This window comes from Acipenser ruthenus, chromosome 2 (genome assembly GCF_902713425.1).
Source record: "Acipenser ruthenus chromosome 2, fAciRut3.2 maternal haplotype, whole genome shotgun sequence".
NCBI lineage: Eukaryota > Metazoa > Chordata > Actinopteri > Acipenseriformes > Acipenseridae > Acipenser > Acipenser ruthenus.
In genome coordinates this window covers 24,667,450-24,811,628 of record NC_081190.1, presented here as the reverse complement: position 1 = coordinate 24,811,628, position 144,179 = coordinate 24,667,450, and the positions used below count along the sequence as shown (strand labels likewise).

The 144,179-nt window shown below is 37.0% G+C and overlaps 4 protein-coding genes across 13 annotated transcripts in view; all 4 read left to right on the top strand.

The window, feature by feature from the left end:
* Nucleotides 1–2,522: 2,522 nt before the first annotated feature.
* On the top strand, nucleotides 2,523–54,246 carry LOC117409250 (synphilin-1). 5 transcript variants are annotated; one of them, XM_034014968.3, is made up of 12 exons: nucleotides 2,523–2,821; nucleotides 28,935–29,022; nucleotides 37,600–37,672; nucleotides 42,473–43,326; nucleotides 44,840–45,019; nucleotides 46,075–46,188; nucleotides 47,412–47,537; nucleotides 48,787–48,956; nucleotides 49,446–49,538; nucleotides 49,875–50,922; nucleotides 51,385–51,461; nucleotides 52,980–54,246. In XM_034014968.3, exons 2-12 carry the CDS (start codon nucleotides 28,966–28,968, stop codon nucleotides 53,059–53,061), a joined length of 2,874 nt encoding a protein of 957 aa, XP_033870859.3. In that variant the 5' UTR covers nucleotides 2,523–2,821; nucleotides 28,935–28,965; the 3' UTR covers nucleotides 53,062–54,246. The 5 variants fall into 5 exon arrangements, with proteins under 5 accessions (XP_033870859.3, XP_033870861.3, XP_033870862.3 ...); XM_034014970.3 differs by having other exon boundaries at nucleotides 51,385–51,471; XM_034014969.3 differs by lacking the exon at nucleotides 2,523–2,821 and adding an exon at nucleotides 28,751–28,769.
* A 3,999-nt stretch (nucleotides 54,247–58,245) lies between these two features.
* On the top strand, nucleotides 58,246–106,150 carry LOC117408556 (uncharacterized). Of its 5 annotated transcripts, none has more exons than XM_058992518.1 (31): nucleotides 58,246–58,357; nucleotides 58,600–58,680; nucleotides 58,820–58,948; nucleotides 59,168–59,258; nucleotides 59,362–59,471; nucleotides 60,750–60,835; nucleotides 61,186–61,307; nucleotides 62,919–63,080; nucleotides 64,359–64,410; nucleotides 71,677–71,759; nucleotides 85,130–85,255; nucleotides 86,546–86,657; nucleotides 86,989–87,164; nucleotides 87,702–87,749; nucleotides 88,121–88,237; nucleotides 89,566–89,655; nucleotides 89,905–89,982; nucleotides 92,475–92,625; nucleotides 93,520–93,678; nucleotides 95,333–95,461; nucleotides 96,058–96,262; nucleotides 96,634–96,736; nucleotides 96,846–97,016; nucleotides 97,976–98,167; nucleotides 99,186–99,328; nucleotides 99,676–99,808; nucleotides 100,478–100,701; nucleotides 101,715–101,818; nucleotides 102,659–102,763; nucleotides 104,721–104,792; nucleotides 105,909–106,150. In XM_058992518.1, exons 3-31 carry the CDS (start codon nucleotides 58,944–58,946, stop codon nucleotides 106,001–106,003), a joined length of 3,444 nt encoding a protein of 1,147 aa, XP_058848501.1. In that variant the 5' UTR covers nucleotides 58,246–58,357; nucleotides 58,600–58,680; nucleotides 58,820–58,943; the 3' UTR covers nucleotides 106,004–106,150. The 5 variants fall into 5 exon arrangements, with proteins under 5 accessions (XP_058848501.1, XP_058848509.1, XP_058848520.1 ...); XM_058992516.1 differs by having other exon boundaries at nucleotides 58,263–58,357; nucleotides 102,656–102,763; XM_058992526.1 differs by lacking the exon at nucleotides 102,659–102,763.
* Nucleotides 106,151–109,829: 3,679 nt separating this feature from the next.
* LOC131698755 (sorting nexin-2-like) lies at nucleotides 109,830–132,893 on the top strand. Its single transcript, XM_058992503.1, has 15 exons — nucleotides 109,830–110,064; nucleotides 114,798–114,915; nucleotides 117,156–117,319; nucleotides 118,044–118,110; nucleotides 118,255–118,298; nucleotides 118,448–118,589; nucleotides 120,252–120,330; nucleotides 122,416–122,491; nucleotides 123,258–123,371; nucleotides 123,684–123,777; nucleotides 124,515–124,720; nucleotides 127,722–127,865; nucleotides 129,888–129,968; nucleotides 130,095–130,166; nucleotides 132,353–132,893. The coding sequence occupies exons 1-15, from the start codon at nucleotides 109,957–109,959 to the stop codon at nucleotides 132,401–132,403; spliced, it is 1,560 nt and encodes a 519-aa protein (XP_058848486.1). The 5' UTR covers nucleotides 109,830–109,956; the 3' UTR covers nucleotides 132,404–132,893.
* A 6,249-nt stretch (nucleotides 132,894–139,142) lies between these two features.
* The window catches only part of LOC117963435 (sorting nexin-24-like), a 45,332-nt gene continuing 40,295 nt past the window's right edge, over nucleotides 139,143–144,179 (top strand). Inside the window, exon 1 of one of the 2 annotated variants that reach the window (XM_034903534.2) lies at nucleotides 139,143–139,371. In XM_034903534.2, coding sequence (XP_034759425.1) covers nucleotides 139,303–139,371 — 69 coding nt within the window. In that variant the 5' untranslated portion in view covers nucleotides 139,143–139,302. Of the gene's footprint in view, nucleotides 139,372–139,617; nucleotides 139,691–144,179 lie in introns of those variants that run through there. The other variant, XM_058992509.1, reaches the window with a different exon arrangement.

Sequence of the window (144,179 nt, the reverse complement as noted above, 5' to 3'; positions counted from 1 at the left end):
AGCGGTAAACCGTGCGCTTTTTCATATACTGGAGGCGGGAAACCTCGCGGTTTATGTTAATGTATTATCACATGTTAATGTTGAGAACAAATTTATTTGATGAAAGATGTCAAGAAATAAAGGTTAAATATGTTTGTGTATGCTGTATTTGTGTATGTGTCTTTATTAAAAAACAAACAAACAAAAAAAAAACATGCAGCGTTTCACCTGAGTAGCAGTCTCCAGAGTGACCATTATAGTTATATAAATAAACGTTATATATTTCTTAGCAGACACCCTTATCCAGGGCAACTTACAATTGTTACAAGATATCACATTATTTTTACATACAATTACCCATTTATACAGTTGGGTTTTTACTGGAGCAAATCTAGGTAAAGTACCTTGCTCAAGGGTACAGCAGCATCCCACCTGGGATTGAACCCACAACCCTCCAGTCTAGAATCCAGAGCCCTAACCACTACTCCACACTGCTGCCCAAACAAACAAACAATTATAGACAAACAAAGCTAAACACTCATGGTACCTCTATCACTGGGTCTCACATGTCCTTACAGTTTAAAAAATTAAACCAAATGAAGGAACAGATTGAGAGTAATGTAAAAGTAATTCTATATGACATTATACATATCTATCTATCGATCGATCTATCTATCTATACCAAACAACGTTATTCCACACCATATAAAGATAGTGTGCATTGCATGACTGAATTGTTTACATGGCTTGGCGAATCCAAGAGTTCTATGATAATATAATTTAAAAACCTGTACAAAAAAACCCTCCATGAAATACTACAAGAAGCCCGTCATTATTAAGACCTATTTTTTTCAACTTTGAAGTGTTTTGCTTGGAGGTCTATGGCATACAGTACGCTATATACTAGTGTATGCTTTCTGTGGCTCTTCAAATACAAATATTTTTTACTTGACATGTCTAATTTGGCCGCCATGATGTCCCAGGTGTCTTGCTTCTTTAGTGTATCCTTGTCTGGACTGTGGGTATCATACAGTTGAGGGCATTTTTGCACCCTGAAAACCAGTCTTCCGTTGGCCATCTCTCACTGTACATAATGTAGATCACAACAACGTCAGTTGGTCTCGATGTTAATTTGCGCGCGGTATTAAAAGTCGCTCTGGTTTTTATACCACGCGCTTTTCCTTTCTGCACACTGTGTAATTGCACCCATTCAAAACAATAGATTCTATTTTTTTTTTTTTGCTGCAGGTTTACCGCTTTCCGCTACCGCCCCCAGTGTATTCAGACATTAATAATACATATATCTAGGGCTTCTGATTTTCGGTTTTAACCGATAAAACCCAATTAAATAGGCGGATAGCGAAATAAACACCGGAAAACACCTTAAAACGGTGGAAATGGTTAATCTATTCACGTCGACTTTACCCTTTTCGCATTTAAAAAAAAATAAACCTACTACAAAAATAATAAATACATTTCCCTGTGCTGCTGGGCAATGTCCCGCCTTCCTGACTTGCATCTATCATTATTGTTTCGTTCTGGATACTTTAAACCCGCCCCAACTACTGAATGACAGCGTATTCGTACATTTCTATTGGACACTCCGCTTGCGAGATTTAAAACGAGATTACAATCAGGATGGAGACGTGTTAGCGGGATTTCAAAAGATGTATTACAGTTAAAATACGGACGATTTTAATCAAAATTGTGGCGAAATGTACAAAAATGCCTACACACAAAAACCCCAGAAGAATGTGATCGTGACCATAGGGATTTTGTTAAGGAAGACAGCAAAGCAAAGAAGGTACAACTTAAGGTACAACTTAAGTGTGCAAGTACAACTTAAGTGTGCAAGTACTATACATATTTTGCAGGGGAAAAAAAGCATTTTGGAAAGTAACCGAAAACACTAATAGTATGTCAAAAACGAAAGCCCCGAGAAAAAACGATTTACATAACTCAAAAATAGCTAAAAATAACCACCGAAAAATACAATTAATAAAACCCGAAAAACAGAAGCCCTAAATATATCACATTTAATGTCACCAATATCTGACGTCAGTTATTGTTTTACTGATGATCTTTTGCTTTCCAAAATCTATTTTCATTTTCACTCAGGTGAAGGCAGTTTATCCTGCCATAACACTACAGATTCACAGTCGGTTACAGCCTAGGTAAAACAGACCGTGAATTACAGTACAGTATACTCAAATTCCATGCTGCCAATTACTGGAAACTGGCATCCAATTACCTGTAAGTCAGGAAGTGAATTACTTACTTTAAAACAGTGTTGTGTCAGGACAAAGATGTATATACATATATATTGCAGCTATACCTACATAAAACCTTAATACAAAAATACAACTCGCATTTTTTCCCAGTGTTTTTCATTAAAATGTATGTAAATCAAACAATGATAATGGGTAAATTTATTTTTGTTCGAGCACAAATCGTGGCTGCAACAAAGTACAAAAATGTTATCTGTACCGGTGTCTGGAAAAATACACCGTTAACTTCATAACAAAATGGTGTAAGCTGCAGTACACGTTATATTGAGTCTCAACTACTCCAATGTGGAAAGGGGAATAATAGCAGAAAGGAAATCATGTGCATTTGAGGTAGGAAACCGCACTTCCTCGCATGTAAGAGAAAAGGGACTCTGAGCTCTCCGCTTCCGGTATGAAAAGGAAAACTGAGAGGAGCTGAAAACTGAGCTCCTAGTTCCAAATCCAGCTCCGTTATACAGTGCAGAACACAGGCGTCAGGCTGAGGCAAGTCGGGGCAAATATTGCAACCGGTTGTGTCCACTTCCATTAAAACCGAATGAGATCTACTTGTAAAGGTAAGGGTAACAATGAAAACATGTTTTGTTTTCAAAAATATTTATAATGTTTATGTTTGGTAAGTCTTTTTTTTTTTGCATTGTTTACCAATCATTTCAAAACAATGAATCTGGGATGTAGAGCGATGAACTGACATTACGTTTTGTTTGATTACCAGTAAATAAATAATGTTAATTACATACATGTAATTAACATACATGTATTCTGTTGTTGTAAGTTTAAATGTGGTGATAATGCACTTCAGCACTGTAATCAGGGAAACGCCGCCCTGTTTCATATGCTTGGATGCCTCATTTTCATGAGGACAACATTTGAAATGTCATGACTAGTTGTCCGGTCTGTTTACCGTAGGGGCATTTTTAGACTGAAAATAAATAAGAGGATAATCGTGTTTTTATTTTAATTTTGATTGGAGATCTACAGCATGTTAAATGTGCGAAAAACTCAGTCTTCATTACTGTTTTTAACGTACTGTATTTATTTTGTATATATATTTTTTCTATTTCGCAACTGTTACGCAAGCAGTTCATGTCCAAATTGTTTATAGTATCTTTAAAACTGATTTACGGTATCATGTTGAACATGGAAATGTCAATTATTTAAGTACATAATGTTTTTATTATCTTTAGGCGGTTTAAACGTAGCCTGCATTAAGTACATGCTGTTGTATTGTAGATGGAATGAGAAAAAAAAAAATCAAAGTTTTAACTGTAGCTGCCACTTAAGTTAGACTGGCAGTGGTAGCCTAATGCAAGAGCTACTGTACTGTACTATGAGACCTACGGGCTTTTTTTTTCTGTTTCTTTTTTTCAACAAGAGGCAGACAGTTTGACACATGCCATGGCGAATAGAAAATTCAATAGGCCTTTGTATACAAAGGGTTAGCAGATGGATTCCCAGTATGCAGACAAGGGGATATGACTTTTTTCTGTATTTATTATTATTATTTTTAACAACATGGTTTTACCTATACTGGTCAGTCAGATTAGAAGAGGAGTGTTCTTGCTGAACCCAGTTCCACAACACAACTGTGGCTGTACAAATCCACTGCACAGTATCACATAACAAACTGTATTTTTAGCTCTTTATGGGGGCAGACAAACATACTGTAAACTGAGTTTCTAATTGTATTTTTATATAGTTATGGATTGTAAATACATAATGATTCATACTTGGAGCCTAAATCATTCTTCCAGATAACTGAGCATAGTTTAGGTGAACTGAGGGTTGGCTTTGCTGATATGTTGGTAGTGTACAGATCCTGTGGGTGACTCAGTGAGTGTAAGGATATATAAAATGAATCAGTAACAAATGTTCCATCCTGTGCAACATTTGCAAATAATGTCTAATGTAATCTTGTTAAATAATTTACCAACTAATGTATACACAGATAAATAATGGCAGTTACAGCACAGTATGTGTACAGTAATCTGTTCTGTGGTATATTTATCACAGTTGACTTCTGTGGAATCATTCCAATGAATTGGGTGGCATCATCCAATTATTGCAGCCAAGCTGTGGAGTTTGACAGATGCAGCCGTTTCCTTTGTTTGCCAGACGAATCCTGTCATGAGATACACACACACACACGAGAGATGACATAGTTCTAGTAGTAACCGTGAAAAAGACCACTGTGTATCATGACAAAAAAGCCCTATAGCATGATTGTTTTTTTTTTCTTTTTATCATTGGCCATTTGTGACACTTCTTCTATAAACTGAAACATCTGGTGGTAATTCTGCCAAAAATAGCTTTCAGAATTAGCTGCTTTAACATACTGCAGTATATTCATGCAGATACTTTAGGTTGGGTTGAACAAAGAGGCTTGGCTTCATTTGTAAAGAGGTACATATATTCTGTAGGCCAATAAAATTGGCCATATGTCCTCCTTGAGTAAATTATACTGCCTTATTTAACTTGTAAGATTGAAACAGTAAAAAAAGGGGGGGGGGGGGGGGATGATGTGACAAAACTAGTAAAACACAAATCAGGGTAATTTAAGAGCTCAGATGTTGCTGCTTCTTGGTTTTATAACCATAAAAGTTCTACTTTGTACTATGGCTGGCAGAACCTTGCTGTAGCAAAGTCATACAGTGTAGCATCTTTCCAAAAAAAAAGGCTTCATGAACCATTTATCAGTTGGAGGCAGTTGCCAGAAAGCATTCTTTAATTTTGCAATGCTGTATAACATTCTGTAAAGTGATGATTTATATTTAACTATTAAACAGCAGTGATCTCACCTGCAGGTGTTGAATGAAAAAGTGACCTTGTTAAAATGCCATGGTTTGCAGTAAAGAGCACAATGTTGGCAAACATACAGTTTCCACAGGAAATGCTTGCATTCTTTACAGAGCCATGGTTGAAGTATTTGCTTTCTGAATGTGCAAATAATATTGTTTGGGGGGGGGGGGGGGGTTCGGGGGTGAAGAAGTGTTTGTACTGAAATGCCATTGTTCAAGTCAAATATGTTTACTATTTTCATGCCATGCTGAAAACTGTTTGGAATTTCTTACACAGGGCTCTGTACTGATATTCGGTTCCATTTTCTTACAAAGGTGTCATTCATTTAACTGCATGCATATTGGTTGAAGGACTGCGTAATTCTTCCAGATAATTGAGAAGATTTTAGGGATATTGAGGCTTATATAAAGAATGTCAGTTGATTTATCTGACTGTAAAGGAAATGTGGCATCCACAACTTTTTTCTACAAAAGGGATTTTAACAGCGGTACATTGCATCACTGCAGTGCTTCCTCGTAACACAGTCGCCCTGCATAAAGTGGAACTGGTTAGAAGGCAGTTTGGTCATGGCTCCCATGATGCAATTCTGCTGTACTAACACTTGCATTCTTCTAACTACAGTGTTTTAAGGGGAGTGTTATATTACTTAGACATACATTTTTCCAGAAGGACTTTACCGATGTCTTTATAATTTTATGAATGAGTTATCGATATTAATGTATTGGTATTTTATTATCAGTTTAAATCCTGTGTCCTGGAAAAATCATACTGCTGAATTACTGGAGTGTACATGTTTGGTTATCGTTTCCTAGACTTTAAGGAAAAATGCTTTTAACAGACCTACCAGGGGCTCCCGAGTGGCGCATCCAGTATAAGCACTTGCTAGAGTGCAGGATGCGCTCTATAGCCTGGATGTCGCGAGTTCGAATCCAGGCTATTCCACAGCCGACTGTGGACGGGAGCTCCCAGGGGGCAGCGCTCAATTGGCCGAGCGTCGCCCGGTGGTAGGGAGGGTTAGGTCGGCCAGGGTGTCCTCCGCTCACCTCGCACCAGCGACCCCTGTAGTCTGGCCGGACGCCTGCAGGCTTGCCTGTAAGCTGCCCAGAGCTGCGTTGTCCTCCGACGCTGTAGCTGTGAGGCAGCTGCACGGTGAGTCTGCAGAGTGTAAAGAAGCGGGCGGCTGACAACACACGCTTCGGAGGACAGCGTGTGTTCATCTTCGCCCCTCCCGAGTCAGCGCAGGGGTGGTAGCGGTGAGCTGAGCCTAAAAATAATTGGGCATTTCAAATTGGGGAGAAAATAATAATAAAAAAATAATAATAATAATTGGCAATGACTAAATTAAAAAAAAAGAAAAAAGAAAAAAGACCTACCAAAAATGTTCTGTAATAATATATTATGTAATTATTTTGGTGTTTAATATTTTCCAACTTTCAGAAATTCAGTGCACAAAAACGGAACACCATAACAAAATATGTACTGTTTATACTGTTGAAAGTGTAACATTGCAATCTACTGTATGACAGCCAACTTGTGTTTTTAGTTTGTTAACCAACATTGAAACCAGACCTTTTGGACCTGCAAGAATTCAATCCTGAAATCCTAGAATGGGTTCAAAACCTTGATTAGCATCTTACATACTTTACTTCATTACTGTGAGAGCAGTGCTGGTAACATCACCATATGTCACATTAAATGTTATTTTCCACCTGGAGTAAAAGGGGCTAACTTTGTTTGTGTGATTCCTATGGTCATGTCATTAAATGTTTGTTGCAGAAATTTTACAGGAATGGTCTGAATATTATTCAGATTTCTTTGAAATTTAGGGGGAGGGGGGAGGGGGGAGGATCCAGTATAATAAATATGCAAGTTGCGACTACATTTTTATTGTGTTCTCTCACAGTTTACAATCGGGATGAAACATGAACCCAGTCGAGTTAACCCTGTTTCACACACAAACTGCCTACTATCCTCTGTTTGTGTTGGAAACGCATCCATTTCTTTGATCAGTTTGCAACTGAAACACTTTTGGGATGTGATTAAATGTTTCAGTCATTTTGAACAGGGTTCAGGCTCCAAGTTGAAGGGTTTTAATTCGGTGGATTCAGTACTTTGGCTTGGGGACCGTTAAACCTGAAAGCCAGTGTGAGTTTGCTTGTTTACTTCCGTTGCCATTGTATCAAGGATCATTCAGTACAGTAGTTTACTTTTTACTATTCATGGGATAATCAAGTTCCTCTTGGCATTCTAGTCTTGTGTCTCATTTCTTAAGTTAAATTCTTCATTAAAATGGATGCTGACTTGCATTTTACGTACGAAAAGCTAGCACAGATGCTTATTGTTTGCTTACTGTTAGTGTTTGCTTTGGTTGCTAGGAAGTAGCCAAAACTCTCTCTCAGATGACCTTTATGGAAGGAGCTGGAAAAACTTTTATACTCACATTTACATCATGGTGATCGTTACAGTGATCTAAGCTCATGCAGAAATATTTGAGGTGTACCAAAATGGTTGTAGCGCTGGCACTGTTAAAATAATCTGATATGCTGTACAGAATGCATTATGCAAACAGCTTCTAGGAGAAGAAGCTGGTTTACTGTCTGCAGATAATAATAAAGCAACACAGAGCTTTTGTAAAGATAACATTTAGGATTCTCTTTATAAAATTGTGGGGCCAGCACTAAAGTGCTGCCTGCTTCTTTGTTGGATGTCAGTTGAGGTCTTCACAAGCACTGGCTTTTGATAGCTTGAGAAAGAACATAGCGGAACAAGGGGAGATTTAGAGCAGAAGCTTCTCTGTTTAATCGAAATAAAAATGTGATGGTAAAAATCCTGTAAAATGGGCATGTCATACCTAGGACTGTGTTTAAAATAGGTATTTCAAGATATTCCACAATTTAAACATAATATGTATTATTAAAGCATTCACATTCAAAATTGCTCACTTGCTCTAGAGTTAATATACAACAAATGTTCCTAAATATTTAAATGCTTACCTAAAAACAGTGAATGCTAAATTGTAGAATACTTCATTTTTTATGTCCACCTTTTAAAGACATTCTATTTTCACCATCGGTGAATTATTATTATTATTATTAATATTATTATTATTATTATTATTTATTAGCAGATGCCCTTATCCAGGGCAACTTACAGTTGTTACAAGATATCACATTATTTTTACATAAAATTACCCATTTATACAGTTGGGTTTTTACTGGAGCAATCTAGGTAAAGTACCTTGCTCAAGAGTACAGCAGCAGTGACCCCCACCTAGGATTGAACCCACGACCCTCTGGTCAAGAGACCAGAGCCCAAACCACTACTCCACACTGCTGCGCATCAAACAAAATACAATGCTACCCCGTTATAACGCGGTTGTCAGGGTCCATAATTGGAGACAGCATTATTTGTGTTTTGCTTTATAATGAATATTGGCATTTTTGTTCCCGAAACGATTTATAATGGCCAAATTAATATTGTAGCGTACTGTGGAAAATTAAGTAGGAGACACACACAGTTTGCAGGTACTTGAATCAAAGGTTTATTGGGACGATTATTCCTGGCCCCTGTCAGCCTGGGCCACACCAAAAACAACAAACAAACAGTTTTGCACTCTCACAGAGCAGCTTATCTGACTCCTCTATCAGCTCTGTCCGCGTTGATGTGGGCTTTCATGTCCCCGCCTACCCGGACGTCAATCAATCCCAGCTGAGGCAAGCTTAGCGCTTCCTTGCTGGCACACACACACAGACAAAGGGTCCATAGACCAGTCGTGTAACAGTGTAAATCCCGGGTCGTTACAATATATACAGTATAATAGAAACTGCTGTTCCACCAGATTAAAGTTTACACCACTCTTATTTAAATAGTATATTTTTTATAAGAAATGTTATGAATTGTAAATAAATAACACCGAATCCAGGGAGGTACACACTTGTTTTTTGTTTTGTAACATTAACGGACAGTTTGTTTTTACTTTTAGAAAAAATAAAAATACAGTGGAAGCACAAGAGCTTCATAAGTACTGTATGTCCCAGTTTCAACTAAAATGGGTTTAAATATGGTAATGTAAACAACAATAAAACCCAACATTTGTGGGTCAAATTGCATTATGGGGGAAATGGGAGCCACAACCTTACTGTGTTATAACCGATTGTAATGGGTCGTGCTATAACGGGGTAGCACTGCATAAATACATGTAAAAATAAGAAGACACATATAATGTCCCCTTATTGAACTGGACAAGAGCGACCTTTAGCAGAAATATGTTCCGCTCTTTGCAGCTGGTGTCTTTCATTGAAGACATTTTAAACAAAGAAATCGTGCTCCTGTCTGCAGTGTGTTAAATCATTTTTGAAATTTTGGAATTACCAATTTGCACATTCAAATGCATAGGATCGTCAAAAAATGCGGTTGCATTGGATACCATATTATTATGTGTTTTTTTTTTTGTACTGTTTTTATTCATTTGCTGAACGAACCTCAACTACAGTATAATGACCAGGATAGCATTTTTGATATGGTTATTAAGCATCCCCATCCTTGGACAAAATCTGATGGCACCCTTTACTTGACCCATCAGTCCTTTCCAGATGAGAAAGGACTGATGCTTTGAGATAGTAGCTTCATAGGCAGTACACAACTGTATTCTATGTTTCTCCAGGTATTGTTTAAGCATGGGTATTGTAATAAGAAAATAATTCTTCACAGGGTTGAACCTAAGGAAGTATTGCTGTAAAAGATGTTTACAAAGTTGTGCTAGAGGCCACATCAGTTCAGTTACGAGTTACTTTCTTAATTGCAAGTTACACTTAAGCTTTTCTCATCAATTTTTTTGTTGGCGTTATCATTTACTGTATACCTCATAAACCTTTCAACTTTGTAAGTTGATCCTTTTGATAAGTATCAAGCTACATTCCATCGACTAATTAAATACAAGGAATAAGCAGTGATTTATTTTCCAGAGAGATGCATCGTGCCAGACCATCTTTTTCTCCAGTGTTTTATATGCAGCAATAACACTTGCCACTCCAAAATAGTATATTAGTAATAAAGTATATTTTAGACACTAGTCTTGAATTGCAGACAGATTTTAAAGTATTCATCAGATACATGTTGTGATGTACCCTGTTCCTAATTTATCTGAGCTTTTTTACTGTGTGCAAGTTCAAAAAGTTATTATTATTATTATTATTATTATTATTATTATTATTATTATTATTATTATTATTATTATTATTATTATTATTATTATTATTTTCTGAAAGCAAAACACACCATGGTGTAAACAGTTTTGTTTCATATCGGTCATGTGTTTATTTCTCTTAAGCCCCTTTCACACACGCATGCCGTTCAGAGACATTCTGTGCCAGTATAATATCTCGCTAGGTGGTTCAGAGACGGCATAAAACATGACAGTGGTCACTGCTATATATATTATTTTACATAGGGCAGCAGTGTGGAGTAGTGGTTAGGGCTCTGGACTCTTGACCGGAGGGTTGTGGGTTCAATCCCTGGCGGGGGGACACAGCTGCTGTACCCTTGAGCAAGATACTTTACCTAGATTGCTCCAGTAAAAAAAAACAACTGTATAAATGGATAATTGTATGTAAAAAAATAATGCAATTGTATGTAAAAATAATGTGATATCTTGTAACAATTGTAAGTCGCCCTGGATAAGGGTGTCTGCTAAGAAATTTTATATATATTATTATTTTTTATATATATAAATTTTATATATATTATATATATATATATATATATATATATATATATATAATTTGCATTTGCCTTGCATAAGTATTCACCCCCCTTGGACTTTTCCACATTTTGTAGTGTTACAACCTGGAATTAAAATGGATTTAATTAGGATTTTGTGTCACTGATCTACACAAAATAGTCCAAAAAAATAGTGGGGAAAAAAATCTACATATTTTTCAAAATGATTTACAAATAAAAAACTGAAAAGTCTTGATTCACCCCCTTTGCTGTGACACTACTAAATAAGCTCTGGTGCAACCAATTTCCTTCAGAAGTCACATAATTAGTTGAATGGAGTCCACCTGTGTGCAGTTAAAGTGTCACATGATCTCAGATTAAATATACCTGTTTCTGGAAGGCCCCAGAGTTTGTTAGAGAGCATATCTAAACAAACAGCATCATGAAGACCAAGGAGCTATCAAAACAAGTCCGGGATAAAGTTCTGGAGAAGCACCAATCAGGGTTGGGTTATAAAAAAATATCCCAAACTTTGAACATCCCCTGGAGCACCGTTAAATCCATTATTAAAAAATGGAAAGAATATGGCACAACCGCGACTGCCTAGAGAAGGCCGTCCACCAAAACTCAGTGACCAGGTAAGGAGGGCATTAGTTAGAGAAGCAACCAAGAGGCCAATGGTAACTCTGAAGGAGCTGGAGAGATCCACAGCTGAAATGGGAGAAACCGTCCATGGGACAACTATAACCCGGATGCTCCACAAAGCTGGGCTTTATGGAAGAGTGGTGAGAAGAAAGCCATTGCTGAAAAAAACCCATATCAAATCCTGTTTGGATTTTGCCAAAAGGCATGTGGGAGACACAGCAAACGTGGAAAAAGGTTCTCTGGTCTGATGAGGCCAAAATTGAACTTTTTGGCCTTAGCGCAAAATGCTATGTGTGGCGCAAAGCCAACACTGCTCATTACCCTGAGAACACCATCCCCACGGTGAAGCATGGTGGTGGCAGCATCATGTTATGGGGATGCTTTTCATCGGCAGGGACTGGGAAACTGGTCAGGATTGAGGGCAAGATGGAGCCAAATACAGGGAAATTCTAGAGGAAAACCTGTTTCAGTCTGCAGTCCGCTGGGACTGGGGCGGAGGTTCACCTTCCAGCAGGACTGATGTAACTTAAAAAAGGATGGTGAGTAAGTAGATTCAAGAAACTGCACAGAGTCCTTTTCTTCAGTCAGTTGTTAGGTTTATTGAAATATGCAGGGAGTCTGGTCCCAGGTACAGGACACAGAATACTCGTTCTTACAATTGTTGCATGACATTAAATACCCTTCTGCATAGGTGTCTCTCTCCTCCTCTTTCTCTGACACTTAACCAATAGAAAATGTACAACTCATTATCCTGTTGCCATATATTCCATTTTGTGTGAGTGTGTGTATGTGTGTGTGTGTGTGTGATCTAGTGTGAAGATCTCTGAACTCAGTGCTTTCTTCAGGCCCTGGTGTCACAAAGGTCCATACATCTGGTTTTTGTCATCTTCCTTGTTCCTATCTCTCCGATTTGCCTAAGACCCTTTGATCCCAGTTTCATTATCTCTTTTTGGCTCTTCGGTCCCCCTTGAAAACTAGCTTTATGACCCCGTCATAAACCAGCTGTATTTTCTAAGCAAAAACCTGTTAACTAGTTTTATACCCCAGTGGATTCCCCGAAGGGCAAGCTTCTTTCATGTCAGGGCTGGAGATCAAAGGACTTGTTTGTACAGCCGTGTGCTGCTGGCCAGCCATTTGCTTTGACACAAAATAATCTTAACTTCTCTACCATATTGCAGCCTTCATCTATCACAGCAGTGCTTGCATTTTTGGAACTAACAGTTTTTTCTATCCAATGTTAAATCACTTTTCAGAAAAATAACATGAATACAGCCGTCATTCCTCATGCGTAGCAAACTGCTATTCAATACTTGTTCCATGTTTTCCAACAAGGACAATGACCCTAAACACACAGCCAAAGCTACACTGGAGTGGTTTAAAAACAAGAACCTGAATGTCTTAGAATGGCCCAGTCAAAGCCCAGACCTCAAGTCGAATGAGAATCTGTAGCAAGACTTGAAAATTGCTGTTCACCAACGGTCCCCATCCAACTTGACAGAGCTTGAGCAATTTTACCAAGAAGAATGGGCAAAAATTGTAGGATCCAGATGTGCAAAGCTGGTAGAGACTTACCCAAAAAGACTCACAGCTGTAATTGCTGCCAAAGGTGCTTCAACCAAGTATTGACTTAGGGGGGTGAAAACTTATGCAAACAACAAATGTCTTTTTTTTTGTTTAATTAACTTTTGTGTCACAATAAAAAAATATTTTGCACCTTCAAAGTGTTAAGTATGTTGTGTAAATCAAATGGTAAAAATCCCAATTAAATCCATTTTAATTCCAGGTTGTAACACTACAAAATGTGGAAAAGTCCAAGGGGGGTGAATACTTATGCAAGGCACTGTGTGTGTATATGTGTATATATATATATATATATATATATATATATATATATATATATAATATTCTCAACTCTACCACATAGTATGCCTGGTCCTGTTGCAACTTACATAATATGAAAGGGAATTGCATTACAAAGTATCCAGTAGTTATACATAAATGAAAACCGTGAAAAACAGGCGGAAATAGGGCTGAGTGTAAAGAGTTAAAAAAAAAGAAATGGAGCGCTGGTTAAAAAGAAAAGCACCTTTTTCTTCTGCTGTGTGCAAAAACTTCACGTCAGGCAATGGCAAAAGCAATGGACAGTGCTCTGTCTCACAGGGATGAACAGCTGTTAGGTCTCCTGAAAGCAGCTTATTTTAAAACAACACCAGTGTGAATGATGATGCAGTTAAGTATATGTGTGTATATATATATATATATAGTTTTTATATGCAAAAGTGCCTTTTTTTTGCCATTCCCCCCTAAAATGTTGGAATCCCCCCCCCCGCCCCCCCCCCCACCATTGGCTGCAGCATAGGGGGGGAATCCCCCCAGCACACAAAAATGAAATTCAAGCCCTGATAGGCAATTCACACAGACCAAATGCAGCATCAGTGCCAGTTCTGAGTCGTTATAACTCGTCTGTGTGAAAGGGGTATAAGTCTGTTATTGATTGCACAGTGTTTGAACATTCAAGTACTTTTTACTTGGACAAGCAAACTGCTGAGGTGTAATCTCATCCATGAATGTACAATTCTTGGCAGTTTTAGATGCTTGTTGCAGTTCATTATTTTAGTATTTTATGGTCCTTATACTGCTTAGATCCTTTGATCTGTTTTTTGTCCATCAACAGTAGTTATTCATTTGAAGTTCAGATGGAAAGGTACTGTAGGGCTGGCTGCACTCATGACTGATCCACCGTTACCTTTTTAAAACCACAGCTTTCAAAACACTTCAAAGGGTGCCAGTCATACAGGGATAGGGTTGAGACACAAGCTTATTCTGTACTGATCCTGCTGAATCAGTGGGTACGTTACCGTAGTGATGAATATTGTAGATTTTGTATTGCTCTTTCATTTAGTTCAGACAGTTCCCTTAACAAGTATGCTGTGACGGGGTACTGCCCCGTCTTTATGATCATGGTTGGGACTGGCAGGGAGGGGGTTAAAATTCCTCCCTGCCAGGAAAACATGTGAGAATGTGGCTGGAGCCCTAATTGACTAATTAGCAATTATTGAATAATTGGGCTCCAGCCACAGGGAATAAAAGCCAGGGGAGAGGCCCTGGCTAGGAGGAGAGAGTTGGAGAGTTGTAGAGGAGAGTTCTAGAGGAGAAGGTGTGTTTTGTATGTGCTGTTTTTCTGTTCCAGTGAAGGCAACGCCCAGCCTGGAAACCTTTATTTTTTTTTTTTTTTTTTTTTTAAAGTTCAAAAATAAAGTTTTTAATAAACAAAAATACAAAAAAAAACCAGCACGAGGGCCAAACAAAAAGATTTAAACATAAAATACACACAAAGCAAAACTTACAAAAATAAAGGTTTCCAGGCTGGGCGTTGCCTTCACTGGAACAGAAAAACAGCACATACAAAACACACCTTCTCCTCTAGAACTCTCCTCTACAACTCTCCAACTCTCTCCTCCTAGCCAGGGCCTCTCCCCTGGCTTTTATTCCCTGTGGCTGGAGCCCAATTATTCAATAATTGCTAATTAGTCAATTAGGGCTCCAGCCACATTCTCACATGTTTTCCTGGCAGGGAGGAATTTTAACCCCCTCCCTGCCAGTCCCAACCATGATCATAAAGACGGGGCAGTACCCCGTCACATATGCATTCACTCTTTTACAAAGTTTTAACTATCGTATATGTATAACAGTCAATAGCTATGTTTACAATGGAACAAACTATTATAACTGATACTCTATTGGCATTCCATTATAATACAGTAACATTTTCAGTGTACCTGCTTTTTTGGAACGTGTATAAGTAATTTTTCTGTTGCCTGAGGTCAGCATCTTTGTATTTTAATTGAGGTGGGGCTATGCCGAAATGATAGAATGAACATTAAAATTAAAAATACATTTGGCACATATTGTATAGTAAAATAAATGTAAAAATGTACTGTTAACCATAGGAAAGAAAAATAGCATAGCAGTCTCTTAAACATAAATACTGTAGCCTATTATAACAATTCTGTTCAGTGGAGTGATGTGTGTACATTATGTACTGTACATTTACAGTAGCACGCTGTGTTTTTTTTTTCTGTAAATCAGTTTTGTCCTGAGGCACATTTCCTACTCATTATTGTAGCCTTACTTTAAAGAGGTAACATTCTGCCAATTTCTAGCTGCAATGTTGTACAGTGCTAATGTAACTACTTTGTAGGGCATACTGTACCTGTCGCTTACTCCATAGTACGTGCTTCGAATCCTAGCTCTCTCTCTCTTTCTTTTTTTATACATAGAATTTGAACACAGGAATTTTTTTAACCTGGTACATCAAATTGCCTGTGTTAAAATCATACAATGAAAAAAACAGAGCAAAATTAAAATTGAACCCACAACAACTGGAAAGTGGCTATTACCACAGCACACAATCCTACCTCTTCCAGAAGCTGATGACATACAGGTCTCCTTTGCAGGGCTTTTATTAAATAGTATGCACATATTAGGGCTGGGTTAGAATAGTATAAAATAATTATTACTCAAGCACTCATATTACTCCAGTACTTGAAAAAAATGTAAACAATATCTCCATGAATGTAAGTTCAATATATTGTAGCGACCCAGGCAGTTCAGGTTGGCAAGACTTTAGTTTTGTCTCGTCATGCTCTTGGTCTAGGTAACATGACTTGCTAATTATCTTGTTATATCCTGAATCATCCTGAGAGAAATGTACGTACAGTATGATGTTGTACAGGACTGGAGGCACCCGTTTAAGGGAGGAGCTAGAACAGATTAAAAAAGTAGAAACGCACGTGCAGTTCATACGAGAGGCGTGGTTATATGGAAAACCGACTCTAAAATGGTGTGAACAGGCATCTCTGTAGCAGAAAGGGCACTGCAGCCATAATTGCCGTGGATAGGCATGCATTTAAATGGGCATTGCAGCAATTGAGAAAGGCAACCACAGCAATTGCTGCATGGCTGGCGTTAATTTCAGACCCTGTTATTGTTGTAAGTTGTAAGTAGCATTTTCCCAAAACCACATCAAGTTGTATCTAAAGCTGCCCTGTGATTACAGTAATTTCTCTTTTTTTACTAACTTTTGCTATACACAAATCATTTTAATAAGCTACATTAAGTTATGTTGTGCTTTATGTTAAAGAAACAAACAGAACAAAACTATTTGCTTTCCATTTCACTCTTTTCCTCTGCTTGTTACACTTTTAATCATTGCTGCATAGGGTAAAGAGCACAATTAAGAAAATAAATGTTAATATACATTCTGAGCAAAGAGGTGCTTGACCAGTCTAATGGATTAGCATAATGTGTTGAAAAGATGATGAAAACAGATGGGGTGGTAGTTGTTGTTGTACACCCTAACAGGAAATGATGTGTTCCTCCAGTTCATTGCATCAATCATGCGACAATTTGGAAGGAACAAATGTAATTGAAAATTCAGATGTTTTATCCACTGAATCACACGCAGTATCCTACGATTTAAGCTGTAAGATTTGCCATCACTGCAAACCATGTTTAAAATGTAAGGATTAATTTAGTAATCTTGCCAATGAATCTGTTTAACTTTAGTCAGTAGAACAGTGACATGAAGCCACTTACTTTCAATGAATCTTCCAACAGCTGCAAAAAATGACCGAATCAGCAGTGTTCATTGCGAGACTGGCCATTTTGCACTGATGATATCTGTGATGCTGTGTAATTCTATCGTCCGTGCATTTTGAGTAGCAAAATGTTTGTTGCTGATTTTAGCCGGTAAGTGCATATTGGTGGGGGCGGATATTAACTGATGTCTGGGCTCAAGCTTATGGTTGATGATTTCCAGATGTGAGAGGTTTTAGGGTTTTACAGTGAGGAAAGTGAAGGAGCCAGTTTTATACCTGCACAGAGACATGCATACTGGCTGCTCTCTACATTCCTTCTTTTAACCGTTCTTAATCTTGGTAAGTTCAGCTCCTTTGTTTGTATCTGGATTGCTTATTATTTACTCAGGATGACCCAAATATTATAGCGCAGTAGAATGCCGTGTCTGCTCAATATTACATGGAAGAACTGAAGCACAGGTTTGATTGATTGGCCTGAGGTCACAATGAGTCCACAGCTGATAAGGACTCAGATATCTGCCTGTTTAAAACTGTACCACTATACCCCCATTAAATGACTGAAAGCTAATCAATCAGTGTTGTAAACCTTGGAATGCAGGGCTATTGGCTATCTTTGTTTCAATCTTGGGTTACCATAATACAAACCTTTTGAATAATGCAAACCAATGAGTATGAAGCGCAAATACAAAAACATGCATCCAATGTATTTGTAAAAGGGTGTGTGCTGTACAGTATTCCATAATTGTGTTCATCTTTTAAAAGTAGAAAATATATAAAGGAAGAACTGGTTATTATAGACAGTCCATAAAACTAAAACTCTACAGAGGCAGCTGTTTTACAATTTTAAAAATATTGTTAACATTTGAGTTCCAGATGCCTAACAGATATTATAGGTACCATTAAAACATGTTAAAGTCAATGCAGTGAGTCCACTGGATATTTCAAGCGATAGTAAAAACATTGATTTACTGTGCTTCTTTTTTAAATTCTTAAAATCCATTGTTTGGTTTCTACTAATTTCTTCAATTTCACCAGCTAAGAAACTGGTGGCCTAGGAGTCAAGAGATCAAGGTTTAATTTGGTTGATGACATCATTTGTATAATAATAAATCATTTTCAGTGACCCATGGTACATTAAAGTAGCCAAAATGTTCATCAGATGTGCATCTCCTCTCACAAAATCAAAAAAGGATACATTTCAAACAGAGTATACATTTAGCATTTACAGTACTGATTAGATGGAAGTCTTTTGTTTTATTTTGTTATCATTACCAATGGACATAAAATATAATGCTCTAATTTGCATCTGTTTTAAAACATTTTGTTGAACAGCACCAGGGAATCCCCCTGGATTACTGTACATGAACTAGTTGAAGGGGTACACCCACGATAACCACTGATAGGTACAGTAGCTGCAGCAATCCAGGGGTGGTTTAGTTTAGTATAAAATTCTCCAATGAAGTCTTGCTGTGGCTTGACCCCCTGATTATTTGATCCCCCTACAGTATACTCACACTGGGTTAAGCCCCAGCAGGATTTCATAAGAGCATTTTAAGTTAGCAGAATTGCTTCATCCTTTTAATTTAAAGCCACACATAGTTTGCTTTTTATAATTCACTTTACACCATTGAGGTTTGGTAAAAGGTGATTTGTGAAAAGTGAACAAATCTAATTTAAAACGAATCCCAAAATACCATTAACTTCACATTTTTAATTTGAAACTATTTTGGGATTCATTTCAAGATGTGAACTGAATAATCTACTACTTTATACCTATCATATTTCCTGTTAAGAGCTGGTAAACGGGCTAAAACTGTGATGCACAGCTGTAACAGGACGATGTTACATACATGGGTCGTCACTGAATAATAATAAGTCAGACACAGAGCAGTGGGTGTTGACACACAGCACAGGCTCGCAGATTTAATAACAACGCAGGCCCGATGCTGAGTACCAACAGTCGGATTTAATAAAGAAAACAAAATAAAGCTAAAAATAAATGTTTGCCACACAAGGCAAGCGCTAGTCCCACTAAAAGGAATGTCCCGCTCCAGGAACCTACTACACTACACTACACAAACCCTCTCTCTACTGTTTGGGATCAACATCCCCTAAACTGATCTACTTCTGGGCTCCCGGAGTCCCGGCATCGTCACGCGGACTCCGGCCTCTTTAAACTGATTTTTCAAACTGCCTCGGCTGGGCAATGCCTTCACCAGCCTTGTCTTGGAGTGGAAGGGTTTTGTGTAGTAGTTCTCTCCATGGAGCAGACGCTCTCCTCCTCGATGTCAACACAGCGAGCTTTCGCTCAGCGCCCGCCTGTATACTGGTTTATAGTTATGACTCCTGTATACTGCTTTATAGTTTTCCATATACTTTACAAAAAACTGACACATATTTTAAAATGTGACATTTCGAAATCTAACATGAAATACTGTACTACTATTATGGCTTCCGGTATACTTGTGCAATATAATTTAGTAGTTTCTTTGATTGCATGACGTTAAATAAAATATCTAAATTGTGTTCATATAGTTGTTGTTTTTTTAAAATTATGTCTCAATCCTGACATTCTGGGTGATGCAAAACATTTGGCCGTATTTGTAGGTTACCTAGTGAAGTACAGCTGAAAAATCCTTGGAACCACTTCAAATTCAAATACATGTAGGTCTCTGAGGAAGAAAAAAACTAAAATAGTCAAGGAAATCCAAGGAAAAAAACTACAAAAACAGATGCACTGGGTAGTTAAATTGTTTTACGTTTTTTTATCTTTTCAAACTGAAAACCGTAAAACAACTTTCTGTGTTAAACTCTTATTATCTCACAGCTTTTCTGTTTAAATGATATTTTCAAAGACAGCACCAATATCTCTAAACCATTCTAAACAGCGCTCTTTTCTTCTGTGGAAAAAACTGTTTTATAGAGCCCTACTGTAATAGTACTCTTGAATGGAAATTTCTGTATGTATTACAACGTTAAATTGCAGAATATAAAACATTTCCAGATGGAGAAGGTTTATGCCTGCGTACTTTACACTTTACAGTGTAGTATTTATTATACATTTGGAGTTGTGTAGTGATGTCATGGCCATTACATTTTTGTTTCAGATATAAATATTGTTCCATGTTGCACAGCTGGTTTCCTGCTAAGTCTAACCAGTCTACACTTTGCTGTTCACTGTATTTGACCGGGCATGTGCTGTGTGGTCCAGTGGTTAAAGAAAAGGGCTTGTAACCAGGAGGTCCCTGGTTCAAATCCCACCTCAGCCACTGACTCATTGTGTGACCCTGAGCAAGTCACTTAACCTCCTTGTGCTCCGTCTTTCGGGTGAATTGTAAGTGACTCTGCAGCTGATGCATAGTTCACACACCCTAGTCTCTGTAAGTCGCCTTGGATAAAGGCGTCTGCTAAATAAACAAATAATAATGTGTGAGAGCGATCTTTTTGTTAGCAGCTCTTCGCAAGATGTAATCCATTGAAGCCGAGGACCCTTAACTTGGTTTTTGCAGAAATTTATCAAAATCAATTGCTGTAAGCAATAATTGAATCGCAGCTGCATCATTCAGGAAAGCTTTGCTTTCTTGAGAGATGAAAAATAATCTTTGTATACTTTATTACTAGTTACTGTACATATGAGGTCTGATATGTCACAGGTTTTCAGAAAGCAGATTTCTATCAAGTAATGTACTTTATAAATGTTATATTTAGAGTCCCAGTCAGTTGTACTTGTTTTTATAAAGACAATGAAGCTATTGATGAAAGTCCTTGATACCTGTAAGTCCCACTTTTAGTATGTTATTCCATTGATGGTTTAAAATGTTTTACATAGGTCCCTGATACCATATGTGGTATGGATAGTTAAAAAGATCATGGGAGTCATTCTATGGAGTACTGCATTTTACATAGTGTCCTGTTAACCTGAGAAACAGAAACCTTCAGGTGGTAAGTAGGGACAGAAACAGTTTCCATGTATTCTAAGCTTTCCAGTAACAAATTATATGAATTTCAAATGACTGTGAAAGACTGAAGTTAGTTTTGTGTACTCTTTCAGACTTTAACCTGTATTGAAATGTATACATTGGCAAACAGTACTGTTTTAATGTTAAAAGAAAATTGCTTACAGATACAATGTAATTATTTTGCATACATATTAGGCACAGTTTCTAAGAGATGCTAATTCTTTAAGGGGGTTTTCATTGCAATGTGTTAGTCACATCAGTTGTGTACTGCAGTGGTACTGCTAATGTGCACACCATGTTGGAAGCCAATAAACAGTGCTGTATAAAACAGTGTTACTGTAAATATCAATCAGAGCAGTCTGAGGTCTTGTCCAAAAGGATTTCTTGGTAAGCACTAGACCATAGCCATTATCTCTCGATGTAAAAATTGCTTTTTTAGAAACTGCAGAATTAGAAAGCCAGTTCAAAAGCTGTTGTTAATCTTGGTTAGACACGCCTATGTTTTAGCAGGAGAACATCTTTCAGTGCTGTATATGCTGCCTGAGGAAAAAAATAAAATCTGAAACCCTCTGCTACTTTTTTGGACCAAACTTTTGGATGACAATAACGTTATTTGCAGCACTTTATCAGAAGGCATGTTTTTTTGTTTTGCACATTTCACGATTTTTTGTTTTTGTTTTGTTTTGCGATTCAATTTTCAAGCAGAAAATTCTCGTCAATCAGGTACCCAAAGCACTTCCGAACAGAGCCAGCAATCTGAATATCTGAACCCAGCTTTGTTACACCATGTGCCTCTTGTAGGTACTGTACGTGAGCAGTATCACTACCTGTAGCTTGCTGAGTTTAGGCTGGAGAAGAGATGACTTAATGCAAAGAGACAGGTATACTGTTAAAACATTGGCATTGCATTACTTTAAATCACTTTAAGTCGCAGGATTTTCTCTGTACTGCAGGCTCACACTTAAGATTTTTGATCACAAAGATTCTTCTTTGAACCCTGCCTTCTCTACATATGTCTTTTTGGCACTAATAGGTTCTTGCACTGTAATCGCAGCTCTGTTTGAAGAGAAGTAGCACTTAATCACTTTGTGCTGCTTTAGGAGCTATATAAATTACTGCTGTGAACTTTTAAACTTGCACAGCCTCTGAATAAACCTGATAAGAAGGAAATGCCCTTCATTGGACAAAATGTACTTTACTGCTATGTAACAGTTTACTTTTGTGTACCTAGTTCGTTTGGCAAGGAATTTTGCGCTAGAGTTCAACTAACATCCAAGTTCGATTCGTTTTGGTAGGTGTGAAACCTAAAAATATATTTGTTTCACATCAGAGTGAGCACCAAATGAGGGTACTAGGATTCACTTAAAAAGGTGGTCTTGGCTCGATTGAGGGGGAACTCTATTAGTTTCCCCCTCAAAGTCAGGCACTATATTATATATATATATATAATATATGTGTGTGTTATGGACCGTTGCCGTAATGCCCAAGCAGTTGGCGAAGTGCCCAGCTGCAGCGGGCAGAGTCCAGAATAAAATGCAACAATGTTTTATTTTATTCTTATTGCAGTAATACAATACAAATTTCTGAGCAGAGCTGCGTTGTTTGAATGAGAGATCATTCAATATCAGCAAGAGACTAATAATCACAGTTAAGTTTAAACGTGTAAAAGACACCCAGTTAAATATAGTTACCTAAAACTCTGAAGAACGCAGTGCCAAAACTAATTTATCATAGCAATATTAATTAATCATTAATCAACAGCGTAAAGTTTGTATTTTTCTTATTTAGAAATATGAACGACAATTTGACTCGGAAGAAAAGGTTTTCTTAGAAAAAGTTTAGTTTTCGTTCTGTAGAAAAATTTTTATACACATTGAAACAATATTATTTAATGTCTAACATTAGTTGACATCAGATCTCAGACAATTAGACATTTGCCTCAACATTTCATTTAAATAAATAAATAATAATTTATTATTATTATTATTTATTTATTTATTTATTTATTTATTTATTTACTTTAGCAGACGCCCTTATCCAGGGCGACTTACAATTGTTACAAGATACCACTTCTTTTTTTTTTTTTTTTTTTTACATACAATTACCCATTTATACAGTTAGGTTTTTACTGGAGCAATCTAGGTAAAGTACCTTGCTCAATGGCACAGCAGCAGCGTCCCCCACCTGGGATTGAACCCTTGACCCTCCGGTCAAGAGTCCAGAGCCCTAACCACTGCTCCACACTGCTAGCTAAATAAATAAATAAATAAATAAATAAATAAATAAATAAAAACGATTCAGTCGGTCTAATGATTAAATAGTTATTTGACTGACAAACTATTATTGAGAACTGCAGTAGATACCCAGAGGATGAACACTGCTGTGTTACTTTCCATTAACCTTTCATTTGTTATAACAGGGCACACTAAAGTCTTTCTTCACCATCAGCCCGGGTGGCTGTGGGCAGTTGACGAAATTACATAAAATTCGACGCTAATTCGGCATCTGGCAACCGCAGCTAGGCACTTCGCCAACTGCCTGGGCATTACGGAAACTGCCCGATTTCAGCAACGGTCCATAACGCACACATATATATATAATGCACGTTCACTGTATTAAACAGCTACCTGGGCATCAACAGCCAAACAGCATTTAGGTCACATACTGTACACAAGCAAACAGTGATTACAGTGTTGAAGGACCCAATTTAAACAAACTTGAGTTCAGTTGGAGACGAACTGCAGTTTGTTTGCAGTTTTGTGGTGTGAAACCAATCGAAGCAAAATAGCAACATTTTAGTTTGTTTTCAAGTGAATTCTAAATCAAACACACAGCATTTACTGTAAGATTGAATCGTTGTGTTTATATTATTGCTACAGTATAATACCGTACCTTTGCGTTGGTTCCATAGATCAGGAATAGGGTATACAGTAGTGTTATTGTGAGAATAGGACAACCTGGATTCATTTGACTTCAGCATATTGAAAATAAGTTTGCAGGAATAATTTTATATTTTATGCAGGTGCTGGTACATGTTTTAAAAAAAATAAGGAACCTTTTACTAAATAAATAAGCTGTTTACGTACTGTAGTATTTTATGCTTGCATATATTTCTTTTGAAAAAATGCTTGAAACAAAACATTTCATTTAGCATTAAGTAAGTAAGTCAAATATTGTGCAAATGGTTCCTTTTAAACATACTATAGAACCAAAATAACAGTATTTTGGAGAAATGTTTCAACTGAAGGATGGTACTTTAAAGACATATTTTATCTACATTAAGGCACTGTACTGGTACACAAAACTACTGGTAAGTGCCCCCAGCTCCTGAATAAGTACTGAATAGTAACTGGATCTTTTGTCCTTGTATGGGCATGTTTTTAAAACAGAAGTGTTAAAGAATAGCTGGGTTTTACTGTAACTCTTTCCCTTTTTGGTATTGGCCTCTGTTTTACCCTTAGAAACATTGTTTTTACAGGGAATGAGGGTGATTTATTTAACGTGACTTGACTGTTGTCATTATGGATTTCTGGCGGTGTGCATTCAGGAACATATAAAACATAATGTTCCCTATTGGAGGGAGAAGTAATAAAACAATCTTAATGTGGGTATTGCTCATTGGCAAAATAAACTTAGCAGCAAATGTCAATTTTGATTTGCGACTCAAGTATTTATACAATGTGCTGTAAAGCTGTCGGATAACATTGCTGAGAAAACAGTAGCCTAAGTGAAAGGTCAAGATAATATGCATTGGTTGGCATCAGGCATCCACACTAATTACATCCTGGGACAAGTTGTTTTGTCAGACTTTGTGTATTCTTCTTAAACAGAAGAGTGCTTCCTTATAGTTAACTCAACCGGGATCTTGTAAAATGTGCAGCTACAGTAAGCCACATGCTACAGTACACTATGTCCTTTGAGGCAGGGTTTCCTAGACAAGTAAAATTGTATTTTATTCTTCCCTTTAGAAATACCTCGTCCAAAATATGTAAAAACCTGAATTTAAGAAGCACATTTCTACTGGGGAGCCATAAAATGTTTCAAAATCTGTTACAAAATAACACTTTTTATTTTTTGTGTGCAGTGTGATCTGACCCTGGGGAATATATAATGAATTGTCACAAGCGGCTTGTTTTTTCAGTGAAGCAGGAGGAGTTTTAATTATGTTTACTGTTCAGGTTTGTTTTTGCCAGTATCAGTAAAGGGGGAAAAAAACAATATAGTGTACTGTACAGTAGGGAGTGAACTGCATGTTTATTCATCTCACACAGCTGGTTACTGAACACTTTCTGGAGATCCAAGGACGGATTTGTAACTTAGAAAGCTGCCTATGTTTATTTGATAATGTTTATTTTTTCAGCAGTGGTTGAACTGGTTGTATACCTTGCCCTTGGCTTGATTGGATTGGTAGGAAACAGCGTGCTGCTCCATGGTGCTTGTAAATGCTTAGCTGGACGACGGAGGACATCATGCATGTTGCTTCTCAACATTGCTATTATTCATTTGACCAGGATCGTGGTGGTAAACGTGCTGAGTATCATTTACAGTGTGGGCGGTGTGGTTATATTCGATATGGCTGGCTGCAAATTATTCAAGTTCACCTTTGCCCTTACGAACATGCTTGCCATCTGGTTTACCCTCTATGTGGCATTGTTCTATATTGTTAGGCTTGACCGAGTGGTGCATCCAGCAACTTCAACGCCCAGAGTGAGTCGACAAACGATCCATCTTGTAGTAATGTTGGTGCTGTGGGCAATTGGATTGGGAGTCAGCTGTCCTCTATTGGTGTATGCAGATAAAGCAGAAAGAATCTCTAATGTTTCTTACTCATCAAACCAGGTCTACACTTCGTGCCAGGTCAACTATACCAACCCTATAGTGCACCTCATCTATGCACTGGTGATTTTGACTGCTGTGGACTTGGGGCCCCTTGTAGTTTTGCTTCTTGTCAGCATCCGGGTAGCGATGCTTCTGAAAGAACATCACGTTGCAACTTATGGAGACATCTGGATTGGTGAAGACAAAGCAGAGAGTGAAATTTTCATGGCTTCCAAGCTTATTTTGCCTCTTGTGTTTCTTCTGATTGGTTTGTGGGTTTCCCATTTTGCTTTGTTGCAGTTCTTAGATAAGTTAGATTCTTATTACTTCATTCCTGTGATACTTGCTGTACTGTCTTCTGCCTATTCTGCTCTCAGCCCGTATATTTGTATCGCTATTAGCAGCAAAGTGAGGCAGTGTTTGAGACCGTCATGTTTTTCAAAGCCTGCACAGCAAAGTCCCCAACCTGCCACCATATTGAGCTCACCCTATGCTGAGTAAATATGTTATTGAGAAAGAAGTGGAAGTCCTAAGTGTACCTGCTAAGGCATTGGGTGTACAGTATACCATTGACTTGTAAGGAGCAGTAATGGAAAATTAGGTAACAAACAAATATTCTAAAATGGTCACCTATAGTTGTGCCAGTAGAATCCAGTCTTTCCATTGCAACTACTGTACAGCCCTTAAATACGAAGGTGGGTATGAAATTGGGCATGTGGTTGGAACTTTGAGATGAGATTCTTGTCTTGAAGTCCACAATGTTTCAGTTTTGTACAAGAGCAGTTAGAAACAGGAGGAAAAATGTTTTGCATCATTACAACAATTCAGAAATCTTGATCTGTACATGGAAATGAGGGTTTTTACAAATGATAATCAAGCTATATTTTAAATAAATAAGTAATTGTAAATAGTAATCATAGATATCAATTGTTTTAATGAATACTTTTAGAATGCATATTCTGTACAAATAAATAGCAAAGAAGCTTCTATAGTAGAATTATTGAATGCTGGTGTAATTATATAGTTTTGTAGTCATTTTTTTAAAAATTATTTTTCATTGCTACAAGGTAGACGTGTATGAAAAGCTCCACGTGCAAGTGTTTCATAACTCTTGAAAGAATGGGAATAGTAGTCATTGCATATCAGTTTGAGACAGACAGCTAGCTATGACAGCTTCACAGTTTTTCTGAACAATGCCTTATTGTTACATTTTTCCTAGCCCCTTATTTGTCCTTTTAATCACAATATAAATGCAATATAATTGTATACACTATTTCATGTATAAAATGTCCATAATACATGATAAAGTACTAAGTATACATTGCTCAGAGTTAATACATCCACATTGTAGAGATAATATGATAGTAGTTCTAGGTGTTGCAATGGTTTAGCTTACTGTAAAATTCGAAACTTTGTGCTGCTACAGTCATTTTAGTAATCATTTTGGAGAATGCATTTGAAATTTTTTTCTGGTATTGGGGATTTACAGTTGGGTGATGGTTATGGTTATTTTTAATGAGTGTCATGTAACAGTACAATTGTTTTAAATGGAAAATAGTGATTCCTTGGTTGATGCATCTGAAATCTATTGGAACCGTGCAGATATTAATTGTCCATTCCGGGATTCATAAGGATGCTGGGGTTTGGTTACCTTTGTAATTGATTCCAGCTGTGACCCAGAACTGATTTTATTTTACAGTCCACCTCGTATGCAAACCAAGTTTACAGTAATATACCTTTCATCTCATTTTACCGTATTTATGCCCAAAAATGTATTTTCTAAATGATACAAAATTGATTCCCCATCTGCTATCTGTTGTGCTATAAAAAAAACATTTTTGGAAAGTTGCACATGCAGTACAAACTGTCCAGCTTATTATTTTTGTCATCTTGTGACTGACATTTGCTGGATGTTCAGATAGTATTGGTCTATAAAGAAGAGGCAGTGCTATAATGTATATAGTCTGTCTACCTGTGTTGATTCATAACAGCTAATCAGATACATCATCATTACAGCCTATGTGTGACCCAGCTCTATCACTTAGGGGTTCAATAAATCAAGCAATAAAAAGGGTTGATATGTTGCATCCCCTCCAGTCTAAAGACTTGCACAGTACGTAGCACCATTTTCTTTACAGGAATAATGCTTATTTTGTATGCCATCCACACCCTTTCTTTCCTTTTTAATGCAATGTGTATTCTAAAATCCAGATTTATATTTATATTTGTGTATTCTTCCTGTAAAACGTTTGTAAAATGTGAATTGGTTGATATTTAATAAAAATCTACTATTGTGACAATTCAGTTTGTGTCAGAGTTTACATTTTCTGTTTTATAAATATAGTTGTCAATAATATGTTGCCACCATTGTTAAGTACATATAGAACATTATAGTATAGCATTTAGAGATTCACCATTTTCTTTATCTACAGTACCTACTCCCTTATTTTTCTTTTTCAATCCTGGGAATTGATTTATTTGGGTTTTCAGAACCCCAAAATGTTTTTATTATAATTACCACCTTTCATTTTATATGTCTTCCTTGACATATACATTTTTAATTTTTTTTTTACTACTCCCATAACTCCAGCGTAACAGAACATTGTTGACATTACTTGGTCTAAATATCCTTAGCATCTGTTATTTTTTATGCGCATTTACAGAATCAGGCTCCTGGTCTGGAGGGATTTCTGGAATGTAAAGAATGTGTAACAATACTAGCACTGTCCCTGGATGATGCTGTTTCATGCCACCCGGGCTCAGGGCATTATGTGGTGTGAGGAGATTATACGAAAGGGAAAGCTTTGCTCAGTGTGACACGCAGATCTTAACGTGATGAAACACCCTGGGGTGACATGAACGTGGAACTTCAGATTGAACCTCACAGCGCTGGAACGGTCTCATTATACAAAAGGAATGGGCCAGGATTTCAACCTGCTGTACTACTTTACTGTAGATATTCATGGGTGAGCTTTTGTAATGTTGCAATGGACAAAACTGGATGTATAGTAAAATTACAAACACAGAAAATATAAAGTATGCCTTTGTGCAAATGGACGAGTACAGTATAACCGTGTGCTTTGTTTGGATGTACTTGTTTGTGCTAATCTGGTGCTTTGCTTGATCCACAGGAACTTCACATAATGCTTCTGCAGATAAATAATGGATGCTCCTGAGTACTTGGATTTGGACGAAATTGACTTTAGTGATGATTTAGCAGTAAGTACAATATTTTTTTATGTCGTTGTTTATCATGCTGGCTTTGCAAATGTGTATAATGACATGTTTTATTACTGTACTGTATTTTCATAATTACAGTGATTCAAGGTATGAGAAATCTGAGTTACAGGATGACTGGTGTACAGTATATGAATTATGATTTAAAAAAAAAAACATAGCAAGATTAACTCTTTCAGAACCAAGTAACTTTACAGAAAGACTACCCTGGTATAACTAATTAATATACATATACAAATAATATAAATATTAGCACATATATTCATATATTAGTTTTTTGGTCTGCAGTATTGATTGGAGTTATTGTTTAGTTATCTATTAGAAAGTTTACCAACACTGAGGATTTAGACGGCGATAGTTTATTATCCCCAATATTGTGGGTGCTTAGATGCTAATTAAATACATTATCTGGTTTGAAATGTAGCTTTTTTCTTTTGAAAACTAATTTGAATTGAACCGTTGTTCAATATCTCTGCATAAATACAAAGGAATGCATTACGCATAGTGATTATCGGTGGCATGTTAACAAATTAATACGCTGCCATAAACTCTTAGTGAAATTCAACAGATTTATTTCCTCACTAATGGAAGTAGCCTCATGGCTTCTTAAACTGCAACATGTCTTTTCATTCAGACATGTTTGTGTGATACAGTGCTGTTTTCTGTGACTGCTTTTTGGATGGGATTAGAATGCATTAGCTCTAGTATTTATGTAAGATATTTTCCATAATGTACATAGTGCCAGTACTAATGCCGGGGCTTTTAATTGAATGTGCATGTAGTAGCATTGTTGGTACAAGAACCTTTCTGATGTTGCAGAAATTCAAAATAACCCCTACTTGGGAAAGATTGATTACCTGCAGTTCAAGGCAAAGAGCAGCGTTCTAATTACAGCTCAATTATGCAGCTTGCAATTAAGGGATCTGCACCAGCTGGAAACAAACAGCTACCTTTTTCCCCACAGAGATGGAAACCGCACAGGGAATAGGTTCCCAGAGCACAAGAAAGTTGTTTGAAGGAGCCTTGACACAGAAAAATATTCTGACTTTGAATAGAAGCACATTAATAGGCAGAAAACTAAAGGGTGTGTTAATGCACATGCCCCCTTTTCGAAAGAAGTGGAATCCTTTAATTAGTCACCAGGGACTTTGAATAGACAAAGCACACTATCACATTATTAATCACAAAAATTACAGCTTGGAAGCAAATGTTCCCTCAATTGTTTACTGCGGTATCGTGAGGAGTACCGATTTAAACTGTCTAATCCACTCATATATTACAGTATTTTTACAGTCATTTCTTTTATCGGTTTGATATAAAATCACGTCTTGGTTTTACTTTGCTCGTTTTTGTAGGGGTGTGTGTGTGTGTACACAGCGAATTGTGGGATTGTAGTCCTGGGCAAGTATACTCTATTCATATTAACTAAACCATGCACTATGTATTTTTAAACTCGATTGTGCGTGAAGTGACTGGCAATCGCATGGATTCAAAACAACGCATGCATTAGTATATTGCCCTCTGCTGAGCCTCTCATTCTGTCGGGTTGCATGACATAACAACGAGTCCAAAACCGCGCCGACCATTAGCGACTGCCCATAACAGTGCTATAACATGACCGCGACGGACATTACCAGAAGTTCACAAAAGCGTCACTTACCAGGAACACGGGCACACGGCGCAGTCAGAGCTGGGCTCACAGATTTTCTGATTGCAGAAGACTATATATTTTTTTCACTCTTCCCATACAGCGCCATCATAACTAGACTGGTAAATACGATAAGTAAAACCTCCATGCAATAAAAGCGTGTTTCCACAAGCATTTTTTTACGTAGTTGGACTGCATGTCGATTTTTCTTTTTTTTTTTTTTCACTTGTTGCAGAATGATATTCAGCACGTGTTTTGATATATTTGTATATGATTACTCCTCCACGGGACATCCGGGATTGGGGACCGATACAAGGGCATTTTAAAAATGTAGATTTTGTACAGATTAGTTTTTTTTTTTTTTTTTTAAATAGTGTAACTTTATCTTAATGGCATTGCTTCTCTGCCCTGTCGTATCCCTACTGAACCCACTGTTTTCTTTCTAGCGTGACGCTTTTATCAGAGCGAGTTCACTTTTGTTGTTTGAAATTAAAATGGTGTAGTCAGATAATTCCCCTTTATGTACTTGCGTGGCACCTAGTTTTCATTATTATTATTATTATTATTTTTTATTCTAGTACTACTACTAATCAGGGTTTGTAAACTATTTCTAATAAAAGGGTCTATTAACAGACCCTTACAGATACATCAGAGATATTTACATCCGCTAATACTTTTGAATTGTCAGTCGCAAGCTTGATCCAATTCTTCCAGTGACAGCGTGACTTGCAGCTCTTCCCCATTCCCCTGTATCTGAGTTCTGAGTTCTGAGCAGAAGCTTTTGATTATTATTATTATTATTATTATTATTATTATTATTATTATTATTATTATTATTATTAAATTGTGCATTCATATCTTTATTTGAGTGAGTCTTCCACCCTCAAGGGCTCAGCGTATATATTGCAATTGGCCAATATCCACGGTTGTTTGTCAAAAGTATTCCAATGTATTGTAGCGTGCACGGGGTAGGTGACGTAATCACACACAAAGACATAAGCCCGATATACGCTCCTTGTAGTGACCCCCCTCTGTACAGCGGTATCGGCGCTATGCTTTAATGTGAGAGGTCCCGGGTTCGCGCCCGCCCTCTGCCTGTGTGTGGCTTGCCTCGCCGTGGGTGATGCACCTGCCTGCGGAAACCAGGATCGCTACAGTATCAGGGCTGCCAACTTTTAGGAAACTGTTTAAGTGAGACTTTTGAACAAGTACAATTTTAGCGCGCGGTGAAGTGCTGTGAGTGACTTAGTTGCAAAACAAATAGACATTTTTTTTTTTTTTTTAAAGATGGAAATTCATTACCTTAGGTGCATTCTGAGCCAGGATTTGAAGCTGCTGCATGTTCACGGTTGTAGCTGGAAGCAGCTGACTTGGAGGCCTTGACTACTTCTGCTGGGGGCTCATACTTGAAGCAGTTGGGCTCCATACCGGACATCTTTATTGTCATTATAGAAGACAGTGTGCCTTCCAAGGCCAGAGCATTCCGTGTGTCAGTCTTGTTTAGTACAATCATTGAAAACTCTTTCTGCATCAGCATTAGAGTGTGGCAGGGTTAGACTTAGTTGTGCCACCTTGCTCAGCATGGGTAGCTTAGGCATTCCTGTTACTGGACTCTTGATTGTGGCCATGTGTGCCCACACCTTATCCATCCTGTGGTACACCTCCTGCTCACTGACTCTGCTCACCGCCTGCTCCCAAATGCTTCTGGGAATGTCCTTTTCCTCCATAAGTTGATAGTCCAGGAACTCATCACTCAACTTGTCCTGTTCTTTGGGATCTCCATATGGAAGCAGATGACTAAACCTGAAATATTTAGATTGAAAGACATTATATAATTAAAAACCCTTTACTTTTCTGTTTCTTTCACATGTTTTATCATTTTTTTAAAACATTGTATCTGTTTCCTGTGTTGCTATCTTTAGTAAATACATTACCATGAATCTAAGAAGCATACCTGTACACAAGGTATAGGGCATCATTCATATCACAGTCCATCTTCTGTTGAAAGTCAATGAACTGTGAATGTTCAAGGACTGGCTCCTTGAAGGGCAGCTTCTTAAAGGCATAGTCAACAGCTGCAACAAAGAATGCCCTCACAGCCTTGTGGAAGTTGTCTACCTGGTACTGACTGATCTCACCAGCTTCATGCAGACGGCTGAGGGTTGTTCTTGTTGTCCAGCCAACATTAAGCTTGTGATCTAGTTAATAACAAAACTTAGAATAAATATATTGTTCCCTTTAGTGTTTATTGCTTTATGCAAGTTTTTATTTTGTTATAGTCAGATTCAGTTTGACATTGTTTTACAAAGTTTAAGACTACCCAAAAGAGTAATTAACATCAACAGTAAACATTCCTAGAAATTAATCTTTTCAAATATTTTTAATACCTGCCTTTGAATTCCACATCTTTAAAATTATTTTTACATAGATTTCTATTTTTAGCACATACCTGCCACCTGGTTCTGTGTGTCTTTATACTCAACTTCACACACATCAGCATTTTTTATTGCAGTTGTGGTAACAAACTTGGACATGAGTTTCTTAACATAAGACCTCATCTGAAAAAAAAAAAAACACAAATTATATTAATAATAATACAATGGTAAAATGTTCAAAACAAATCATTATTTAATTATACAACTTTAATTATAATGTTGTGGAAAGAAGTGAAGAATATTATATATTTATCTGTCCATGGAGAAGATACACAGATGGCTCTTGGCGCTGAAAGAGTAAATTAAACTCTGTGAAGACAGGCAGTGGTAGAATAAGAGGTGTACCTCTGTCATTGGATCCTCAAAATGCTTCCTAAGCCTCTTAAAGCGGGCTTGTTTCTCAACTGTAAATGACAGAGACAAAGATATATCAAGCATTATAGCAAGATGCAACTGGCATTTTAAATATCTAGGTGGATGAGCTAGGGTTGTCACCTGCCACCAGAGTCATTTTGTACAAAACAAAAAAGTATACTTTTAAGTATATTTAATATTTAATGTCCCAGGAAGTCTTAGAGATTTCCCGGGACAGCAGCCTTAAAAAGAGAACAATCCAGGCAAAACCAGAACGGGTTGCAAGCCTAATTAGTACTCACTGTTAGACTTGAAGTAGCTGACAAGTGCTTGATACAGCCGTAGAATGCGGACTACTGCCGTCTCCAGACTCAGCCACCGTGTTGAAACATGGTCTATGACAGCTATGTACTCAGTATCACAAAACACACAGAATTCTGAAAAAAAAAAAAATTTAAATGCAGTGATAGTGGCATTTTATACAACTAGGAAAAAACTTTTTTCTATTGCCTGAAACTGTGTGCTGGTATAGACTGGCTTTTCATGATTTATTGTTATCATTTCAAAAAGGCTTATTATATTATGAAAAACTCTTACCATCCAGTCTACATTTTCTCTTTGTGCTCGCTTTGAACCAGTATCCAATATCTACAACCACATCCTCCACATCAAAGTCTGACAACTGAAATAGGAAATTTAATTTCAACATTTATAATTTAAGCCAAAGTTTTCTATCTACATATCTTTTTAAATTACTGTTTTTTTCTTGTGCATAATTATTTTTGTTTTATCAGAAAATTATCACTCTATAATTATCAGGTTCTAACTAGATTGTTTACACTAATTTGAATCCTCTAAATGATACAGTGAAACTTGAAGGAATTGAAACTTAATGCACCATATCTCTGTGCCACATCTGAATCCTTAAAACACTCTTTCATCAGTGGGCTGAAGTGTTCAGCAACTGCAAGGGGGACATTGTGATTTACCATCGTCACAGCAACTTTGATCTCAGCTCGTCGTGCCTGAAAACAAAGTATAAAAAAAGAATACTTTTACAGTCAGAACAAAAAGCTGTTTCTGTGGTAACAAATGGGAAAAGTACCAGTCAAATGTGTTTGTCAATATCTTCTGTACAAGAAGAAAATAATTTTGGAAAAACAAAATGTTAAAGAAGTTATTCATTCATACCTTCGCCTCAAGTTGTGTCATGTTATCCACCTTTGGAGCTGTGTTCACTGTAATATATATATATATATATATAACAGTTTATCTGTCAAAAATAACTGAAAGCAGACAGACCATCATCAAAGCAATTTGACCTTAACCACGAATAATATAAATAAACTATAATAAAGTTTTTTGTTAAAATTACAATTGATGTCATTAATCTGATTTTATAATAGCAGCGAAGGATACTAGCTATATCTATGAACTTCAAAGCAACGCATAATTATTAGCATCATAAATAATCACGGATGATCAGATAAGCACAAATCTTAAAAAGATTTAAAAAAAAAAAATTGTGTGTAACCATTTCCCTACCTCTCAAGCTGTACCGGGGTTTGTATCTGCACCTCTCACTGCTGTCTCTGTTGCATTTCCCGCTCGCCGCTGCTTAAGCTCGCGGAGGATTTGTGATGGACTGTTACAATTCTTCCCGCGAACCCCTGACTGGTTAGCAAGGTGGTTCATTCCGGCAGATGAAGTGCGACAGTCTGACTTTTCAGCAGTAATAAATAAAAACATTACACGTGCAGCCATTCAGTCACAGTGTCTTCCAAGAAGAGTGTTAGAAACTGACCCCAAAAATTGCGTGACACTTTTTTACCAATGCGTGTGAGCGTGAGAATATGCTCAAATGTGTGAGTCTCACGGCCAGTGCGTGTGTGTTGGCAGCCCTGCAGTATGCTTCTGTTACACACGTTAAATGGTGATTTCGAAAATGTATTTATTCAGGGCTACAAGAGTACAACACAAACAAACCAGTACGTAACTGTAACAAGCTGAACTGACGTTTTTTTGTTTTGGAACTTTTTTTTTTATATTAGAAAACAATAGGAGGATTTTTTATGTGCCATCTACATATATTTACCATAAATAAATAATGGTGTTTATAGGAATGTACTATATACATGTATTCAACATTAATTTTCGGGTGTTACACTTCCATAAATTAGAGTTTGTAAACATTGGACGACCACTGTATACGCACACCCACACAGTATAAATCTATTCTTTAGCATCTTACAGGATTACATTTTTAGGTGCCCTGCCAAACGAGCAAACGAACGTTTCTACATATTGTGACGGCAGCGGACAAAAGAAACACACCAAAGGCAGTTTTGAGGCCAAAATAGCGGTAACAACAACCACTGTTTATTTCTTCCTTGAGAAAACAAACAGGGTACCTGCACACTTATATATCACGCTCCAAAGTGTTCATATTTTTTATTATACCTAAAATCAACTTTTCAATCTGCAAGAGATCTTCATCAAACCTGGCATGCAATTGCTTTGCAATTGTGCAATACGAGTCTTACTGACACTGCTAGGTCATATTAAAACCGGCATACTGATGGGGAAGGGGGGAGTTCCTGGTAAGTGACGCGTCTGTGAACTTCGCAGAGTCTTCTGGGAATCGAATTGTGGTTCGGCGCAGTGATGTCATAGTGCTGTTATGGGCAGTCTCTGTAATGTCCGTTGCGGTAATGACCCGTGCGGTGATCTCTGCGCGGTCTTAGATTCGTGGTGGTGTCGAGATATGCTGTCTTTGAGTACTTCTTCAGAATCATATAAATCCATGATATGGTCCTACTGATATTCGCATGGTATTTTGAAGTTGCTTCATTTTGTTATCGGTAGACAGTACTAGCATGCCACTCTGATGCTTATACTATACGTATAGGCCTGGAATGTAATTACATCTGGTTTAAAATATTACGATAAATACTTCTTCCTCTTCTTTTGATGGAATATTTTCATATCTGGAATTAGTTTCTCTTGCTCATAAAACACAAAGGAAAGGGAATGTGTGCGGCACATTTTAGAAATACTTCAAATGCATTGCAAATGAATGAAGTGAACTGAGGTACAGTACAAAAAGTTAACTGGTAGTATTTAGATTTGATATTAGGCCTATGTACTGTAGTGCATTTCTGTAGCTCATTTGGGGTTGAAATCAATGTGAAGTCTCCCCTAACTTGTGGTCCAGAACCAGATGAAAAATGCAATTTTATAAACACTGAAAATAAATTCAAGACGCATGCTGTACTTATCAATAAGTAAGTGGCATACCAAAACCCCACTGAAGCATTACATGAGATCAGGTATTTGTTACGCAGCAATCTGGTGTTTACTTATAATAGGTGACCCCTAAATCCTTGTTCTGTCTGTGCTGCTAATGAAACCCTGGCACACTGCTTAATTACTGTGCCACAAAGCAGTTAGTCAGTCCGAATTAGTATACCATGCTCAATACACTATTGCAGAAAAAACATATTAGTACTGTGCACTGAAGCCCAAATCAGAAACATTTTGTTCTCATAGGTAATAATAAGCTTGGCAAATCATGGTCTAAGCAGAAATAACAATATATAATGATAGAGAATAAACACGATTGGGTATTAAATATTGGCAACCCATACTTAGTTGTTTGGTTCTTGTTTTTATACACACTTTGATAATATGACATTTATATAACTTTGGACAGACAGCTGACCCACAGACAGTGCCTAAGATTAAATATGCATACTTTAGTGGTGCTGGGTTGCTTTCTTGGAGTTTACTTTCCCATTATTTTGTTCTGCAGCACAGTTACAAATCCTATTAGAACCAATGGTACTTTATTATTATTTAATTATGAATATTTGTTTCCCTCTTCATCCCCAGCATGAATGAGACAAGAGGCTACATTCTAACAATATATAAACGTGTAAAAGAATTCCAGCTTTAAGTATTTGTGCCAAAAGTGCGTAGGATCTGCTCGTGGATGCACTGGCCCCAATCCTATATAATGATGCTTTTAAGAGGATTGTACAAGTGATGGTTAAGTTTTCCCTGTGTATTTTTTCAATCTCAGTATATACTCAGTATATAAATGACCTTTTATTGCTTTTTTAGTATTCAGTGACGTCTCTGAAGACCATCCCTGAGCTGTGCAGAAGATGCGATTCTCAGAATGAAGAAAGACAAGGTACCACATTCATAGTGTATCCGAAGTATAAAAGTTCTATTTCAAACCCATCCAGTGACAATAATTCAATCTTTATGCCTGTAGGATATACTGTCATTGTCTGTGTATCATATAACACTACCATTTGGTTGAAGACAAAAGATTGTAGAATTGAAACTCAAGCAAGATAATAATGCAGGCTGAAAGTAAACTCTTAGAATCACGTCATACTGGTAAATTGAATTAGTTAATAGCAGCTGGTCACTGTGAAGGCCACAGGGATATGTCAGATCTTTGTATTCTGCCAATTAGAGCAGCTCAAAGCTACTGAGTAACTGATAAGGGGTTAAGAATCGAGGTGGAGATTTTAAAAGAGTTTCAGACTAAATTCTTGCTATCAGGATGGATTAGTGCAAAATCCACATGTGTGATAAAGTTTTTTAAGCAGTGGAAGCTGTGGGGCAAATGACATTGTGAATGACTAATCCTTTTTTTTTGGGGGGGGGGGGGCAGTAACTTTTTACTAATAACATACTATAATGCTTTTTCATAAATTTTGGCATATCAGTTCTAGTCAAACTTTTCAAAATGAGATTTTGTTACAAGAGTCATTTTCACACACATGCCAGTTTATCATGCAGCACTGCTAGCAGTTGAATAGACCTGCGTTGTTCTGTAATCTGTGTTCTTGAGAAAACAAAATAGAGATTACCTTAGTGTAGTACCCTATATTGCATTTCAAAATAAAAATACTTGTTTACTTTTTTCAAAAGAATGCATATTTGAGACCCATAAAAATGTAATTGCACTATGGGGAAGGTGTATGAATTAATTTTTTAGCTACAGTACCGTCACTTTAACTTAGTGGTTATCAACAGCAAACCCAAGAACATATTTTCTTTTGTTCTGTACAAGTGAATGGCAGAGGCATCTTGAATAAAGCAGACATCTGTCTTTTGCAACCAGAAGTGCTCATCCAGGTTTCACTGTACCTGCACTGGGATGATCCAGTAATATTGTACAACAGCACCACCCTCTGATCACTGCCTATTTTGCTGCTTTTCATTATGAACTGCCATGTAATTTTCCATATAATTTGAAATCTGCACTTGCCTGTCAGTTACAGTAGTACCATAAGAAATGCATTGAATATTCAAAGCAAGGGTCAATTAAAACATTGATAGGGTAATACATGTAAATACCATTTTACAGTCTGTCACATATCCACATCTCTACATTGTTTTAAGTGTGAAATAGGGAAACATTTGATTGTTGAGTTTTCAGTTTCAAATGCGGAATACTACTTCAAATGTCAGTATTTATCCTCTTACTATAACTGATAACATTGTATTTGACTTGAATTACATTTTAATTAAATATTTGTAAATATGAAAAAACATTTAAGAAGTAAAGAAAGTTATTTATTTTCTGGGGTGGGGTGGAGTTGGGGGGAGAGGCAGTAAACAAAAAAAAATACTTTTTAGGCCGTTTTAATATTACAATTACATTTTGTTATATGAAACAACTAACACACTGAAACATTTACTATTAAAATATTGTTTTACTACATTTAAATTACATTTGTTTAAAACTATGTAAGGTTTGTACTTGTCAGTCTTGCAGTATGTTACTTTTATACCATGGCTCCATATAACATCAGTAGCGATGATGAAAGCCACTCTCTCTTGCTGTCTGTTTTAAATTTTATTTACAGCAGCTGTTTAGCTTTCATTAAGGGCTAAAGTAATCTAAAAATTACAGCTGTAGCACATTCACACTTAAAGCATAACTCGGACTGCCTCAGCAATAATAAACAGATTTTGTTTTCCATATGGCATTGTGTTTAATCTCACACTACGGCAGACAGACATCTTGGTAACACTGCTACAAAAAATACATGGAACATAAACAAGAAAATAATAAACACCAAACAGATCTTTGGGTAACCCAAATACATTTAAGAGGGCTTACTACTCATTTATATAAAAATAAACAGGGTCAGTCAAAAGAAGGTAAGAATGCCACTAATACAATTAAAGCAGACAACACAATTGTACCCAGCATTGGGGACCAGCAGGAATAGAGGGGGGATTCCTTGATTGTAGCAGGCAGACCTTCACTCGCCAGATGAAGGTTTAGATTAAAATCTAAAAGATGCTGACGTTTTTTGGTAAGAATTCCAAACAGGAATATATAAATATGTTATGCCCGAAAACAGCTATGTAAACAAAGCACTGGATAAATAAAAAATTATTTCTTTAAATATCTAAAAAATATTTCTGGCTATTTTTATCCTTTCTTTTAAACATTAACTGTGGCATGAATAGGTGTAAGGAATATCTCATAGATACAGTGTGTAAAGATATAACAATATCTCATGTATCTTTTTATATCCTATTTTTCAAGCGGTCAATAAGTGATCTAGCAACAAATAGCACCTCTGACTAAATACAGCCAATTACAAAGTATTTATAGAGACCACTCTGTTTACTCAAACATATAACAATTTGCAGAGACCATTCACCTAAATACTGTAACTGTAATGACTACCAGCATGGACAGGAATCAAACTGGTGACTCAGTGCTTTCCTTTTGCCAAACCCCCAGCACACAGCTGCTACAGCCGATTATAATAAAACTTTGAAGTTGATAATCATGGGGAATAAGCTTTGTTCTTATAATACCCAAACTCAAGAGATTTTCTGGTGTTATGTTAGCTGTATAATTATCCACTGCTGGATATAACAAAGGGGATATATTGTACGATAGTGTGCATCTGTTAATACATGCGTAAGAATGTAACTAAAGGGAAACCCATCTGATTTATTAATGTAATTTTCTTTTTTGTGACAAGCCTCTGAAGTAAGTACCAGCCTGAGAGACTGAACATACATTTAGAAACACCTACTATCACACTGTCAGTGAGGTCTGAAGCCAACATGGGCAGACAAAGACTGTACTGATTTGTAGTGATGCGTCTGCAAGTTGTTTGAATGGTTCTAGGTCTAGAGGGATATGCAATCATTTTCAATGATTACTGTATTACCTCTAATTACTTTGGGGACAGTGGGAGTGGAACTATGTTTCAAAGTCTGTTTGCCAGCCAGAGAGTTATTACATTTTATTCATGAAACATTAGTATTTTGTGCAGGACACAGAAGGACCTGCAAACCTCAATGCTAGTCTGTCAGAGTTGTTACTTGCTAGTTTTATTCTAAATATGGTCAGTAATGTGTTATAGATATCTTTGGCAGGGTATATGTTACTGAAATACTTTATTAAGTTGCTTTTCTCACTTATTTATTTTGCCTTGTACACTAAACTGTGGGAGTGTAAAGACGTATGGTATTGTAATTGACATTTTAACTTGCATACATTCTGTGCTGTCCAATGACTCCCATTAACTTGATCTTTTGAAAGCATTTGTTACAAATTTAGAAAGAATGATAAAAACAATGAGCAGTATTACATGGGGTTCAATATAGTGCTCACTCTGTTAGTGTCTAGACCTGTCTGTAGAAAAAATATGTTTTTATAAGGTCCAGACAGAATTAATTTTCATGCAGTCTTTAATGGTGCCTGTCAGATCAAAACAGCTGGGAAACATATGGCATTCATTTTCATATATCACTTGAAAAGAATTTAACATGTAAACAAAGTGAATATAAAAGTGCAGCCCTTTGTGAACTCCTAAAATCTTACACAATACATAAGTAAAAAAAAAAAAAAAACCCAAAAAACAACAGTTGATTTATTGTATTAAACCTCTGGGTTGTTCAAATGTTTCTAGGCTACAAATGCCTGATAATTTTACTATGCTGTAAAGGTAAGTCACATAGTAATACTAATGTTAATATAGTTACAGTTGATGATGTCTACATGCCAACAGTGTGAGGAAGCAGTTTTGAAATTGGGCAGAAACTAGCTAGGTGCTTTTTATGATTTATTTATGGTATGGATATTTATAATTGAAACGTTGTGCAGTCAAGGTTCACGTCCCTGTTCTGGTTTCATGGGAAGCTTGTGTTAATTTAAGAAATTTGATGGGTGACATTAATTACAAACTATGTAAATAGGCTGTCATTTTTTATTTTGTTTGTGTGTGTGTGTGTGTGTGTGTGTGATGTGATAAACATAAGAAATAAAAAAATGGCAATGCTTTGTATGTATTACAACCACAAGAGGAACGTTGTCATCAGAATTCTGAACCAATAATGAGCTGTGGTCATCTGATGCTTTGGCGTGTTTTACTATGTACTAGGAGAGAGACTCTGTTATTTGAAGAAGGGCTGACCAGTGAGGATTTATATCTACCAGCAGTGCCGGTCTATTTGTGCAGCAATCTCTTTTGAACAGACAGAGGGATTAGGAAGGAGTTCAAAACGGATCAGTAGGAAACTGGAACCATAAATTATACTTGCTTTGAAGTGAAGATTTTTTTTTTTTGGTTCTTGTTTTTTTTGGTTCTTGTTAATTATTTCCCAGTGAAAATAGTGTGCATTAGTATTATAATTCTTACATATCTCTCAACAGTTTAACTATTACCCTGGAAGTACATTTTACTGTGGATTAAATCACCCTGTAACTGCAGTACTTCCACACTGAACACACAATCCACAGGATAGATTTTACGTCTTTAAAATGAATTCAGAAAATGAAAGCACTGTGATATGCAAATATATTTTAGGTATTATGTTTTATTTGGGTTTCAGGATGGCAGTGATTTAAAGCGTATTACATTTTTGCTATTTAAATTCTAAAGTGTAGTGCTTAGTGTTAACGACTGCAACTTTCTGACTCTTGTGTGTTTTACTCCATCAGTTTCAGGTACAAACTGGAATTCTGGAGTGTCAACACTCAGTGGTAATGGATTAAAACCCACTGGCATTGCAGAAGTGTGCAGTAAGTTTAGACCTGTTAAAAGGGTTTCTCCTCTCAAACATCAACCTGAAACCTCTGAAAATGAAACTGACACTGACCACAGAGGAGAATACCACAAAGAAGACACATCAGAAAAGCTACCTCAGCCAGCCACTGCATCCCCCAGTGAGGGCCAAGGCTTCAAAGGTAAAGATGTTAGCTCTGGGGTCTTGTTTGGGGAGCTTGAGCATTATGACTTGGACATGGATGAAATCCTGGATGTGCCCTACATTAAGTCGAACCAGCAGCTCTCCACTTTGTCAAAGGTAGCTCCTGAGAAAAGGACTGTGGGTATCGGTTTAAGTGACACATTTCATAGCAACAAGCCTTGCTCCGGGGTAAATTCTGAGAATGTGCCAGCCAGTGTGACACAGTTCTGTGTGCTGTCCCCTGTGAAAAGCTCAGAGCCCAGAAAGGCACAAGCCATTGTCCCAGACCAGAACAGGCACTCCGCTGGAGGGTTAGAGCTTTCCCAGAATCTGTTTACATGTGGCTCAGTCTGTGAAGCTGAAGCTCAAGGTAAAAGCTTCACGAACAGGACGTTTGCTGATTCTCATGTACATAAGACTGACAAGACGATGCCTAACTGCCAGCCCAGGATTTTCCATCTGCAGAGTCCAGCTGCTGAGAGCAACCTGGACGAAACCAGCAACAGGACCTGGAGTAACATGGGAGGACAGGGAGAGAGGAACGAGGATGCAAAGAAAGTCAAAAGCATCCTTAACATCGTCAGAGAAGGACAGATTTCACTGCTGGTGAGTATGCACAATAATATATATGTACCTATATAATTTATGGATGGGAAAGTCTTTCACTTACTTCATTATTTATTGAGCTAACAGAATGACTCATGTTACTGTACTGAACTGCCTTTGACCTGGTTAATTAATTGCAGTATAAATAATTGCCTTAAACAGAAAGCTGTTCCTTTTTAGAAAATTTTTTTTTCGAAATACACATTTCGTATTTAATATCACATCAGACGTAGAAAGAAAGTACATGTGTGCAAAATATTTATAGTTCAGTTGGCCACAGCTATTCAGAGATTAGCACAGCTTTTGAAGCTCCATGCCTGGGAACAGAGGGTGCTCTGTAATGTTCTCATTATTATTCAGCAGTGTTTGTGTCAAGTTGTTGCAGCAGCATTCACAGACTGAGGTTCACATTGGAGCGCAAGTCTCCTTTGACCCAGAGTGAAGGTTTAAGTTAGTTCCAGCGCTCTGATCAAACACCATGCTAATGTGTTTCCAGAGAAACCAGATCTGAATGCACACTATAATATGCAGACGAGTTCAGCAAGCCTCACATTCATCCTGAAAAGCCCCAAAGTAGCACATTTGCAGTAGTTACTTAGCTATGCAAAATATGATTCATTTCTCAGTGCCGGAGGAATTGAATACACCCTGGAATAAACACTACACAGTTGGATCATCAATACGTTATTATGTGAACAAGCCTCACTTTGTTCAACTGCAATAATCATTTTTAAAAACAGTAAGTTTTATGTTTCACTTAATCCTTCACTAGTATTCTACAGTAATTAGTGCCTTATGGATTAACTTTTTTATACCATATTTTATTGGTAAATTATTATATTAGACATGACTCATCCCAGACAGCTGATGGTAGGTGGTCCGTCCACGTCATTTTACAGCTTGGTTTCAAATCCAGGATCTCTAAATACTTTTCTCTAACCACAAGACCAAACAAACTGCCTTCAAATTTGTATTAAACATCAATAGAAGTAATGTGATATTTCTGCTTATGATGGGCCAAAAATGTTCCTACTTGCATTGCAAGACCCTTTGGAGCCATATTGTTCTGTGTTGTTTAAATATATACTTAATAAAGTCTAGTTTTACAATAAAACAGATTCTACTAAGAATATCATTTACTGTCTCCGGTTTTCAAATGCTGATTAGATGCCTGTCTGAGTGCATGACACATTTGGACCTATTGAAAAAGCAATTTTGTAGTGATGAGCCATTAAATTATTTACCTTAACTAAAGCGAATATCATTAATGATGGTATTATTTATTTATTTATTTATTTAAAGTTAAAAATAATAGTTTTCCTTATAAAATCAATAGTTTAAAAACAGGCACTTTCCTTTTTGAGTTTTTTTTTTTTTTTCCCTGAAAGATGATCATGCATGATAATTTGTGTAGGTTTCTGTCACCGCAACTTGCCAGCATAGTGTTATTTTAACAGAGTAATCCTGTTTTCTACTGTCTACTATATCAATTGTCTTCTGCAATGGGACCCAGCCACATTTAGCAGTCGATAACCTGGAAACGATCCACGATGAGAATGGAAACAACCTGTTGCACGTTTCAGCCTCACAGGGACATGCTGAGTGTTTACAGCATCTCACCTCACTGATGGGAGAAGATTGTCTAAATGAACGGAATACTGACCAGCTCACTCCAGCAGGGTTGTCAATTAAGGTTAGTAAGGAAGGCTGAAACTGCTGTTTTGGATGCTTCTGACATTGTGCACTAAACGTTTTGGTACAATTTTAAGGAAGGGTTTAAACCAGAGGTTCCCAGCATTATTTAAACAAGGTCCACTTACCTCATGCAATGATCTGAGATCCAAGTTCTTAAATAAAAATATAATGAATTATACCCCCCCCCCCCCCAAGTATTTGGCCATCAAAATAAAAAACCTATGCCACATTCCAGACACAACTGTCCCAAAAGCTGAATAATTTATTTTTCAGGTAAAAAAAATAATAATGCACAAGGCTGCCATAACACAGTGCATCCAAAAATGGAAATAAAAAGGAATTGCCATACTGGTGTACAGGTGCTGGGAACTTGTGTAGAAAATTGCAAGCTTTGTCCATTGCCGTCCTTTTGAATTCGGGATATATACGTTCTTAACATGCATTATTTTAGAATAGAGCCATTCTCTGTCCGATAACCCAGACCACCCGTATAAAGCCTCAGTTGCCATTTCTTGATCTATCTTTCAGCTGTCTTTAGTTTCATGGTGCCATTTTAAAATGTAGCTTTTAACTGCCACGGTTTTATACAAGAATACTGTTTTACTATTTGGTCGATCTTATGAATGAAAAAAATAAATAAACTCCGACATCCACCCATTTTGTAAACCAAATTCTCCAACTCTCCTTTTATTTTTTCTTATCCATTTTGTACTCAAACCTTTTTAAATTTCTGTTTGCATGGTGAGAACATGACAACTGATCCACAAGAGGTGCGTCACACCAGCAAGTAATGTTAAGCAATGCTAAGATTGTGCAGCCCTGTCCTCTAGTGGCCATGGGCATGTACTGCTGTATTACTTTCCTCATAATAAATGTAAAAGTAAGACCAAACAAAAATGGCTTTGCGACCTGGATCACCCAGGACATGCCTGTGCAAGTTTAAAGATTCATTATATTGAAATAACAGACCAATATTAAATATATTACTTATAAACCCAATATATTTGAATTATATGCTAAACAGACTAAAACCCACTGCTTTGTTAAATACAGAACGGACATTTGGAATGCGTACGCTGGATGGTGAGTGAAACGGAGGCTATAGCAGAACTGAGCTGTACTAGAGACCATCCAAGCCTTATCCATTATGCAGCATGTTATGGACAGGTAAGATGACATGAAGATCAGCCTCTTTGTTTTGTTTTGGGGTTTTTTATAACTTTACTAATGATATTTCAAATGGCCATATTTAAATTATTACTTTAAGTAGCCTGTATATAAAAACTCTACAGTGTACTTGAACTTTTTTCAACTTCCATAATGTCATGAATATGATTTGTATTGAAGGCTAGTAACATTCCTTTTGTCGGGCTATTGTTCCACTGTATACTATTTGGCACAGTGTTGAACCAACAGTCTTAAACAGTGGTTTTGATTCATCACGCAGTTTAAGTACTCATTTCACTTTTTTTTGCCAGCAAATCCATTTGTTTAAGTTGCTGTCAAAGGTGAAATGTCCTTGTTGGCGGGTTAGAAACCTCCGGAAGCCCAAACATCAAGACAGATTAAAGTCTTGTGTATATTTTGCACACATAAGGTGGTTGTAAAAGTTGCATGATATTATTAACCACCTGAAGCACAATGAATTCAGTAATGTTGTGACCAGTGCCCATGATCGAAATGCTGCCAACCCTATCGCTGGGGTTTAGTAGAAATGTAGGTCTTTATCCACCAGTCTAGTCTATTAAAATCTAAACAGCATTGGAAACAAGATGACTAATCTCAGTCAGTGTGTATAAATATAAAATTGAATACATAAACAAATCTCTGGGGGATTTAATTCATTTTAATCATAATTTTTCATGTTGCAAAACTTTTTTTTCAGAACCTTTTGCCAGTATAATGTTGCTTGTATAATAAGAGTGCCAATATTATTATTATTATTATTATTATTATTATTATTATTATTATTATTATTTGTTTATTTAGCAGACACCTTTATCCAAGGTGACTTACAGAGACTAGGGTGTGTGAACTATGCATCAGCTGCAGAGTCACTTACAATTACATCTCACCCGAAAGACGGAGCACAAGGAGGTTAAGTGACTTGCTCAGGGTCACACAATGAGTCAGTGGCTGAGGTGGGATTTGAACCGGGGACCTCTTGGTTACAAGCCCTTTTCTTTAACCACTGGACCACACAGCCTTTTTCAATTTTATTATTATTATTATTATTATTATTATTTATTTCTTAGCTGACGCCCTTATCCAGGGCGACTTACAATTGTTACAAGATATCACATTATTTTTTCAGGGAGACCGAGTCATAATGTTGAAAGATATATTATTTGGCTTTTATATTTATATTTTTTATTTGATTTTCTTTACAGGAAAAGATTATTTTGTGGTTACTACAGTTCATGCAGGAACAAGGGATTTCATTGGATGAAGTTGACCAGTATGGTAACAGTGCAGTTCATATCGCTTCTCAACATGGGCATCTGGGGTGCATTCAGGTATCAACATTATAAAATAATTAAAGTACAGTAACATGCCTATCTTCCACCAAATATATGACAAGCATAATACAGTGAGCTTGAACCATAATGAAGTAGGTCACTATTACCTGCTTTGACAGATTGAGTAATCGGGAACTGACATTGTAAATTGCTTTGATTTATTAAACACGGTGTGAAGTGATTTATAAACTTTTTAAAGCATATTTGTCAGCAGTCTAGAACCGTTTCAACAAACTTTAATTCATCAAAACAGGGAAAGAAATGAAAATCCTATATTTTTTCTGGCTGGTAAGGACAGGTGCATACTAGATTTACTGTAGGAAATGAAGTGCCGCTTCATTCCAGGTGTAATGGGTAGAATGAAGTGCTTTACAGTCTGGTTAGGGGATTAGTTGGTTCAGTTAAGTCCTTTATGACATGGTTGGAACAAAGAACTGGACTGGATTTACCAAGGCTGCGTACCTCTGGTCAAGTGTGTTGGGGATAATTGCGAGTTTCTTGTGAGACAATGTAGAAACTTCTGGTACCAGTTTTGTGACAACAACATGTATCTGTAGAGGCACTTAGGACTACATTAAGCAAGAGCATACTGTGTTTCGCTATGATAGTTATGCTTTGTTGTTGAATTCTTTCAGATTTATGTTTATTTTATTAAGGAGTTTGTTTCTGATCATGTTATAAAAATGTTTATGTTTTAGAGTTTGCCAACTCACAGTAATGTCTCAATGGGAAACTCTGTTAGTTTTGAGTGTATTATAAATACATAAGCCCTGTAAAAAAAAAAAAATATATATATATATATATATATATATATATATATATATATATATATATATATATATATATATATAATACTTCACACAACATTCACTCATGAGATATTTAAGCTGTTATGATGGATTAAAGTGTGGTATAGTGAAGTCGTAATGATGTAGTCTTATTTTTTTAAACCGAAAACTAAAATGTTTTGGAAAAGATAGGAAAACTAAACTCACTTGGAAGCCACACAAGATTTTTTCTCATTTTAATATTTTAAAAGAAAAAAAGAAAGTATTTTCTGTAATATTTTTTGCAGTGGTGGCATTGTTAACAAATGTGTTTAATTTATTACAAAGTTTTAGTATTACTGTATGGCTTATGATTGAGTCTTTAGATAGCTCATGTTAATGCTTGAGGTTTTGTTAAAGCTTTGGGATTGTCTGCATGGATTTCTTTACTAATGTTTTTTTGTTTTGTTCCCCTATAGACACTGGTAGAATATGGTGCCAACGTTACCATTCAGAATCAACAAGGAGAGAAGCCTTCCCAGAGTGCTGAGCGACACGGACACACCACTTGTTCTCGCTACCTGGTGGTGGTGGAGACCTGTATGTCCCTCGCATCTCAAGTTGTAAAAATAACCAAACAGCTGAAAGAGTAAGTGATAAACACAGCAAACATTCTGCAATTACCTTAAGAACTCCTGAAAAATCTTTTAAAATCTGTTTAAAAGAAAATCATCCCTGGCTAATGTACTAGCTTTCAATAATAAAGTGAAGTGTGGCACAACTATAATGTACTACATTATTTTGGTCTTAAAATGAGCAGTACAGTAGGTGTTGGTATGTAATCATCATTGTATAGATTGAAGGTCTTTCAAGATGTCAGATACAGGGCTATCCTCAGTTACTGCAGTGGACTGCAGTTTCACATTATGTAAATGTTTTCCCTTCTTTCTTAGTTGATTTAAAAGTGAGTTGACTTATTCCACCTTGGGTGGATAATGGCTCTGTTGATTTTAGAAACACCAGGATTGTTGATTTCAAGTATGAACAAATATACAAAATAATCTGATTTTGGTTTTGTAGTTAATAACAATACCAAGGGGTTTCAAAGTGTCTTAAGTAAATGATAATATGTTTGCAGGCAAACCACTGTACGGGTCACCTTGCAGAGTCAACTTCAACAGTTACTGGAGTCACAACAGATGGAAGAGGGTACACCTATTGAGTCGCCCAGGTATCTACTTCATCTGATATTACAAGCGTGACTGCCGTCCTCTTCTATAGCCATAGTTGTTTACCTATCACTTGTTGTATGGGAAAGTAAAATAATTAAACAGATCTAAATTGGGGTATACGTAGTAGGGTATTAGGAAATTGATACATTATATGGTACATATTAATCTGCATGTGTGCATGCAGGTTGTTACTTTTAAATTGAACGCAGTATTGATGAGAGTCTGTTTTGATCTGATGTACTGTATGTAGATCACTGTTTAAATTTGCGTGTTTGCAAACCTTTTATATGTATAATCTTCCTTGCATTTTTAGTGCTCTTTGTTTTTCCTCCTAGTTCACCTTTGTCCCCTGGGACAACCAGGACTCAAGTGCCTTTTTCTCCTGAACATAAGCCAACTGATCCAAGTAACTCAACACTGCAGAAGAGCTGCATTGGTAACATTACCAGCAGGCGACTGTTTAAACAGAAGGAGGAAGACTCTGACAAAATCTTGCGTCAGCTGTTGGGAAAAGAGATTGCAGAGAACGTATGCACCCAAGAAAAACTGTCACTGGAGTTCCAGGATGGGCAGAAAGAAGGGGCTGGAGGTGGAGTGGGGACCACAGTTCTGAGAAGGATGCCAGCAGAGAAGAGGGAACTGAAGCTGGCCAGACTGCGGCTGATCATGCAAAGGTCACTTAGTGAGTCGGACACAGACTCCTATAACGCCGAAGACCAGAAAAACACTCCTGTTAAGAGAGCTGACAAGCGTCGGCCTCAGCCTATTGTTGAAAATGTGGAATGCACCGAAAGCTTAAACTTCATGATCAAAAAACACACATCCGCTGCTGCACGGAAGTACGCCTTTGCCACTGGTTCATCAAAATCCGTGGATGGACACAGCCCCTCGCCCACTTCAGAAAGCAGCGACCCAGATTACGAACCACATTATCAGACTGGGAGCCTGCCAAGAAGAATATCTGCTGGAGAAACATCTCAGTGTGGCTTGGATGGTGCCAATGGCCAAAAGGTTACCACAAGTCCCAAAAGTGCCCTCAAGTCCCCATCATCAAAAAGGAGGACTTCCCAAAACTTGAAACTCAGAGTGACCTTTGGAGAAGCTGTTGTTCACGTGGAACAAACTGAATGTGACTCGAACAGTGACAGAAGCAAAGAGAGTGGGAAAGGAATGTCTAAGACTCCACCTGGCAGCGAGGCCGGAGACCATTGGAAAAGACCATTTGGGACTTTCCGATCCATTATGGAATCCCTGAGTGGAAACCAGAACAATAACAATAATCATTGCCAAACCACCACCAGTCTACCACAGAATCCCATAGGGAGAAAAGCAGCAGATTCAAAATCAAACCAAATTACTCCCACAAAGTTAAAGAACAAGACAGTGAGTGCAGTATAGAGGCTGACTTTAGAGATATTTGCCTGCACTTTGTGTTTGTACCATGCTGTAGCTTTCTGATGCATTGCTCAATGCTGATTTTCACCTTTTCAGGATTCCGTAAACTTTATGAAGCTAGGCACTGCTAACACCCAGCTTGTCGTAGGCGGAAGGTTTTTTTAATTAGACATGTAGATATCATAGTTCTGTTTGCACTGCAACAAACAATTTGGCAAGAATGTAGTCTTATTCTTTTTATAGTTTAAATCCGATTCAGCTTTATTGGATGACATTTTATTAGATAACAAAATAAATGTGTACCACACTGTATTCAGAAATTGACAGATATTTATATTTTGTTATCACATTTTGCATGCAGTTGCTTGCTTGACTTTTGCATGTATTGAATCTTGGGCAGGAAAAGATGCATGATTTGCTCAAAAAGCATTTGCCTTGCACTCCTTTTAGGACCCTTGCAGTTTCAATTCCAATCACCCTACTTGCATGCTGATCACTGATGGCCTTCATAACACTTACACTGCATGGTATGTTTTGGTATGTTGGGAATTATTAAACAATGATTCAAATTATATATTTTATTCTAAAAGTATGGTTTCATCAAATATCGTTGTGCAGAATGAGGCTATATTTGTGTTTTAGGAAGTACAGTTAGTATTGTAATAATAAAATATATACAGTTTGTGAAAGACACTGAAAGATGAACGTCCCTTAATATAAGGTTGGAAAAATACTGCTGGTAGCTATATCATTATAATATCAAAGTAGTATCTAAACAAAAAAAATGATCTCTGTGTGTGTGTGTGTGTGAATATATATATATATATATATATATATATATATATATATATATATATATATATATATATTGTAAGACAGCAGGGAGGGGGTTAAAGCCTCCCTGAAGAAAAAACATGTGCGGAATGCACATTTGTTTAATTTTTTTTTTTTTTGGGGGGGGGGGGTTCAGCGCTTCCGCGCACTTTTAATAATACAAACAATAAACAAAATACAAAACAAAACACAAAATAAACACCTAGCTCTTTTGGAGCGCTAACTAAAACTTCCAGGAACACCCTGTCTAATACGGGACAGCTAAGCTGTTTCCCCGTCCTTACACCAAAACACAGGTTTAATACCACTCTTACTTTTTATTCACTTTGGCTACTCCGAGACAGAGCACCTCTTCTGCCTCCTTCTCCTTAGCAGCCATGAGCAGACTATCTGCCTCCCTTAAAATACCCTGCACCTGGTACTAATTTAACAATGGCTACCAGGTGCAGGGGATAATTAATACTAAAACAATTTAACAAATTCAATTAAACAATAAAGCCAACAATTAAATTAAACAAATGTGCATTCCGCACATGTTTTTTCTTCAGGGAGGCTTTAACCCCCTCCCTGCTGTCTTACAATATATATATATATAATTTGGCAGCTGGCTCTTTCAGCTAATATATATATATATATATATATATATATATATATATATATATATATATATATATACCACCTCGTTTGCACCATACTTTTTGGTTGTTGTGTAACGTTCCTTCCTGCACTTAAAGACTGTGATAGAGCTCAAGACGATGACTTAAACACTACACTTTGTTACTATATCTATCTATATCTATGTATATATATTATTCATCTACAATTGTAGTTGCCGAAGAGTTACCATTTCCCTTAGTACAGAACCATTGCATTGCTGTTGCAGTGCCACTGTATTGACATTATAAATCATCTGGTAACAACTTTTTTTTTTTGCAATTTTTTTCATAGTATTAGTCCGAATTTTTGATGTCACTAATTCAGGTTCTGCTTCCTGGTTCCTAATTACTTAATGTGCAGCAGTTAAAACTTGCTCTCATAGTCTAGCAGACCATGTTACCTACAGCACAGGTACCAGGGTGCAGCAGGTTAGTTATTTACAGCGCATTAAATTGGGGACCAGGGATTGTGTTAGCTTTCCATTCTTATTCTTAGTATACCTGTTATCTGTACATTTTTTCAGTAGGTAAATGTGTTTATTTGTTTTTTCACAGCACTGATGACCTCAACAACTCTTTGGAGAAAATGACTGTAAGAAACGTAGAAGACCCAGAGTTACAGGAACTCTTCCTTTAAGGGCAGTGTTGTGTCCACATGAGCTTCCTTCACTGTGTTGGTGCAAGTGACGTGAATGTTTTCCTCTGGTTCATTTTGAGCAACCCTACATCGCAGAGACAATGCAGAATCCAGAATGTTATGAACATTTACTCTCCCATAAAAACTCTTGTAGTGCTGAGCCAACAGGTCCTGTATTGTTTGGGGGAATTGGAGCGCTCATTTTCTTTTTCACAGTTCATTGAACTTCTATAATACAACTATTTATAAATCTATGCACTTTCAGAAGCAGTTGGACATGCCGTATATTTAATCTATTTTCAACAAAACCCAAAGGAGGTATAAATATATTCATTCTTTTCTGATACATTAAAGAGTGGTTTAATCATTTTAACAGGTTTTATTAACATTTTAGAAATAAAATGCATGCCTTTTTTTAATGAAGACGAACTACAGATAGCTAGCAGTTGAATATTTCACTTGGTAGTTACTGTATGAAGTACACAATTATGAATGAGGGATTCTAATCCTTTAATTACTGTGGTAACCTGTTTTTTTTCCTGTAAACTTGTTTAATTCATGTGTGGAATATGTTTGTGTTTGTTTTCTGATCTGTTCATTCAGCACTATTTGTTATTTTATGAATGTTGGAGTGCAAGGTGATTTTTACCTTGTCTGTGTATGGATACAGGTAAATGATATCTTAGTACTTTAGTAATGATTGGAATCTGAGCCTATGGAAATGTGTATACCACATACTGTGTTAACAGATGTTCTGTTAACTCCAGCAGTGTTAACTACAGATCTCTACTGTTTGTAAATGAGAATGTTTACATGTCTTTCTGTTGGTATTACATTTCTGTTTTAACAACTGCAGTATTTTACAAATGGGCAGCACTATTTTATACTTTATTAACCAGCATTTCTTTTGCATTTTTATGTTGTACTGTATGTAAGATAATCCATATAGTATTATTGGCAGTGCAATAACAGTTTGAATACAATGGAAACATCTGTTTCATATTACACTTTTGGACAGAAAATAAAATCCAAAAACCTAGATTATCCCATAAGTCATTTTTTATATTTTTATTTCTGTCATCCTACAGTAAATTAAATGAGATTTCTTAAGATAAGCAATAAAGTACTTGGATGCAGCTGAAGAACAGATACAAGAATACTCCCAATAAATGTGTTACTAGTTTATACTATTGTAATGGTTTCATTCCTTTTAAGATTTATTTATTTATTTATTTATTTTTTAAGTGGACTCAAAATGTCTTGGTAATATAATGCTGCAAGTCATTATTTTTATCTTGATTCGCTGCATACTTGTATAGCAGTGCCCCACACATTTAAGAGTACGGAATTTCATTCATTTAAATTAATATAAACTACCGACTCATGAAGTATTAACCTTCACTTTTTTCTATAAAAATGTTTAGGTTTTAAAACAAAGACTTAGTGAACTATTGCAAGAAAAACAACAACAAGAACAATACAAAACAATGACATAGCTGAGTGCTTCGAAACCCTGAAGTAATACAAATAAAAGCTGCCACACTTGCTCCTTTTTAACCCTTTTAAGATACAGGAATTGAGCGGTTCAGAAGGTGTATCAGAAGGAAACTGACAATTTGGATGACCAGATCCAACCTGTCAGTAGATTTTATTGCAAAAATAAGAACATTAGCATATATTTTTTTTATATGTGAGACACCTCCAGATATTTGAGACACTTTACCGTACATTTCCCAGTAAGAGTGAGGGCGTACGCATTCCCACATAGGTTTCAGTTTTGGGTAGAGAGGCTTCAGATCTTTCATGCAGGGTGGTGGTGAAATGTTCCATATTGCTGACATTTTGGCACTATCTGTATTCAGCATCATCCAGAGGGTATTCTGAAAATTAACAAATGTACTACTTACAATTTACTAATATTATGCCACTATGGAAATTTAATTGTTAATTGAAAATCTATTATAGCCACAAACATGAAATAATAAAGGAACACAGACATCCAAAACCTACTGTTAACTAAACATTGTTCTGTTACCATTAAACTGTTTTCCATTTATTTAAAAAATAAAATACAGCAATTGTCTGCTAAAAGTAAAATAGACAGTAATGTATACATCTGATGTTAAAATGTAATTTTGTATTGAGCTCATTTCAAAGTGTGACCTACCTGAACGTTTGGATGGATACAGAGGAACCCACACAGCTGACTACTGATCTCTGTAAACTAGGGTGTCGAGATAAATGGCAGATAAAAACACTGAGATCAGTTAATCCTGAAGATAGATTATTTTACCAACAGGGAGGTGAAATAGAATAGACATAAAGCTTGATAAATAAATATTTTTATTATTATTATTATATCAATAGATTAGATGGGAATGAAAAGTGGCACCAGGTACTAACGAGGCAAACTGCTACTCTATCTGGTTCTGAGTATATTACATTCCAACAACTTCTTAAAAAAAAAAAAAAAAAAAAACTAAATCATTTCAAACTAGCACTAAATGTATTTTTTTTAAAACAACTGTTCATTATACGGCCACTCTAAAGCTTATAAACATGCACCATCACTGATTCCTCACTTTCTTTTTTTTGTATTTAGTAAAATTAATGAGGGAGTTACTTTTTCACATGATACTATTGGTTTTATAAATATTAACATTTATCAACCTGTTACAAATATACATAATGTTCACTGTTCTAAGTCAACGACATTATAATGTAGTACCACCCAGTTCATTATTATGTCCCTGTATTGCAGTTCAATATTTGTGCCAATATTCAGAGCTGTGGGTTGGATTTTAGAACTATGGAGGAACCTCCCAACAGCACCCTCTGCTGGACTGTACAAGATTGTACTGCAAATATACTGATGTACAGAAAGACTGACATTTAGATTAATTATTTGAATTTATTGCAATAAATATGTATAGTACAAAGAAATATATCAAGGTAATTTTTACTTCACTATTTCATAAAAATATATATATCATGTATTTATTTAATTAGTTACAGTATGTGAATTATTGTAAATAAATACCAGGTTAAAGAGTAAGTAGCAGGTTCCGAAAAATATAGCGTTACACATCCTCACGTGTCGCTACAACTGAAGTATATGTAATTGTTATCTTGTTAACATCCTGACAACTTTTTAAAACACTTATAACTTTGAAAATATGTTTCAAAGCTCTATTCAAAATGTCTGCTCTAGTGCACTGATTGTGTGCCCACATTGTTGAACAGGCAACACAGCAATAACCATCCATTATGTGGTACAAACGGAAAGCCAGAGCATTTGTTATGTATTTGTTTTTTTCCTGCAGTGATTAGAGGACAGATCTCAAACCCTAGTGCACTAGAGCGGACATTTTGAAAAGAGCTTTGAAACAGACTTTTAACGTTCTAAGTGTAAAAAGTTGTCAGGATGTTAACAATGGAAAGAAAAATTACAGGTACGTTATTTAATCAGTTGTAGCAACACACAGGTATGTATACTGCTATATTTTTCGGAACCCTGCTACTCTTTAAATTGGGAGTGATGAACAGTTGTGGAGTTTTAAAGAAGGACTCGGAGACTGACACAGAAATGAAGCTAACCCGTGGCAGGCCCAGTACATCCAGTATGAATGAGAGAACCAGGTTCTTATTTTCTTCTGATCCAGGATTGAGGTTATATCTTTGCCAAGCTATTCATTTCAAATAGGTCTGCCCTGAATGACTGTTACTGTACGTCACTGAACATTTGGGCACTCACTCACTTTATTACAGAGAACGTAATTCCAAGTATTTATACTGTTGAACTATAGCTTCTTAATAGAGATGCAATAAGGATGCTGTGCTATCAGATCAAAGAGATATTGGTTATTGGTATTAAACATTGTTATCCTGGTCAACCATTCCTATGCAATAATAAACTAAAGATGAGTTAACAATTAACGGGAAATTAACTGTAAAATAGTAATAAAATGCCACATATAGAAATGAATATAATATTCCACATATGGAAAGTGTCAATTATTTGTATTGCAGTAGGAGATTGTTGCACATCATTCTGTTACATAATTTCAAATAGCAAAATGAATACTGTGATTCATCTACTACATATTTATTTAGTGAAAAGGGCACTGAAATGAAGTTGAAGTATGAAGTTATGACACCTACAGTATTGTGAGTCAATATGTGAATAAATATACAGGCCTAATAATAAATCTGGCAAAACAAAAATTTAACAAGGCAGTGGGTGTATGTCGGGGGTAATGAATTACATTACTGGGCTACCCTACCAAAATATTCCAGCTGCATATTCAGCGGTAAGATTTTGTACTTTTAGCAATCCCCCACAGATTTGATAGTAAGTGGGAAGAGTAAAGCAGTTCAGGATTAAGAATGCCATCTCGTCCTCGTCAGACACCATAATAAACATAATTCACCAAGCCAAGGGGGTCTAGTGGACATTTTTCGTCGATCGGGTCTCTGTAACCTAGCAACTTTAACCACACATGACACTATAAAAGTTACTGCTAAAAAAAAAAAAAAAGTCGTAAAAGTACGTCTGCCACTCAACTTAAACACTTCGTTAATGATCAACCTGGAATGTTCAGCAAACCGTTAGCTAGTAACACCGTGTTGCAACAGCCTCATATGGCTTAGATACTGCAACTGAAAATAATACAGTATTTTGCCAAAAATTCAACTGCAAAGGTGAGGTTTACATTCTTCATTGATTTAGCTCAGTGATGGCTATTTTATGGTGTACACCCGCAGTAATACTAACAGAAACGTGTAGGCAGTACGTTTGAAAAAAATGATGTTAGATAACTACTGTAGCCAGGGGGTCTTCAGTAGGCTGTACTATATTTTATATAGAAATGCTTTATTGCAGTTTCGGTGAAAACTTACTGTAGACTCGTGTCAGAAACAATACTATAATAAGTGAAAGTCGCATTTCAATTAGCCACGGTTTGGATGAAGTAATTACTGGGTTGAGCGCTGTAGTCTTCATTTAGTATTTATCTTCACAATTCACATTTGGAGCACATTTAATGGGATTACTGATGGTAGGATAAAAGTTTGTTTAAGTACGGAAGCTGTAATAAACATTACCTTACGGTACCTTGTTAATTACAATTTCCTCAGCGACCGGGCTGGATTTCTGCATCACTGACCGATGGAATCCCCCGAAGGTGGAGATGGACCAGCGCTTGCAGCGCTTCTTGGAGCTGCAGAAGTACACGGCAGAAGACGAACAGAAGAAATGATGGAAGAACTGGAGAGTATCAAAAATAGGGTCTCCCTGGTAAGCACTGTGCAATAGAGCTGGATTATTTTCAGAGTGGAAAAAAAGCGTAATAATAAATACTTCATATTAATTTACATATTTCATATCACAACAAATTAAGTCACGTGTTATTTCCGGGACGACATGTGTAATATTGTATCACTCCTAAAGCTTTGCCACAATGGGAAAATAACTACGGTGTGCATCACTTTTATTTATTTATTTATTTATTTATTTATTTATTTGTTGTGGTTTTTTAGACCATAAGTGAATATGAAAGAAACAGCAAACCAACAGAAGACAACATTAAATGTGGAAATATGCAGTTTTTGGAAGATTTGGTAAGCTATATTTCGACTGCCACATAACAATTGTTGGCTTAACATGTCCATTTACAAGTATTGTATGTTAATTGTGTACTGGCACTGATGTTTTTTTCTGATGTCGAATAATACAAAATAAAAAATCATATATTTTCAGAACCAGTTGGAAGAAATGTTAAAGGATTCAGTGGAAAGAAACAAATACAAGCAACAAGTAACCATTTTTATCATTGGATATCAAAATGCATGTGGAGAAAGACAGGTCATTCTAGACCAACTTCATGAGGTAAATAAAATGTTCTTTTTTTCTTTGTATTTTGACCCTGCCCATTTGTAAAGTGGTTAAGACGACTCACATAAGTACTGTGAGATATTTAGTTTTCAACCCACACCAAGTGCTATAGGTTTATTTGACTTTATTTTTTTTTAAAAAGAGAAAAGTATTGTTTTAAAATGTCTTTCATTCTTTATTGATGTGATGTTGAAATGTCTTTATTTTTTGTAGTTTTTTATTCGGCACCTCAGTTTTTTTATCAGCGGAGGAGGAAAAACTCTCAGACATTGAAGACAATGACATTGAGGACATTGCAATAAGGGTACCACTGAAATATTTCTTAAGCTGTTGACAGGTATTAAAGGTAAAATCAAATGATAGTTCAATGTACTAAATAATGTAATGCATTTTATTTTTTTATGTAGGTAAATGAGGCTCTTTTTTCTGCTGAACAGGCAACCCATCGATTAGTAGAGCTTAATAAAGAGATGTTAAACTACATGCATACCACAGTTTCATCAAAGGAAGGAAATAAGTATGTGCTTTTTATCACTTTTTTTATCAAAAGATTAGATTAATGATTTGAATTTATTGCAAAAATATGTAAAGGTAATTTTTACTTCACTATTTCATATATATATATATATATATATATATATATATATATATATATATATATATATATAATGACAATTCTCTAAAGATAAATATAGTGATTCAATATTCAATATCTTTTTTTTGTCCTGGATATTACTGTATGTATTGAAATTAAATCACACTGCACAGCACAGTACTAAGACATTCTGCTATAATAATTATCCTGGGATACAGAAACAAACATGCAATAAAGCTAATCAAGAAGATCTTTATAAGCTCATGTACAGTAGACAGTACAGTAAACGCATGGTTATGTTATTCATTGACTGCCTCATACTGTGTTACAGAACATTGAAGCAAATCAAGTGCCTTGGAAACAAGGCTATAAATTAAACAAAGCACTGGAGCACAGCCAGCACAATGCTGGATGTGGTATATCAGAAGAGTGACAGCTGTGCTTTCACCACATTGTTTGGAGGCAGTATAATAACAAGCACAGAAGATCATTAGTGAAGAGTCATTTATTACATAAGAACATAAGAAAGTTTACAAACGAGAGGAGGCCATTCAGCCCATCTTGCTCGTTTGGTTGTTAGTAGCTTATTGATCCCAGAATCTCATCAAGCAGCTTCTTGAAGGATCCCAGGGTGTCGGCTTCAACAACATTACTGGGGAGTTGGTTCCAGACCCTCACAATTATCTGTGTAAAAAAGTGCCTCCTATTTTCTGTTCTGAATGCCCCTTTATCTAATCTCCATTTGTGACCCCCGGTCCTTGTTTCTTTTTTCAGGTCGAAAAAGTCCCCTGGGTCGACATTGTCAATACCTTTTAGAATTCTGAATGCTTGAATCAGATCACCAACTGAATAGATTCAATTATTTTAGCCTGTCTGCTTACGACATGCCTTTTAAACCTAGGATAAATTCTGGTTGCTCTTCTTTGCACTCTTTCTAGAGCAGCAATATAGTTAGTAGAACAAATATAATTGTGTACTAAATGATGTATAACAAAATACTGAAGAGAGAACTAGAGAGCAGATTGAGTGTGATCATTGAGGAGATGCATCTTCCTAGTGGATAGGATCTGATAGGACTGCTCTCCAATGACACTAGATGCACCCTGTAGTTATCCTGTAGTAGCTGTTATGTTTTATATACCATATGCATAAAGCAGTGTATCATATCTATTACACAATTATACACATTTGTTTTTTCAGGAAAAGAAGGAAACTGGAAAAGGCATTAAATAAAGCTGAAGCTGAGATAACCAACTTAACAGTGAAGTTAGCTCCAACTCAAAAAGGTAGGGTACTGTTGTGCTTTAAAATGTCTGAACCCTCTGAAATACTTGAGGCAGTTTTTGCTTGACGGAGTGGGTTATTTATCTACCCTTTGAAGCTATAAGCGACTGTCAGAAATCCATATACTTAGACAGGACTGCACAATAAAAACAACAGCAACAGCAGGAACATTCTTCTGTGGTGCTGCCCACAGACTTTGGAATGCATTAACTGATTCTGTTGTGAGAATCTCCAGACCAGAAAAATGTGAGTGCAACATAACAAGTTTAGGTTCAAGTATCTTACAGTGTCTGCATAAGTAGGAGGTTCATTACAGTTTTAAACCAGTTAATTGAATTGTTTTCTGTTACAGAATTGGAAAAGAAGGAACGCAACATTAAGCAATTAATAAAACACAGTGAAATAAAAAACCTGCAGTGCCTTCAGTTCAAATCTCAAGCAGAAGACTTCAAATCCCAAACTGAAGTTATGAAGGTATCTACTGTACTGCAGAGATGGTTAAAATAATATCAACTGTAATCTGATAAGCATTCAGACTGTTTATTATGCTCTGGAGAAGCGCTTTGTAGATTTGTGTCAGCTTTCCTTTTTAAAAAAATGCAGGATTATGTTTGTGATGTGAATGTGAGCAGCCCAACTCATCAAGGAACTTGGATTCTGAAATAGTGGTTCATCGACTGTGATAATCTGAAAAGTCCTATAGCACCACATATGAAACTGACAGCTGCTCTAGGCTTCCAGTAGGATCAGTTGAAGCACCTGCTGGCAGATTCTGTATTATTCAATACAGAATTAAAAAATAGTACTGCTCAAGAGCCATTGTCAATAATGAACAGCCCTTCACAAAGCAATTTTACAAAGCAAATATTGTTTAATTGTGAATTAGCTGAATTTTATAAAAGAGAATAACCCTGTAAGCACATGACATGACCTATTAAAGAAAGGAGAGAAACACTCAATTTATTTACTGTATTTCAGCTGTCATGATATCTTTTTTGATACAAGTCAATTATATATTCTGTTGAACGAATATGAACACGGTTATTTTTTCCACAGAATATATTTCAAGTAGTGTTCAAATTACTACAATATTTGTCCCCGGCACTATATTTTACTGAATCAATATACTGGTATATGTTATATTCTGAAACAGTTTACAGTGTATATTCATAAACCTACCCAGTTATAAATTTGGAATATTAGGGATGGAAACACTAAATATTCTATTTTCAGTTTGCTGGTAGTATTTAATGTTCATTTTGCATGATAACTTTGGTTGCTAAACTTGTTATTTACATTATAAAATACGTATGACTGTTGTCACAGTATTTTATAATGTAAATAACAAGTATAATCTTAATATAAATGTGCCAGATTGAGTGAATTTTAGAGTTCCTAATCTGTAGTCACTGCAAAAAATGTGTCCAAACCTAAAATGTGCTTTGAGACATGTATTGTGTTTGGTGCTTCACACTTACGCGTAGTCATACAGTTGTCCTCCGTTATAGTGGCTTGGCAGGAGGGACCTTTTACACAATCCAGCTGACTGCGTGCAGCCTCCATGATTGCCTGCATATTTGAGCAGAAGTAACCTGCAGTGCTGTTACTGCCACCTACCACTCAACCAAAGTAAAATCCCATGGTGTGTTATGGTATAGTGTGTTAAAGAGTAGCTGGCTTCAGGTTGTGTTTCCCTTTTTATGACGTTAGCAATCATTATGAGTGGTTCTTATTGCTGTCACTCAAATCCAGTTTTATTTGACCTGAGCTCAGGAGCGGCCCTTGAGTTTGAGCTTCCAGATTCCCTTTCACTACAGACATAATAACATAGGATAACATAGGATAATAATACATAATAACATAGGATCAGCACCTGTATCGTTGTAAGAGCCAGCTCCACTTGGTGAACATCTGCTGTGAAGCAACTAGAGCTGAAGAGCTGGTCCTGAGCTCAGGTCAAAGCACTCTGAAAACAGAAACAATTGAGTACTTGCAATAAGAACCATAAAGAATGAATGCAAACAGCAAAAAAGGTAAGCGGACAGTGCCTTAAAAGCTTTGACATACATTCATGTCATTACACAGAAGGAGCTGGAGAGCCTCCAGCAGGATGTGGAGGTTCAGAAGTTTCTTCTGGACCATCAGAGAAGACAGCACTTATCCCAGCTTGAGGACTTGAGAAAGCAACTTGAACACGCCCTTCAGGGAAAGGAGCAGCTAAAACCCCATTCCTCCCAACAGGCAGAGGTGTGTAAATACAATAAAGGAAAGCCTGAATCAAAGGCAAATGCAAATTACTTCAGAATATGGGTCCATAAGTGTCAAATTAAGTACTATATATCTATTCTACTTTTTATGTATATTGCCAGAAGGATCAGTTCATATATATATATATATATATATATATATATATATATATATATATATATATATATATATATATATATATATGCAGCGCTGTTAAATGAGGAAATGCTGCCATGAGAAGCTAGATCAAAACTTTTCTCATCTGCAGAAACAAACTCATATTAAAAGACACACACACACACACACACACACAAACACACATCTTGGTATTTGTGCAGTAATATATCTGTTTTGAATACAGTAAAATAATGTAGACCTTAGGTAAATATATAATGTTGTATAAGAGGAAAATTCATAAAAGGAAAACTATTTCAATTACTAACTTGTATATTTTTATGGAGAGATACACAGGATATGATGATGCGTTTTACTGAATCAAGATACTTTTTACATTCTTAGACACAGATGTACAGTATTACTTCTTTATTTAGAAACATACTATTTGTTTTTGTTGCCACAGTGCAATCTTTTTAACCTGATGCAATATCTCAAAAAACCACAAGGTGGTGATATTGTATTTTATGAAAATCACGATCACGTGATTATACCTTAACTTTTACTAAACCATCACTGTTTCCTTAAGTTTAAAAAAGATATAAAAGAAACTAGATACAGTGACACCTTTCATTTTGTTTCTGTTTTCGTTTCCACCTTTTACTGGTAAAATGTTTTAAATATTTATAATACAAGGGTAATATTATTGAATTGTGGTTTGTCACACTTGTACTTTGCTTGAACAAAAGTTATTGTATTTCTTGCTCTTATTGTATTACTTGTATTGTAACACTTGAAATGTATTTGCTTACGATTGTAAGTCGCCCTGGATAAGGGCGTCTGCTAAGAAATAAATAATAATAATAATAATAATAATAATAATAATAATAATAATAATAGAATACAAACAAAAGACCAAACTGTAATCATTATTTCACTGTGTCCAAAAGGTTGAATAAACCCTCACAGGAAGATTATTTTTAAAGTGAAAACATAAAATCTGTAAATATGTAAACACAAGTATTTACAGTATTACATTTACCATTACTGGAGCACTGTTGATAAAATAATGTTTAATTTTGCACGTACATCACTTACACCATGATGTCTAGACAATATTATTTTATTATTAATAATAATTTATTTTCCATTCTTGTATTGTAGGAGGACCCCAGATCTTCAGGAGTTCTCCCGGAAGTGAAATGCATTGAAAAAGGTATTGTAACAGAAATGCATCATAAACTACAGTATTGCAACGTTTTGTCCCAGAACCTATGTTACTCATCTAGATCTTGATTTACAAAGATCCCTGGTTACACAACACATAGATGTACTGAAAAAGTGTGTTGAGGATGTGGACAGACCAAATAACCATACAGTTAATGCATGGAGGCACAGGCAATAGCACTTCAGCCCGATTTGGTGATTCGATATTGCCCTGAGTCTTAAGCAAAAGTCCTTTTGAACTGTGACATTTATTTATTTTCCATTGAGTTCCTGCAGCAAAATTTAAGCGGAAAACAAATTAAAAGTACGGTTTTAAAATCTTTTAAAAGAATTACATTACATCTGAACATCTGTGAACACACATGCTTGCACACTAAGAAATGCAGTGTATTAACACGTTGGTCTTTTTATTTGTATAGATGCTGTTGCATATACTGGTGACTGCTCAGTGTGTGTATATTGATCTTGATTTATTATTATTATTATTATTTATTTCTTAGCAGATGCCCTTATCCAGGGCGACTTACAATCGTAAGCAAATACATTTCAAGTGTTACAATACAAGTAATACAATAAGAGCAAGAAATACAATAACTTTTGTTCAAGCAAAGTACAAGTGTGACAAACCACAATTCAATAATACAGCAGATAATAGTGATAGTTACATCGGGATATGATTAAATAGTGATAGTTACATCAGGATGTGATTAAATACAAAGTACTACAGGTTAAACACATGGCAGATTACAGTATTCTGAAGTACAGGATTAAATGCAGTAAAATAGGGGGCAGATAAGAGCAAAATAAAGCACATTTACATGAAGGGTGATAGTGTCCCAGGATACAAACAGAGGAGTTCTACAGGTGCTCTTTGAAGAGGTGAGTCTTGAGGAGGCGCCGGAATGTGGTCAGGGACTGGGCAGTCCTGACATCTGTAGGAAGGTCATTCCACCACTGCGGAGCAAGGGTGGAGAAGGAGCGGGCTCTGGAGGCAGGGGAGCGTAGCGGAGGTAGAGCTAGTCTTCTAGTGCAGGCGGAGCGGAGAGGTCGAGTGGGGGTGTAGGGAGAGATGAGGGTCTGGAGGTAGCTGGGTGCAGTCTGGTCAAGGCATCTGTAGGCTAGTACAAGAGTCTTGAACTGGATGCGAGCGGTGATCGGGAGCCAGTGGAGCGAGCGGCGTAGTGGAGTAGCGTGGGCGAAGCGAGGCAGAGAGAACACCAGGCGGGCAGCAGAGTTCTGGATGAGCTGGAGCGGACGGGTGGCGGACGCAGGGAGGCCAGCCAGGAGGGAGTTGCAGTAGTCTAGGCGGGAGAGTACCAGGGCCTGGACCAGGAGCTGGGTAGCATAGTTGGTGAGGAAGGGTCGGATTCTTCGGATGTTGCTGAGGAAGAATCGGCAAGTGCGTGCCACAGTGGAGATGTGCTGGGAATAAGAGAGGCAGGGGTCCAGGGTGACTCCAAGGTTCTTAGCTGAGGAAGAGGGAGAGAGTGTGGTAGATTCCAGAGGAACAGAGATAGAGAGATCAGAGGAGGGGGAGGAGGAGGGAAAGAAAAGGAGGTCAGATTTAGAGAGGTTGAGTTTGAGGTGATGCAAGTGCATCCAGGAGGAAATAGCAGAATCATAGCATCAAAACACTTTATCTGCATGTAGGGACATCCTCTTGTTCAGCTACTTTATCTACACACTCAAGCTTGATTTACAGTGCCTGAATGCATTTAGTAGTATCCTCAAGCTGGTTTCGTAGACCACGATTAGTGCAAGATTACTGCTCATCAGGGTCTGTAAAACCAGACGATTGTGTCGGTGTCTTTTTAAATTTTTTTATATAAATCTTTTTTACTGTTGGAGATTTAATTTTTTTTATAGACACATTTATGAAATGTTAAACCGGTGAACTACAAATGAGCATGGGATGTTACAAAGGAATAGTGAGTCTTCAAGTACTGTACATACCAGGGAGCAGATACCATTTAAATTCTGTGCTCAGCATTAGCTAAGGTGGAATACGTGTTGGTATTAAAACCAAAATTCACAATGCTACCAAATTGCTTGGTGTTAAACCAAAATTCAAGGCCCCGCATAAATGGGATTGTAAGGGTAGGGGTGAGGGGTCACTTCAAGGTGGTAATAAAACACATTCATTGAAACTTTGTAGAACCTGCGTAAGGTAACTTTTTAAAGGTAGCTTCGAAGTTCTTATACAGTGCATTAAGTTTTTTTTTTTTAAAAACACTATATATACATGAAATATAAAATGGGCAGCATATCATACTTAATATTCTGCATCTGCACAAAATATTGGCCATGGTTCAATGAAGAAAATAATAAATCTGTATTTATCTAACCGCAAAAATATTCAGGTCTAGGCCGGATGAGAAAAGTTTTGATCTAGCTTCTCATGGCGGCGTTTCCTCATTTAACAGCACTGAATGATATATTGGTGTGTTTTTGCCCTGGAATACATTATTATGTGCTTTGATAATCACTTGGCTTCAGGGGCACAAATGGTAGTTTGCCTTTATTCAGTAGTAGTTAAGTGTAATATATGAAAAATGTATTTATCTGCAAAGAAGTAAAATACTAACATTCTTTGAGCATTAAGGACATACCTTGTGTACCAGTCAGAAACAGGGCATTGTTGCCAAAAACGCCTTGCCAGTGCTATTTGAAAGCTAAGATAGTGATGCTGCCATTAAGAATAATACTTAGGGGTCATTTTTAGAATTGTAATTGGAAGATTAATGCAGTGCCAAGAAGGAATACATTAACAACATGAGGCGGGGTGTGTAGGTAAGATAATGCATTGCTTTCATTAAAAAGCAATCTGCGTGGAGCCTGTCCACTGCCACTGGAAACTCTTCAGCTGTCACCTTTATCAGGGAAACAAGAGAAAGCCACTATATTTTAATCACTGGTGTTTGTCAGGAACGTAAAACAGTTAGCTTCCCACAAATCAACAGACATGTATCCTGATAAAACAAGCGAGTTGGAAATGCCTGGCCCCAAAGCAGCACCAAGTCCAGTGTGATCAAAGCAAAAATAATGGTAAAAGATTCATGCAATGCATTTGGTCTCAGGTTTCTGTCCACCTCCAGTTTTGAAGACAGCATACCTGTGAGTATAAGTTAGCCATGATTTATAGTATTTGCTCCGCACTGACATCATTTTAAAGCACTGTGCTTTATAAAGTGCAGTATAATACTACTACATCATAAAACCATCCCCAGGCATTGTCATAAATATTCATTTTATCATGTCTTAGATAAAAAAAGGTCCAGCTGCCTAAATGTACTGCTTAACACATGTAGTAAATGCTTTTTCAGAGATAGAGGCATTTAGACACATACAAGCAGATACAGGAACACACTTCTGATCACTGTCGTTGACAAGTTGTATTTTCATTCCTTAAGCATCACATTGCAAATGGCTTGGGGGTTTTCTAAAGGAATACATTCTCATGCTAAATTGTACCAGTCATACAATATGTTCCTTAGAGGTGCTTAAATCTGTATTTATTGTTTGCGTTTATATACTGTAAGTGTCATGTTTTATTTTGTTGAAATATCATTTATTAATAAAGTTGGCATGTTCAGTTTGCTTTGCCCTCATTATTAATATGATTTCGGGAAGCTAGAACTAGTAAAAGAGGAATATTATTACCATTATTGTTTTAAAGATATGCAAATTCAAATACAGCACTGTGATGAAGATACACAGCTGCATCCTGCTACATTTCCAGAAGGTCACATGGTCTGTTTGTAGCTAGACCATTGGAGTTAGTTTGAGCTACAACACATTAAGTAGTTAGGCACCAGCAGACAGCGGCAGCTTTGAATCTATAGCATTATCTTTGAGATGTCCGCATATACCGAACTGAAGTACAAAATACAACCACAGAATCAAAGCTCTGAATGACCAGTGAGTATAAAGCTTGTGCTAATGGGAAGTAAAACAAAAAAAATTGTGGCATGTTTATTTTTTTTTCTTTGTGAAGTTCTAAACAGCCATATGTTTTAGTTCTAAACAGCCATATGTTAAAAAATAAGTATTTAGTTTTAATAAATCCCAATTCAGTATTTCATTTTGGTGTACTCTCATCAAAGAGGATAACCTTACAATGTCCTTGTAGGGTTAAGTGCCTCCGTTTGGATGACATTGATTAGCCATTGGTATGTCTTATCTGGCACACTGTAGTACTGCCAAAATCATATCATTTCCTAAATGACACAACATTAAGTAGTAAATTATCTTGTTTAATGGTAGTGCAAACCCCCGCCCCCCAATCTATATGAAAGATACCTTCCCTCAGCAAAGGCTGTATGATGGTGCGTTTCATTACAGTGCAGAATTGATCTTGACCTGTTTTATGTTCATATTACTTCCTTCTATAAATAACAAACAGTAATGTCAGACAGAAATCAGAATCAGAAAACTGTAGGTTACAAAAACAAAATCGTATTAAAAATTAGAGTGCTACATTTTAGACATGGAATAATGTTTTTTTCTCTTATAATGAACAACAAAAATAACATAAAGAATATTAGTATTTCTGTGATTCCATCAATGTATGCATTTAAATTAAACATATTTATTTTAATTATCTGAAGGGAAACTTAAACTGTTACTGAACAGGCTGTAGGATATATTGCTGTAGGTAGCAGGGAAAGCCAGAAGATAGTGATCTATTTTATTGATCTTTGAATATCTTAACATCAGCCTTTTACTTTGTATTTTTCAAGAGAGTGCTAAACATGCTAAATAATATACTGTTAAGATTAAGAGAGGTCAGTTGGATTACATGTTTTAAAAGTGTTACTGAACAAGCTATAGGTTTGACAGATAAAAACACATTACTTGCCTTTGCCTGATGTTTTGTATGTATTCCTGCAAAATATTTTTCCTGTGTCCTAAATCCGTTTTGAACAGTTATTTCCATTTCACATTGGGACTTTGGCCTGAACATTTCTTGTGAGCCTAACAACAAGACGTCAGTGTGTCTGCTGTGACTCAGCCGGTAAAGTTTACATGTAGTTTGTTGTTATTTGCCAGTTCAAATAGTGCGTTTGCTTCAGCATCTCATGCTGTCTTTCAAAGATTTTACTGTTGTGGATTTTAGAATCGTACGTATTTTACTTATTATTACAAACGTTTCATGCATATTCATCTTCCCACCCCTATATATGCCCCAGATGAAGGTTGTACGAATCCTAGCAACGATACCAGACAGACAGACAAATCAAAACGCTGAAACGCTGAACATGCTGTGATGGTTTAAGACATTTTCGTGGCAAGACCCCAAGTGTGAAATGAAAATAACTGCTTAAAAGAGAGACTTATGATCGAGGACATAAAAATATCATATCATTAAGAAAAACACATGAACTTCAGATGAAATGTTTATAGTTGCAAAAATACTATAAATCAAATTTATATTCAAATTTAGACTTTCTTTTTAAAAATGCTATTCTGCAACATTTGTGTTAAAATGTAATATTTTGTATCATAGTTACACTTGATACACTCTGAGCACAACACTGCAAACACGGCCTGGCTTTTTTTCGATAGGGTTAAAAAAAATCAGGTAATCTATCATCAGGATAGCCACTGTAATAAAATCACAAACGACCTGTCTGTGGTAGCGCAGTCAGACTGTCGTCCTCCTTTTTTACACTTTTCGGCATGGAATCTGAGTATTTCATTTTTATCACTTGATTGGCTGCACTGGGACTCTTTAAAATTCTAAAATATCTGAAATCCTATACAAATCCAATGAGTTCTGTCATTAATCATGTGTTTGGGGTATTATCTAAGGTTTTTACTCTGAAATATGCCATTAAAAGTTGCGGAAATTAATTGGTGCTATCGAAGGTAATGGTTACCAGTGACACATTTTCTCAAATTTGAAGAAAAATTATGGATAGGGAAATTCCTTGTGGAATTTTTATAGACGGCTGCTTTCTCCTGCAATTGTTTATTGCAAATGTTATTACTGTGATCTATTGCTCTATCAAGTTTTGTCTATAAGGGTTACCATTTTGAAGCACTCAACAAATACAGACTCTAGCCATTACTGTTAGTTGTTCTGGAGCAGAGGTTTTGACACTCATGCAGTAATCTGGTCTTGCAAATGTCAGAAGTGTTCCCATTCTCAGCGCAATACAAAAGGATTGTACATATATGGGGGGTTTCATTTCTGTTTAAACTAAAAACATAATTTACATGATTTGTGCCATCCAAACTAGATTATTTTAATTACGACTATTCAGCCTTTGTTAACAAGTGGCTTCTGTTTTGTAGTATATAATAAAAAATAAAAAAAGCACAGAAAATACTTTAAGTATTATATTCACACTTACTTTTTTTGTTGTAAAATGACTGAAGAATTCTTATCCAGTCTAATTTCCTAAACCGTTTAATCGACTGATCTGTGCAGTACAATGCACAGACTGGACATGTCCCCTATATCTCCACTCAACATCTCATTTGAAAATCAGACATATTGTATCTTGGTGAGATTTTAAGTCTTGTAACATGGCAAATCTTGTCGTGTCATATATATATATATATAGCAATAGTCTTCCCGAGGGGCATTTCATTTTCCTGAGTCTGCAGTACATAATTAATATATGATTAATCCAGTTTATATTCAGGCCGTCATATTTGTTTACATCATCAAGTTGAATTTGTTTGAATTTCAGAAATTCAGAAAACAGTGACATTTTAATCACCATTTTAGAGTTTGGAGCATCTTTCATTTCTAGCATGTTTTGTAATTAATTTTCTGTTAAGTCACAGAATCGCTATTGAGCAGTTTTTTTCACATCTCCCCTGCACGCCTCACAACAAGAGAAAATTGTGTTCCTTTGAAACGGGGCGGGACTGACAGTGATGTGAACCAATCACATATCAGAGGGAGAAAATTGCCCAGTGGTGTAAGGATGTTAGGGCAATGGTTCAATCTACTTTTGCTCCTATGATGAGGTTTTCACCAACCACAGGCCAGAATTTCCAACCACTGATTCATATATATATAGTGCTCCAGATAAGGTTTTGGGTCATCGAGTAATTTACTCTCCAATGTAGACAAAATGTGAGTAAAATATATTAAATATATATTTAAACAAAACATGAAAACTGCACCACTCTTCCATTTTTTTTTTAAAAGGTGTCATCGGCTCCTAGAAGGTGTAACATATGAATACCAACTGGAAGAAGTCAAATTGTTCTCATTAATTGCTTTTATTTTTATTCGAAGATGAAAAAAAAGGATTTCCTGCAGAGATGACAATTGAAGTGTCTGAGCTGTCTGAAAGAGGAAAAGAAGCAGGACAACCTAAGGTAAAGAGATACCATACAACTTATATTTAAGATTGCTTGTCCTGACCAAATCCCTACTGAAATGAATAGCGTGTGATCCCCTTTGCAAACCAGAACCTGTATCTTCTGGAATTCATGAACAGTCTTGTCTGCCTAAAAGCAATGCAAATCAAACTCCAGCCCACAATGAATTGACGTACATTTAATTAAATATGTATGGTGTACTGAATAACCAGAAACAATGTATTCAAAACATATTCTGGTAACTAGAGCCGTAAAGCAGTACTTCGATCGTTCATATGCTTCTGTTGGACGGCACAACTGAACAATTCTGTTGTCAACAGCAACGGACCACAGCCCAGTGTGCCTGCATTCAGTTTCGTTTTCTGCACTTGTAAACATTTGTTAACAAGAGGCATTGCAATTTAGTGTGACAAATTAGGCTAAACTTTTTATCTCTGGTTGTTTGCGCACATACTGATTGGACTGCTTTTTCGTCTAAAGATTGCCAGGGAAGATAAATGAACAGTGGGAGCAATTAGAGTAAGAAAAAACTAAAGATTGGCTGACATGATTTAAGTTTACTGCTAAGGTAGTTTGTCATTTTGTCTCTGTAGTCTCTATCAGAATTGACTAAAACTGTAAACATAAATCATTATCTTAATTTATTTCACCAAACTGTAGCCTGTGGAAAAGATTTCTTTTTTTTTTTTCTTTGTTGACCTTAGGGACTCAAGCAAAGCAGTCACTGTAAACTTTTTTTTTTTTTTTTTTTACTAAGAATCAATGTAATTAGTATCCAAGCATGTTTTATAGTAGTATACGCAGGCCAGGTTGGTAATGGTGTATGTGACCTTTACTTGAAAGATGATGATTGTAAATGACTACCAAGGTTGTTATAGAAGTAATTTAGGAAAAGTATGCCTTGTAGATTATTGATAATCACGCTGACAAAATGATGCCTTGAACCTTTGAAAACAGTTTAGCCATTATACATAGTACGACTGCATGTAGTACCCAATCAGGCTTTTTTTCATATGGTGTAGTTTATGCGATACATGTGCGCTTATATTTTCGTTTTAGGGAGAAGAAAGCATTTTGTTTCTGTCTGTCACTGTGTGTCTTCATTTAAAAAAAAAAAAAAAAGCTTCTTGTTAGTTAGGAATAATAAGACCAAGATTTGATGTGCAGGATACAAAGGTCATGCACTATTGGAAAACTATAAAAACCTGTCAGGTTAAAAAATAAATGATTGGGTTGCTGTGCATGAAAGTCATTTTTCCTATCGTATATATTACTATTATAATGATACCTTCATTTTTATATAGCGCCTTTCATAGTAGACCACCATCAGAAAGCACTTTACAGAGGTAGGCTGTGAACTGTGCATTGCATGCAGAGTCACTTACAACAGGACAATGATTTAACATCTCATCTGCAGGATGGAGCACAAGGAGGTTAAGTGATTTGCTTAGGGTCACACAGTGAGTCAGTCAGTGGCAGAGGTTGGATTTGAACCGGTGACCTTTTGGTTACAAGCCCTGGACTTTAACCACTGGACCATACTGCCTCCTTAATTCAACATTATTATATTGAATTCACAACATTTTATAAGAAAACGTTTTGTTTTGTTTAACCAGACATACAGGTATGTGATAAAAAATAACCTGTATCTATTTTTAATACAATTGCAGTAATAAAGATGCAGGAACATTAAGAATTTTGTCTAAAGAAACATGAATATAGGAAACTTGTTGAGTTAGATAGGAGAATTTATCATTCACAGCCAACTTGCATTTTCTTTTTTCTTTTCTTTTTTTTTTTAACAAAACAAAACAGATTCATGCATTTAGTAGGTTTTTGACTAATTTCATGCATTCCATAATTGCTGGGTATTATTTCCAGATAGAAAATGGTAGTGCCAAATAAATTCTGCACCCTTTAAAATATCTGTGTTTTTTAGATTTGGTAGGACAATATGTAAACAGCGAATCAGCAAACAGTGAATCAACAAACAGGTATCATTCTGCCGATATTTCTGGAATTTAATTGTAGATTGAATCTGCCCCAAAGTTTCATTATATTGGATGAACAGCAGAACAGTGTAGGTGATATAGTGTATACAGATGGATGGCTTCCTTTTATCCTCGTATTATGATATTTTCTTCACCAAGATTCTCCAGGTACAGTGTAAGTACAAATGTGTGATATACGTACAGATATACAGACAGGCACCTCCCCAGCTTCAAGCATTCTCAGTGTTTCGTGTTGAAAAATGTTGTAACCTAGTTTTGTTACAATTGGCTAAGCGGTTCTCTATGTATGTGGAAATGTAAGTAGGATTTACATATGTACAGATGTCCCACACAGGATATAATAATCTAGTGACCTTTTTTTATTTTATTTTATAACGTCATTATATAGGCTTAAGTTAAACCAGTATTCAGTATTAAAGAGAGTCCATTTAATCAGCAGCCAAAATTGTCATTTTGAAGTTGGCTTCTTACTACATGTACTTGAGGGTGAGAATCTGTTTATTGTTTGGCATCTAATGTAGGCAGTTTATCTTACCGGCTCATATTCCAAAACATACCATTAAACCTGACATTAACTGCATATGTCTCTTACTAGCTAAGATAACACATGTTGCATTACATTGCTTTTATTATTGTGGCAAGCCTATGGTTGTTGCAAAATATCAGGAGTTGCCTTTATCCAAAAATAGAATCCAAGAATTAATTGAAGTTCACCCCATGGTAAAGTCATGTCTGAATAAAACCAGGGATTGTTTGTGTAACCTCTGTATGGCTGTCTACAATGAAAAGAAAACATTAGTGGCATAGTACTTCAAAATGAAACACTACAGAATGTTCATTCTGTGGTTTTATTGAAAAATATACCAGACATTGAAGACATTGAAAAAGACTTCTTGTCGAAACCTTTGTCACTGAATTTGTGTTTCTTTTAATATTTCACGGGGCGCGAGCTAGGGCAGTGAAAGCAATTAGGTTTGAGGTGTTTGTGCATCTTGAGATTGAAAAGAGCAGCTCGTGATCAAGCTGCTTTGAGGTTTTGTGCTTGAGAGGTATGGACAGGAAAGGGGGTCCCTGACTGTCGGGGCCCTGACTGATGGTGATTAGGGCTCTGCCTCAGGCCAGTTGCTCGGCAACCTCGGGCACCCAAAAACACACGATAGGCACCATCGGGCGAGGAAGCTGGTTCTGTCAATTTCTGAAAGAGGAAGACCAGCGACCCATGATTTTGATGAGATGGTGATTGACGTTTGCTTTGGCAGCAGAAGTGGCTGCTCCGATTCTGAAGAACTGGGGAGAGAGGCCTGCCTTGGATATGAGGGAGGCTAAATGAGTAGTGAACCAATGTCTTGTATGATTGTTCTGGAAGAATTGATGAATAGAGGGTCTGCTGGAAGGAAAGGACTCTTGTAGGAAACGTACTTGAGCACGGAGGAGTAGGGACATATTGGAGAATTGATTTTTGATATTTGAATGAACTGTCCTTTATGAAGCTGATCAGTTTTTAAGGAACGTAGAAGGATAATGAAATGGGAATCGGGGACCAAGGATAGGTCCCTGGAATGTATCCCTGAGGGCAGTTGATGAGACTGTAAACTCTGAGCACCTGAGGAAGACGAAGAATGCAGTGAGACACAAAACTTCCATGACTAGATCGTTGAAGGGAGAAAAACAGCCATTGCAGAGAATTGAAATGATGAAAAATGAAAATAATAGGTCAGTTGATATGGGTAGCCGAGATGGGGAGAAACGGGGGAAGCTTCGAACTGCGAGTATGGATAGAAGAGTCGGGGAGGGCACTGACAGGAGGCGGTACTGATATTGAATTGCAGAGATGTAGGACTAGATGGTAGCAGGAGCGAGGAGAAGAGAGTCCCGGGAGTGAACTATAAATTAAATAATACAGTCGTGATTGAATGGGAAAGGTTGGATATTGTTTTGAGCGCAGAAGGATGAAAATGATGACCATCCTGACGAATAAGCTGCTTTTGTAGATGGGGTTAAAGCCACGGCCATGTAGCTCCGGGCAGATTGAAGCAGGCTGAAAAGGTTTGAATTCAATCCAGCAGTAAGTGCTGAATCTGTGGAGTTTGAAGTGGTGTTGGCGAGGCTGAAGGAACCAGCTGGAGGAATCGGGACACCTGCAGGCGAGAGAGAGCGTCAGCAGTATTATTATGTATGCCTGGGAGGTGGCGGGCTTGAATTATAAATTTATGAGATACGGAGATAAAGATGAGGTGACGGAGTAGACTCATAATCAGGGGAGAGGTTGAGCGACCTTTATTGATCATATGGACTGAAGAATAAAATTGATTTCCTTGCTTATTGGTGGCCCCAGAGATGCACAGCTGTAACGATAGGGTAGATTTCTAATAGAGCTGTGGGTTTGAGGTGGTGGGATAGGTTCTGAATTTCTGGGGGTCACTCGCTAGAGAACCATTCAGATCAGAGGAATCCGAGGACTCCTGAGTGGGAAGCATCGGTAAAGAGGGAAAGATCGTGAGGAGCCGAAATAAAATCTTCATAAAATAAAGAAAGGTCGTTCCAATGGGTGATTAATGTGGCCCACATTTTGATATCTTTCCTGGTTTCAGAGGATATGTTAATGTAGGCATTAAGGTTCTCAACTGTGGTGGATAGGGCCAGAAGATGAGAAATGAAGGTCCTGCCCTGAGGTATAATGCGAATTGCATAGTTAAAATGACCGAGAAGGAATAGCAGGTCTCGTTTTTTTCTGGAAGTTGAAATTTGGAAATTGTTGATGAGAGAATGAATGCGGATCAGTTTAGAGGTGGGCAACATTTCAAGGTATCCAGAGTGATTCCAAGAAATTCCAAGGAGATAGAAGAGCCGACGGTTTTGTCTTTGGATAAAGGAACACTCACTGAAGAAAAGAGAGATTTCAAATTGTAAATTGCTTGAGATGGAGGATCTGAAGGAGGAGATATTAGAAGAAAATCATCCATAAGATGGAGCAGGAAGGGAATGTGATAGGAATTGAGAAGGATCCAGCACAGGGCTTCAGACAGAGAGTCGAATATCTTCGGGTTACTGCAGCAGCTGAAGGTGAGTTGAGTGGTGAAGTAGAATTTATCTGCCCAGCGGATTCCAAACAAGTGATGAAGAGAAGGATGGATTGGCATAACATTAAAGGCATCGGAAATGTCGGCTTTGGCTAGCCAGGAAATGCCATCAGCAATCTTGATGAATTTGATAGCATCTGTGAACTTGATATGGAGAGAGAATTCATCATGAGAAATGAGAGAGTTAATACTGCTAGTAGAAGACCCACAAGGTGCTGAGAGATCGATAATTAATCACTTCTTGCCTGAAACTTTGCGAGTGGCGATACCTATGGGATTGATATGGTAAGAAGTGAAAGGAGGTGCTGGGAATGGGCCTACCATAAAGCCTTTATTCACTTCGGCTTGAATTAGAGAGCTGGTTATCTGGGGTTTGGCGATGGCAGAACAGAGGTTTTCGCAGATGAAGGAGAATGAAGGTATTTTTGAAAGACCAGTAGAAAAACCATTCAGAAGGCCATCGATGAGATATGATGTGAAGTGTTTGTCGGGGTGATGCTAGAGGGTGTGGGTGAGGGCTGGAACGATAACTGGAGTGAATACTGAAAGCATTGTTGAATATCACTTGGAAGTGACTGGGCAGATGATTTTAGAATGGGCGTCTCCACAGAAGCTGCAGATGTGAAGATTTTTGCACAATTTAGATGAACATAAGTTGGTATTGAAATGATTGCAGATCTGTTTGGAACCGGAAAATGTGATGGCATGGCCATGTCTGTCCTGAATGGTGGAATATTCAGGAGGAGCTGATGAATGGATAGGATTTGAAACAGAAAGGTGGGTACTGAGCAGAGGGGGAATATTGCGTTGACCTGTACAGAACGAGCTGGAGGCAACTCTCGGGCACACGTGGGTGGAATGGGCTGTGGAGGCGCAAACTCCGCAGGCATTTGCGTGTAACCCGCTGAATATCCTGTTGAAGAGATCGGGATCGGAATGAGACCAGTCAGTGATGCTGCTGAGGCAAGGTTGTATTCCAGGGACAGAAGCAGATGGTGCCAGAGCAGACGCTGAAGCTGAAGCTGGAGCTGAAATGACAGCGGTAATGGTGGCTGGGGATGGTGTTGTGTTAGCTTGGATTTCAAGGACGTTGAGACGGGTGTTTGTGGATTGGATGGAATAAGCGATCAGCTGGGATGTTGAAAAGGGCTTTAAGCAGCTTGGCGGTCGACAGTCTTTGAACAGGCGTGGCTGGGCTTACAGTACTTTGACCCTAACTGTACAACCACCACATTGATGAGGATACCTGCCGCCCCCTTGCTAAAGACTGAGAGACTGGCATACAGATTTCAAGTTAAGGTGAGAAAAAGCAGTAGCTACAGAATTATGGGTAATTGGGATATGCAAATGTCAGCATTATAAGAGACAATCAAATCTCTCTCTCTCTCTCTCTCTCTCTCTCTCTCTCTCTCTCTCTCTCTCTCTCTCTGTCTCTGTCTCTCCAGTTGATATGCCAGACAAAGACACTAAAGGCAGGTGGTGCTGTACAGCCTGTACAATGATACTTCCCATCAACCACAGTTCTCCAATCTCTCACTGATTGCTCCACACCTCCCCTATACCTTCACTACTGCTCCCGCCTACTGACCAATAACACAGTCCCAGCAAACCCTAATCACCAGTCCTAACCACTGGTATGTACTGTATAGCACTGTACTAGTACCATTGAAATGTACACAGGTCCTTTCCATTTCCAGTGACATACTTACTTCCCTGTTGCATTAGCTCGGCACCATATTCCTTATCCTGACCAATTTAATGGTACCCCTGTGAGCGTTCCTGTACATTATTTAGTTAGGTTATTTTTCATTTGTGATCAGGATTTTTGAGTCATACAATATATTGTGTTTTATAGAAACATCTTTGTTTTGTATGGCCAGAGCACTTGTTTTGTTTGGCCAGAGCACTTGTTTTGTCAGCCAAACAAGACAATTGGTCTTTCATTTCTAAACCCCCAAAAATAATGACAAGTCGGCTGCAGGAAGCTGCTCATTTGCTTGAAAATAGTAATAAAAGACACAATCGGATATTTGTAAAGATACTTAACCAAAGTATTACTGTAAGATAATTCTCCTAGTGTTCTTGTATTTTAAAATAATTGTATTAATTCTATATGGAAGAGGTTATCTTTTAGTCATTGCTAAAGTGTTTATATTTTAGAGAACATAAAGCAATTAAGAGTGTGACTACTGGAATCCATCTGTTTTTTTTTTTAATTAATTTTCATTTTTTTCTGAGGAAAGTGAAAAATAAATATTGTCTATGTATTCTTCTAAGTAGTTGCCATATTTAGCAGTCATTGATAATATCAGCTTTTGCCTTCTCTTTCTCTTTCTCCCAAGAACTTCATAGAGCTATTTGTGGCATTCCCCTCACAGGGCAAATAGCATATAGTACCTAGAGACATTAGTTTTTTGAAAGTGAAGTTAAACTGATAAATTAGACCTCATTTATTGAACAGCAGTTAGAACCAATTGCCCAGGGAGTCATTTCACACCTTTGAAGACCCTGGTAACTTAATTGGTAATAGTTTGGGAGCTGAAGGAAACATTTAAGCATGTAACAGCAGGATCACTGTGCAGCATGAAAATGGAGAAGACGAGCTCTTGCTCTGACAAGGGGAGTCGTATATAGATTTTTGTGTCCATTGTTTTCGCTTATTTGTGTGTGCTTTACTCAGTCAATCAAATATAATTGACACCGCTGGGCTCTGTTGTTTCGAGGATGACAGGAGCTAATGCAAGAGAAAAAGCTGGAAGTAAACTTCTCCCTGAAAGGACGTGAAAAGGTTCCTGCCAGGCCTGTGACATTTCTTTCCTCAATTGCATTAATTGATGTAATGGTGAAGAAGAGCATAAGATGATGGATACTGATTACTACAACCTTTTTTGAAACTGTGATGATTTAGCTTTAGCATACAATGTTTCTCTGCACACACACACACACGCGCGCGCACACAAGACAAGACACGCGTGCACACATGCGCACACACGCACTCACACACACACACACACACACACATGCACACGCACTCACACACACACGCACACACACACACACACATGCACACATGCACACACACACTCACACACGCACACATGCACACGCACACACACACATGCACACGCACACACACATACAAATATAGCTGCAGTTCTTGTAAACAAGAAACATCATTTTCTGAAGAAAAGCTTTTTGCAACAACTATACTGCTACCTGTTTGCTTTTCGACTTTAAGGTCATTTATTTTCCCACCACATTTGTATACTTCCGAGTATAGAGTGCTTGTTGAACGCGTGACATTAATACCACTGTGTTGCTAAGACATATGCTGTTACCAGTTGAGGGACATGTGGTTAGTGCTACAAAGGCCTGTAGCTGTATTTGTGGAAACCAAGGCAAATTACTGATTTAAAAGAAAAGGAATAGTTTCTTCAAACATATCCCTCTATTTCGTTGTTTCTAAATTAAACAGAGATACCACAGATATTCCTGAGCACTCTGATTGGCTGAAAAAGATTCCAACACTGGTTGGATCTCTTAGGCCCCTGAGTATGCTTTTGTTTTCCTACAATACTGAGGTTTTTCTTATCAAATGGGAAGTTATATGATCTAAGACTTTAAGGTGTGTGTTGTTGTGAAGCTAGGTGGTTGCTCGGCACTGCATCATTTTACAACAACTCACACTTTGGTGTGAATTGTTGCTTAAATGTTGTATTATACTATTGAACCCCCCCCCCCCCCCCCCCCCACCACCACACACACACACACACCCACCATCACCAGCAATCAGCAGAAGGACAATTAGCAGATTTATGTCAAATAGATACAGTATTTACTCAACATCAGAGGCACCTTTACATGGTTCATTAATGCTTTTGACCATCTTCATCCTTATAGTAAATTACAGGGCAGATTACATGATTTGAGAATTCTGATATCATACTGAAGGTGAAATCTTACCAGTCAGAAAACTAAATGTGATGTTGTTCATTGTTCTTGTTAAAGTGTTTGAGGCAGTGGAACTAGGCTGGCTGGGTGAATTTCAATCTGGACAAAATGGACCACAAGAAGTTGTAATAAAAGACATTTCTCTTCATTGTCCCCCCTATTTCCATAAACACTCAGCCTCATACTCTGAATTCTGAGCTAAACAACTGAACACAGCCATTTATCTATGTCCACTGTGAACTGGGCAAAGACAGGAACCCATTTCACTTATATAAGGCACAACAGCCAGTAAATGGAAGTGACTTTTGGTTATTCTGGCAGCAACCAGATTAGAACATAAATCTTGAAGGCAAGGTCTATTGGTGACACAGACTTCCATTAGGTGCCATAGGTTTGCAAAAGCCTCCAAAAGCAGCATTTATTCAGATGTTAAACATTTAGTTTGTTTAGTTTAGTTTGTTGCAGCAATTTAAAGCAACATTTGCTATACATTTTTTAGAAGAAATACATCTAATTTTCACATTTGCAGTTTTGTGTTCAAACATGACAAAAACTAGATAATTTTAGGAAAGGATACATCTATCGTATCATTCACTATGAGATCAGTCCATTGATACATCATAATAATAATCAAATCTGATAATAATATAAGTTTACAATAAAAATGCTCAGAATGTATGTTTTCGATACTGGATTTTAAGATAAAAAAAACAAACAAAAAAAAATGTTATTAAATATATTTTAACTATATTGAGCATTACACCTTTAAATTTAGTAGCTACTGTAAGTTTCTGAAGTAAAGCAGAAATATTTTATATAACTAGGCTTTACCATCCAGTAGATGAAACATCATTGGAAAAAACACTAATGGAAAACCTTATGCCATGTCCTTCAGGCTTGGCTCTTATCCAGCTCAGCACAGCACTGATAAAGGATATTCAGGAGTGATTCACTAATGATCTTTCAACAATAAAGGTGAAATATAGATTTAGTAGCAAGGGCAAATAAAACACAGTACACACTTAGAGAAACAACTCGGTGTTCAGATAATGATTTCACTCAAGCATCATGCAACCCCCTTTTATGTTATGTTCCCATTTAGCATTTGTGCTGTACTGACAGAGAGTTTCACAGATCCACATTACCTTAACCTCGCACAGTTTGACGGTTCAACATTAGGCCGCAATTTATTTCTACAGAGCTGTAGGTTTCATGTTGTTATCTGGAGTTAGTTTTTATTTATTGTCACGCGATTGCTCCTATAACCTATTCTATTGATCTGTGGGTGGCTTATAGCCAAGCATCAGCTGTGTGTCCTAAGGGAGAGAAATAACCAGTCCCAGAAAGCCTTTAAGATTGACTGGATCGTTCGAACCCCAGTGGAATCCTCCTTACACTAGAGCATCATTTAGGTCTATGTTCTTCCATCTACCTTGTTTGCTGTAAATAGCTGCTCATTATGTCAGGTCAGATGAGCGCTGTGGCGTCATGGCTCAGCAGCCGTGATCAGCTTGCAGAGTACAGAGGGGAAGGCCTCCAGAGGGGAAATGCATGTGTCAAGTTCTCAAGCTGTCAAGGCGTCTAAGCGACAGTTTAGGTTGAAGGTTTAAAACATTCTGGCAAGACCCCTTTACTTTCCTGGCAAATGACTTTTACAGTTGACATTCAGTTTGAAGCAAGACAGATGTGGGTACAGTTTTCTTCAAGTTACCCTTATTCCAGTAAGGTGCAATACAGCAAACTCAATTCTGTACATCTTCAGAAGACTGATAGTGTAAGGCAGACCCATTTATTTTGTTTGACAAGAGAAATGTTTTCTTTCTGTTTGATAGTACTCGGTTAACCTTTTAAACGTTTGCTTTCATCATGGTGAAAACATGTAGGTATTTAAAAAAAATAAGTATTCACAAAGTAAATGCATGTTGCTGTTTTGAAAAAATAAAACAAATACGATTTACAAATATAATTCACAGACCTGTATGTGATAAAATACAATACACTTTTGTAAATGACACATTTTATGCCTTAATAAAACAGTTGTTACGCAACTAAACTTCTAAAACAAAATGAAATCCCAGCAAAAAACATTAAATGTTTCACAAATTGCCTCCACTCTCTAGCAGCTCCTATTTATAAGCCTGTTTTTACCAGCCAGTCATTGCGACTAATGTACATGCCCTCGTGTGACCCCTTCAAGAAATAAGTGTCAAAGGAATAGAGAAAACCTGAGAAATACAAGATAAATTAATTTCTTTCACTGAAACAAAATAATATAACATTTTGAGTGCTGTTGTAATAGGTGAGAAATTCTCACTGTGCTCTTTCCAGTCCGTAAATCCCAGAACAATTTTTTTTTAATATTAGTGAGTGACAGTGACAGCTTCATGCATAATAGTTCACTGTTCTTAAAGTGGTTTCACCTTTATGCCATGTTGCCAATTGTTTATGTAATTGACAAAATGTTAATGAAGATGAAATGGAAGATTTACTATTAAAAAGACAGTAACCTGGCAAATAGCAACCTTAAAACATTTTAATACATATCTTTGTACAGTTTGAAAAGATATAAGATGAAAAAAAATCATGTTAATAATGCCTGGAATGTTTCTAATATAACTTTTGCATTAATTCCTCTTGTGAAACTATAGTTGTATTTTTTTCTATTGATGATAAAATACAAATACATATCCTCTTTGCACAAATTAAGTCTAAAAAAGTAACAACTCTTTAATAGTTGTTTGATTAAGCACCAAAATCATTTAGTCATTTAGTGAATGGGTCTTTTATACGAGAGAGAAATATATAGTAATAAACCATCACCCTTTAGTCCAGTGTTTTTTTTTTCTGCTTGTGATTTGCTGCCATGGAAACTGCTTTTTTTTCTAAACTGGCTCTTTATTCAATAGAAGCCTCATTTCTTCAAGGATTAAAGCACAGCATGCTTTCTTTTATCACTTCATTTTCACATTCAGTAAGATTTGCAGTTACTTTTTAGCAAACACGTTTTATAAAACTCAATGAAGGGTAGAGTGAAGAAGGTGTCTTTTTACAAAGGCCCAGCTATTGCTGAATGTATTGACTCAAAGGATATTCTGGAGATGGTAAGTCAAGGGTTGTTGTGATGTTCTTAAATTGATTGTTTACTCTGCCTACCCTAGGGTATAACAACACTAAAGGATCAGTTATGATGGGCAGCGCAGTGACCTTTCTTACAAAGGCATTTTCAATGAACTTTGTTGTGGTACATAGGTCAGTTTATGCAATAAAACTGTAACAATAACCAGTCAAAATATAAAAACAGGTTCATTGCTCAGTGTAGAATTCGTTGTACAAAAGCAATCTTTTTTTAAGTGTTTTTTGGAAGTGATTTTTAAAGAAAACAAGTTAAGTTTTACTGTCTGTAGCATTACAGAGGAATTAAAAAATAGGTCCTATTTTGTAGTAAATGCTTTAAGCAAGTTTTCAAAGAGAAATAATATAGAAACTAATTAACTAATAAGAAACTACTTAGAACTATAATTTCTGTTCCTTCCTACAAGTGATGTCCTGGTGGTATAATCTATTACAGTTTACTTCAGAATTCTTTTTGTAATACAGTTATGTAGCTCATTCTGACAGCATTACAAATCAACTGTTAAATAAACATTTTTGTTCACATCAGTGTGGTTTCTGATGACATTACAGACCGTGAGAGCCAAAGGACTGTGGTTTACTTTTTTTTAATAGTCTGAGTGTGGATTATAACTAGGGCTTCTGTTTTTCTGTTTTTATTAATTTCATTTTTCGGTGCTTATTTTGAACTATTTTGTATGTTTCTATGTAAAGTTTTTTTCGGGGCTTTTGCTTTTTATATGCTGTATGAAATTATTGTTTTCGGTTACTTTCCAAAATGCTTTTTTTCTGTCACAATAGTAGTAACTTGACAGTACTTGCACACTTAGTTGTACCTTCTTTCCTTTGCTGTCTTCCACAACAAAATCCTTATGGTCATGGGCACATTCGGTTACGGTACACTTAACACACGCTCAAAAATAGAAAAATGTTGCTTGTTAAGCTTTATTAGGTCATTTTAAGACATATAAAGTGAGGCAGATGCATACATTATTAAATTATTTATGAAATATAGGTTAAAATGTTATTGTGTATTACCTTTTAGTTCTGGATGATGAGCGGCGGTTGTAGTAGCCACTAGAGGCTGCTGGAGGGTGCAAAAGAAACAGTGTTGAAATAAGAGGAACAGACTTACACACCACACTGTTAACTGTAACACTTAACAGTTAAAGTAAGTGCATTTTGGAAATGCTAAAACAAACATTTGTTTTAGAATGGAGACCTGTACTCTGTAGCAGCACATACTGGCCAGGCCAAACTCTGCCCTGATGAAGAAACCAACCATTCATCAAAAGAAGGACCTAGAGAAGGTTTGCAGTTACTAACTGATTCTGAGAAGGTAAATGCACACTGTTGAGACCAGGTCCATTTAGTATGTAGACTTTGTTCTGTTCATATTCTGTTTTTATGTTATATTACTGAACTAACTTACTTGTTGAACAACTTTCAACGTGTTCATTCAGGTCCTCAGGGTTTTACTATTAATATAATGGTAGCAGGTTTGATTATGGGGCACACATAACCATGTAATAACATTACAATAACTTGGTAACTATCAACATTACCTAGCATGTGTGTGATTACAAGAAATAACTTGTGTTGTAGTGTTACAATGTAATTACTTCAGGTAACAAGATGTTAATAACAGGGTTGTTTCCATTTGTAATTACACAGTTATTACAATGTTTTTATTTGGCTATTCAGGCCCTGTAATCTAAAATGCTACTTTTGGTTAATGTCCTTTACTTACAAATATGCATGTAGCTGGAATATCCAGCCTGTCAACATTAAAGTGCATAAAGATAACAAAATATTTCCAATAAATCTTAACAAATATGTATTGTCATCACTTCGTAGGTTTCACATTTCCCTGTGTAAAAGATGCAGCCATATTCACACGTTTATGTATAAGGTACATCTGAAACCTGTCAACCTTTAATTCATGTCTAACTTTGAGTAATCAAGAAATTCCATTCCAAGACATACCTATGTTCACAGATATATTGCTGAATGAATACTTTTCACCTTTAAAACGTACTTATCATTTTTCATTCTCTATATTTTTTATATTCAGAACATACTAGTTTGTCTAGCTTAATCATTGTATGCGTGTAACATGGCGGAGGCTGGAAACGAACCTTTGACCATTAGACTCTCAGACCTTTTCTTGGTTACCTAGCTCGGTCAGCCTGAAACCAAAAAGTCACATGACGACACCACAGGGAGGGTACATACATGAGACATGCAATGTGATTCAGTGTTTCAGTTTGGTGCAAGCTAGGAGGGTGGTGTTTAGGATAATAAGCCATTGAGAATTGAACAAAAGCTATTACTGTGTTCTGTTAGGCACAGTTGACTGCCTTTTAGAACCACACACTGTCTGCAGAACCTTTATCTGTCATTTGTTACACTCAGGTGTATCTGATGTTCGTACTTTAGTTATGATTCTGGGACCTCTTTTGAAGGTACAGGGTTGCTTTAATCTTCTGAGTTTTAAAATATCACCAGGATTTAATGACTAAAACAGAAAATAATGCAAAAAGAACACATGTTGATATTTCTTATCCATACCAAGTTTCTCTTTCAAGTACTGTAAATATGTGAACTAATATCTGCTTAACTTTAAAAGGATGCACAACTGTTGCCTAGGGGAGGATTCATGGAGAACAAGACAGGGGGAGTCATGCTACCTGTGAACAGGGAAGATGCAGCACTAATTTCCACTGTGCCATTCCCCCCAGGTTGTGTATAATATATATATATATATATATATATATATATATGATTGATGTTAGCTACTTTTTCTCAAAGCACTTACTGTCCGAAAGTCATTGTAACTGTTCTAAAAAAAATTTGGGATCCTTAGGTTCAAAAATCTACAAATGTATAACAGCCTTTATATAGGCTAACACGTGGTTAAGCTTGGTGAATAGGACCCATTTATTATCTGTTATGTCTCCAAGCATCACATGCTGTAATACAGAAATACAGGAATACATTTCAGTTCAAGGTCAATTTTCTTAATAGTTTATTTTTAAAACGACCCTTAACAAACATCTGTTCTTTTCATAGGCACTGAAAAACCTACACTTGTTGTTACTCAAGTGAGTTCTGAACAAAGTGCAGTACAAGAGCGGCTGCCCACAGAGGGCAGTGAAAAGTTCCTCTGCAGGAGAATGAGCGCTCTGGAGACTGTTCAAGTTGCTTTCCTGGAGCACAGTATTGATCTGAGAGACGAACAAGCTCTGGTAACAAATCCCAGCTACTTTCTCCCAAAGACCTTTTCAAATCCCTCTATAATCACTGGCTAGGAGGCAGTAAATTAAGGGTTTTACAGTTCTGAAAGGTGCACTTGTGAGAATATATGGAATCATTGGGTTCTTTTTTAACCACATGTACACTGAATAGAAAGTACAACCTATCAAATGCTTCAGTTATAAACGGTGAGATATATTATTTTATAGGACACTGGATTTTTGTATTTGTACTTTTTAATGGTGCCAAATGCAGATGTTCACAAATAATTGTGGTATAATGCTTTGGAATATGAACTTGTGAACTTGTTGACCTCTGATCCAATGTGGCTGACAGGTGGTCATGTGACTTTATGTTTCTGAATTAATGAGACCATTTCCTGACCACTTTTTTTCAAACTTCATATTTTGTTGTTACACCACCATTTTACTTTTACCAACCATTATTGCATATGGATATCCCTTAAACTATTGTGTGCCCGTGGAAACAGTAATGTTTTTTCATAACCTAAAAATCTTTCTTTTTTTAAGTCGAGCATTCCTTCAGATGAACACTACTTTCAGGCCTATAAAACTGAGGTAAACATGATTAATTCCAATATAATGTTCTCTTTTTAGCAAGGTATTCAAAAATATGTTGCCAAAATATATCTATTTAACAATAATAGATCATTTAAAATATGACTTTTCATAGACGTCTTTAAATGTATACCGGTCGTGAGTTATCAAATGTAACTATGTTTTTGTGTTATAGTCTAGGAATGATGGTTGACTCTAGAATAGATGCTAGTAAATGAATATTGCATTTTGCATTGAATTTATTCCCTTTAACCCATTATCAATATTGTGACCATAGCCAATGCTTTGTATGTTAAAGGATTAATGTCACAAATTGATGTCTTTTAATTAAGTATTTATGGAGATTAAAGTTTGTCTCTATTGTTCTTAAGGCTGTTAGTAAGATAGATGAATTAGAGAAAGAGGTTTCTACACTGAAGGAAAGATTCAACCAAACTGTAAGTTGTCTTCAAGATGAACTGGAAACAAAGATGTTACACTGGACTCAGGTGAGTAGATCTTGCACTGTAAATCAAAAAATATATATTGTTCACCAGTTGCACAGTTTTAAACACACGGGGCAAACAATGAATACACCTCTCAAAATGCCAATATTAAGGATTATATTTCAAAAATGTTAAGTCATTAAAATCACACAAGAACCCTTCAGTCTGATTGTTATTCATATTGAGGTTTGCTGTCATTTGTAAAGCATGGTGTAATGAGACTCCGAGGACTCGCTGGGAAAGTGGATAAATGTTTTGCAGGAGTACCAATTGCACTGTGTTTGTAACCTTTCATTCTTTCAACATCCAAACGATGAATCATAGTAATAAGAGTTCAAGTGTTCAGAGTATCATTTATGCTTATATTTATCGCTGGTGTTAACTGTTGAAATAAATTTGTAAAACTTTGTTAATGTTTTATTTTTATTTATTAATTTTTTTGCAAACAGTACTTCCCAATGTATAACACAAATATTAATAATGCAGGACAATAATTTACATTGTTGTTAACATAGTTTTCTTTTTACAAGTGACATACATTAAGCTGAAAATATTAACTACAGTGGAAATCAATAACACTGCTATCCATCATAAAAATATTATTTTTAAAAAATATTAGGATGTTATTTTTTTTCCCCTGAAATGTAAAATGCACCATACAGTTTAAACAGCTGGAATAATCATAGTTCATTTTCTTTCTTTTTTTATACTATTTTTCAAACAAATAATGGGTCTAAGAGATTCTGATGTAAACTGAGCTTTGTCATGATTTTATGTATTAAATGTTCATTTACTCCAGTGTATCTAATCATTTTGACATGCTGGATATTAAATAAGACTAACTGAGATATAATAAATTGATAAATGCATCCAAATCCGGACTTAGAATAATTAGGTTTATATCTGTGTTATTTTTCTAAATGGTCAGGTCAGAACTGGGTCACCTGTTATAAATTATTTCTAACATTACCCAAGTGAAAGGAATGTGACATATCTAATACCTTGTGTAAGTTATTATCTGCAAAGAAGAATAAAGCAGGTGCTAAAATGACCATGAATATATTTGCAAAGCATTGAAAATATGTTGAAAGAACCAGTCCATATTTGCCATGATTAACAAGTTTATTGTGAAATGGTTCTTTGCACTTACACAGGTTATGTTAAATGGGAACATTTCACGTTCCCTCATACTTTATGTTAATGACTGCCTTTAATACTGTATATGCAAAACTTGTTGAGCTGTAATAATTCATTGTCTTGAGTTGTATGCTAATATAATATAATACATATTCCAGGTATAGGACTTCTGATAATAATGTAATTTTATGCAGGAGAGAGAGTCGCTTCTGGGGCAGCTAACAGAGGCTCAGACCTCCATTTTGTACTTTAAAAAACATTCCTTGCAAGAGCACAGTGATCAGGTAAGAGCATGTGACAGACTTGAATCACTATAGATTTAAACCATACCATCACAGCATTCGTTACTCTTACAAAATTCTGTAATGTTTTATGAAAGGTGAAACAAATCGGTATATTTCTTCTTACCTGTGGATACTGTGCTTGAGATGTTAAAACAAGCCAAAGATGATGCAATGTTAACAGCCTGCAATAATGAAGTGCATAGTGTAAGCTAGATATCACAACTAACTTGATCAATGACTGTGTTACAGAGTTCCCAGGATGAGACAGAGGCCAGTGTTCACTCTTTAACAGAGGATGAATCAATGCAATCAACACATGCTGTCAAAGTAATGAGCATTCTTTAAATCATAATTTTCTTCTACCCGAAAAGGAAAGGAAGGGCAAGCATCAGTAACAGTAATTGCCACATTAGACAACAGCTGAGAAACAGTGTATTTTTCACATTTGTATGTCCTGAGTCCGAGACACATTCTGTCTGTCCCTTTCAATGGGGTTAATATGATACACAATACCATACTCTAATCCTAAATGTTCTTGACCATGGTGTTCTTACTTACTGTAAATAGTGTGTCAGATGGGATTAGAGCCTTGTACATCCGGTTTAGGTGTATTTACAGAATAAGAAGTGGCTTGTTCATATACAGTATGAAGCTGCTAGTACCTTGGTTCCACGAGGGTTATTCTACAGTATACACTATCTTCCTTGTTTAATAGGGAGAGCTGATCTTTCTATCAAAATAATGAACAATACTGAGAATGTAAAATCTTGCAATGTATATAGAGCAAAATAAAGTTCACCACATGAAGAAGAAGAAAAAGAAACCCATTCACCAGAGAGACTTAAATCAATGAGATAATGTCTAATACAGTTCTTCTGAGAATTGGGTCCATAATTGACATGAAAGCTTTACAGCCTATTCTCTGAGGTTCACTTCAGTATAAACCACAAAACTGTTCTAAAGTAACACTAATTGACACACTTAGTAGTATTCCTTTGGACTGGAAGAGTACTGAGACCAAATTACTGTCTCAGATGTGGGCAACCTTCCCTGGACCTTTGTAAGAACCAAGCTCCTGCTGTGCCTAACTGTAAATAAATGACTGGCTTGAGCATCCAAATCTCTCATAAACAACACAATTTAATTCTATAAAAATTATATATTTTTTGAACTACTAATGTAAAACCTAATTTTGTCAATTTACAGTATGTCCTAGTTGTATAAAACGTGAAACACAAAGTAACTTGCTATGAGCTGGCCTGGATGTTCTCTGTATTACATACAGATACAAGATGTCTGGAGGCCTATTAAATTCACCTATAACTACAACCAGTAACGGTTCTGTTATCTAAGGACTTGCTACAAAGAATCCATATTACTCTTAAGATAAATGACTGTGCACCATAGGGCAGAGGAGTATTTCACAGTCTGCAATTCAGGTTTCTTTCATAAATTTTTATTATCATTGCTGGTTCCCTAATGTCTGAATCGTTGCAGTTTAACTATTACTCATTGATGAACTATTTTAGGAGACTTTCACATCCTTTGCTTGTAAAGAGGGGTTTGCTTTTACATACACATATGCAAGGTTTGAGGTGAGGCTCGTGGAAGAATGGAAAACGAATAACACCCCTGACAAATTTGATAAATATCAATACGTTTGACTTGAAGGGCTAGTCTTTCCAAACACATTCTGCCTTGATACAATAAAATCAAAGGTTAGATAAGAATGTTTAGTGTTTCAAACCCTTCCTTAACCCTCTTCTTCTTCTTAGTGATGATCACTCAGCGCTAGGAAGTGAGGCATATTGGCTTTAACAGCCAACAAGCTTACACACAATTTTAGTTCTAAAAGGCTCAGATATGCATTGACATTTTTTAAGGAGCATTAAGATATTCAACCCCACACACCATTTTGATCATTTTTTAGGGGAAATTGGGGCTTCAGATTTATTATGGGGCAGGATTTTAGTTGGAAAATCATAGAAGTAAACAGATATTATCAAAGCAAACTGATGTCTTCATTCTTTAGGAAAAGAAAAAAAACATCTTCACATTGGGGGGAAAAAATGACAACAAAGTGTCATTGAAAACGCACATTAAATACATCCACATGTAGCATTAAGCAGTTTAAAGAAAACAGTTATCATACTAAGAGAAAATCAGCTGATGTGGATGGTCTTATTGGGATTACATGTCTATAAATATATGCTGTGTTATTTATAGGACTTAAAGATGAGATGCGCAAAAAAGGGATGCAAGTTAAGCACTTTTTGTTAGGAAGTCCTGTATGAATGCCGAACTATCATTCTTTTTATCAATACATGTTCTAATAAAAAAGCTCATTAAAATTGAATTGTAATATTTTGAGGATTATTTAGATGGGTTTACAACTAATTGACTTTGTTGAGAAACTAGTGTGAAAAGAGGTACAGCCAAGTTGGTAGCAACCACACTGGCGCAAAACAGCTCTTTGATTACAGATGGTGTGGAGCTGAAATAGACAACCTGGCCTATGTTTTCCACGGTGTGCAAATTGCAGGCAAATTGTGCATTCCATAACAAATGTGTGATGTGAGCATTTTGTCCACAGTGGGAAATCAGGCCTTCTGTCTTACTGTACACAGGCATGTTGCTTGAGTGCTTGAGTTGATTGCTTGGAATTAGCACCCTTCTATTCCTATGAATCACAGTGCATAGACTTCAACAGGGCTAGGCAGTATTTCCGCTTGCTGGCTGACCCCTGGTTATTGACTAATAATTTCACTTGAATTAACCCTGGTAACAGTTATCGATTCCAGTTTGTTTGTCAATTTCAGTCTGACACGGGTGACCTTAGTGATCATACAGATCTGGATGCTCTCATTGATGATGAAGCTGGATTCATGGCATCAGAACCAACTGGAACATTAGAGGGTCCAGTTGAAGATCTGCTAAGGGAACGTTCACTATTGTGTTCTACATCTCAAGGTATGATTATCTATTCAATCATAGCATCAGAAGACACAGACATTTTGTGGCACTGCTAGAGGAAATTAAATATATTTTAAAAACCTGTTTTGTGGTTATATGTCTACTGTATCTGTTTTGTGGTTAAATGTCTTCTCCAAAAAACTAGTGAACTTTTTTTTATTTAATCTATTGCATAATTAACATTCTAAACCCCATTTTATTAATCTAAACAATAACATACAAAGAAAAACTATAATTTGCATCCCTTGCTTTTTACATACGCATACAGAAAAAAAGATACACAAAGATGTTTTTCAAAATTGATTTATTTAAAATATTGGTTTATTTCAAGTTTGATAACTAAAATAAAACATGGCTCACATTTTACACTACAGCAAAAGCTAATTTGTGCTAGTCATATAATATAAATGTCTGGGTCTGAAGGTGTATATTGTAATTATGCAGTGCTTTGTACACATAATACAGCTATGGCCAAAATATTTGCATTACCTTGAATTCTAGGAATGAGACATAATTAATGTGTATATATATATATATATATATATATATATATATATATATATATATATATATATATATATATATATATATATATATAATTTTGATATTTTATTTGACAAGTCTATGGGAAGCCATAATAGAAGTACAGTATTTCATGTTAATTTTGGAATATCACATTTTTGTCAGTTTTTCGTTAAGTATATGGAAAACTACACAGCGGTATGTAATTCAATGTGTTAATGTAACATTATTTGGCAAGTTTCATTCGACTTTTTGAAGCAAACTTTGTTAATTCCATAGGATGATGCAGAACATTGTCATCTAGTAGTTCAATGTTTTCCAGAAGTTGAATGTTGGGTTATATTCCTAATTTAATCTTCCTTTCTGAAGCTGATGGACCAGATGCACTTCTGATGGAACAGGACTCACCAATCGTTGTAAATAAACTAAGCAGAATTAGCCAACATCAGATGAATAATGAATTCAGAAAACTACATGCACAAATTTTACATTTCAAAGATGCAATTATCAAAATGTTTTTGGACAAAGGTATGTGTCAGTTGTTTATCTTATAGTGTTTGGCATGAAGTATACTGTAGAAATACAGTACACAGGGAATTTTAAATTTGTCACTGTATTTTGTAAAGCCTGCTATACATTATGTAATATGTATAATGCTATACATTATGTAACTTTGTTCTAGTTGCACAAGACAGTTTATGTTACCTGTTGCATACCTTTTTTATTGGAATCAAGCAGTGCTTACATAGATCCTAACAGCATTAATTAGCACTTGTCTTGTATTGGGACATATGGCTGTGCCACATAGGTATTGTGTTTTGCGTGAACAAGCACAGCATATTATAATTGTGAGCCTCCCAATATATATAAAAAAACTACTTTAAACACACACACATACTACTTGTTTGGAAAGTTTGATTAATTTGATCCCCCCCATTGGACAAGGAAATAAAGCACACACTATTTGAAGTAAATATTATATTACATAAAAATATTACATGGTCATTTGTCCCTTTTTATGCTTGTTTTTGGCATGAACAATTGTAGACATCAAATTGCATGCAATCGGATTGAGTTTTAAACAAAAAGGTACAAAATCTTATAATTAAGGAAGATGGATAGCATTTTTGTTTGTTAACCTTGATTTACAGTAGCTTCCATGTAGGCATGTTCTCGTTTGCTTGTGGATCTGGGTTTCATGCTTTACTGTTGGGATTGGTAGTTGCATGTCAACCTTTGCCTAATCAGGTTTTAACATATAGAGTATTTTTTTATAGACTCCAACCCTAAGTAACATTAAAAGACAGCTGGTTTTGGCAGAGGTCATCTGTCCCTTTTTATTCTTATCAGTCAGGTTTATGGCATGGATAATTATAGACATCAAGTCGCATGCAATAAAATGCACAGTGTAGGGATCACAAATTGAATGTGAACAACATTGTTACACCGGTCTTTGTGATCACTAGACAGAAGCTGGTGACATTGCTAGTTTAGCATTAGACCAGCATTGCCTGACAATGATGATTTATGAATATGGTTCGTGGGGACTACTATACTCACTGACCTACACATCCTTCATAGACTCCCTACTTTTCATATTGCAGTCCAACCCTGTGACTATTAAACTACTAAGAAGTAGCTCTTGTTTAAGTGCTCAGTGCATGAGGTCAGTTTTTCAGACATTCATATATACAAAAATGTCTAGACATTGATAAAGTCACCATCAGCTCTTCAGACACTTCCATAATACGATACGATATGGTTAATGCACGTATTGAATTTAAACTTGCTGAAAGCCATTAGGTTTTCTCCCGGTACTCTGGTTTCCTCCCACAGTCCAAAGACATGCTGGCTAGGTGGCTTGGCCTCTCTAAATTGCCCCTTAGTTGCCCTGTGATGGACTGGCGTCCCATCCAGGGTGTAGTCCTGCCTTGCGCCCTGTGTCTGCCGGGTTAGGCTCCGGCTCACCGCGACCCTCTATAGGATTAAGCGGTTACAGATGATGGATGGACGGATGAAAGCCATTAGCTAAGCCTTCTATCAGTTGCAATTACATTGTCATTATATTTAAATAATAATGTATACAAATATTACAACTGTATTGTGTCATCAATTTAGGAAGATTGTTATGCCAGTGACACTTTAAGCCTTAGTAATTTATTTAGTTTTCTAATCATTTCAGAAATGTTTATTGGTGCCCAGCGCTTTTATGATATTGCTGTAGTGCAATACAGTCCAGATGTGGATATGTTGGACTACGTTTGTTCCCTGGCCAGCAGTAGCCAGTGCATCCTCAATGAAGCCCTGACAGGTAGGAGTGTTGGGTGGTATAAAGCTACAGTTCCAAGGCAGAGAAGGGGAGAATCTGCCAAAATACTCCCCAGATGCTAACTGCTTACTGTAATCACACCTCATTTATTACATTTGAAAGGCAGAAAGACAAAGGTGCAGGGCATTGACCTTGTAATTAATTAAACATTTCTGTCACAGTGATTCCATTAGGGTTAAAGTTAGATCAAGCATGCTTAATTACTTAAAATAACCGTTTAGTGATGTTTTCTCTGTAGTTTATTTTTCTTTCACTGTTGGTGATTTTATGGGATGTTCATTCATATTTTAAAAACATTGAAGATTATATTTTGAACTTAGAAACCTAGGCTTGTGAAGCTCAATTGTGACAACAGATCTGATGGGTACTGCTCTGTCAGTTTTTCTCATAACTGGTGGTTTAAATTGAATTACCTCTTCACCTTTGAAGCTGGAGACCAGGATTCATCTTTGTGCACATCCTTTTTCAACTTCTTACAATCAATAATAAAAAAACATACAACCTTTTTATATTATTCAACTGTCACATTAGATTATTATGCTTGCGCTAATTTACATTGTTCACTTTAATACCCCAAGCATTTAGTTTATTGTTGAACATGAATGAGAAAGAAGGTGCTACATCCTATGATGGTACGGCTCACGAGCAAAGAAGCATGAGCTACATTAACTCTGTGCTGGAGCAAACCAGCCTCGACTCCTTGCCAGTCAGTGGGCTAAGCACTGCTGATGCTGCCATGGAGAGTCCAACAAAGTCAGAGCTGCAGAACCAAATGCTACAGATGTAAGTCGTTTAAGAATTGCATCTAATTTTGTGTTATTTATTTGTATTGAATGCCTGGATACCACAATCTAAAGCAAATGTGCTTACTGTTCAAAAACAAAATGTAAACTCCAGAGGAACTGGATGAACTGGTGCAAGTAGGGAGCTGATACTAACAGCGACAGATATCTCCTGACAGATAGTGGCTTTAATAGTGAGATGGTTTTTATATGGAGCTAGTCCCACTGGTAATTTATTGAATGTGTGTGATCATGATGTTGGCTTGGTGTCACATTTGCAAACAAAAACACTGGGAGAAAACAACCAAGGTGAATTTCAGTTTATCAACTGAATTTAAATTTAACTGAAATTGCATTTTCTGTTTGTTTCAGGAAAACAGAACTCAGTATAAAATCCCAACTTCATCAGGAAAAAGACCAAAGAAGCCACCGTTTACTGTCAGATATGAAACAACGTGTTGACTTCTTACAAAAAGTATGTGCAAAGGAAATTATTAAATAACTGGAACTTGCACTCCTGAAAACATACATTTCAGTTGTTGAAGCGGAAAGTAACTTATTTGATTTGTATTTATTTGGTTAAGGAGCTGAATACAGTTAAATTATCTACCAAGGAGGAAGGAAATAGACAATTTAATGCAAGCAAGAAAGGTCAAGACTCTGTGATTTTGTTTACAAGATTAGACATCAAGCGAAATACAAAGGTTTTGAAGAAAAGCCTGTCAGCTTGTAGGATTCCTCAGGAGAGCTATGAGGTAAGACAATAAAGTAACAAAATGCATAATAGGGAGAGTCATTTTGAAATTATTGGTGGTATGTTTATATTTAATACTGTCTGCAGGGCTACATGTTATATATAGAGTAGAAGATTTATTCAGGAAGAAAAAACAAAACTAACACAGCATTTGTCAAACCTAAACTTTTACCTTCTATATTTTACTTTCTCAGCATTTCTGCTATCTGTTTTCATAAAACAAAACGTTTTACTAACTGCTTATTTGATTTTGTAATTTAACTTCTGAGTAATCAGTTATCCATGTTCAATATTTAATACATGATTGATGATTATATATGGTCTCCACAAAAACCCTAGGATAGAAAGCTAATAAAACATATGCCTCTATAGCAGGGGTCTCCAACCCTGGTCCCGGAGAGCTACTGTGGCTGCTGGTTTTCGTTTCAACCAATCTCTCACTTACTTAATTGAACCAATTATTGGCTTAATTAATCAAGATTAACAGGTGTTCCAGATCTTTAGCCACTGATGATGTAAAGACACCTATAAAACCTGCTGGATAGGGGCTCTCCAGGACCACGGTTGGAGACCCCTACTCTATAGGCTAGAAAAACTGAAAAAACCAAATAAATGCTGGCCATTTTCTTGGCCTGCAAATACTGAAAACTACAATAATTTCTGTTTTGTTCCCGTACAAATTGTCAAAATGTTTAATTAATTGGATAGGCAACCAAGTATAACGTTTTATCAGATAAAATATGGATCCACCAAAAAAACACAGTGGTGAATGTTGTCCTCTTAATGACTCGAAAGTGCACTCTATTATTTTCTCAATAAATTATTTCCCAGAAGATTTTATTACTTACATTAAATATTACTCGGCATTCAGGCCCAGTACTCCTTTTGAGTTTTTTATATGGATGTCTTATTGAAAACAGATTGTGTTTGTATAACATGGATAATCGTGTTTCTCAACAGATTGCTTCTCAGGCAATGGGGGAGTATTCCAGACTTCAGAGAGAGAGATTCAGCCAGCTTGTAAAGCAGTACACACAGCATGTTACCTTATGTGAAGCCAAGAAAAACCTCAGTAACCTGAGAAAGAGAGCTGCTGCTGCTGCACCAGATGAATCAGAGACTCTCAGAAGAATGGAGAAGCTTCACAGGAGGGTAATTCCCCCCCCCCCCCTCCCCCCTCCTTTCTTGCTTTGCTTTGGCCGTAGACACATATGAACAGTCATTAATTTTTAGTAGTTTTTTTTTTTTGTTTGTTTTTTTTATAATGCAGTCATGTTTGAAAACCAGCCACCCAAGGCTTTTTCAATAAAATGACACAGGGGAAAGTATATCTGTGAATAGAATCAGTACATATCAACTAGGGATAGGAAATGGTAGAAAATGTGGAACCAGATTCCCATTCAGAAAGTTACCGGGGTACATTTTCACACCATTTCAAGCTCACAGCTGGTAGCCTAGCATTAAATTAATTGCAAAAAAAAGACATATCATGCATCTCTGGATCTGTTTTTCTGCTTTTATAGCCTCTTTAGGCAGTAATAACTGGTTGTCAAACAGTAACAGTAACCAGGGTTTCAGGTACCCATCTCTACCACTAATAAAAACATTGGTGGATAATGCATGCCTACCACCTTATAAGCATCATATGTATTGTCATTGGTTTGCTGCAGAACAACGGTATACTGTAAGTGGTCCTAAAAAGCATTTAGCCGAGCCCCCAAGTGGCTCAGCTGGTAAAAGCACAGCCGCATGGTGTGCAGGGTAAGTCATACAGCGTAGGTTCGCGTCCTGGCTGTGCGAAGTGTCCGGTCTTCATTGGGGAGCGTTGCATTGGCTCTGGCTCTCCCGTAGGTTAGGGAGGCAAAACTGTCAGGGACTGTTTCTCCTCATCACGCTACAGCGAAACCTGCTGGCCAGGCGCCCAGTGAGCTCAAAAGTGGACACCTGCAGGACCAGAGGTCGGTAGCTCACTGACATCCACTCTCAAGTTCCTGGGTGTAAAAATGATTGGACATTCCAAATTGGGGCGAAAATCGAGGGTAAAATAATTTGAAAAATATTTCTTAATTAACTTTGAAATATATTTAGGATGTTGTGTTTAGAAGCTAGAATGGACTAAACCCATTACAACATCAGCAACAATAACTCATTTGAATTATTTATTGACTAGAAAAAGGAAACATGGAACAGGAAAGAACTGGATTTTTCAGAGCGGAGGATGAATCTTGCCAACATGTTGATGAGCACATTGATTAATATTGAGGAGACATCAGGCTTGTTCTTAGTAAAGCCAGTACTCTCATGGCAGGGAAGGTAAGTGCATAGGAAAAAAAACCAATCAACTGCTGTATGTTTACTTGGCCTTCTTCGGTGATTATTATATGTTCTGTGATCCCGTGGTTTATTTAAGCAGTAGACTGCAAGGTTTTGGTGACCAGATCGGAAAGGAAAGAATGTTTAACAACAAGGTCAATAGAAAAATGCAATTGAGAGTGGCACTATTACCTTTAAATTGTAAAGGAGTGGATTTCGAGCTCCTGGTGCCCTGGCTAAACTACATAAAAGAACCTCCTATATATATATATATATATATATATATATATATATATATATATAATCTAACCGTATTTCCATCCCTTATATATATGTATATCTTTCAGACCTGCTACATTGAAAGGACAATTTAAGGTCAGTACACTTCCTAAACTAGGAACAGTGCTACATGTGCCTTCACCATCTTTTGCTCCAACTGAACACACAGCTGAACCTACTTCAGAAAGTCCTTTATTGCAGGTACAGCACATGTATACAATATGTTTTGTAAAGTTTTAAACAATATCTTTTAAACAAGTTTTTAGCAATGTTACTGTATGTAATTTGTAAATAACCTTTGAATATACTGTAAACATGGAACATATATTTGATAACGTGACAATGAGCAAGTCACTTAACCTCCTTGTGCTCCATCTATCGGGTGAGATGTAGTTGTAAGTGACTCTGCAGCTGATGGATAGTTCACACACCCTAGTCTCTGTAAGTCGCCTTGGATAAAGGTGTCTGCTAAATAATAATAATAATTATGTATTGTATACAGTAGTACTGTATACTCAAGTGATTACTGCATTACATCCAAGACAATTGCATAGGGTTAAAAAAGAAAAAGAAAAATATTAATTATACACTTGAAAAGCTGATTGCCTAAAACAGAAAAACAAGTAATATGAAAAATGAGTGTTTTCCAAACTACAACTGCAGTTTATTAACTTTATTAATTTTTTTAACACTGGCCACTGGCAAAGTATTTCTCATAAACATTGCAAATGCATTTCCAGTTAGTGTTCCTTCTTTGAGGTTAGCAGGCATTGTATATTCCTGATTAGCTAAATAACACACAACGTTTGTCAGTGCACGATATGCAGAATTGCATTTATTTATGTATTTAAAAATATTTTTTACTTTCAGCATATGGACTGCTTCACAGCAAGATTTTATGAAGGTATCCATCATCTACCATCTGGTTGTGACCCTTTTCCACTGCCCATGGCTGAAGGATCTCAAGGAGTGTGGGAGATGGTGATGGCACAACCTCAACATGTTCAGTCATCAGCACAAATAACTTCTTACAATATACCCAAAATACTGGAACTGGATCTGCAGAGAGTGCAGTTTCCTCAGCAACACCCCTGGTAATAAACAGGACAGGCAAATTAAATGATATCCCCTTTATACGCATATATTAGAATAAGCAATTGTAAGTGGCAACGCTGGCAGCGGCAGTGCTGACAACAGTGCAGGGCAGTCCAGCAGCTGTTCCTCCTCCTCTTCCTCCTCCTCCTGGAGGGGGCAGTTGACTGTAAAGTGCCCCCGCTCCCCACAGATAAGGCACTCACGAGATCACGAGAGCACTGAGGTAGGCGTCCCAGCTGCCCTCCTGACGTGTAGCTGGCAGGGGTGCGGGATACTCTAGCAGCAACGTTGGTCCCTCCCACCAACTGTGACAGGGTGGCATCACGGCCTAAGATCTTAACTGGCAGGAAGCGAGACTCAGAGACAGAACTAGCAAGTTTGAAGTGCTTTTGCACACTTTAATAATAAAATAATAAACAAAACAAACAAACAAACAGTCACAATGGCCAAAACAAACAGTTTAAACAAAAATAATATACCTTAAAATACTGTTGTTTTAAAATACTTTTAAAATACTGTTGTTTTAGACTGAGCAACATTCACCAACATTAATTCTCACCACTAATGCCAAACTAACACCCATGATCACCCTTTTTATACATCTGTGAGTGGAGCCTAATTAATAATTTAATCCTTTATTCACTTGGCGGCGCCAGCCACATCCCTACGTGTTTTTGCAGGGAGGAATTTAGTCCCCTCCCTGCCACCCAATACTCCCCACACCTGTGCACCGGCAGTGCTTCCACCCTGCCACAAGGGGATATAAGCTTTGGTAATTGACCATGAAACCTGAATCACAAGGTTCATTCTATTTAACAATTTCATATTTGGTGTTGAACTCAGTGTCAAGTGTGTTGCAATTATTAAACCATTAGCAACATACTTTTGTAAGAATGTGTGGTACATGTAGAATATCCTGCAGCATCTCTGGATTTAGCTGTGCCTGTGGATCACCCAAGAGTTTGGGATTTAGTTACTATTTTATTGTATAACAAATACTGTTCTATTTTAGTTACAAATTATTCCAGAAGGCAATTCCATCTGAAGTAAGACCTATAAAGAATACAACTAGAAGCTACTTCACAATGAAACATCAAAATTATCACCACTGCATAGGTAAGGGATTTTACTCTACTGCTTATGTACTGTATAACATCACATTTTACACCTCTTGTATCGGGGGACTTTCATTATATCTTCAAATTGTCTGTGATTTTTTTTATTTAACTGCTGTGTGTGTGTCTATGGGTAGGGTTACATCTGAATTATTATCCTTATAGCAGCTTTAGAGATAATAACACAACAAACTAAAACTGTAATAACAATAAGTAATATTGTTTTTAAATTTAGCATAGCACGATGAAATTATGTTTATGACAGTGTTTGTTATGTTGTGCGTCTATAAGCCAATACAAGGATAGAGGCACCATAACTACATTTTAATCTCAGCCTGTTTGTGCTTAGATGTTTTGTCAGGACATGTGTTGCTAGACTGCAACTCTACATTCATCCTTCAACTCCACAAGAACTGGCATTTAAATTAAAGAAATTAAATTAAACCTTAAATTAAAAACAACACCGGAGCCCTGTTTTGAAGCAAGTGCAAAAGTTAAGACAAATTATAATAGTATAAAACTAGCAATAAAATGGGTTACTTGTTGCAGGAAGGAGCAGCATTATTATTCTGCATCATTTTGTACAAATAAAATGATTTTATTCCACTTTGAAACTTTTCCTGTGCCTCAAAATAGGGCCTGTGAAGTGGTAACAATAATGCCACATACTAAAACTAGTGAACAGTAGTGCATTTGACAGTTAATAGCTAGCAAGTAAGTACACCATTACATACTTGGAAGCCTACGGTCAGACTGACTTGACCTGATTTTCTTTTCTGAGAATAATTTCCAGTGTATTATTATCTTAATTACTTGCATTTTTACAAATTTAAAACAGCAGCAGGGAAAACAAAACAAATGTCTGCACCACCTGTTAGGCACCCAGCCCTTCCTAGTCTTTACACAAGCGATTTTGCACCATCTGCACCCAGACCAACTCCTGAAGGTAAATGCAGCTTCCAGTTTTTATAAATGCATGTCATTATATCAGCTTTGATACCGGGTGTTCTACATGTTATGTTTTTATTCTGGTTGTGATTGCTGGATTAGCTTTATTGGATTTACAGAGCAGGGGGAGCACACGCAGTGTCAATGTTCAGTAAGCTTTAATACCAAGCTCTCATTCCTCAAGCTGCTCTACAAGTCTGAGATTGTTAAAACATACTGTACAACCTATACCCATACACTGTACTTAGAAACCCAGGTGTCCGTTAATCCAGTCAGAGGAATGCACTTGGAAAGGTGCACCCAATCAAAATGCTGCACCATAAAGGCAGCACCTACCCAATGATATTAGTGCTACTGTCTCACTTTCAATACATTTAGAGATAGTGACGTTCATTGAAAATTGCATCTGAAGGGTGGCCTCAAGTCTATCTTGAGGGGAACCTCCAGTTATAGCAAGAGCTAAAGTAGTCTCCATGCTCATCCAGTATCTGACCTCTGTATTGCCAAGTGAGAGGTAAATTGAAACTACATTCACTTTTTACCAAGTTCATTAAAGTACATTAAACACACTGCATTACCAGCGTAATATCAGCATACTTTTTGTGGCGTTATTTAAGAACTATAACTTTAAGAACTATAAGTTAAGGACGGGTTTAAATTCCTAAAATTCCTTATCAAATTTTCAAATGACAGTTTTACTGTCATTTGTACCTGACGTTTACAATTTGAACATCTCTTTTGTAATTTGCTCATTATGTTTATCAGGCATCTGAACTGTGTGTCTCATCATGCACCTAGCTAGTTTCTTAATCCCAGACTGCAGCTCCTACTGTACACTGAAATCAACAACCACTGTGTCAAGCATCTTTAAGGAATGGTTAACACCCAGAAGCCAACCACCATCAATCTGTGTGTGCTTGAAAGTGACAGGTGACTGATAAGGGCATCACTGCAGCATACTGTAAAAGGATTATGACAACCTGGAAGTTACCGATCAGTGTTCACAATAACATAAATACGGAATGTAGAATGTAGCAAGCAAGGAGTGTGGAGCAGTATGCTAGAGCAGGAGTTACACAGGATGAATTTACACTGAAGTACTACACATCTTCGTATGGCTTTGCATATTTATCAATGCCAAAGGTAGCTATTTTCCTGCATTTAGCCCATATAAGAGTTAAGGTTTCTATATAAAAATAAAGTTGGAATGAACGACTATTAATTCCTGAGATTTTTACTGGCATATGCAAAGGTCAGTATCACTTTTTTACTTATTTCCAGAAGTATTTCTTATATATACCCTGAACCTAACAGGGGATAGGCTAATTCATTTTACCCCACATAATATAACGCATATCTTTACAAAATGTCATTCCAAGTTATGTTTATGTAACCCAGTCAAACACACACATCTCTTCCCTGGTGGTCACCCTCATGACTGAAGTACCTGGCTTTTATAAGAGCAACCTGTCATCTTAGCAAGATTACACCTGTAAGCAACTGTTTGAAAACCGGCGGCCATTATGGCCCTGGACATTCTGGAGAGCCAAGACAGCCGCCATCAACCACTTTCCAAGGTCCTACTGCCCTGTAGTGTTGGGAATGCATGTATACATCACGATATATGTACATATAATTTAAACCCCTTACACTGTACTTGAATGGTTCTGAATCTGAATACAGGCTTGAGTTTGCATATGCTCTTATCTACCATCTGCCAAAATACATAAAAGCAGTCTTTGCCCATTGATCGTAAAATAATTTGCTTTACAGGGCAAGTTATTTTACAAATAAGGATAATAACATGCATGTTTTATTCATGGGAAAACAAGCTAATGTGCAATATGTTTGATGTTTCTTAAACAATGATAATTCCTTTTTCTGTATTTTGTCAGTCACACACTCAAACTACATTGGAATAACCCCAACAGGAATGCTCAAACTTTGTTTTACAGGTTATCCAGCACATACACTTCCTCCCATACAAGCATCATCAGAGGTCAGCTTCAAGTCACACTCATGGAAAAGTAAGCATGAATAAGATTGCAAAATGTATTCAGTGTATATAAGATTTATTTGGAGACAATACAGTTCTTTATGTTTTAATAGTTCCAGCATCCAATTTCATCATAATTATTCTCTGAAGGACTCTGAAGGCACTATTTATTCATATAACATAAGAGCACAAGTCTTAAGCAACTGCATGTTGTCCAAGGATGATAATGCCCACAACAGTTGGCCAACAAAATGCAAAACAAATAAAGTTGTTCTTCTAAAAACGTAATAATATAAGTCTATATTAGATCATAGAAAACACACACACACACACACACACATATATATATATATATATATATATATATATATATATATATATATATATATATATATATATTTCAATTTTTGTAATAAAAAGTCCCTCATTATATTGACAAATACAGAACAGGTGCCAAAGTGGTGCTGTAGTGAGAGAGGGTTGATAAAAGTCCAATAAACAATTACATCTGTTAGCAATCAATTTTTTTTTTTCAGTATGACAAATGACACTAGTTTGTTCAGTGCAGTAAGCAACAAGATAAACGTGTGCAAGGATAAGCTGTCATTTTCTTTTTTGTTGATGGGGAAAAAAACAGTACAATAACTCAAAACAAAAGCACATTCCTATTTGATCCATTGAAATGGATCAGCTGGTGATTTGGGTTTTTGGAAGCACAGCACAGATTATCCCAAACAGAAGATATGTCATAAGCTGTAATTTCCTGAATTTAGTATGAGTACCTTCCTGTCAGTAATGTGAGGTAGACTGCAATGTATTTATGTATACTTGCTTAGCTAGTTGCATTTGCAGAAAGTGCCGCAAGGGTAGGGTACAATGGGCAACCCCCCCCAAATAAAAACAGTTTATATTGGTTCACACTCACACAGGTTCTGAAGGAACAGCGTTGCACCATAACAGGGAGTGATATCCCAAGTACTACCATATACACAATTGAGAATAACAGGTGGCAGGCAGTGTACTATAACTCTGTATAAGTCCATCAAGGTAGGCCACCTGTAAAAAAAAAGATGGAATTACAGCAGTAAACACTTCCCATTAGGTCAGTATATATATGGATTTTTAATGGTAAAATTGCCTTTTACAGATACCCTTGAAGACTGCGTAGAACAGAATGTTCATCTGTTCAGTCCTTTTAAACGATTCTGTTACTCTGCCCCGGAAATAAACAAACCCATATGAAGGAATACAAGTAATACATCATTTCCAAAGGAAAGGAGAAACATATAAAAAGGATTTACAAATGAGTGGATTCGCTCCTATCACCTGGACTTTGTAAATGTCATGGCAACATTGTGGAAGAATGCACTGATATTTACTGTATATTACTTTGACCAATACAAAATAATGTAAATTTTTTATATATATATATATATATATATATATATATATATATATATATATATATATATATATATATATATATATATATAGTGGCTCTCCAAAGTATTCACCCCCCTTGGACTTTTCCACATTTTATTGTTTACAACATGGAATCAAAATGGATTTAATTAGTAGTTTTTGCCACTGATCAACACAAAAAAAGTCCATAATGTCAAAGTGAAAAATAAAATCTACAAATTGTTCTAAATTAATTACAAATACAAAACAGAAAATAATTGATTGCATAAGTATTCACCCCCTTGAGTCAATATTTGGTAGAGGCACCTTTGGCAGCAATTACAGCCATAAGTCTATTTGGATAAGTCTCTACCAGCTTTGCACATCTGGACACTGCAATTTTTGCACATTCTTCTTTGCAAAATTGCTCAAGCTCCATCAAGTTGGATGGGGACCTTTGGTGAACAGCAATTTTCAACTCTTTCCACATATTCTCAGTTGGATTGAGGTCCGGGCTTTGACTAGGCCACTCCAGGACATTGACCTTTTTTGTTTTTAAGCCACTCCAGTGTGGCTTTGGCTGTATGTTTGGGGTCATTGTCCTGCTGGAAGATGAATCTTCTCCCAAGTCCCAGGTCTCTTGCAGACTTCAGCAGGTTTTCCTCCAGGATTTCTCTGTACTTTGCTGCATCTATTTTGCCCTCTATCTTCACGAGCTTTCCAGGCCCTGACGCAGGGAAGCATCCCCATAGCATGATGCTGCCACCACCGTGCTTCGTGGTAGGGATGGTGTTCTCAGGATGATGTGCAGTGTTAGGCTTGTGCCAAACATAGCACTTAGCGTTGAGGCCAAAAAGCTCTATTTTGATCTCTCAGACCATAGAATCTTCTTCCACTTGGTCTCAGAGTCTCCCACATGCCTTCTGGCAAACTCTAGCTGAGATTTGATGTGAGTTTTTTTTCCAACAATGGCTTTCTTTTTGCCACTCTCCCATAAAGGCCAGTTTTGTGAAGCAGCCGGGCTATTGTTGCCATATGCACAGTGTCTCCCAGCTCAGCCGTGGAAGACTAATTCCTTTAGAGTTGCCATAGGCCTCTTGGTGGCCTCCCTGACTAGTGCCCTTCTCGTCCGGATACTCAGTTTTTGAGGACGGCCTGTTCTAGACAGATTCACAGTTGTGCCATATTCTCTCCATTTCTTAACAATGGACTTTACTGTGCTCCGGGGGATATCCAATGCCTTGGAAATGTTCTTATATCCTACCCCTGATTGGTGCCTTTGAAGAACCTTATTCCAGATTTGCTATGAATGTTCCTTCGTCTTCATGATGTAGTTTTTGTTAGGAAATGTACTAACCAACTGTGGGACCTCCCAAAGACGGTGTATTTAACCAGGAATCATGTGAAACACCTTAATTGCACACAGGTGGACTCCATTCAACTAATTATGTGACTTCTAAAGACAATTGGTTGCACCAGAGCTTATTTAGGTGTGTCATAGCAAAGGGGGTGAATACTTATGCAGTCAGTAATTTTCTGTTTTATATTTGTAATTAATTTAGAACAATTTGTAGATTTTAATTTTCACTTTGACATTATGGACTCCTTATTAACTCCTAATTAAATACATTTTAATTCCATGATTCCACTGTGTGTGTGTATGTATGTATATATATATATATATATATATATATATATATATATATATATATTCACCTTGACACATCATGGGGTATTCACAAAGCCTTGTAGTCTTTACTTGTAGTATGTGTGTCCTTTCAAATATGAAGTGCTAATGGCATTTGGAGTAATCTGCATTGTGAATTCCTCCATCTTGTATAAATGTATATTATATTATTCTTCCATTATCTACTGATCAGTACCTTTGCAATCCAAATGTATAGCATGAGACAAGATCATATAAATGAGCTGAATGATGTGACGGGCTAATGTTCAGTAAGTCAGCAATTATCTGTTAGTTGGCTGCAACTGAGAAATCAAGAATCATGGGGAATTCACAGAACCACGGCCCAGTTTGGATTATTTGCCTTGGCAGGTCTGCTGTGTCCATGACCCCCACCCCCCTTCCCACATCAATGGTACATCCTGATTATGAACTGTTCATTACACAACTGGCAAGCATTTAAAGTCATACCATTGTTTGGTTTTCCATTATTTTAGTAGGAGTAACAAAAAATGAAAGGTGTAATTTCAAACCAGTGATTAAAAAAAAAAAAAAAACATTTTTCAAATTGTAAATGAAAAAACAGACCATATTTTCATTTTTTCCAATTTTAGGAAATGCTCTAAAAATGGAATTAATAAGCGTTACAAGGACCAACCCCCCCCTTTCTTTTTTCCTTTGTTAAAAAAATCATAGAAACAAAGTATGACTGATAAAATTACTTATGTAGTAAAAAAACATTATTACACAGAGAATTGTTGTGACTCAAATTGAAAGGATAACTATCACATGCATTTTGCATAATGCATGGTAAAAAAAAGTTTATTATGCTAAAAAAAGCTAGTAAAGTTCAGGAAAATCATGGTCATACAGAGATTTGAAAGCATGGTAATACATTGGGAAGCACAGTAAAAACGCACAGTAAATTGTGTAGACTGACTTGTGAAAACCTGTATTAAGGCTTTAACCAGTATCCTTTGTTTCAAGTTACTGGAGATTAAATACAGAAATGTAATTCACATTTAGGAAAAGTGTCACAAAATAAATAGTCTAACATATTAGAGACTAGAGGTGTTTTACCGTATGTCCCTGTGGAAATGTATTCTGCTGTTTGTAATGTAAAAAATAGATTTATTCTTGGAGTTCAATGGTGTAATGTTATTTAAACACTAAAGGATTGTATGAATCAACCATAAGGCTTGATTATGACTTGAAAGTTAAGTATTTCAATAACCACCATAATTGTTATTACTTTATTATTACCAACACACCTATCAGAAATAATAATAATAATAATAATAATAATAATAATAATAATAATAATAATAATAATAATAATAATAATCCTTAAGTTTACTGTGGTATATCATGGAAACAAAATACAGAAAAGCATTGTAAAAGAACATTGAAAACAAAATCACAAAAGACTTGTATGAAACTCCAACATAACAAACACATTTGTATACTAAAGATTGGTACCTATGAACATTCAGACTATTTGTACTCTAATTAGGGAAGTATTTTTGAAAAGGGATAATATATGTATGGGAAACCGCCGATCTGATACTATATGTAGCCAGAATTGTTTATAACTTCCCGCAAATACGTTTATTTATACTGTTTAATATCACTATGATTAAATAACAACTGCGAGTTTAGTGATTTTCATTCATTCATTTAGATTATGTTATGTTCTATTAATTGCCTATTTTTAAATGTGTACATAACGAAAATGATACGCACAGAAATTCTGAAACTACAAAAAAGTTGCATTTTGGGGGGCATTTCAGTCGTAACAGTTTACAGTTTAAACCAAAAACAACAAAAAGCCCTCACGGTGCTAGAGTGGATAAAAAAAAAGTCGCAACAGGCCGTAAGTAGAGTGTCCCAGTCAAACTTTAGAGTTTTTTTTTAGTACTGAATAAACCCGGGATAAGAAGAAACAATGTATTTGAAAAAGTCTGGATACACGTCGCTAGTGCTGGTCATCAGTCAGAGAGCGTCACAAGACCAAGCGGTTCCAGCTGATCACATGACTCTTCCGGGTCCTTCTGACTCTCACCGTTTCTCCTGATTGTTTTTTTGGTTCATTTATTATTGCTGGAAGAAGATGGCGACGGAGAGGGAACCTCCACCGCTGGGAGATGCAGAACAAACCGATTTCAGGGAACTGGAAGACGGGGAGGACCTCTTCATCAGCACCGCCTCAACGCTGGAGGTGAGACTGCAAAAAACGTAGCTTTAATGTTCAACTATCTGTATGTTTCTTGCAAACCGGTAAATTAACACAAGACAGAGACCACTCTGTTAAAACTAGAGTACACTTAACAACTTTATGTTTAAAACATATCTGGGAAAACGCATTGCACAGAATAACACTAATTGCATCGCTTTTTAGAATTGTCTTTGTATAACAGGTATCAAAAATAAACTGTTGTGTGGGTTACGATTAGTACGCATGTGTGAGATGGGATAGGGGTGTCAGTAGGGTTATTTTCACTTCCTGCTTGCGAAGGGTTACACCAAACGAGTCTAGGGAAAACAAATGCTTATTTTGTATACAACGTACTGTATCTAGAGGTTTAGTGAAGATGATATATAACCCAAAAACTTTGAAAAACAAGCTTGGCCTAAACACAAGTCAGCAGATCCCGGTTGTGGTACAAATAGTGTTTAACTCCCCCCCCCCCCCCAACAAACCATTCAAACCCCATTCCTATGTGGCTGTATTTATTTGTTTTTCATTGATGTGATTGTTGACGACGCCGTAATGAACAGTTACTATGCAGAACAGATTCAGTCTGGATTATAGATTGAATAGGGTCGAAATGACATTATTAACAAGGAGTAGATTACAGTATTTAATACTTTTGCTTTGTCACGTTAACAGCAATTAAAGTTTTAAAGCTTGATATCAATCAGCATATATATATATATATATATATATATAGAATGGTAGTCTGTACTAGTCATTCATGGAATTAATTGTGGGGGTTGGAGACCGCCCTGTTTCAAATAAGACATTTATAAAAAAAATAAAGTGTTTTCAGGTATTGCTGAAGGGCAAATCTGTGACCTAGCGACCCCTTTCCCTGGTTTGCTGTACACCTTTCACCAACATAAAATCTGGGAACTTCTGAAAAGACCAAAACACCCCTCCCCAATTGCTATATAGTTTGTGCCTGTTGCATTTCTTGGCATGACAAGCTCAGGTACCGTAGTACTGAGAACAGTAATCTGTTGATCTTGTTTTATCGACTACATACAGAGGTGTAATGCAGGAGTTGGCATCTGTTGCAGTTGTCCGGTCACTTAGTACATAAAGTAATGGGTGTGAGGTGTGGCTGTTTCTATACCAGATTGTTTTTCTTCTGAGGTTTGTTACACCAGAAAGAAGGAGTTCTTGTTTGACCTTGTCCACTGCTAGAGTCATGTGGTAGTCTTGTGAGTGGTTTATAAAATATATAGTGCCTAATGTTCTTTTGCCTTTGAGTCTGAGGTTCGCAGTGGTCTTAAAAGCAGCACTCTGGGCTTAGACACAGATTAACCAACCTGACCTTTGATTCCTCACAGTTAGAAACTACTCTCCAGTGGTGTTTTCACTTGATCACATTTTAAACAAGAAGGAAACAGTACTTAGTAATTGAAATGGTGGTGATACCCAGTTAATCGAGAATGCTTATTGTGACGTGGGGCCATCCTAGGTAAAGAGCAACAGGCTCTTTATAAAGATAACCCTACCAGGTCTTTTACTGTTTTTATTTACTCAGGATCGCATTTACAAGTGGCAAATTGGTAGCAAGAAACTTAAGTCATACGGTGCACATTAAAAGTGATTCAGTTGGAGAAACTTTGCAGGAAATAATGATTAAATATTGACCTTGCTGTTAATAATGCTTGACCTTGTTATTTTGTTTACTGTATCTCAGTGTCCTGTCTACTGTGCTACCAATATATAGCCTACTTTCTACTCCTGCTTGCATTCCCTCGTGAGAGGTTCCTCCAGAACAAGGTTAAGGCACATTAGCAGTGCCATATTTGCTTTAAATAGAAGACTTTTAGTTTTTAATAGTGTGTCATTGTTCAAATTGCATAACTGAAATATATATATAAAAACTATTTAGTGTCCCCAGTCAGTTGTCTACCTAAGCTGAACTTTAAACACCAGACCAGCCAGTGTCAAGGTTCAAATACTGTCTTGATGACAAGACAGTATTTGAACAAAATCAATCATATTGAACCGTTTAATTAATGATCACATTTTCTTTACCACCAGACAAAAAATGTGGTGTTTCTTTCTGTAATAATTTCTTCAAAAAGTATTTGTACACAATGATCTGAAAGATGAGGTTAGAGAGCAGTCTTCGGAATGTTTCAGTTTTACAGTGTAGATCACAACATAGTGGCCAGACTGTTAGTTAATTGTCTGGTTCTAATAAAGGTCTCCAGTGTGGTGTTTATACAGGGTGCGTCAACATTGCTGCACTCATGAGAATAATATCCAAGACTTATGAGTTGTACACAGCTCTATGGCAGAAAGTTTCACAAGAAAGGCCTCAGTATATACTGTATAAAGTACTGACGCATGCAGACTTTAAATCAGTCATAGAACAGTACAATACACTGTTCAGAAATCAGGCCTTGTTGTAGATGCTGTTTGGAAGGGCTGCCCTAGGAAGACCAATGCCAGAACTCACTTAAAAATTGTCCAAGTGGTGCAGAAGAACAGAAAAGCATGAAAAGTATGTTGTGGTCGGTCATACAGTTCAAAATTTAAATGGACATCACTTGGTGTGGCGAGAGGCAGATGAGGAATACTGCCTTGACGGTCTGCAGCCCACTGTGAAGTCCTTGCGTGGGGTTTTAAGGCAGAGAAGGGGATAGGTCATCTGCATTTCATCAAGGGGACATGTGGATTCAGAGATGTACGAGAACAGTATGAACACACAATTGTTGCCTGCTGCCAAGAAACCGATGGGTCGCCAGTATAACTTCAAACATCATTGTGATCCAAAAGTGAGTGAAGTCTTACCTGGACCTTCAGGGGTCTCCTCAAATCCCAGTGCTTTTTATTTTATTTCCAAGATAAACACAATAACAAAACCTGGCTGTTTGTTTGGCTGTGCTCCTTGACCAAATTTATTTTTTATTTGTAATGAGCCCATGGTTAAATGTATTTGTTACCACCAGTTTCTTTAAAACACAATACTATCCCACAATTCCCCAGTGACCTTTGACGCACAGCAAGAATTTCAGAGGTTGGCCAGGTTTAGGAATAAAGCACTGAAACGCTCCGAGGATTGAAACGTTCTGACGAAATGATTCTGGCAGCTAGCCATGGGCAGCCGAGGCCTGTAGCACCAAGCAGTGGAAACAAGGCATAATTTACAGGTGTTTGGAACAAAGTGATGGCCAGTTATGTGTGCTGTGCTGTTTGGCCTATAAATGCATGTGTGATAGATGCATGTTCCAGATCTACTCAGTACTAGAAAACTCTTGTGTTGTACAGTAACAAATAGACTTGCCCAGATACACATTGTTTTATTTTTTCATAAAGTATGAAACTGTATGTTGGTTATAATAGAGGAACTGTCTCATATTGCCAAAAAAGTTAAACTTGTTTTTGACAGGTGTACAGGTACTTTGCAGCCACTCTATTTGAAGCTTTGAAACATCTAGGGCTGCAATGAAGGGTACATTTTGACTTTCGAAGGTTCGGAACACATTACCGAAGGAAGGTTTGAACCTTCAGTGTTACTAATTTGCATATTTACAAGTGACATCGCCATAGCTACTAGTTTGTTTGATTGGAAATCCTATTTTGCAGGTAAGCCAAATATATGGAATACAACATCCACATGTAGTTTAAAAATATGTTTTATAGAACAGTAATCATGTTTTTATAATTTAAGTAAAAATGCATGTTGTTTATGTACACGTAATTGATGCTGCTTGAGATACACTGTATACAGTAAGCTTACATTGCAGCAGCACCAACTGCAGCGGACCTGGGCAAAACAAAGCTGTATTTAACAATCACAGTTCCAAGCAGGTTATCATTCACAGTCACATTTTACTACTACTAAAAATGGGGGAGGGGTGGACGGTGCTCAGTTTTCCAAATTAAAATTATTAGTGTTAGCGTATATTTTGTATGTTTCAAACATATTCTACCATAGCACTTATTTTACAATGTCTTGTACACTAGGTATTCAGTACATATTTTACTGAAGCAATACTACCGCTATAGGTACCGCCCCAGTGCTTTGGCATAATATATCCTGCTCCATACACGGCAGTGGCGCCATATAGACTTGCTATGTAATTCTGCATGTGAGTGACATTTAATGTGTGATTTATAGATAGTATTCACACATTGTCAAATGGTTTCTTTTAACAGAGAAAACATACAGTGCGTGAATGCCGCCTGGCGAACCTTCGAAGGTTTAAAACTACCTTCGAATTCCTGGCTTGAGAACAAACCATCGAACACGGCCCTAGAAACATCAACATATTAGTATTTTTTGAAAAAAAAACCTAACTGTTAAAGTTGTATAGTTTAAATCGTTTTTTGTAGTTAATTTCAAATGTACCAGCAATATAGCTCTGTACCATTCATTATAGTTGAGATCCACAGACCTGTTTTTGAAACACACGTGCATACACAACATGATTGAAACATTTTCTGTCTCCTTATACTCCTGAGCACAGGATATGGATACAGCTGAAACTTAACCTCACTTCCTTTCCAGTTACCTCTTGCCCACTGAGATTGTTTCACATGAAGAAAACAATCTAGATGCTTTAATGAACCTTCTAGACAGCAATTGTTCAATTCTGCTTATCCAGGCAATAACGTAGAGAGGTTGGTGTTTTTTCTGCTGTAGTAGCTTCAGGAAAACATCTGTGCTGTTCTCCATCAGGCTGATTTTATGTTTTTGTGTTTTTCAGTCTAGTCCAACGTCTCCTGAACCAGCTAGCCATCCTGCTGAAGACATCTGCGCAAACTCTAATGGGCCTCAGCCTGCCGAGATCTCATTAGACGATGATCTGGAGGATCTCTTTGCAGGTAATTAGATCTGTTTGATTTTTCTAAGGCTTTAAGACTAAGGGCCTCCTTTACAAAAGGGCAGAAAACATTGTGACGCACCATAATTGCAATTAGTGTGCACGTTCATGATTTCCGTATTTACGGTCGTAATTTTATTCATTGTCGCATGAAAGTGGCTATATTATGGCACACACTGATTTATTGTATCTTCTGTTTCTGTTCTTTGCTTGTTTTGATATTTTACGTTTTGCAATATAATAATAATAATAATAATAATAATAATAATAATGATAATTTGCTCAAAGACCAAAATAACCTTTAATTTTGTTCTTTGAAAATTTGTCAGTGCTCAAATCGCGAAATGGTTATTTTTGTTGGTCATTGACTGAATCTTGACTAGGATTTTCAAGGTTTGATTGCCCTTTTTATGCAGACCGGAAGACAGAAATTGATTTTTTAAAAGCACTTTCGTGCCATTTTATTAAATTACAGAAATAAAAAATAAAAAAACGAAAAGCTAACTCATACATGGAGTTCTAACTAAACTTTGCACAGTCCCTAAACTAACAAACCGGACAGCTAAGCTGTTTACCAGTCACCAAACATACATGTTACAACACAAACAAAAAGCTTTACACATTACCTACTTTTTTTTTTTTTTTAAACCACACAGGTTTCTTCACAATGACAGCCTTTCTCTTCACACACTGGAGAGTGCCCCGAACAAACATTTGATCCTGTTTTAAATACATGCTACAGGCATGTGACAATTAATTAAACAAAAATAATTACACCCCTACATTTCTCTGGCAGGAACAAAAGTTAACCCTTTCCCTGCCAACCCCCAACACATTCCTTTCAGGCAGGGGCTCTGCCACTATATATATATATATATATATTACACACACACATCCCAGAAAATTAACACAATATAATGAACGGGAATGCTGTCTTCTGATTGGTTGCTGTAGAGGGCATTAATGGCCAGGAAATGCCTTCAGAATGTCCACACAGCCATCACTGATAAAGTACAGTAAGGTATCAATCCGCCAAAAAGAACATCTAGTGTAACTGTTAGAACCACAACAAACCCATGAAATAACGGCTAGAACAGGTCACAAAAACAAGTCCTAAAATTACTGCCGCCATCTCTATCCAACAAGCGAGAATGGCCTTCACATCTTTCCAGCCGTCAATGGTTGAAAATCAGCAGCAAACTGATTTTTTTGAGATGCAGCGAGTTGGCTCTTTTGAGCAAAAACATATGTATACACACTAACTATACTCTGCCAGTTGTTACCTTTCACTCTCTCAACTTAATTGTAGTTTATTTTTATGAACCTTTTGTTTTTTAGCCTTGATCACAGCTTTAGTTTTAGTTAATTTGTATTGAAGTGCTATAGCCTACACAAACTGGCCATGCATTGTTTATAATCCATAGAAACTTGGACAGTGCTAAATTGATAGCATACAAGATATGCCATTTACATAACTGCATGATTTCATAAGATTTGTCTGCACGGGGGGGGGGAAATGTAGTATGAAACTAATTTTAATTAACAAAGCTTCCACCAGTGATTTCATATTAACATGGTAAAACACATGGGACATTATGACACACTTTTTCCATGTCCATTATTATTATTATTATTATTATTATTATTTATTTCTTAGCAGACGCCCTTATCCAGGGCGACTTACAATTGTTACAAGATATCACATTATACATTATTTCACCATACAATTACCCATTTATACAGTTGGGTTTTTACTGGAGCAATCTAGGTAAAGTACCTTGCTCAAGGGTACAACAGCAGTGTCCCCCACTGGGGATTGAACCCACAACCCTCCAGTCAAGAGTCCAGAACCCTGACCACTACTCCACATTGCTGCCCTCATTTCAGAGGTGACATTCACTTTACATTATACTACTTTGGGTGCTTTGTTTTTGATCACACAAATATAAAAATAATAATAATAATGCGTTCTTGTAGAATTTTCAGAACAGGCACATTTTCCCTTAGTCTAAAAGTGCAGTATGAATGTATTGGTCAATATCAGGCTTTATAATCTCCTTGTCTCATTTCGTACCTTCTCCAGTCTTTTTTGTCTGTTTTCTTTGCCAATTGCGTAGTTCAGTTGCTATCTCTACAACCAAGTGTAAAACCACAGCCTGGCTCCTGTCTTGGTCCCCTGGTGCTGCTTGGGCTTTGTTAGGAGGTTTCTTTTCTAACTCTTTCGCTTTTGTATGTCCTCAGAAGCAACAGAAGAAGTGTCTCTTGACAGTCCAGAAAGGGAACCCATCCTCTCAGATGAACCGTCTCCTGCCATCACCCCAGTGACTCCGACTGCACTTGTAACACCAAGAGTAGAACCAAAAACTATTTTTGTTCCTGCCATGTTTGAGAGGTCCAAAGAAGAGGTAGCGTGCACACTAAACACAGTTTTCTGGTTCTGCTGTTTCATGAGAACAGTCCATGGGCTGTGAAATGTGCATTTTTGAATTTTAGTTTAGTTTTTTCACGTTGTGCCCACAGGGCCAGCACAGGTACATCAATAGTACAAGCACTGATACAAAGAGAAACTTAAGGTGTATCTTGAAGTGCTGGGACGAATGTGGGTTTTTCGTGTTCAAAATTGCCAACAATACAAACACTTCTGTACAACAGAATGATTGTTTGGAATTTATTTCAGAATTTACTGCTCCCCAGTTAATAGGATTTATATTTCCTCCAATACTTTTTCAGATTATCTGGGCCCTATCGCACCCCAAAGACGAACATCCACAGATAAAGGCTATATATAGTTTATGGAGCGACTCCTTACATTTAGTATATTAAATCATGGGCAGCAGTGTGGAGTAGTGGTTAGGGCTTTGGACTCTTGACCGGAGGGTCGTGGGTTCAATCCCTGGTAGGGGACACTGCTGCTGTACCCTTGAGCAAGGTACTTTACCTAGATTGCTCCAGTAAAAAAAACCCAACTGTATAAATGGGTAATTGTATGTAAAAAAAAAATAATGTGATATCTTGTAACAATTGTAAGTCGCTCTGGATAAGGGCGTCTGCTAAGAAATAAATAATAATAATAATAATAATGTTAAATATATACTGAATAGTTTATGTAATTTAGTTGTTTTCTTGCAGCTGGAAGAGGAGGCTAATGGAGACTCATTTGATATGGAGATTGTTGTATCTGACCCAGAAAAAGTTGGTGAGTTCTATATTATATCATTATGTTTTTATAAGATGAAACGTTTTCACTATTTTACTACCATATGAAGTTGATCATTATGTGCCTGCAATACCAAGCACTGCTGAATAATATTAAACTTTCTGTTTTTTTTTCTTCTTTAAGGGGACGGAATGAATGCCTATATGGCATACAAAGTAACAACAAAGGTAACTACTGAATTCTCTTTTATACATCTTGTTTGTTGCTGCCAAGCCACAGTAATATACTAAACTTTCATTTAATTCAAACTGAATAAAAAAAAAAAAAAATGTTGTAACAAATAGACATTCATTTGTTCCCATGTTTTCCCATACAGACTTCCCTGACGATTTTCAATGAGAATGAATTTTCAGTGAAGAGACGGTTTAGCGACTTTTTGGGCTTGCATAGTAAACTAGCCACAAAGTACATGCATATAGGTTACATAGTTCCCCCTGCACCAGAAAAGAGCATTGTAGGTAAGGTGGATTTTGTTTCACTTTATTTTTTATTATTAATAATAATAATAATAATAATAATAATAATAATAATAATAATAATAATAATAATAAAAAACCATTATTACGATTTGGTAAATTGCAACAAACTAACAGTAGTGTACATAGGATGTACTAGTGTACTATATGAGCATAATTTAGATCTTTTATTTAACATCATGTAATCAAATAAACTATACAATTATGTAAATGTGTGTTTTTCAATAAGAATATGGAAAACTACAAAAGTGTATGTAATTCAATATGTTAACATAACATTCAGCAGGTTTCATTCGACTTTATGAAGCAAAATGAGTTAATTCTATTGGGTGATACAAAACTTTGTCATAGCTTTAGGTTTGAAGATCCTCTCAATTGCAGTGAACACAATGTATCAGTCATCTACTCAGTGGCTTTCAATCCTGGTCCTGGGGAACAGACCCCCTGTATCTACTGGTTTTCATTCCAACTGAGCTCACAATTACTTAACAAGACCCTTAATTAAACTGATAATTTGCTTAATTAGACCTTTTTTTATTGTTTTTAGCTCTTAAACAGTTGCAGAGTTCAAGTTACTTATAAAATGTTATAGCTAACTTGAAATATTTTCTTAATAAGTTAATTATTCTGAACATGTACCTACATCAAAAAAATAAACTGACATTAATATGCTTTCCAATACTTAGATGTTAAGAAGAAAAAAAAACAACTTGATAGCATGTGTGATACAGTCTCCAAGGTCAAGGCTGGTCTGCACCCTTGCACACTTTTTAATAACAAAATAAAACAGGAACAAATAAAATCATTTACACAAAACACTTGTACACACCCAAGCTTCCGCTATCTCGGTGGCTCTTTCTCTGTTTATTCTCTCCCTGGTCAGGCTGGGCAACGCACCTTCACTGGACAATCTCCATCCAGCAAACGTTTCTTTGTCTTTCTATAGGGTGTAGCCAGGGGTAATTGCTAATCAATCAATCATTCAATCAGCACCTGGCCACATTTCTAATAATCAATTACAACATTAAACAATTAGACCTTAATTACACTTTTCTAATTATCCTATTAAACATTACCCCAAACCAGTTAACAAATTACTCAGGATGTGTAAAGGCGGCCATCTTGGCGCCTGGCTGTTCCTCCACACCTGAGCCCAAGATGGATGCCAGCCACAAATGAATACTTGTGCAGAGCCTCTGTCACTTAATTAACTAAGTTTTTCAAAAAGCCTCCTCTTTTTTCCATACACGAATAATAAATGATCAGTTTAACCCTGAGGTCTGTCCTACAATTGGAGATCTGTTGATCCAGAAATGATAGCATTGTAATGCAAAAATAAATGGACCAAAGATAACACAGAGCTGGAAATGATCTGCAGATATTCACGTACGAGCTAGTACTAAGAACATTCTGAAGTTTCTTGAAATTGACCAATTGGGTTTTAATATAATTTTCATTCTCTTTAGCTTATCTATATCAATTTAATTCCATCTGATTTTGAGTTGAACCCCCCCCCCCCCCCCCCCCAGCAATTTTAAAAGAATATACTGTATCTCCATGTTGAATTTCATATCTACAATGGATGAAAAATAATGTCATACTTAGTCCATTTGGTAACTTACTTTATACTTTAAACATTTACAGGCATGACAAAGGTCAAAGTTGGCAAAGAAGACTCATCCTCTACAGAATTTGTAGAAAAACGAAGAGCAGCCTTGGAAAGGTATGCTATTGGCACAGTTAACATGTTTAAAATGTTATTATTGTACGTTTTAAGTCTGCATTTACGGTATGTGGCTGAATATGGGGTGGGTCAGTGTTCCAATGTCATCTGGGTTAATTCATGAAAACTGCTGGTAAGCTCAACATTTTATGATGATCAGGCTTCCTTGTATTAGTGAAGTACCGTCACCTCAGAAATATTGAGCTTGCCATTAGTCTTAATATCAATGACTTGTACGTGTAACAAACATATTGTTTTCATGAAATGGAAGGGAATAAAACCCCTTTACCTTTGAATATATAAGGTCAATATCGGAGGTGGAAGTGTTTATTAGGATAATCAAGGTTTTAGTGTAATTTGCAAATTAAGCTCTACAATGTAACATCTATGTGTCCACCCACTGTGCAGGTTGCAGTTGATTTTCATACCAATTTACCTTTATGGCAAAAAAAACACAAAAAAACAACGTTTTACAGTGTGTTTTTATCACAAATGGAGTTAAATTGTATGAACAACTTGATTAATAGTGGGCAAGTAATGGTGTAGTGAAGTGGAAATCTGGAGTGCTTAATGCTTAACGAGAGGTGCACACCAAATACATTTCCCAATTTCCCTTTGTGCAAAAATGTCCACAGGGAATAAGCCTAATAACACCCTACTGGACTACAATATATGGATTATTCCCTGTGCTGGGGGTTAGACCTAGTATTGCCTGTAGTGTGTACATTGGATGCAAGTGGGGAAGGTTTACTGCACAGTCCGGCTCAATTGCATGCTAAAGGTTCACTATAAAGAGCACTCTTGTTGTGGTATTTTACTGTGAAAAGGTTAAGCAACAAAATATTAGGTGAATGATTATTACTGAACTCGGTGGGTTTCTCATCTGACAGAGCTTTAGAGCAGCAGTAGTTTTTAGTGGACATGGGAATATCAGAGTCAGCGGTCTGACAGTGATTTGTGACATGAATGGTCTTTTGTCTGGTTGTGATCCACCCTAGTATTCTTTGTTTTGTGCATTCTGATGCATTGAATAAAAATTAAAGTTAAGTGAGGGTTTGACATTTCTCTGCCCTTTTTCGAATCCAGTTGATTGACTTGAAGGTCAGTGTTGTTTGAGTCCACTCCAGGCAAAATACTAAAAATCTTTTAAGTTCGAGGATACCTTCTTTCTTTTTTCTTTTAAGATTATAATCTGATTTCCATGGTTAAAGCCTGAGTACTGTATATATAATTATACAGTACTCATTATTGTATGGTATATTGTGGTATTACATTTTTTTAAATGAGTTATGCAAATTAACTAATTTCCCTGTGTTCTATGATGTCAAAGTATTCACCAAAAAAAAGATAGGCCTATTCATGGTGAATAAAGACACAGCCTACTTTATTGAAGAGAAGTGTATCCTTTGCAAAAACGTCATGTTTGTATAAAATTGAGAAGTGCTTACAAGCTGGGGGTTTTTGTGGTGTTTTCTTTTTTTGGGGGGAAATGCCAAATGTTGGCTTCTGATTCATTATTTTAAATAACAAAAAAATGTGCTTTTTACTTGACATATCGTGACACGTGATATAAAATGTAAGGTCTGTGTATCCCGAAATATAATATGTGTCCACCTGGCTGAAAGTCTACCCAAACCTAACTGTTAGATTCATATCAACTTTCCAGACATGGTACTAGTTATTGTTGTGTGGTAGATCATACGTGCCTTTATAGTGAATATATAGACCTTTTAATTTGATACCATAGCTGTAATTTATAAGTCAAGAAAAAAACAAAAAAAAACATTTAAGAGATAGAAATCAGGAACTAATGATTTTAAATGTTCTGCAACCAGGAGTTCTTGCAAAAACATATTGGTCTTTAAAAACTAGAAAAGTGATACAGAAAACTACTTCCAGTGACCTTGGTAAGGACCTATTTTAGCACATTGTTGAGAGTATCAGAATATGGGGATATAAGGAGGTCTCTGTCATTTTTACGTGCTCATACAGTGGATGTAGGCCACAGTGATCTACTTTTTCATGTAGATAGCTTTTTGCAGGGGACGTGTGTTACTAATGACATCCTTGTTTCTAATTTTACAGGTACCTGGAGAGGACAGTAAAGCACCCAACTTTGTTACACGATCCAGATGTGATGCAGTTCTTGGAAAGCTCAGAGGTATTTTCTTTTAACTGGAATATTCAGGCTGCTAATAACTTAGATAATGCTAGGGTAAATTGTTATTTGCAATGTAAAAAGTACAATAAAAAATGAGTTGCTGGGATCCTTGGTATAATATTTATTTTTGTATGTCTCTTACAATTGTACTGTACCTGTCATACTTCTATGTAGCCACATGTAAATTGGGTGCTAGCATAAATAAATTAGAAAAGTTTGTACACCATGAATTAAAGATCCATGAACACATGTTCATTATATTCTGTTACCTAAACAACGATCTCACTGTCTTTGTCTTAATTCACTTTTCTCTACAAACTAGGAGTATTATGTGCTCCTATTAATGAGTTTCAATTTTAATTGGTGTTCAAATTCCATCACCTTTCTTGAAGGTAGTTCTTTTTCTGATACAACAGATTGCTAATTGTAAAAGCTTGCCTTGCCATGCGCTCCTTAAGTGGCAAGTAAGTTTCCTTTTTCCAAGCGTTTTTTTGACAAACAGCGTTTTTTGTTCAATCTTAATAGAAAGGGGTGGCTGAGGGCAAAAAGAGCAACAAAAAAAACACAATCAATTGAAAGCCTATATATGTGTTTTCCCTCTGAGAATTTGAGAAGTGAACGTACAAAATGAGATCCTGTGTTATTGAAATGTATGAAAGTGGAGAAAACCCCAAATCCTATTTTCTTTCCTTTCTCCCTCTGGTGTCCGGCTAAACCTCCAGCCTGCTAACCAGTTTGTTTGCCCTTATTTGTCATTTGATTCCAGCTGCCAAGAGCAGTTAGCACCCAGGCGCTGAGCGGAGCAGGGATATTGAGGATGGTAAACAAGGCTGCCGAGGCTGTCAACAAAATGACAATCAAGATGAATGAATCGGATGCAGTAAGAGCTGATTTTTGGACTTGAATAATGAGATGAATTAATGAGCCTCCCCAATTGCATTTTCAGGTTTTGCCAGAACAAAAAGGTATAGTAATTTGCTGAGTGGATGTGGAGGAGGAGGAGGGGTAGGGTAGGGGAGAGAAAGGATAGGGGTGTAGGGGAGAGGAGAGGATTAGGGGGTAAGGGAGAGAAAGTCTATCTACATTTAGTAGGTTCCAAATGTATACATGGTAAATTTATTAATTTAAAATGAGAAATGTGGTGTGTAATGGCTTGTTCTCTCTAAATGTACTCCATTTTTTTGTTCAACAGTGGTTTGAGGAAAAGCAGCAACAGTTTGAAAACCTGGACCAGCAGCTGAGGAAACTGCACACAAGTGTTGAGTCCCTGGTCTGTCATAGAAAAGGTTTGTATTTAGTAGAACAAGAGCATATCTTTTTTTTTTTTTCTTATGTCTGGAATTCAGCTTCCCCTTCACCTGTCAGGATTCATTTTACTTTGTTGTAACACTTAAGTGATAATCCCTGACACAGAGGGAATTAGCAGTGATTATGGACAGTTTTGGGCAGTAATGGCCAAACTGATCCATAATCTGATAATTCCAGATGTGAAGGGTATTATTATATTTTTATTTTAATGAAGACATAGAATATGCAATGTATTACTGGTCTTTTTTTAATTATTTTTTTTATTTTAGAAATTCATTCCTTAAAAATAATTGCTTTTTTTTCAGCTTGTGGTGTGTGGTTTCAAACTGCATAATCAAGGATTACAGCTGTTTTATAGCCAAGCAGCTTGTACGTTTTCTGTGTATTGACATCCTTAATATTATCTGGATTAAGAGTGTAAAGTAGAATACTGTGATGCTGAGCAGGTTTAGCTGAAGGAAAGTGTTTTATTGTATTTTATTTTGTTGGGGTGTTTTTAGGCAAACTTTTAATGTAAGGCTTTTGAAAAAATGGTTTAACTTTTTTTTGTTTGGTTTGTTTATAAAAGTGATTTTAGATAAATTGTTTGGCTTTTTTTTTTGCAATATTCATTTTTTCAACTGCACAGATAATATACTGTATAACATGTGTATTCCAAAACGAATGCTGCCCACTGCCAGCTGTATTTGGTGCAGAAGCTGTCTTTTTCATTTAGAGCTCTCAGTGAACACCGCTGCTTTTGCAAAGAGTGCTGCCATGCTTGGAAACTCTGAGGACCACACTGCCCTCTCGAGAGCTCTCTCCCAACTGGCAGAGGTGGAGGAGAAGATAGACCAACTCCATCAGGAGCAAGCCTACGCAGACTTCTACCTTTTTGCTGAGCTGCTCAGTGATTATGTTCGTCTCCTTACAGCTGTAAAGGTATTCATTTTTTCACACTTAAACACAAAAAAAGGGTAAAATAACTCAAACTTGTGTATTGTGGCAGGATAAATGACAGGTTTTAGTATGAAGTAATGCGTTGGTTCATTATTTTGAACTTTTTAAATTCTTTTTGCCTCCATCAGTATGAGGTTTATGACACAAATGTGCTTCTTCATAAGCTACATGAACATAATCTTTCTATTTAATGAGCAAGTAGTTTCAAATGACATTTTGACTGTTATTTGTACACTTGCTTTTTATTATGTTAACTCAGGTGAAAGAACTCTGGTTTAAATGTTTGTTTTTAATTAAATCTATAGCAGTTGCATGAATATTAAATTGTATTTTTTTTTATATCGTCAATAAGTATATTTGGCTAGCATGTAAGATACATAATATAATAAGGCAGAATTTATTTGCCCATATTAAGGTATTTGACATAGTACTGAGAGACCTATTCTGAAGTGTGTCTTCTAAGCAGTGGTTCTCAAACTTTTTTTGTTCACGGACCACCTGGATTTTTTTTTTTTTATCTCAGTGGACCACACAGTAAGCACATACAAAATCACTATAATACTAAGACTAACCGTAGACTTGCCTTTCTTTGTTTCAATGCGATGGGTGGGCCTGTTTCTGTGAGCAAAGTCATTTTAAAATTGGAGTTTTAAAGAACGGTTCTAGTTTTACTTTTCATAACACGAAGGGGAAAAAAACAGACTTATTTTTAAATTGATAATTACAGCAGAAATGTATTTATGTGAATTAGTTACAATACATCCGTGAGGTACCAGCACAGTCGGAGCTATGAAAACAGAATGTTTGGATGCTGCACGCTGATTGGCTGTTAAGGATTTTTTACCCTGCAATAGGGATGTCACGGTATCAAAATTTGAAGGTTTGGTAACCGTCAAAAAATATACCACGGTTATCGTCGTACCGTGGTATAATGTCATTTTTGTAATCCGTTTTTAAATGACTATTTAAAGAAATACATTCAAGTCAAGTCATTTTTCAACAAGAAAAATAACTTTTAATTTAAAGTTTTAAAACAAATACAACACACTGGTACTACATTTCTGTCAGGCACTACCTAACTGGAAGAAGTGTTCACTTCAGCTCACACAGGCTCAGCAAAATAGTGCTGCTTTTTTATTTCAAATTACTGTGGAGAAACACCAAAATATTAACATTTTCTGGGCTCAGTCTGGAATGATAGGGGGTAAGGATGTGACCCGTGCAACTGAATACCCTCTTCATCTTTATCAGTATCCTGTTAGTTAAGAGAAGCAAAGTGTTACTTAACAATAGCCAATCGAGTGCGTTTTAAGACATGCAGTGCCCACTTATCTCAGCAGAGTGCAAAACTTAATGATGAGAAGACGGTGTCTGCACATTTTTTTTAAGGTTTTTATTTATTTATTTATTTATTTATTTATTTATTTATTTATTTTTTGGACTGCATGTTAAAAGCAATGAACACAAAGGAAAGAAGAAAAGTTAAGGTGGGTATGACACCGTTGCAAAGTTAAGTGGCATCTAGGGGACTAAATGTGTTTTAAATGTGAATAAAATTTTATTAATTTTTGAATACATAAAACCAAAATCCCTACAACACTATCAACTCGAGGAGACGGCAACATCTTTACAATACTGTTTCTAAAAAAAAAAAATACATATGCCTGTAGCATCTTAGACTTAGTTATATAGTAGTAAACAGACTTTTTGATTCTCTACATTGATGTGTGCTTACTGCATTTCTCTTGACCGATACGATAGATACTACTGTTACTTCTTTGGTTTGGTAAATGAATAGGAAGGCAGTGATGAAAAGTTAGTGCCTTGTTGCTGATATTTCTGAGTATTTGTGTTTCATTTACTGACAATCATGTTTGCTAGAGATCATTGTTTAGTAGGGCAGTTTATATTAAATATGACGTCACTTATTTAATAGCCTACTCGGATAATCTCATGCCTGGCAGTTTTCAGAACTTGAGATGTCTGTGTTCATTAGTTGGTTCTAATGAACACAGAGGCTCACCGATGGACAAACAGTGAATAAAAAAAAACGTGCCCATATCACCTTAAACCATGTGAACTCGGTAATCATAGTATAGAAAAATAGTTGTGGTTTCAAAACCGTGACATCCCTACCCTGCAGTTAAATATTACAGTGCACGACGGAGCTTTTTTTTGCTGAAGCACAGTTCAATTAATACATTATCAATAAACAACATATTAAAAGAGCCCTTTTAAAGTTTTTAAAAATGAGTGACATTCGTTTCGTCACATTAGATCTTTTCGTAGGCATGACTGTAGAATGGCTAAAATTAGCCTACAAGAAGCAAAATCTCAGTTGAAAAAAAAACATTTAAAAAAGGGTTATGTACGCTCTGTTTACGGAGCGATTGAGACCAACACGAAGGCTTCATTCATTTTAATGAATTTCAATAAATGGAAATATTGAAAACCTCCAACCCAACTACAGCTGTATGCTAATGTGACACAACGCATGCCCTGTCGTGTGTTATCCCTTACTTTACAAGCTGCTAAGTGCATGTGAGTTCAATACACGAAAACTCCCTAGTAAAGAGTACATTTTAGACACTCCAAAACTATATATGACGGAGAGTTTAGACCTTTTTTTAACTTGGAGATATTCTGCAGGTATGCATTTTCTTCCTGCTTCTGTAGCTGAGTTTTTAAGGTCTCAAATTTTGGGTTTGCAATAGGATCTATAAACTATGCTGCCACTTCTTTTCCATAATTATGTAACCTTTCCGTGGACCACAGATTGATAACCACTGTTCTATAGCATTTATGTAAAACTTTATGTAAATTTCAGTCTGAGTTTGGACTTAGTCATAAAAGTTTTCTTTATATGAAAAAGGAAAGAAAAAACAAATTCAAACAAAAAGCTTATGCCGAGTTCAAATGGTATCAGATGTTATCAATTTGTCAAGTGCATAGTTTGTCATGTTTTTGTTTTTTCTCCCTGTAGGGCGTGTTCGATCAGAGAATGAAGACCTGGCAGAAATGGCAGGACGCACAAGCCATGCTACAGAAGAAGCGGGAGGCAGAGTCCAAGCTTCAGTTTGCCAACAAACCAGACAAACTGCAACAGGCAAAGGATGAGATCAGAGAGGCAAGTCTGTGGCGTCAGTTGAACTGAATCACGAGTGGAGCAGTGGATTATTAGAATCAGGCCATTCTACCTCTTATAAGGGGAAGTCTAAGAAGATTGGTAATCTACGGTCCGCAGTGTGGCACAGCTCATTCTTGGCTGTTGGCTTACAGGTTCCCTTGGCCCCTGCTGCAAAATGTACCTTCTCACCCTCTGTGTAAAATATGATTATATATAGATGGAATGGGAAGTGCATAGTGTATTTGATAACATCAATTAGTCTGCAACCTGGTATGAAAAGAGGAGAGGAAATGCTACCTATACTTCCTTTACAGCAAACACATTATACTAATCTTCTCATGTGTTAAAATCCATAGAATACACATCAACCCATAAACTCTTATTTCAGTGGTAGTTTAAATGCTTTCACCCCATTTCTTGGTGCACTTTAAAAATATATTTTGTGAATGTGGATTAAAAATTTGCCTGTAATCTAGGTTGTCCCATACAAGGTCAATTTTTAAACGTTCACTTTTTTAAATATTTTTTTTTTAGCATAAGACATTTTCAGCGTTGACATAATTTATGCATTTTCTCTGCCATGCTTCACAAAGGAAATTGAAGAGGTAGGACAAACCCGAGTTTGGTTTTTCTTTTTGGTTCATGAATCATTAGCAATAATGGTTGTGTTCCTCTCGCTGTACGTCATACAAAGCATTGATGTACTTCTGAGTGTCTCGAGTTTAAGAAAGTGCATATTTTATACTAATACTTCACTGCTTGTTTTGGTTTGATCATCTTTTCACACATCGCCTTGTTTACCGTTCTCTGCCTGTGTACCACCCATGAGACATCAGTGTGCTGCCTCTATAGTGCATTAATCAAGGAGCTGAGTTGTCACTATCTGGAAACTGACACGCTCTTCTGCAAAGTCAGCTTTCTCTCATAGTTTTGCCCAATTTTCTTTATGTGGTTGAAATCATTTTCACTTTCAAAACACAAGCCATTACATTTGACAGTTTGTCAAAGAACAATTGAGATTGAGATTGTGGCCTTTTGTCTGATAGATGGTAATAAAAAATGTGATGTGTGTTTTTTTAATTTGTATTAAACTAGCTTAATTATATAAACAAACACCACACAATAACACAGTATGAAGGTAAATAAATGCCTAATAGTAAAATATCAGTCAATCAAAAGTATTTTGTATAGCACCTTTCATGCCAAGGCATCCCAAATCACTTCACATTACAAATAAATATACTATACAATAATATAATATACAATAAAATATCAAAAACATCCAAAAACAAAAATGAGAAGAAAAAAAATACAACAAAACTCTAAAATAGGCCATCCCAATCTACAAAAAGGCCTCTGCGTAAAGATGTGTTTTAAGCTTTGATTTAAATACATTTATACCTATTAAGAAAACATCACTGCAGTCCCTATTCACAATATGAATAAAATATAGTTTGATATTCATGTTACTTTTCTAGACTATTGTCTTCTTTTACAACAGCCAGTGAGATATTCGTGAACATTCCCACCAACATAAATAGATTGTTGAACATGGCTGCATTCATCGCAGCATTATGTTGAGGGTTAGGGTGGGTCAATTTCCATTGTGTGTTTCAGATCAACTTTAAATGGTGTTGGGGTGTCCAAAACTGTTTGGAATAGGACTGCCTTTCTTTTATTAAATTGCAAATGTTATTGCCAGTGCTGTGTTTTATGACATGAATTTTGCCACTTGTTTGTGGAGCAGGAACAGCATGAATCAGTTTTGGAGTATTTAGAAAGACTAATGAATGGGTACCATGTCAAAGCTACCTCTTCTACCCTGGTTTCCAGCTCATCTTTGTGTTTTAGATGCTTTGTTTTGTGGTGAGATTCCAGTCATTTTGTAAGATTCCACACACATTTTTTTAATAAGCTGTAGCTTGTGTTGGTAAAATTGATGTGCAGTTTACCCAATATGAACGTCACAGTTTAGCTGACCTAAAGATCTTATCTTTGTTTCTGTTCTTCATTTTTATTCAGTGGGAGGGAAAAGTCCAGCAAGGAGAGAGAGACTTTGAACAGATCTCCAAAACTATCCGCAAAGAAGTGGGAAGATTTGAGGCATGTACAGAATTTTGTAACTTTTTTTGAAACGCCTCATTCTATTAGTTGTCGTCTGTTTCTGCCAGATTTAATCTCTTTCCTTTACATAACCTGCTTAAACATTGCCCTTTTCTCTACCAACAGAAAGAAAGAGTGAGGGACTTCAAAGCTGTTATCATTAAGTACCTAGAGTCCTTAGTGCAGACACAGCAACAGGTATGTTTTTTATTTATGTTTGTAAATTCCTCTAAATGTATTTATTTATTTAAAGAGCAATGTTTTGTATGTATCTGTCTTTCCATTGAAACCATGTGACATGGTGAGTAGGTGGGACTATCCATGTTGAAAGGTCATTTGAACAGAATGAGGGAGTATGTTCAGTCCTAAGCAGTTAGAATTTTCCGGAATTTTTTCACTGGCAGTTGAAGACAGATAGAGAGTAATTATTATAACCCGATATTTGATCAACAGAACACAGAGCCACGCAATGTAATTGAAAACACAATAAAATGACAAAGGAAAGGTGACAAATGTAGATATTTGATGCTACTTTTAATTATTTAATTATTTATTCCAGTTCTGTATGTTGAGTCAAATACATAATGTTGCATGTTGTTGGTTGTTTTTTTTTTTTTTTTTTTGCTTTGTATATTGATGCCATTTGATTGCCACTTGAATTCTTAACACAATATGGTAAATCTAAACACTGCCGCTTATTATTTCTATATTCCAGTCCCTAGGGTTAATTTTATAGAGGGGCACCCGAGTGGCGCATCTGGTAAAGGCAGGATGCGCCCTATAGCCTCGAGGTTGCTGGTTCGAGTCCAGGCTATTTTATTGCTGACCGTAGACAGGAGCTGCCAGGGGGCGGCACACAATTGACAGAGCGTCGCCCGGGGGGGGGGGGTGGGGGGTGGGGGTGGACTTAGGTTGGACAAGGTGTCCTTGGCTCACCGCGCACCAGCGACCCCTGTAGTATGGCCGGGTGCCTGCGGGCTTGCCTGTAACCTGCCCAGAGCTGCATTGTCTTCCGATGCTGTAGCTCTTGGGTGGCTGCATGGTGAGTCCACAGTGTGAAAAAAGCGGCCGACTGACGGCACACGCTTCGGAGGACAGCGTGTGTTCGTCTTCACCACTCCCGAGTCAGCACGGGGGTGGTAGCGGTGAGCTGAACCTACAAAATAATAATTGGATATGCCAAATTGGGAGAAAATAATAAAATAATTGACGATTTACTAAAAAAAAAATAATAATAATAATAAAATAATTATAGAACGACTTATTAGCATTAGTACATTGAATTAAGAAACACCAAAGTTACGTTATTGAAAAACCAAAACAAACAAACAACGAACACTACCTTTACAAGCACATGGATTTCTGCCATGCGTAATAATGCCACCTGAGAAGAGTCCTGAAAGAAAGTAGAAGGCTGTGCACATTTTTTTAACTGTAATTCACTTGAATAATGGTTCAATTGCATTATCTCATTATTTTAATTTCCTTTTTTTTACCCAACGAAACAAATACGGTAGGAAATACTTTTCTACGTTGTATTACTGTGTTTATCGTGTTTATGCTTCCCCTTGTCTGCCAAGCGCTGAATTGCTCTCTGCGGTCTGGGTGATGACAGCTGTGTTCCTCTGAACAGTGACGCTGTTTGCCAAAAAGCATCTTTTCTGACCCCGTGGGCACGAAAGTTACCCTCATGCCAGCAAGCCAGTAGCCACACAGGACAGTGAATGCAATTAAATGTACAGAGGCAGCGTTTGCCAAAAAACATTTTCTGAACAAATAAATGGTTATTAAGTTGAACTATGTTGTTTCTTTCTGCAGCTAATAATTAGCTTGATATATGAATCCTAAGCAAAATTACACAACATCCTAAACTTTGGCCTTGACTTAGAGACCTTGGTGCCCTCTACACATTTTTGGACTGAAGCCTTGCCTTTTTTTTTTTTTTTTTTTTACTAATTTAGATCCCTGTTACTACCATAAATGATCATCTGTAACTATTAAACACTCAATAGTGCTGAATTTAGAAATACTAAAGGAAACTAAAATTCAGTGACAAATGTTTTGACCAATAGTCTCTTTTTCAGTGTCTTTCATTCAATGAGAGAGAGCTATTTTTTATATTGTTTCCATGAGCTGTGTGAAATCCGCTTGGGGCACACCAGTGCTGTCAGATAAAATGTGAATTTGCTCAAAATTAATTGACACAGACCCAAGACATGTCAACCACTGAGATAAGACTTTTAAAAAGTGATTATCATTCTTGACATGCAATTTTTATATAAATGTGAAGCACAGTTTGATGACTGGCAGAACATGGTGTAAGAATCTTGGCAAAGTTTGACCTGTCCTCGCTCTATTAAACTTAAATGTATTTATTTCTGCAGCTGATAAAATACTGGGAGGCATTCCTGCCTGAAGCCAAAGCCATAGCCTGAAAAAACAGTGATTCCAAATCAGAAGATGCTGTTGACATTTATCATGTTTACATCGGAATTCCACACTACAGAAAATGCACGGAAAAAGGAAATCTAGAATACACCCAAATAAACCAACCACTATATATTTTAAGATTAAACATGTGGCTCTTTTTTATCCTATGGTGTTTTATTAACAAGCTGCATGTCCTGATCCAATCAAAATGTACACAGACTGTGGCATGATATGCTGCAGTATTTTGCTGAATTGAGCACTACTGCTTTTGTCTTACTATGTTTTCCTTTTTTTTCTTTTTAAATGAAGTGCACTTAGTGCAATGTGAGAGCCCAAAACTTTGAAGATTTCAATTTCAACAAACTTGTGTTTTAAAATCTGTGTTGAAGGATATCATGAAGCAAATTCTACTTTCATTTAAGTTTAATAAAACATTCCTGTACATAAATCATTAATTTTGTGATTATTATTATTATAATAAAGGAATGTACCTTATCAACTGTGTTTGAGTTTACCTGGTATTTCAAGTACAATTTCATGAAATGTCATTTCCACGCTGTGTGGTTGTTATTAAAATGATCCAGCAGCTTTCTTGCTAAGGCTGATTACTTACATTTGAACCAGGAGACAGTAGTGCTTTAACACAAGCCATGAAATAGCCACATTCAAGAGCAGTTAGCTCTTTAGAATTGATTGGTTTTGTACATTTCAGTAACCCCCCTCAACTGCCGTGACGCGTGCAGTTCAGACTTTTTATATAGCAATTGGCAATAAAGTGACTAACAATGCAGAACTGGGTGCAATATTTCATTTTACCCAGATGAAATTCGTTTTTGCAATGTTGACTGTCGAGACTTATATGACATTTAATGTGATACGAGTTGGCAGTCGCAAGTTTCCTTCTGTACTGACACTGCCAAAGAAGGTATTTGTGCAAAGAAACCATGGGATAGGAAATCTAGGTGGAAGGAGAGAAGGGAGGGAGATGAGAGGACAGAGGAGTTAATAAAAGGTGGGGGTGGCAGGGATGTACTTCATTGTATTTTGGACAGGGTGACTTTGTTACTTTTTACATATAAACATGGAAGTAGCACATTTTAAGGCTATCAATTGTTTCTCCTTTTGAATTTCATTCCTACACATGGTTAACTGATGTCTGCTGTTTATCAGTGACTTCAAATTGAATATATATGATCTGTTTCTGTCTTGGCTCTCCTTTAAGTTCTCTGTCTTTATTAAAGATCCTCTGTCTGTTGTTAAAGAAGATTGTGTTTGTTAATGCCTTGTTCAAATAAACTCAAAGAAACTTTAGTTCTTAAGGTCTCTACACACCGGACGCAATGCGACAAGCGTACGTGTCGTACAACACACCGCACCACGACAAATAAAATAAAACATGTATTTTTGATACAAGCTGTTCACACTGCCTGCGGTACGACAGGCTACACTTATGTGACACTGAAGCAATGCGAAAAAATAAGATTGGTGTCTATTTTTGCAATTTTGTTGGGCAGCAGGTAGGGAACTGACCAATGAAGAACAGCTTCCCTTGCGCACCTTCAGTAAACAATGGTGTAAGAAAAGATCATTCTTGCAGTATCAAAATACCCGCAGCTGTACAATAAGACACAACAATTATAGACACGGTACTGAGGAATAATACCTGGCAGTCCACTACGAGGGAACTGGATATAGCTGGTGTGTATGATTTGTTTACCTTCACGGAAAGAAGTATTCTGAAAAGCTATTATGTATTTGTGAGGCTACTGCCGTGTGGGTGCGTGCATTCACTGCTGAGTGACAGGCAGGAGATCGAGACAGAGGTTGATATGCCCCGCAGGCGTGTAGGTTTTATTTACATAAACACAGACAAAACATACAGGAACCCCACGTGACGCTACCAGCAATGGGTAGCTCAAGTGAGGCAACTCCTAATACATGGGAGGTCTGGCTTATTCACCTCACTCTACACCTTGGTGGGATTAGTCTTCTCTGTTCAATACAAAACAAAGCCCGACTCTGAGTACTCGCCCGGCCATTGGCGGTGGGGTTTTGGTTTCATTATGTTCTGATCCCAGGTCTTTAGGTCTCTTTTTCCAGGTTGCATGGACGATGTTCAGCCCATTGTCCTTGGCTTTGCAGCAACCCTGAGGTGAATAAATGGGACCTTTTTATACTTGATGCCCTGCTGGAACACACCTACCTGCTAATTAAATTCCACAGCTAGAAATCACACACAGCAGGCAGGCTCTCCCAGGAGCAACAGGTACTTCATTAATTAATTACAATAAACACACACTATTTACAAAATACATTTACACAAAAAGCCCTCTTCATGCGCTGGGCTCCTGCCCTGCCACAGTATTCTACATTTTTATTAGCTGTATAACAGGACTATCATACGTGTGATTTTTTTTTTTTTTTTTTCCAGCTGATGATACAATCAGAGGAGAATTGTCTATCACATCGCGTGTGCCTGTTGCCACTGGTGTGAAGGTAGTGTCGCAGCAAAAGTACCATTTTATCGCAGAACAAATCACATCGCGTCCGATGTGTGGAGACCTTTAATCGCTAAACATTCTTAAAGGGAGGTTTCCTCTTCAGAAAAAAAAAAAAAAAACGATATTGGTTAAGCACATTTGTTACCAGTATTGGATTCTACTACTTATGTTGTAGTTTTAATTAGTAATGACTAACACAGATTGATCAGTGGTGTTGGGCATTACTTAAACAATCAAGCCATAGTAATTAAACTAAATGTGGTATTATTGTCATAATACAGCATGTCAATGAATATACAGAATGGAATTCATTTTATTTGTATACTTTATTTTTTGTTGCCTTGTAAAAACTGTAAGCTTCCTCAGGGTGGAAGTAGTTCGCTTCTGTTCTGGATATTTTCTCCAGCTTCTGGTGATGAGGTCTGGTGTATATTGCAAGAAATTGTTATTTAGCCCATAAGCTTGCAGGTTTTCAGACCTTTGACATATTCCACAGGCTCCTATGTGGTGCCTTTAAAATTCTGCCATTTGAATCTTACAGGCACAGATTCTGCACTGCTGACATCCCTTGTCAAGTATTTATGGGTGTGCATATACATCTCTGAATTGCTGTCAAAAAGTAGAACAGTTTGTTGCACTGTCTGTCGTATTGACAACCTGTCAAATTCAGGCTCTGCATTGAAAGGTAGCCATAAACTAGAAACTCATTGTTAAGAGCTCACATGGTAAAAGCATTTGTTTTTCCTCTGTCCCACGTGGTCCAATGTGTAGTACAGTATTATTAATGACTCTACTCAACCATAAGCTGTAGTAAATAAATGTAAAACCCCCAATGGGGGAGTTTATTTTGCAGGTGTTTTGTGTATTGATATGGTTGTTTTTAGTTTAGTTTATACATTTTCATGATTCTGTTTTTTTATGACCATTTAAATACATTATAAATAAATAAGTGCTTTTTAAATGTAATTAATAAAATGTTAAATAGTTTAAATTTTTACTGTTTTCTGTGTAAAACAGAATGTAATAACCTACATGTTTTAATTAGATGACATTTAAATAAGTGATACCTATTTCAGAATTACAAGTATGCCATAGTTAAATATCTATCTATCTATCTATCTATCTATCTATCTATCTATCTATCTATACCTGTGATCACATGGTCCTAATGCAGCTACTGTAGACCATTGGAGCATTACAACAATTGAATTGCACCAGGCACATAGTTTATTGGGGAAGGCTATAAACTGACCTGACTTATAATGTTAAAGTTAAAAAGGTTCTTAATTTTTGTTAGTTTGTTTGTTTAATGCTAAACATAATCTAGGGCCTGCTGCCCCTCCACCCTCTCTGTCACCCCCCTGGACCTCTCTGATCACTATTTCATCTCTTTTTCTCTGTCTCTCCCCCCTCTCCCTGCTCCTCCTACCCCCACTGTCACCTCTCGCCGTAACCTCCGCTCTCTCTCCCCCTCTGTCCTTGCCTCCACTGCTCTCTCTCACCTCCCTCCTATCGACTCCTTTTCACAACTCTCCGTAGACTCTGCTACCTCCACCCTCTTCTCACTCACCTCCTCCCTCGACTCCCTCTGTCCCCTCACCTCCCGTCCTGCTCGCCCCTCCCCTCCCCATCCCTGGCTCTCCTCTGCGCTCCACTCGGCAAGAATCACACTGCGATCTGCTGAAAAGAAATGGAAGAGAACCAAACTCCCTGCTGCCCTAGACCTTTACCGCACTCTCCTCTCCTCCTTCTCCTCTACTCTCTCCTCTGCTAAATGTGCTTATTTCCAATCTGTAATCCAAGCCTCCACTAACAACCCACGTAAACTATTCTCTACCTTCTCCTCCCTCCTAAACCCTTCCCCCTCCTCCTCCCTCCTCTATCTCCCCTGATGACTTTGCCTCCTTCTTCTCTTCTAAAATCTCAGATATCCGCAAACTCTTTAACACCTCTCCCTCCCCCGCACCCTCTCCCGCTCCAACTCCTACACCCACTGCAACCCCTACTAACTCACCCTCCTTCTCCACCTTCTTGCCCCTCTCAGACTCTGACCTCTCCTCCCTGCTCCAGGGTCACAAACCCACCACTTGTGCCTTGGACCCCCTCCCCACTCACCTCTTTCAAGCTGCTGCTCCTGCTCTACTCCCCTTCATCTCCTCCCTCCTCAACACCTCTCTACTTTCTGGTATCTTTCCCTCTGCCTTCAAAAAAGCCTCTATCACTCCCCTCCTCAAAAAACCTACCCTCGACCCCACCTCCCTCCAGAGCTACCGTTCTGTCTCCCTCCTACCCTTCCTCTCCAAAACCCTCGAGCGGACTGTACACCGCCAGCTCTCTGCTTTCCTGTCCAACCACTCTCTGCTTGACCCTCTCCAATCTGGCTTCCGCTCTGCTCACTCCACTGAAACTGCCCTCCTGTCTGTCACCAACTCACTTAAGTGTGCCCGAGCTGCCTCTCTCTCCTCTGTCCTAATTCTCCTCGACCTCTCTGCTGCCTTTGACACTGTTGATCACTCTATTCTACTATCATCTCTTGCTGACCTGGGGATCTCTGGCACTGCTCTGGTCTGGTTCTCCTCCTACCTCTCCAACCGCACTTACCAGGTAACCTGGCGTGGAGCAACCTCCACACCTCACCCTCTCTTAACTGGAGTCCCCCAAGGGTCAGTCTTGGGTCCTCTCCTGTTCTCTCTCTACACCCGCTCCCTGGGCCCCCTCATCGCATCCTATGGTTTCTCATACCATTTCTATGCTGATGATGCTCAGATTTTCCTCTCCTTCCCCACCTCTGACTCCACCATCTCCTCCCGTATCTCTACCTGTCTGTCTGCTATTTCCTCCTGGATGCACTCGCATCACCTCAAACTCAACCTCTCTAAATCTGACCTCCTTTTCTTTCCCTCCTCCTCCCCCTCCTCTGATCTCTCTATCTCTGTTCCTCTGGAATCTACCACACTCTCTCCCTCTTCCTCAGCTAAGAACCTTGGAGTCACCCTGGACCCCTGCCTCTCTTATTCCCAGCACATCTCCACTCTGGCACGCACTTGCCGATTCTTCCTGAGCAACATCCGAAGAATCCGACCCTTCCTCACCAACTATGCTACCCAGCTCCTGGTCCAGGCCCTGGTACTCTCCCGCCTAGACTACTGCAACTCCCTCCTGGCTGGCCTCCCTGCGTCCACCACCCGTCCGCTCCAGCTCATCCAGAACTCTGCTGCCCGCCTGGTGTTCTCTCTGCCTCGCTTCGCCCACGCTACTCCACTACTCCGCTCGCTCCACTGGCTCCCGATCACCGCTCGCATCCAGTTCAAGACTCTTGTACTAGCCTACAGATGCCTTGACCAGACTGCACCCAGCTACCTCCAGACCCTCATCTCTCCCTACACCCCCACTCGACCTCTCTGCTCCGCCTGCACTAGAAGACTAGCTCTACCTCCGCTACGCTCCCCTGCCTCCAGAGCCCGCTCCTTCTCCACCCTTGCTCCGCAGTGGTGGAATGACCTTCCTACAGATGTCAGGACTGCCCAGTCCCTGACCACATTCCGGCGCCTCCTTAAGACTCACCTCTTCAAAGAGCACCTGTAGAACTCCTCTGTTTGTATCCTGGGACACTATCACCCTTCATGTAAATGTGCTTTATTTTGCTCTTATCTGCCCCCTATTTTACTGCATTTAATCCTGTACTTCAGAATACTGTAATCTGCCAAGTGTTTAACCTGTAGTACTTTGTATTTAATCACATCCTGATGTAACTATCACTATTTAATCATATCCTGATGTAACTATCACTATTATCTGCTGTATTATTGAATTGTGGTTTGTCACACTTGTACTTTGCTTGAACAAAAGTTATTGTATTTCTTGCTCTTATTGTATTACTTGTATTGTAACACTTGAAATGTATTTGCTTACGATTGTAAGGATAAGGATAAGGGCGTCTGCTAAGAAATAAATAATAATAATTATATATATATATATATATATATATATATATATATATATATATATATATATATATATAATATCTGTACGTCAATAATATTAGGGACCAGAGACAGCACAGTAAAATCAGAAGGTAAAACTATATTAAATGCGCCTCCTTCTTTGTTCCCCACTTACACGTGTATGTATTATTTATGAAAATAGAGAGATAGTGCAACCACTATAGTTATTTTCAACGTAGGAAGTACATGACTCAGAAGTCCAGCAATGTTGTCTGCTCAGCTGGGTGGCAGTCATGTGACTAGACACGTGAACAGAGTTTTTTCGCAATGGCTTTCTGCAGCTAAGAATGATCGGTTGTTTTTTGTTTGTGAAACACTCAAGACTCGACATTTTATTTTTATTTTTATCAAGTTATTCTAAAGTACGTTTTGCTACCTGGTTTTGAATTTGCAGGCAATATGCACTCCCTGATGGTGCGTATCCCGTCCTTCAGATTTGAGGACAGTGCCATGGAGAAAGGATATACGGTAAGGACAAAATAACAAGTCGTAAATAATATAAACGAACGTGAATGCTCTCCAATGCGGTGACACAACCAACACATTAAATTGCCCTGTGGATTTAAAGGGACTCTTGTTGGTTGTTATTTTTCAGCCACTCTTTCCTACGCTACTACCTGGGGTGTGGTGTTGTGAATAAGAATCTCGCGAGTCAGTATCTCATCAGATGCATATTCAGAATCTAATACACATTAGCAAGTTTAAATAGTAACTTCATACAGCACACTGACAGCATTAAACTACATTATAGTGTGGTGCGGTTAATATGTGTGTACTGTATACTGAGGTAAGTCTTTGTTATCTTGAGTGATTTCAACGGGATGTAATATAGTTTTAAAATATTTCAAAACCTTAAGTCTTCTAGAGAAAGTCTGTCCCCTTTCCAGAGTTCATTACATGTTTTTTTTTTTTTTTTCACTTCTTGAAAGCAAAACCCAACCCTAAAAAGTTGAATTACACAATGTATTTTTATTCATGATTTCGCAGCATCAACAGACACTGACATAGACATTATCTTTTATGAAAGCTAGTGGGAATACCAGTCAGAATAATGTTTTGGGCAAAAATGCATCCTTGGAACCACATTTTATTAATACATGTTATTTTAATTCACTTTAAAGATGTTTCTAAGACAAGGCAACTAACAATCTGTGTTTGTTACACCACAATAGTTGGTTCTATGGTAATATACTTACTACACGTGGCAACCCTTTTACAAGTTAGCTGCTTGTATCAAGATAATTGCAGAGTTTACCAGAATGGAGAGCTTCAGGGTGGTCTAGAAATAGTTATAAGAAAAAGTATTATTTAATACCTCAGGGATAGATAAATAACATTGTACTGCACACTTACAGATACTGTCTTTAAACATTTTACTGCTGAAAGGGAGGACATTTAGATTTTTCTTTTCCATCAGTCTTTTGGAAGGCACATTTCAAATAAGCCGATCTTTTACTTTATCAGAAGATCATATTATAAATCACACGGGAAACGGTCCTGCTGGTGTCTGTGTATGACACACAATCACCTTGGTGTGTTTCTGATGGCAGAGTGTTTTAATTTTGTTTTTATTTGTTTATAACCGATTCAAAAGACATCTTCTTGGGAGGTAGGCAAGAGTGGAGGTTACATAGATTAAACAAGACAAAAACGCCTTAGTCTATTATTATTATTATTATTATTATTTATTTCTTAGCAGACGCCCTTATCCAGGGCGACTTACAATCGCAAGCAAATACAAATACATTCAAGTGTTACAATATAAGTCATACAATAAGAACAAGAAATACAATAATTCTCAAGTGTGACAAACCACAATTCAATAATACAGCAGATAATAGTGAAAGTTACATCAGGATATGATTAAATAGTGATAGTTACATCAGGATATGATTAAGTACAAAATACTACAGATTAAACACTTGGCAGATTACAATATTCTGAGGTATAGGATTAAATGCAGTAAAATAGGGGGCAGATAAGAGCAAAATAAAGCATATATAAATGAAGGGTGATAGTGTCCCAGGATACAACAGAGGAGTTCTACAGGTGCTGTTTGAAGAGGTGAGTCTTAAGGAGGCGCCGGAATGTGGTCAGGGACTGGGCAGTCCTGACATCTGTAGGAAGGTCGTTCCACCACTGCGGAGCAAGGGTGGAGAAGGAGCGGGCTCGGGAGGCAGGGGAGCGTAGCGGAGGTAGAGCCAGTCTTCTAGTGCAGGCGGAGTGGAGAGGTCGAGTGGGGGTGTAGGGAGAGATGAGGGTCTGGAGGTAGCTGGGTGCAGTCTGATCAGTCTGATCGGGAGCCAGTGGAGCGAGCGGAGTAGTGGAGTAGCGTGGGCGAAGCGAGGTAGAGAGAACACCAGGCGAGCAGCAGAGTTCTGGATGAGCTGGAGCGGACGGGTGGCGGACGCAGGGAGGCCAGCCAGGAGGGAGTTGCAGTAGTCTAGGCGGGAGAGTACCAGGGCCTGGACCAGGAGCTGGGTAGCATAGTTGGTGAGGAAGGGTCGGATTCTTCGGATGTTGCTCAGGAAGAATCTGCAAGTGCGTGCCAGAGTGGAGATGTGCTGGGAATAAGAGAGGCAGGGATACGGGAGGAGATGGTGGAGTCGGAGGTGGGGAAGGAGAGGAAAATCTGAGCATCATCAGCATAGAAATGGTATGAGAAACCATAGGATGCGATGAGGGGGCCCAGGGAGCGGGTGTAGAGAGAGAACAGGAGAGGACCCAAGACTGACCCTTGGGGGACTCCAGTTAAGAGAGGGTGAGGTGTGGAGGTTGCTCCACGCCAGGTTACCTGGTAAGTGCGGTTGGAGAGGTAGGAGGAGAACCAGGCCAGAGCAGTGCCAGAGATCCCCAGGTCAGCAAGAGATGATAGTAGAATAGAGTGATCAACAGTGTCAAAGGCAGCAGAGAGGTCGAGGAGAATTAGGACAGAGGAGAGAGAGGCAGCTCGGGCACACTTAAGTGAGTCTAGACACTGCAGATGTCATAACTGAAGAGGGAGTATGATTCAATGCATTTAATATACTTTACCATATTCAGAATGTTTCAGTATTTTAAGGAATTTCACCACAGTATTGTACAGTTAATTGTCTGTGGCACAATGCCGTTAATATAATGTGCCACACGCAAGAGAACATTTAATAAGTGGAACATTTGCTCTGCTGAATGTCAATAATCTATTGTGCATGCAGCCCTGAACTATGGGCCAGTAAAGACACACCCGGAAGTTTAGTATTTCTATTTTGAATTGTACAGCATCTGTAATCATGGTAATGTTAAATTACAGTACAGTAAGTACACACAAAGATTACAAATAACAATTGGGGATTCATAGTTTTTTTTTTTAATAAGTTGTTAGCAAAAGAGGCATTCAGCTTAAATTTGTGTTCCATGTTGGGAATCATTATTTCTGGCGACAGTGATAGAATGGAGTTGCATATTGCGCTAACATTTTACCTGTATCTTGGTTTTATTTAAGTTTTCACTTTTAACATTAGCATATATATGTTTTTTTGTTTTACAGTATTTACGGGTTGGCCAGTATACCAAGGTGTTTTTGATAGGTTAGTATACAAGAGTGCCAATACTAGATGTACCTCAAGGTAGTTCAGTAATGCGTGTTTACACAAGGTATGTGTCACGCAAAGGATGAACCACACAGTATGTCAAAAAAAATGATGTCATTGTTTCCTGTACCATTGAAGACTATTTTGGGAACAGCTCACATAAAAACAACTTAATGGGCCCAAATTGTGTGTGCATGGCAACCTATTTTCGCACAGCCATGACACTTGATTTTAGGGTGAAAACCATCAAATGCCTGATATGCAGAGACAATGTATTGTGTGGTAGGAAATGACACAATAATGGGTTGGAAATAATATGATTCATATGATTAAGCACATCTGTGTGAAGCAACTGCTAATATCCTCATTATAGTGGGTGGTAGGAGTATTAAGAATAGCTTTTTGGTTATTTCAAAATCTGTGGCAAAGAGTATTGCTTCATTGGGTGGTATTACAATATGAAAGACATGTTCACCTATTATGGAAATTGTCACCAAGCCAAGGAACATACACAAATTATTTGTTGTACTATTTTATTTTCTTCTTCCTGCCTCTTGTATGGTGCTATACTTTAACCTGCCAGCCTAAAGTCCATCCAAGCGTCAGGCTAAGGATGCCTGTGGTTATAACGCAGGCACAAAATTGTGTAGTATGTACAGCATCATGAGCATAGCAGCTCCGATATTAACCATTGTAAAAAAGAGCCAGACTCGGTTACAGACCTGATATACTGTGCTAACTCATTACAACTACAAGGGTCAGTCTTTTGTCCTGCATCTCTTCCAGAACATTATGCGACAAGTTTCTCTGATGACCACACTTCAGAACGTTAGGACGTTCAACAGCAGTTACTGCACCAGGATGCATTGCTTTAATAATTTAAACCATCTATACACTGGGACTTTATTAACAGCGGAAATGGTTAACATTTTGTGGAAAAGGGGCTGCTTGGAAGAACCAATCATTACAAATAAACCTTATTCACTGTACCTGTATTACACAATATCAGCATTCAATACATACAGCACATAGTGCTGAGACAAATATTATTTTAGATTTTAATCCTTTGCTGCCCAGTGTCCAATATATTTAACTTTTAAAAATAGGCATTAAATAGTTTTGGGAACATACTCTGGGCAGTAAAGGGTTACATTAATATTCATATAGTCTTTCATTTTGAATTAGCTGGAAAATAAATGTTTTATTTGTACCATATTACAATAAAATAAACCTGCTACCCCATCAAATTATTTATGAAGGGAAAGGGAGTTAAAAATCTTCTGTACAGTAGAATGTGTGTTTGCATTTCCTTTGCATTTATAAATTCTGTAATATGAACGAATACAAGCATGGTTATTTGTGCCACTGAATACATTTCAAGCACTTCTGTCTGAATATTCAAATATTTGTCCCAGCACTATTTATTTATATTCAAAAGATAATGAAAATGCAACAATGGTTGGTTTAAATGCAGTTTAGAAACTCAAAATTCTTTCTTCATTGTCCTGAGAATGTGACGTAGCATGCACTTTCCTCACACTTTAGCAAGTCTGCAGCTAAAGACTTTGTACGCCTATAAAGGGTGGGTAAATCGCATTCTCGTGCTAAAAAGCTGCACAATCTTTTTTTTTAGACTTTTCCATGGCAACAAGTTCAAAAGCTGTACCTTATGTTTACGAGACTTCAGCTATGAAGATCCTGTTTGTG

Excerpts from the sequence above, each read along its gene's own strand:
- LOC117409250 (XM_034014968.3), top strand. The coding sequence starts at position 28,966 with ATGGATGCTCCTGAGTACTTGGATTTGGACGAAATTGACTTTAGTGAT. Across the intron at positions 43,327-44,839 it reads AAGGACAGATTTCACTGCTG|CCACATTTAGCAGTCGATAA; the intron begins GTGAGTATGCAC and ends AATGGGACCCAG. Across the intron at positions 49,539-49,874 it reads ACACCTATTGAGTCGCCCAG|TTCACCTTTGTCCCCTGGGA; the intron begins GTATCTACTTCA and ends TTTTCCTCCTAG.
- LOC117408556 (XM_058992516.1), top strand. Across the intron at positions 85,256-86,545 it reads TACTAACTGATTCTGAGAAG|GATGCACAACTGTTGCCTAG; the intron begins GTAAATGCACAC and ends TAACTTTAAAAG. Across the intron at positions 100,702-101,714 it reads TTTCCTCAGCAACACCCCTG|TTACAAATTATTCCAGAAGG; the intron begins GTAATAAACAGG and ends GTTCTATTTTAG.
- LOC131698755 (XM_058992503.1), top strand. The coding sequence starts at position 109,957 with ATGGCGACGGAGAGGGAACCTCCACCGCTGGGAGATGCAGAACAAACC. Across the intron at positions 110,065-114,797 it reads GCACCGCCTCAACGCTGGAG|TCTAGTCCAACGTCTCCTGA; the intron begins GTGAGACTGCAA and ends TGTGTTTTTCAG. Across the intron at positions 129,969-130,094 it reads AAGAAGTGGGAAGATTTGAG|AAAGAAAGAGTGAGGGACTT; the intron begins GCATGTACAGAA and ends CTCTACCAACAG.